The sequence below is a fragment of the Peromyscus leucopus genome, chromosome 1 (assembly GCF_004664715.2).
Source record: "Peromyscus leucopus breed LL Stock chromosome 1, UCI_PerLeu_2.1, whole genome shotgun sequence".
In the NCBI taxonomy this organism is placed as follows: Eukaryota; Metazoa; Chordata; class Mammalia; order Rodentia; family Cricetidae; genus Peromyscus; species Peromyscus leucopus.
Window position 1 is genome coordinate 98,954,202 of NC_051063.1, and position 144,179 is coordinate 99,098,380.

The window sequence follows — 144,179 nt, forward strand, 5'->3', positions numbered from 1 at the left end:
ACAGAGGAAGCTGGCAAGAATCTAGCTACGCTTGCTGCTCCCAAGGAATCTACCAGTGTCTTATCCTCGGAACAAAACTCAAATGGGTCAGGTGGTGAAACGTTACATGCTAAGTGTCAGAATAGTTCAGCTGGGCTTTGTGAAATGGAAGTGGACACTGAGCAGAACCCAGACAGTGTCCCTGTGAAAGCCTCAGCACCCGAACCGGCGTCACCATTGCCTCCTGTCCCATCACCAACCGTAACGGTCTCGCCTCCTATCACTTTGGCTGAAAACGAGTCACCGGACATTGATGAAGACAAAGGCATCCACAGCCATGATGGAAGTGACCTGAGTGATAATATGTCTGAGGGAAGTGATGATTCTGGGCTGCATGGGGCTCGGCCAGTGCCACAAGAAGCAAATTCAAAAAGTGGGAAGGAGGGGTTGGCAGTTAAAATAACCGAGGGAGAGTTTGTTTGTTTTTTCTGTGATCGGTCTTTCAGAAAGGAAAAGGATTACAGCAAGCACCTCAATCGCCATCTGGTTAATGTATACTTCCTTGAAAAAGCAGCTGAGGGGCAGAAGTAGTGAGCTGGCCAGTGGAGGGCAGCTCGTCACAGTTTGTAAGCAATGCCTCACTTTTAGTTTAAGGCAGTAGACATACACAAGCTCGCTTTAATTAGTGTCCAGTGCTGATTTTTAAGTGACATTATTTCCTTAGGAGTGTATGTGTTACCTAGTGACTTGGAAAAACCTTAGCAAATCCTAGGGAGTTAATGTAAGAAAACAGATACTTAATCTGTTAGCTTGTGCAGTGCAGTGAAGAAAGGCGGGATGGTAGGTGACGTTCTCCGGGGTGTCTACCTGTGTGGAACCGGTCAGGTGTTCTGCCCTTTTCACTTCACTTACTATTTTTAGTTCCTTGTTAGGCTGATAAAAATTGGCGTAGCAAATTACTTGAAGAATTTGCCTGCTTTATATAAGTAAAGTTAGCACTTTAAGGTTTCTTTAGAGATGAGAAAAGACATTTAAATTGAAGAAAAATTCTTTCAACAGTGGACATTGTATCTGTCCAGGTAATTGCTTCCTGACTTATGGTCGATATTTTGTGCTTCTATGTTAATCATTATGAAAAGTGATTTTTGGTGGGTTTTTAAATTTTTTTTTTATTTTGGTGCTTTACTGGCTTAAGATGTTGCATATGGTTTTTTGTTTTTCTTTTTTAATCTATGCAGTTAATTCCCCCCCCCTAGAGATAGCATTGTGTTTAATAGTAACACTTTATACATATATGCATGTTATTTTTTTTCTTTTTGGGGGTTACTTTTAGGCTTGTTTGCAAAAGGGCCATTTTTCTTTGCTGCATTTGTCTTTTTTGCAGAACAATAGTGTGTGCAAGTTTATGAGCAATGGAACATGCAGGTTCAAACCATTGTTTTTATTTTTTTAATCTTAACCTCTTGATCTATGCCAGAAGCAGTTTCATGTAAGTTATTTTGATGGTGAGCATATGTGTAATTCTACAGCTCTCCGGGTCTGGTTTTTGCAGTAAGCCACTAGATCCCATATTGAACACAATTTAATCTCACTATCAGCCATTAGAGTTTTTTTACTTTGCTGTTTCTAGCTTATTTCTTACAGAGAGAGAAGTCATTCTTTGAAGAGTTTCTTTTTTCAATAGATGGTTGATGTTGGGATGGTTACTCAAATCAAGTGATGAGTGATAAACTCCAAGTCATCCTTGGAAATAGCACATCTGTAGCCCAACATAATTATCCTTTAAACTAGAGAATATCACTTGTGAGAAAACCATCATGGCCACATGGCTGATCTAGAGTGGAGTGCTGAGTTCTGGCAAACAGCTGCATCTTTCTTCCAGTGAGTACCTGAACAGGGCTGATGTGAATTATGTACAGTCCAGATTTTAAGAATCATACTTTCTCAGGGATCTCCACAAACTAGTGGGTGTCCTCGCTGCCCCTGTGAGACATCCTCTGTATGGGAGAGGCCTCACATGACTTTGTCCCTTGTATTCCTCTGGGGACACCTGTGTGAGAAACTGCATGCTCCAGAACCAGCTCTCGTGTCCTTTGGCTAATGCCGGAGTGTGAAATAGTCCAACGTGGAATTTTTCTTACTAGTAGTAAACAAAGGATGATCCCAATCGGGAATTGTGACTTTTTTTTTTTTTTTTTTTTTTGATGACGGTCATGTTCTGTTTTGAAATAACCTCTGTGTATTTCATTTATTTTCTTTTACCTGGCGATCTCTGAGCAGGCTTCAGATTTTGACAGTTGATGAAAGATACGACAAGCATTAATGTGTGGGTGAAAAGCTTGGTGAAATTCTGAGTGAAGTTTTAGTTAAAGTTGGTTGAAATTGGGATTGACTGGGAGGCCAAAGATTTAAAAAGCAGAAGATTCTCTCAAGACACAAGTTGTGTGATAATAGTGTTTTGTGTGTGTGAATGAGAATTTGTAAATGTTGAATTCTAGGTTCTGACAATCATTGTCAGTGCAGATCAAGCTGCAAGTATTTATGTTTTAAAACTTAAATTATAAAGCTAGTTACGTCTTTCTAACAACTAGTTTTAATGTTTATGAGTATATTTTACCTACATTACCTTTTCAGGATGTTGAGAAAGATGCATCACAAGCACAGGCTGGAGGCTGGGGGCTAGATGGTTTTGAGGAAGAGGTCTTGGTGGACTCTTTCATAGAGCAAAGGGAAGCAATGCCTTCTGGGAAATGAGCTAAGTTTTAATCTAGTCTTTAAGATTAGAAGTCAAAAACAAAAATATTAAGGAAATGAAAACCTAATTGATCTTTGAAGTATTGTTATGTGGAATTGAGTGGGACTTTTGAGGCCTTTCTTCTAGAAAACAAGGACTTGGCTGTCAGGCCTATATTAGGCCTAAACCTTGGTGCCATGTAGTTGTACTTAAATCATTTCAATGCAAAGTGTCTTAGTGATTGGAACTTCTAGTGCAGTTTGGAGTTCTTCCATTTGAAAAATGTGATATTTGCATGGGATTGTTTGAATCTTGTTTTCTAGTCCCTCCCCATCACCACCCTCATAGTCTGAAGGTAGATTTTTCTCTTGATAAAGGAACAAAAAAAGTGAACATCTTGTTTGTAAATAGGTATCTAGTAACTCGTGGTAAACTTGAAATGGTAGAATTCTTTGTTTTTTGTTTTTTTTTTTTTTTTTTTTTTTGGTTTTTCGAGACAGGGTTTCTCTGTGTAGCTTTGCGCCTTTCCTGGGACTCACTTGGTAGCCCAGGCTGGCCTTGAACTCACAGAGATCCGCCTGGCTCTGCCTCCCGAGTGCTGGGATTAAAGGCGTGCGCCACCACCGCCCGGCTTTTGAAATGGTAGAATTCTTTAAAGCCTAATTCTAGGTAGCCTTAGGAAAATGTATCTTAATTATTTTTGAACCTGTATTCACCTTGTTTTTTTCAAATATCTTAAGTTATATTTTCTTTTTCAGAGCTGCTTCTTATTTGGGGCTACTTTTTTTTTTAAATTGAGGCGTAATTTATAAAAGGGTATATTGTTTTGATGAGACTTTTTACAACTGTGGCTGGATGTCTTTCTTTAGTCTTCCAAGAAGGGCCATTTTACTTTTTTAGAGTTACTTTTTAAAGTCATGAGGTCAACAACTTGGACTACTATGCATGTAAGTGCTAATGCAAATTAAAGCCCAAGTTGACCTCCAGCAGCAGTTCATTCTATGTTGACAGTGAGAGAACACTTTGCCTGTTAGGATACTGTTACTCGTGGACTGAAATGCTGAAGAAACCCCTCCCCCTATTTTGTTTTTTGCAAAAATCAAGGTATATTCTAGGGTTTTCTGGTTGACCTCAACAGATAAACTGAGATGATAGTCTTAGTTCAGAAATGATCTGAATGTAGATTTACAGTCTACGAGAGTACAGCTGGCTAAGTGAGATCGTTTTCACAGTTCTGCATGTATCCCATCGGCTCCCCATTAGTCACTGAACTCTTAAAACTGATATTGTAACATTATCACAATATTTTGCGCCAATTTTATAAACTTTACAGTGCAATATGTGTTCCTTTTCTGAGGCAAACCAAAGGTATATTTCTCAAGGTTCTGCTGCTATCAGCAGCGTTGATGGAGGATTTTTTATACATTTGTAATAGATAGAAATAAACCAGAAAAAAAGGAAGAAAAAAAAGTGGTGGAGGAAAAAGTGAACACTGTAAGAATACTCAAAAGGGCTAAGAGTTGCAAACACCAAGAATGGCTTTGCATAGTAAATGGAATAGAACAGCTCTGAACTATAGCTTACTTTTCCTGGTTTGGTCTGACAGAATGATTGAATGCTTTTGTACAAAAATCAGAGCCTTAAAAACAAGGATTTGGTGAGATTGTAAAATGGTGTGCCACTTTGGCAAAACAGTTTGGTGGTTGGTCAAAATGCAAAACATTGTTACTCTGTTACTCAACAATTCTACCCTTAGGAATATATCCTCAAACTACTGAAAATGTGCACCTATGAAACATGTACATGAAGGTTTACAGCAGTGTGTTGCTAATAGTAAAAAAGTTAAAACAACTCAAATAGCTATCAAATACTGGAGAGAAATAAAATGTGGCTTATTCATACAATAGAATATTATTAAGACATAAAAATGAATGAGAAACTGAAAGATTAAATGACTTTGGTGAACCTTCATAATTTCATTTGTAGATCTTTCCATTTCTAATTTATAAATACATTTGAGGTTATAAATTATAAATGTACTGTCTGCTGTCAACATTGTATACTTCTATTTGATGATTTCTGTGTCAAACATTATATGGAAATGTTTCCAAGTATTTTCTGTATTAACTGTGAATGAATAGAACAAAATAAATTGCCTGTGATGGAAAAAAAAACTACAGAAAACCTACAATCTCATGGAAACTGAATAATGCTCAACTGAATCACCAATGGGTTAAGGAAGAAATAAAGAAAGAAATTAAAGACTTTCTAGAGGACAACGACAATGAAGACACCACATACCCAAACTTATGGGACACTATGAAAGCAGTGCTAAGAGGGAAATTCATAGCACTAAATGCCCACATAAAGAAGTTGGAGAAATCTCACACTAGTGAATTAACAGCACACCTGAAAGCTCTAGAACAGGAAGAAGCAAAGTCTCCCAGGAAGAATAGACGCCAGGAAATTATCAAAGTGAGAGGTGAAATTAATAAAATAGAAACTAAGAGAATAGTACAAAAAAATTAATGAAACAAAGAGTTGGTTCTTTGAGAAAATCAACAAGATAGACAAGCCCTTATCCAAACTAACCAAAAGATAGAGAGAGAGAATCCAAATCAACAAAATCAGAAATGAAAAGGGGGACATAACAACAGACATTAAGGAAATCCAGAGAATTATCAGGTCATATTTCAAAAACCTCTACTCCACAAAACTGGAAAACCTAAAAGAAATGGACAATTTTCTGGATAGGTACCACATACCTAAGTTAAATCAAGACCAGATAAACTATTTAAATAGTCCAATAACCCCTAAGGAAATAGAAACAGTCATTAAAAGTCTCCCAACCAAAAAAAGCCCAGGACCAGATGGTTTCAGCGCAGAATTCTACCAGATCTTCAAAGAAGAGTTAATACCAATACTCTCTAAATTGTTCCACATAATAGAAACAGAAGGAACATTACCAAACTCCTTCTATGAGGCTACAATTACCCTGATTCCTAAACCAAACAAGGATACAACAAAGAAGGAGAACTACAGAACGATCTCCCTCATGAACATTGATGCAAAAATACTCAATAAAATACTGGCAAGCAGACTCCAAGAACACATCAGAACAATTATCCACCATGATCAAGTAGGCTTCATCCCAGGAATGCAAGGGTGGTTCAACATACAAAAGTCCGTCAATGTAATACACCATATAAACAAACACAAAGTAAAAAACCACATGATCACATCACTAGATGCAGAAAAGGCATTTGAAAAAATCCAACACCCCTTCATGTTAAAAGTCTTGGAGCAATCAGGAATACAGGGAACATACCTAAACATAATAAAGGCATTTTACAGCAAGCCAACAGCCAACATCAAATTAAATGGAGAGAAACTCAAAGCAATTCCACTAAAATCAGGAACGAGGCAAGGCTGTCCACTCTCCCCATACTTATTCAATATAGTACTTGAAGTTCTAGCCAGAGCAATAAGACAACATAAGGAGATTAAGGGGATACAAATTGAAAAGGAAGAAGTCAAGCTTTCCCTATTTGCAGATGACATGATAGTATACTTGAGTGACCCCAAAGATTCCAACCAGGAACTGATAAAGCAACATAGCAGGATACAAGATCAACTCAAAAAAATCAGTAGCCCTCCTATATACAATGGACAAAGAGGCTGAGAAGGAAATCAGGGATACATCACCCTTTACAATAGCCACAAATGACATAAAATACCTTGGGGTCACACTAACCAAGCAAGTGAAGGACCTATATGACAAGAATTTTCAGTCCCTGAAAAAAGAAATTGAAGAAGATATCAGAAAATGGAAAGATCTCCCATGCTCATGGATAGGCAGGACCAACATAGTAAAAATGGCAATTTTACCAAAAGCAATCTACAGATTCAATGCAATCCCCATCAAAATACCAACAAAATTCTTCACAGACCTGGAAATAATAATACTCAACTTCATATGGAAAAACAAAAAACCCAGGATACACAAAAGAATCATGTACAATAAAACAACCTCTGGAGGCAACACAATCCCTGACTTCAAGCTCTACTATAGAGCTACAGTAATAAAGAACAGCTTGGTACTGGCATAAAAACCGACATGTGGACCAATGGAATCGAATTGAAGACCCTGACATTAACCCATACACCTATGAACATATAATTTTTGACAAAGAAGCCAAAAGTGTACAATGGAAAAAAGAAAGCATCTTCAACAAATGGTGCTGGCATAACTGGATATCAACATGTAGAAGGCTGCAAATAGATCCATACCTGTCACCATGCACAAAACTTAAGTCCAAGTGGATCAAGGACCTCAACATAAATCTAGCTACTCTGAACGTGCTAGAAGAGAAAGTAGGAAGTAGTCTTGAACACATTGGCATAGGAGATCACTTCTTAAATATAACACCAGTAGCACAGACACTGAGAGAAACAATCAATCAATGGGACCTCTTGAAACTGAGAAGCTTTTGTAGAGCAAAGGATACAGTCAACAAGGCAAAGCGACAGCCTAAAGAATGGGAAAAGGTCTTCACCAACCCCACATCTGACAGAGGACTGATATCCAGAATATATAAGGAACTCAAGAAATTAGACATCAAAATGCCCAACAGTCCAATTAAGAAATAGGCTATAGAACTAAACAGAGAATTCTCAACAGAGGAAACTCAAATGGATGAAAGACATTTAAGGAATTGCTCAACATCCCTAATCATCAGGGAAATGCAAATCAAAACAACTCTGAGATACCACCTTATGCCTGTCAGAATGACTAGGATCAAAAACACTGAAGACACCTTATGCTGGAGAGGATGTGGAACTAGGGGAACTCTCCTCCACTGCTGGTGGGAATGCAAGCTTGTACAACCACTTTGGAAATCAATATGCCTCTTTCTTAGAAAATTGGGAATCAATCTCCCCCAAGATCCAGCTATACCACTCTTGGGCATATACCCAAGAAATGCTCAATCATACCACAAGAGCACTTGCTCAGCTATGTTCATATCAGCATTGTTTGTAATAGCCAAAACCTGGAAACAACCTAGATGCCCTTCAACTGAAGAATTGATAAATAAATTGTGGCACATATACACAATGGAATACTACTCAGCAGAGAAAAACAATGACATCATGAGGTTTGCAGGCAAATGGATGGATCTAGAAAAAATCATCCTGAGTGAGGTAACCCAGACTCAGAAAAACAAATATGGTATGTACTCACTCATAGGAGGATACTAGATGTGGAACAAGGATGACTGGACTGCTACTCACATCACCAGTGAGGCTACCTGGAAAACAGGACCCCAAGAAAGACACGAGGATTGCCCAATGATGGAGAAATAGCTGACATCTACATAAACACCCTGGACATGAGTGGGAGCAATGAAGGGCGAGGGTCAAGGGAAAGAGAGCGGGAGATCCCAGCTGGATCAAGAACAGAGAGGGAGAACAAGGAATAGGAGACCATGGTAAATGAAGACCACATGAGAAAAGGAAGAAACAAAGTGCTAAAGAGGCCCACAGAAATCCACAAAGATACCCCCACAAAAGACTGCTGGCAATGGTCGAGAGACAGCCGGGACTGATCTACTCTGGTGATGGGATGGCCAAACACCCTAATAGGTGTGCCAGAAACTCCATCCAAGGACTGAGGAATCTGGATGCAGAGATCCATGGCTAGGCCCCAGGTGGAGCGCCAGGAGCGAGAAAGAGGAGGGTTTATATGAGCAAGAATTGTTGAAATCAAGGTTGGATAAAGCACAGGGACAAATAGCCAAACGAATGGAAACACATGAACTATGAACCAAAGGCTGAGGGGCCCCCAACTGGATCAGGCCCTCTGAATAGGTGAGACAGTTGATTGGCTTGATCTGTTTGGGAGGCATCTAGGCAGTGGTACCAGGTCCTGGGCTCGTTGAATGTGTTAGCTCTTTGACACCTGGGATTTATGCAGGGACGCTTGGCTCAATCTGGGAGGAGGGGACTGGACCTGCCTGGACTGTGTCTATCAGGTCGATGTCAGTCCTCAGGGGAGGCCTTGCTCTGGAAGAGGTGGGAATGGGGTGGCCTTGGGGAAAGGGGAGGGGGCAGGAGGGGGGAGAACAAGGGAATCTGTGACTGTTATGTAGAACTGAATAGTATTGTAAAATAAAATAAAATAATTAAAAAAGAATATATAATACTCGAGATGTGTTTAATGTTCTATAGCAAATAAAATCTTGTTAGAATCCAAATAAAATAAATTGACACAAGCATGTTCTATAGGCAGAAACAAATTGCATAAAGAAGTTGCCCAAATGTTTATGGTTTCTACTTTCATTACAATACCACCTGCTGCCAAGCATACACCTATAGCATCATGTGGTGTGCCCTATGATAAGTTGACCAAGGAAGAGAAGACTAAGGCCTCATTTACTGATAGTTCTGTAAACTATGCACACACCACTCTGCTGGGTGGTTTTGTGTCAACTTGCAACAAGCTAGAGTCATCAGGGGAAGGAGCCTCCAATGAAAAAATGCCTCCTTGAGATCCAGCTGTAAGGCATTTTATCATTTAGCGATCAATGGGGGAGGGCCCAGCCCATGGTAGGTAGTACCATCCCAAGGGTGTCAGTTCTATAAGAAGGTGGGCTGACCAAACCATAGGAAGCAAGGCAATAATCAGCTGACCTCCATGGCCTCTACATTAGCTCTTGCCTCCGGTATCCTGCCATGTTTGAGTTCCTGTTCTGACTTCCTTCAGTGATGAATAGTAATGCTAAAGTGTAAGTCCAATAAACCCTTTCCCCGCCAACTTGCCTTTTTGATCATGGAGTTTCATCTCAGCAATAGAAACCTTAACTAAGAAAACCACCTAGAAGTGGACATCTTCAGCATTATAATACTTTTCTCAGACAATCTGAAAAACACCGGAGAAAGGAAATCTTCACAGAGGGCAGAACTTCAGGCAGTACACATAGTAGTACATTTTGTTTGGAAAGAGAAATGGCCAGATTTACAGTTGTTCACTGGTTCATGGGCTGTAACTAATGGGTTTGCTGAATGGTCAGGGACTTGAAAAGAGCATGATTGGAAAATTGGTGAGAAAGACATGGGAAGTATGTGGAAAAATCTAATCCAAATGGGCAAAGGATGTAAAGATACTTATGTTCCATGTCAATGTTCATCAAAAGGTGGATGCAACTGAGGAGTTTAATAATCAAGTAGATGTGACAACCCATTCTGAGAACAGTCAGCCTCTTTCACCAACCATTCCTGTCATTCCCAATGGGCCAATGAACAAAGTGGCCATGACAGAAGAGAAGGGCTCAATAACATGGATTGTCACTCACCAAGGCTTACCTGGATGCAACTGCTGCTGAGTGCCAGATCTGATAACACCAGAGACAAACAAGGAGCCCTAGTTATTGCATCATTTCTATGGATGAACAGCCAACAACCTGGTGGCAGGCTGACTACATTGGACCACTTTCTTCATGGAAAAGACAACACTTTTCCTCACTGGAGTTGATACTTATTCTGGTTATAGATTTGTCTTTCCTGCACATAATGATTCTGCCCGAATCACCATCTGTAGACTTATAGAATACCTTACCCACCATCATGGTATTCCACAAAGTATTGCTTCTGACCAAGGAATTTACTTCACAGCCAGAAAAGTATGACAGTGGGCCCACAGTCATGGAATCCACTCATCTTACCATATTTCCCACCACCCTGAAGCAGCTGATCTGATAGAAAAATGGAATGGCCTGTTGAAGACACAGTTACAATGCCAATTAGGTGACAGCAGGCTGAATGGTGGATCAGGGTTCCCCAGAAGGCAGTATATGCTTTGAATCAGGGCTTAATGTATGGTACAGTTTCTCCCATAGCCAGCATCCCCAGGTCCAGGAATCAGGAGGTGGACAGGGGAATAGTTTCATTCACTATCACCCCTAGTGACCTATTAGGAAAATTTTTGCTTCCTGTTCCCATGACATAAGTTTTTGGGGCCTAGAAGTTTTGGTTCTAAAGGGAGCTCCTGCCAGGAGCCACAACAAATATTTCATTGAACTGGAAGCTCAGACTTCACCCTGGTCACTGTGGGCTTCTAATACTCCTAAACCAACAGCTTAAAGAAGAGCAACAGTGTTGGGAAGGGTAATTGGTCTAAATTACCATAGGGAAATTGGATTGCTTCCCTACAATGAGGGTATGGAATATTATGTCTGGAGTCCAGAAATTTCCTGTAATTAAAGTCAATTGGAAACTAAAACAGCCCAATCCAGGCAACATGATAAAGGACACAGACACATCAGGAATGAAGGCATTGGCTACTCCTCCAGAAAAAGAACCAAGACCAGCAAAGGTGCTTGCCAAGAATGGAGGAAATATAGAATGAGTAGTAGAGGAAGGTAGTTACAAATATCAGCTAAGGCCATATAACCAGTTGCAGAAATGAGGATTTGGGTTGACATAAGTGCTTCTGGTATATTTTCTTCATACATACTGTGGTGGTTTGAATGAAATGGCCCATAGGGAATGGCACTATTAGGAGGTGAGGCTGAGTTGGAGTGGGTATGGACTTATTGGAGGATATGGTTTTGAGGTTTCACATGCTCAAGCCAGGACCAGTGTCGCTTTCTCTCTTCCTGCTGCCTACTGATCCAGATGTAGAACCCTCATCTACCTCTCCAGGACCATGTCTGACTGTGAGCCACCATGGTGACAATGGACTAAACCTCTGAACTATAAACCAGCCTCAGTTAAATTTTTTAATGAGTTGCCTCAGTTATGGTGTCTCTTCACAGAAATAGAAAAGAAACCCTCAGTCACAGATATTTGCGTTTTCTTTTGATTTCTTTATTATATGCTATAATATCAGTTAGGAGAATATCAATGATTATCATATTTAATTTTGAGATACCAAAATGATATCCCCTAAGGGACATTGTCATCTATTCTAAATTTATAATGTGTTTGCCATTGTATGAGGGATTCATGTTAGGCATAATTATGATCTAGTTAAATATATAATGCATTTGTAATTGTATGTAGATAGTTATTATTATGTTTAGACATTATTATTACCTAGTTATTGTTTTCATTTGGAAATTAATCATGATATAAGGAGATATGAGTGTGTGTCAAGTTGATAAGGGGTGGACTTGTGATAGTTATTCCTGGTTATTAACTTAACTATATCTGAAATTAACTACAATCCAGCTATACAGAGCATACCTCTGATAGATTTTCTGCTTGGTTTGAGGTAGGTGAATCTCCTACTCTAGACATCTAAGGTAGAAAGACACATGCCTTTAATCAAATCTTGAGGCAGGAAGGCATATATTTAATATGAACCATACCTTCTGCTGAAAGTCTATGTAAGGATGTGGAAAAAGGGCTTCTTCTTCACCTGCTTGCCATCACCTTGCTAGCACATTCATTCCTTCACTGGATATGGTGCCTACTTATATGGGATTCCAGCACATACAAAATACCAGCTGAGTTATCCAGCCTTGTGGAACTGAGCAACTAAATTTGTAGATTTCTCAGTCACAGCTAGCCATTGTTGGATTAGCTGGACTGCAGTCTATAAGTCATTCCAGTGTGTGTGTGTGTGTGTGTGTGTGTGTGTGTGTGTGTGTGTGTGTGTACATATAAATATATAAAAGAAACAGGTTCTCTAAGCTCCTGTGACTCTAAAAATACTGACTAATACAGGGCTGCAGTTTATATTGCCATACCAATGGCAACTATGGGTTGGTACACTAGATGCCTACATGCAGCTCCTGAAGGAGGAGAAAATCACAAATGAACTTGACTTTGATTATGTGCTACCTGTAGATACAGAAGAACTTCAGGCTCCAGGACTGAACAACAAATCTCAGAACTGAGACAGAGGGCTGGCAACATTTGTGATTGGACTTGGAAACTTGATTCTAATCAGTATCTTTGCTGAGAATCCATCAGAGATACAGGATATCATACAAATAGGCATCTAGGCACTTGTGAGGAGGCAACAAGTGAGAAATCTCCCCAGTTGCATCATTGTCTCTCAGGATATGGGAGAAGTTACAGCCAAAGACAGAACTATGGAAGGACAAAGAAAATTTGAGCAAAGACCAGATGAAATGACTGCAGTAGCTGCTGAACAGTAAGAGTGCTCAAACACAACTGCTTCAGAAGTAATGTAATTAAATTGATTCCAATTGTCATATCTATATTTTACTAACTTCTGAGACTGCAATTCCTTAATGGCCCCTCTGAATCTTCACTATAGCCCAAAATGTCCAGGAGCTGAAGAGTGGAATTCTTAGGACTGCCCAGAAGGAATCCATGGGAATTATCATCAAGATGTCAAATGTAAAATTTCAAGCTCAAGATTTGTGGAAAATTATGGTCAGTGAGAACTTCATTTTCAGTTTCAGGCATATACAAGAGATCACAGCCATGTTGTAGCTGAAAGTTTTTCTGGTCCCAAATGGCCCCATGGTCCCATAGTTGTTTATAAAACAATTACTCAGGCTTAATATTATTTACAAACTATATGGTCTATGGCAGGCCTCTTGCTAGCTAGCTCATATCTTAAATTAACTTATTTCTATTAATCTATGTTTTGCCATGTGTTCCATGGCTTACTGGTCTGATGGCATGTTGTTCCTTGGGCTACAGGCTGGTGTCTCTTTTGCCACTGCCTTTCTCTTTCCTGTCTCTCTCTTTGGATTTCCCACCTGCCTCTAAGCTGCCTTGCAATAGATTTTTTTCTTTTTTTTTTTAAGACTATGAGACATGTCTGCTCCTGGAAGCACTAATCTACTTCAGAGAAGATGATGGGCATTGAAGAAACTCCATATGGAGTTTACTTTCATTGTGGCAAAAGCTAGCCACTGGCCAAAAAAAAAATGCCCTTGCATTGATTGCTGACAGTATGCTGTCCAAAATGAACAAGCAGGAGACAAAAAAAGGACTGTTGATCCTTGCCAAGACAAGGTAGGAAGGCTCTTTAGAAAATCCTGCTTCACAGATGAGTCTGTCAGATATGCTAAACTTGTAGGCTGAAGATGATGCCCCAACATTGCAGAGGATCCTTGGGTGACTGTCCAAACAGCCAGCTGTTTCTGTCATTTCTCAAATTTTTTAGAAGTCGCTTGTTTGCACTTCTGCCTTATTCAGTTAATATTATTTCCTTCTCAGGTCTGTGAGGGAGTTGAAGATTAGATAGTTATAGTTTTCCTTGTTAAGAAATTTTCTCACTAAGAGGTGTATAGTATATAAGATTGAAAGACATCAAAAGATAGTTTTTGGTTGGTAATATGGCACAGCCATACCTGAATGGAATGGCAGAAGTCATAAAGCCAGCATAGCTACTTGACAAAGATCCAGCAAAGCTCAGCCACATGATGGCTGCCATGCCACCTTTGGTTTTCATCTCCATCTGTTACAAACTTGGGGCACTTTTAATATTTGTACAATTTTGGGATATTGGATTGATGGAAAATTCCCTCTGAATCATTTATGCCTTCTTCCAGGAATGCTGCTTCTAAGCTTACCTAGGAAAGTCCTGAACATACTACCCCCCCCCCAACTCTTGTGGAGATATCTTTATCTACTTGAAGGCCTTTCTTACACCTTGGAGGTTTGACACATAAAGAAGCCAGAAGTCTCTTCATGGGGCTATGAGACATTCTTGAAACTTTGTCCCTGTACTTACACTGGAACAAGATATTCAAATCAAAGTAAATTCAAAAAGGTCAATAAAATCTGGTGGACTAGAGGAGTTGGCCACAGCTCAGATTACAAGCCTCTTCCCACTGTACACTCAGACAAATATGTAGCGTACAACTCTGCCCCAATAGAGACATATTGATGAGCAAAGTACGGAGTGGAAAGATGATAAAAGTATAAGATGTCAGGACCTCCCTCTCTTAAAAGTTAGAGCCACTATAATGTCAAGGAACAACAGAATGCCAAATTCTATAAAGACATAAAATATAAACATTGTATTATGCCAGGATTTGAATAAAAACTGCATCAGCTTTAGCCTGAGGATTTTCCCTGGGCACTCTGACCACTAAGAGTTAGTAATACACTACCTGAGACATGGAAAAATGCCCAGGGTGACTTGAATATTTTGTTTTAGTCTAGTGTCCTTGAAGCAACCAAAACTACCAGCCTGAGAGCAGGCTGTCATGTGCCTCTAGATTCTTAAAAATTGGGTTATGGAGTTAATGAGTATAAATGATAACTCTGTTTATTAATGATGTAAAACCTGAGGGGAAATGATTGGAAATGATAACTCTGTTTTGTCATAGTTCATTAATGATGACTAAAAGATGAGGAAAAAGAAGTGAAACACGTGTCCAAAAACAAAAATGATATAATCTATGTTTTTGAAACATCAAAAAAAATTTAAAAAAAGAACCTGGAGCCAAATATTGGGGTGAAAACTGAGATATCAGAGAAGTAGGACAAGCCACAGCCAACCTCACCTTATCAACTCCTCTGTCTTCAGAGAGAGCTACTTCCTGTATACTCACACCTATATCCTTTCTGTGCCCTGCCATCTCACTTCCTCTCTCTGCCCAGCTACATCACTTCCTCTTTCTGCCCAGCTCTATCACTTCCTGTTTGTCTATATAGACCTCCAAACCTGTATGGTACTGGGAACTAAGGTATGTGCCACCATGCCTGGCTCTGTTCCCAGAGTGGCCTTGAACTCACAGAGATCTGGATGAATCTCTGCCTCCTGAAGTCCAGCTCCAGATGAAGTCAGGGTCTGAAGGTAGATGGATGCAAGAGCGGTGATGGAGGAATCACACATGGGACACTTCTTAATTTTGTTTTAGGAGAGAAGGACAGAGAGGAAGCGCATCTCGGTATGGTTTGTCCTACTCTGACAACCTGTATCTCTCATAGGCTTTATTTATACAGAACTTAGTAAGTAGGGATACATTCATGATGTATGAAACCACCAAGGAAAATTTTGACAAATGCTTTAAAGACTAGATAGTAAAATATTTATTCAGTGGAAAGAAAAATTTGAGAATAGATTATGGACCCTGAAAAATGAACCCATATTTAATACCAGAATAAAGATAATGATTTTCTAAATATTAGGAAAAAACAAGAAAGGCTAGATAACCAAAAGATACATGATATAAATGAATTATTAGGGTAGAACAAAAAATGGTTTTAAGTATGAAGGGAAAAAATTCAGTGATGAAAATTGAATAAGATATTCTACCAATTTTGGACAAACTGCAAGCTGCAACTACATGGGACAGGTCCTCATGTCATGGAACTTAACATTGATTTGGATTCTGAGAGCATCTTTCTAAGGTATTTAAATAAAGGAGAAACGCATAGGGCAAAAACTATAGGGGAATTTTAGAGAAAAGTTTCAAGTCAATTATAAGAAACATACTGAAATGAAAAAAAAAGCAAGGTAGAGATAGAGCATCCAAATTAACAAAATCAGAAACAAAAAAAGAGGGACATTGAGGAAACCCAGAGAATCATAAGGATATGCTTTAAAAACATGTACTCCACCAAACTGAAAAAAATCAAAGATATTGATAATTTCCTCAATACATTCCACTTGCTAAAGTTAAATCAAGATCAGGTAAATAATTTAAATAGACCTATAACCCCTAGTGAAGTAAAAGCAGTCATGAATATCTTACCAAGTTAAAAAAAAAAAAAAAGCCCAGGTACAGATGCAAAATACGCAGTGCAGGATTCTACCAACCAGACTTTCAAAGACTTAATCCCAATACTCTTCAAATTATTCCACAAAATTGAAACAGAAGAAACATTACTCTATTTGTTTTAGGAGGCTACAGTTATCCTGATACCAAAATCACATACTCAAGAAAGGAAGAAAATCACACAATAATTTCCCTTATGAACACAAATGCAAAAATGCTCAACAAAATACTTGCAAATATAATCCAAGAATACAGCAAAAGTATCCTTCACCATGATCAGATAAGTATCATCTAAACATCCAGAAAAGATTCAATATATAAGAAGAAGTAAATTGAAATCCACTATATAAACAAACTGAAAGATAAAAACTTCATGATCATCTCATTAGGTGTAGCAAAGGCCTCTAACAAAATTCAATACTGCTTCATGATAAAAATTCTGGGAAACTAGGGATAAAAGGGACATACATGAACACAATTAAGACAATTTACAAGTTTACAGCCAACAAAAAATTAAATGAAGAAAAATTCAAAGCAATTCCACTGAAAATTCTACTAAAATCAGGAACAAGAAAGCACTGTCCACTCTCTCCATATATATTCAATACAGTGCTTGAAATCTTAGCTAGAGCAATAATACAACTGAAGAAGATGAAGAGGACACAAATTGGAAGCTAAGAAATGACAGTATTGTTATTAGCAGATGATATGGTAGCATACATAAGTGACCCTAAAACTGCCACCAGAGAACTACAGCAGATAAACACTTTCAGAAATGTAGCTATATACAAAATTTACTCCCAAAAATTATTAGCCTTCCTTTATGCAAATAACAAACAGATTGAAGAAGAAATCAGGGAAACAACACCTTTCACAATAGCCTCAAATAATATAAATTATTCTGACATAACTCTAACTAAGCAAGTGAAATTCTTGTGTGATTAAAAACTGCAAGTCTTTAAAAAAGAAATTGAAGAAGATACCAGAAGGTAGAAAGATCTCCCAGCCTCATGGACTGGTAGGATTGACATAATTAAAATGGCCATCCCAGCAAAATCAAGCTAAAGATTCAATGTAATCTCCATCAAAATCCCAACACAATTCTTTCAGGAACTTGTAATGACAATTCTCACTTTCATATGGAAAATCAAAAAACCCAGGGTAAGTAAAACAATCCCAAACAATAAACGAACTGCTAGAGATAACACCATCCATTATTTTAAGCTAGACTACAAGGATCTATGTAATAAAAACTGTGTGGTATTTGCATAAAAACAGACACATTTTTCAATGGAATTAAATTGAAGACACAGACATAAATCCAAACACAAATGAACACATGACTTTTGATAAAGAAGCCAGAAATACACATTGGGAAAAAAAAGGCAGCATCTTTAACAAGTGGTGCTGAACAAACTGGATGACTACACGTAGAAAACTGCAAGTAGATCCATGTATATTTATATTACTTACACAAAACTCAACTCCAAGTGGACAAAGACCTCAACATAAAATCAGATACACTAAAACTGATAGAAGAGAAAGTAGGGAGTAACCATGACAGCATTGGCACAGGAGATGACTTTATGAACAGAAAACACTGATATCACAGGCAATAAGATTAATAATGAAACTAAAAAACTTCTGTAATGACATTGTCAATCAGAGAAAGCAACAGCCGACTGAATGGGAAAAGATATTTACCAAATCCATACCCCATAAAGGAAAATTATCCAAACTATATACAGAACTCAAAAAACTAGATTAAAAAAATAATCCAATATAAAAATGGAATATAGATCTAAATAGAGAATTCTCAGCAGAGTAATTTCAAATGGCCAATATTAGTATTTTGACCTGTCCCTTGGAGACCCGCCTAGGGTCCTGATGTAAAGTCCCCTCTAAAAAAGAAAACTGTCTCTCGGCACACTCTCTCTCCATTCCCAGAAGGTGTACATACTCACCCCCTCTCTTCCTCACTTTCTTTCTGTCTTTCCCTGTCTTTCTATCAAATAAACTCATTCCATGTGGATGCAGTGCCTGGGGGTGTGAGTAACTGTCCATAGACTATAGCCTGCTGCTGCATCTGCCTGGCGTGTTTCCCTCACAGGTGGGATACCCTGGCCCAGCCAGCCAGAATTTCCCGCGTGCGGTGTCATAACATTGGTGCTGTGACGTGGCCAGGCTTTCCCATTGCTTTTTCCTGCCCTCAGGCATTCTGAGGAACTCTGGGACCCTGTACCACCCACAATTTTTCTGACTGGAAGACTGCTGGGAACTCATCACCCTATCAGATCAGTAAGATTCCTCCCTTCCCTTCTGTTATTTCCCACAACTGAGGATTCATCTCATTTTGACAGTGGTCTCTCGCTTGTACCAGAACCACATGTCTTTCAGGTCCATAGTCCCAAGCCCCTGTTCCTATGCAACGGCATATGGCAACAGGCTGCAACCATTCTCCATGGTCCAAAGCCTTTGGTACGATGGTCCACTGGCTATCTTGTGCCATTATCATTGGTCCTCACTGACTCTCTGGGACACTGGAGGTCAGCCCACTGGACCTTTTACCTCACTGTGGAAAATATGCCAGCCTCTCCTATCCCAGCTCCCTACTCATTGCCCACTCCATGCTCCTCCAGTCTCTGCTAAGCAATTACATCATCACCTGTCACCGGGTTCCTTTCTGCAACATGTACACCCTTTAAAATGCCCATCAGTTCTCTTTGTCTGTCCCTTGCCTCTAATTCCTCTCCTTGTCTGTAATTTTCTCTTAAGTCTTTTCTCTCTGTTGCTTAATTCTGTTGCCAGGACCTCATCTGCCTGTTCCACCCTGAGGACACTGGCCCTATTCCACCTTCTGCTGAGCAGAAGGGGTGGCAGACTAGCTGCAGAAATGTCTGGTCACTTAACTATATTTCTGCTACTGCTGCTGCCACCACCTCTGCTGCCACTCATACTGTTGCCTCAAGCCAGGGGGAGCATAGCCCCCGCCCCCACCACCCCACCAAACCCATGGCTTGGGTTTATTCCTCTGCAGTCTCCCGTGCCATACCACAGCCTGGGGGGTCCGTCTCTCCCTCCAGGCTGCACTGCTACTCCCAGCATGTGCCCTTTACAAGTGCCCTTCTCCCTCCTGCCACCACTGCCACTACCACAACTCAGAGCCAAGCCCCTCCCCCTTCACGTAGCCTGCCTTCCCTCTGCCGCTGCCACACTACCAGGGCTCAGGCGATGGTCACATAAACCTGTTTCTGGCTGACTTTTAAATAGTTCACTTTATCTATTCCTTATCTGTTCACTTTGTCTTGAAAAAGAAAAAAAAAATGTGAACACATGGTCAGGTGCCAGAGGGCCATCACTTGGTCAGGCAGATGCCATCTTTACTAGTGTCAAAACAGATAGGTCATATTGGTCTATCACCACATTTGATAAGGGCAACCACGTGGTCAGATGCCATCTTTACTAAGGTTAAAGGCAGGTCATTTGGCTTCACTGCCATCTTTGATGTGGTCAGAGCATGATTCTCCCAAGTCTCTGCCCCAGTGTGGCAGATATGCTCCCTCCCACTCATATCAAGCCTGCTTTCTGATTACTTTCTTGCAGCTTTACAGTTTGCTACAATATTCAAGTCAGGGATGAAGAGGCCAGCTTCATCCTGCTCAGCACACCTGTCTATTCCTAAGGGTAATATTTTTCTGTCTTCTGGTCTCCCTTTCCCAACTACTAAGATTATGGGTCTAAAAGTTCCAAAGAAGTTCATAAATTTTAACTTTTGTTTCTAATCTATATTTCAGCAGGCTGGTAGACATGTTGAAACAGCAGTTGTAGACCATAACCTGAAATGCAAAATGCTAGGTTTCCCAGCTACAGATGTGAGCAGAGACTCCTGTCTATGTGAGGTAGATGAGTCCAGCCAAACATAGTTGTTCCCTATCTCTACAGCCATGTCAGATGACCACATACTTCTGATAAATACCCTATTGCCTGCCTCCTTGGGCTCTGACTGTATGTACCCCATTTCAGCTTGAAGCAGCTATGAAGGAGAATGTGTCATCTTGTACTCCTTATTCCCAAAACAGGATAGAAAGTAGAGTTAAATGTAAAACCCCTGGCATAGGGGACAAATTGGCTACTGAATGCCCATTGATATACCAGGAAACTGGATCCAATATTGCAATAAGATAAGATACTTGACCCTCTTTATGCAGAACAAAAGAGGTATTCTATAACCTTAATAAATTGTCATTTCTATATAAATCATTCAGGATTATAATCTGGCTGTACTCAAAGATCAGAACTATAACTACAGGGTCTTAAAAAAACAATAACAGATTCTAATATCACTGCCAACGGCTTAAAAAAATGTCTCTCCTTACTCATTGCCTATTCAGGTTTAAGAATGTAAGCCTCCTTGTCCTTGCTAACTTCATTAAGCTGTAACTAACTCAGAAACCTGTATATCCAGGTTTAATTTATATATGCTCTCTAAGTTAATTTAAATACATCTAACAAATTTTATTCCCCTAGTCCTCAAACACCTTTAGAGATCTGAGAATATGGCATTTAATCTAAAAGCTTTTTATGACAGAGAGACATGTCAGCTCCTGGCATCATCCTGCATCTTCTCCAAGAAGATAGATGGCCACAGAAGAAGTTCTACCTGGAAGCTTATGGCAAGGCCAGTCACACAGTGAAAAACTGAGATCCTGTTCAGACTGTGAATAATTGGAACAATGGAGGATCTATTACCTGTGGTTGTATTGTGTTCCCCAAAATATTGTGTACTCTAATAAATTTATCTGGGGTCAGAGAACAGACAGCCACTAGATACAAAGGCTAGAAAATGGTGGCACTCACACCTTTAATCCTAGCATTCCAGAGATAGAAATCCCTCTGGATCTCTGTGAGTTCAAGGCCACATTGGAAATAGCCAAGCATGGTGACACGCCTTTAATCCCAGAAAGCCAGCCTTTAATCCCAGGGAGTGGTGGTAGAAAGCAAAAAGATATATAAGGCGTGAGGACCAGAAACTAGAAGATATTTGGCTGGTTAAGCATTTGGCTGGTTAAGCATGTGGCTGATTAAGCATTCAGGCTTTTAAGCAGCAGTTCAGCTGAGAGCTATTGGGATGAGGACTCAGAAGCTTCCAGTCTGAGGAAACAGGACCAGCTGAGGAATTGGCAAGGTGAGATAGCTGTGGCTTGTTCTGTCTCTTTGATCTACCAGCATTGACCCCGATAACTTGCCTCAGGTTTGATTTTATTAATAAAAACTTTTAAGATTCCTGCTACAATTACCCCATAGTGCAAAGTCAAAGTGGGCCAATCTCCCCAAATTCTTCCTCCACAAAAAAAAAAAAAAAAAAAAAAAAAACCTGTCAAATCTTCTGGGCTTAGCAGCTGAGCAAGTGCTGCCTTTGGGGCTTCTGTCCACCAATGACCATGGAGAGACTTGGGGTTGCTGCCTAGGTAGCTGTAAAGCTGTCTCAATTCTTAAATATATCATTCTCGGATCTGACAGTGTTTGGTGACTAGGGTATCAGTTTAACAGCCCCAATCCCAAGACTTTAAGCACCTTGATAGCTCATTAATAAATTTCCTATTAAAAATACAAACAAGTATCCCTCATTCACAGACTTCATGGTACAAGTTTCAGATATAACTCCAGAGTTTTAAAGTTTTAATATTGATAAATGCAGTTTTGATAAACTGATACGGCATTGACTATGAACTATTCTTAAGAGTCCTTAAATTTCTATGGATTTTTAATCCTTTTTCTATGATATAAATCCATTCAAGATGTCTTACAGATACCTGCAGGTTCTTGAGAAAAGTTCTGCTACTGTATCAAGAAATCTTATCTGATGAAAACTAATAATCTCCATAGCCCATTTTTTATCCCACTCATTTTTCGATCATATTTTGCAGATTCACTCCTCCCACCTGACCTCAGAGAAACAACAGATGCCATGGCTTCTGTACTCCTGATTTGGAGTGCCATTCCACCAAGCTCCTAGAACATTTTTGTAGGTTGTCGTTTGACACTTTTGTGGGGGTCCACCACCCAGTTCCCCAATAAATCACACAGAGGCTTATTATTACTAATGAATGCCCAGCCTTAGCTTGGCTTAGTTTCTAGCCAGCTTTCTTCAGTTTAACTTGTCTATCTTTTGTCTCTGAGCTTTCTCCATTCTCTAACTTCTGTAAATCTTACTTTTACTCCATAGCTTGCTGTGTAGCTGGGTGGCTGGCCCCTGAAATCCTCCTCCTCTTCTGGCTCCTAGCTCTTAGATCTCCCTCTCCCAGTTTTCTCCCTCCATATATACTCTCTTCCTGCTAGCCCCACGTATCTTTTCTCCTGCCTTGCTATTGGCCAGTTCTTTGTTAAACCATCAGGTGTTTTAAACAGGCACAGTAAAATAGCTTCATACAATTAAACAAATGCAATAGAAACAAAAGTATCACATCTTAAAATAACATTCCACTATAGAACATCACTGCTGCAATCTGCCTTCTCAGCTCCCACAAGGAGCATATGCCTGAGATCTCCCACCATGCATGATTCCCGACTTGCCCCTCCCCATTTTGCCCCTTGCCAGTGTGAAGCAGTCTCAAGAATTCAGTGCCCTTGTTCCCCCACTTGCTATCCATAACTCACCTATTATAATAATAATCAAAACAGAGGAATGTTAGTATTCTGACCCACCCCTTGAAGACCCTCCCAGTGTCATGATGTAAAAAAAAAAAAACTTCCCCTCCCCTTGCTCTCTTTCTCTACATTCCCATAAGGTGTGCACCCTTACTCTTCTTTCTCTCTCTTTCTTTCTGTCTTTCCCTATCTTTCTATCAAATAAACTCATTTCAGTATGGATGCAATGCCTTGCCAGAGTCTGCTGACAGTCAGCTGGGTATCTGGGTGGAAGCATGAGGACTGTAGAGACAATGAAGCAGATAGAAAAGAGTCAAGAAGTCTACCAGTGAATGTCAGACAGCCCCGAGTTTAATTCACAGCCAACTTATATACAGTTTTGAAGGACAGAAGTAGAACAATGCACAGTACAGGCATTCAACCACTATCTATCCTGCCTTATGTCAAGGAGCAGGCAGATTCATTTTCTATCGCAACACACCTCTGGCTGGCATCAGCAGCCTGCATCTAGCTACTTAGTGTGTTCCTTCCTGTGGGCAAATCAAGACTTTCTCACAGCCCTTAAGGTAGATTCTGTGGACTAATCAGGACTTTCTCACAGCCCTGGAGCAAACAAGCTTGAACTCTATTGACTCAGAATAGACTTCATATTCAAACTGGGAAACTGAGTCAGTTGCAGGCTCTCACAATGTCTGGAGGTGGAAGTGACTGTCCAAATACTGCAGCCTGCTGTTTCTTTTGCCCAGCATGTATCCCTCATGCATGGGAAACCCTGGCCTGGCCAGCTGGTGTCACCTGTGTGCAATATCATAACAGCCAAGAATACTTATATAAATATTTAACAGCCTTAACCATTAGAGAAATGCAAATCAAAACTACTTTGAGATACCATCTTACACCTGTCAGAATAGCTAAGATCAAAAATACAAGTGATAGCTCATGCTAGTAAGGATATGGAGCAAGGGGAACACTCATCCATTGCTGCATAGATTGCTAAGGTAGTTCCCAGGAACTGACAAGGATGACCCCCAGCTTAAACTACTTGCAATAGTAGAGAGGGTGCCTGTACTGGCTTACCCCAGTAATCAGATAGGTGGATACTTTAACTGTCATCTTAGAGTCTTTCTTCTGTAACTGATGGAAGCAGATGCAGAGATCCACAGCCAAACACCAGGGCAAGATCCAGGAGTCCAGTCAAAGAGAGAGAAGAAGGATTCTATGAGCAAGGGGCATCAAGATCACAATGGGGAAACCTACAGAGACAACCAAACCAAATGAGTGGGAACTCATGAAATTCAGATCAATAGCTGTGGAGCCTGCATGGGACTTGACTAAGCCCTCTCCATGGTGAGACAGTTGTGTAGCATGATCTGCCTAAGGGGACCCCTGGCAGTAGAGTCAGAATCCACCCCTGGTGCATGAGTAGGCCCTTTGGAGCCCACTTCTATGATGGTACACCTTGCACAGCCTTGAGACAGAAGGAGGGGCTTGGACCTGACTCTACTAAATGTACCTTCCCATGAGAGGCCTTACCTTCTTGTAGGATGGAATGGGGTGTGGGTTGGGAGAGAAAGGCTGGAGGGGCAGAAGAAGGGAAGAGGGGGATCTTTGGTACATAAAATGTATTTTAAAAATTCTTAATAAAAAAATAATCATGTCTACTACTTTGCTCACCTTCATATTGAGCAATATGATAGCAATCCCACATTGGACCTTGCAATTCTCTATACAATTCTCTATACAAAAGGTCACAATGTTGAGGAACTGAAAGGTAGGATTCTTCGAAATGCCCAACAAGAATCCAGGAAAAGGATCATGAAGATTTCAGATGTAAAATTCCAAATTCAAGATTTGTGGAAAGCCCTGGTCTGTGAGAACTACAGTTTCAGGTTCAGGAACACACAAGAGGTCATAGCCATGAGTAAACTGGAAACCATGTATAACCACTGAACCTGGGAGCTGAGGAGTCAAATACTAGAATTACAGAATCAGCTGAACAATCAGATTCAGAATAGGAAGATCCTGACATTCACACCCAACACACTGGAGGACCAGTTAACAAGAAATATGAAACCATCAAGCAAGAATTTGACAAATATTTTTGAAGAAGACCTAGATAGGGAAACATTGGTACAAAGGAAAACAAATTTTGAACATAAACTACTAATCCTTAAAGATGAAATTATTTCAGACACCAAAAGGAAAGGCAAAGAACTTATCAGTCTTAAAAAAAAAAAAAAAAGCCAAGAAAGGCTAGATAACCAAAGGTCACAATATGAAAATGAATTGTTAGAAAAGAGCCAAAAGTTGACTTTAGGTGTGAAGGGTAAAGAATTAAGTAATGAAGAGTTACATGAGAAATTTAATCAACTTTGGACAAATTGGATCTACAATGAATGTATCTTGGACTGTACGTTCTGTCAAAGATCCTAACATTGATTTGGATTCTGAAAATATCCTTCCACAGTATTTCAACAAAGAGAAAAACATCATTTAAAGACTTAAAAAGGACTCTGGAGAGATGTTTGAAATCAAAAATCCCAAACATGTCCAAGTGAAAAAAAGTTATGGGGTGATTCCAAAGAGTTCAGAAACCTGTCATAAAGAATCCATTAAGAAGACTGCTAATCACATTTATTTAAGATTTAATGAAACAATTTAAAAACATTTGGAAGCAAAAGCATGATTACAGTCAGAATGATTTTCATGAAATCTTGATGATAATAGAAAAAGAACTGAAATCCGGACCCCCTGAAGAAGACTACACATTTACCAGAGACTACAACATTGATTTATCCTTATGCTTATTCCAAAGATCACCTAAGAGTTTCAAGGAAATAAACAGGACATTCAAGAGAGCAAATGATCCAGTAAACTATCTGGAGAGAAAGAAATATGATTTCACCAGTTTTAAAATCTCCTGCCAAGGTGCCATGTCCATCACGTCTCTTGTTGACTTCCTGTGGCTCAAGCTCACTTCTGCTATCTATGCCACTATATGGGAGCAAGTGGGTCCTAAAGTAGCTGGGGACATGAGAGCCACTGGCCCTGCATTCAGTGGGAACAGGGTTAACTTAGAAAAACATGTTCTATTTCTCTGTCAGAAGAAGAAAACTTTGGCAATACATTCATCAGCCAGAATCCTTTTTCAGGCATTACACTAGTGACCACATTAGAAGATTCTGTTTTGATAGAGAAGGTAAAAAAAAAAAATAAAGAATTTTTAAAAAATAAGTTTAAAGCACCAGGAGAAAAAGGATACAGAGTTTCTTAAAGAAGCCATGACTACAGCTTTGGATCCTTCAATGAGGAAAGTAGAAGAAGACTGCTCAAGTAAGGACATAGATTAAATGGTTCCTGACATTGAGAAAATTCTCTCTGAATAACTCTGTGGCTACTGGAAACAGTGTCCTTTGTGTAAACCAATTTGTACAAACACCATTCCCCAACCTGAAGGAGACCACAGTATGCCACTCTACCATCCTCAGGCTGTCGATGGATGGCATAAATATAAAACAGACTACTTTGATATTGACTTCTGTACTAGTTCAGTAGCAAGTGATCATTTATTTTATGTGACCTCCAGCAATACCTATACCAGAAATATCGAGAAGCAGAGGTGATTTTTGCCTCATGGAGCATTACCACAGACTTATCATATTGGAAATTGTTTTTGTCACTTCAGATCAGAGCTCAAAGAGAAATATGAGAAAAAATTTACAGAGTTAAGTACGATTCCAGATTTGTGGACCAAAATCACAAAGCAAGAAGTTCTTAATGACTTGAAAGATAATTGCTAAAATAGAACACTGGCACTGCCACACATTTTACAAAGGATCCTAATGTCAATTTATGTGGCACCTTCAAGATTGTGGCTTATAAATAAAATACATAAAAATAAATCAGTTACTATTTCAAGATCTGAAGATTTTCTATTAATGAGATATTTTTCTGTCTTGATTTCTCTTGCTTTGAATATAATGTATTAAACATAAGAGTATATGATAAAAATTAGTATCCATTCAAAATCTTATTCATACTTTATTATTCTAAATACTTGTTTAGATATATAGTGACTCATGAGAAGTCTTATTAAAAGAAAACTCTATCATTTCAGATGCCACATATCCATTTAGAACAACTAAATGGCAAATTCAACCAATATGTATGTCTGAGGGAATGATATAATTTGCCTTAAAGTTCTTTAAGTGGATGTTTTTCCCTTCTCAGGTTATAAGAAAATGTGGCTGTGGTATTTTGAATGTAATTGGCCCCTATAATCTCATAGGAAGTGGCACTATTAGGAGGTGTGGCTTTGTTAGTGTGGATATGACCTTGTTGGAGGAAGTGTGTCACTATGGGTACTGGCTTTGAGGTTTCCTATGCTCAGAATACAGCCCAGTGTTTCAGTCAACTTCCTGTTGCCTGCAAGATGTAGCACTCTCAGCTGCAGCACCACATCTGCTTGCATGCTGTCATGCTCCCCACCATGACAATAGTGGACTAAAACTCTGAACTATAAGTGAGTCACCCCTCAATTAAATGTTTTCCTATATAAGAGTTTTAGTGGTCATTGTGTCTCTCTTCAAAGCAATAGAATCCTTAACCAAGACAGAGGTTTGTGCCAGGGACTGGGATATTGCTGTGATAGACCTGACCATGTTTTTGTTTGGAGTAATATGGGCTTTGGGAGTTAGGTAAGGAATGCAGTGGAATGCTTTAAGTGCTGCTTAATGGGTCATACTAATAGGCACTTGGAATACAATGGGGTTGAATATAATTTGATAAACTGTGGGGATCAAAAGGTTTCAGATGAGAAGAATTTTATTACATTGTCTAGAGATCATTCTTATGATATTTTGGTGAAGAAAGTGGCTGCTTTTTGCCTTGTCTAAAGAGTCTGCCTGAGGCTAAAGTAAAGAGTTTTGGATTAATTACATCGGCAGAAGAAATCTCAATGCAGCCTAGTATAGACTTTGCCATGTGGTTACTAGTGTTCATGTGTATAAAGATTTATAATGAAAAGGAGTAAGCTAAGCAAGGTAAAATTAAAAAATGAAAATTTTGAGGAGAAAGAACACCAGGAAGAAGAATGGCAATAAATCTTGTACCCAAGAAGATAAATGAATTAAGAAATAGAATAAAGGGAGTGGTGACCTCAGGGCAAGATCCCACTCAGATAAGTTTCGAACTTGTGGGGGAAAAAAAAAACTAAAGAAAACCTTAAAGCCCTGTATGGTAAGGCATACCTTTTTTTCAAGCACTGGGAAGGCAGCAGCTCCCAGCTCTGAGTTTGAGGCCAGTCTGGTCTAGACAACCAGTTTCAGAAAAGGCAAGTTTAGGCAGTGTAGTGGGTATCCATTCTACCTTTGACTTTAGGGTACCAGCCCCTAGGGCATGGCCAATTTGCTAACTTAAGACCTGAGGAGCAACACCCTGAACCAAATGGGAACAGATAAGGCCACATCTCTGGACTGGGCAGACCAGGTCCCTACCCCCTAGGCCCTGGGGGCATATACTGTGGCCCTCCCCCAAGACATTGGAGGTCCAGGATAGAAACTAGACAAGAAGATGTCAAACTTTCACTATTTGCAGATGATATGATAGTGTACATAACTAAGCACAAAAATTCTACGAGGGAACTCCTACAGTTGATAAACTCCATCAGCAATGTGGCAGAATACAAGATTAACTCAAAAAATCAGTAGCCCTCATATATACAAATAATAAAAGGGGTGAGAAAAAAATCAGAGAAACATCACCCTCTACAATAGCCATAAATGATATAAAATGCCTTGGAGTAACTCTAACTAAGCAAGTAAAGAACCTGTATGACAAGAACTTTGTCTTTGAAGAAAGAAATTGAAGAAGATATCAGAAAATGGAAAGATCTCCCATGCTCATGGATAGGTACAATTAACGTAGTAAAAATGGCAATCTCATTGAAAGCAATCTACAGATTCAATACAATCCCCATCAAAATACCAATGAAATTCTTCACAGACCTGGAAAAAAGAATACTCAACTTCATATGGAAAAACAAAAAACCCAGGATAGCCAAAAGAATGCTATACAATAAAACAACCTCTGGAGGCATCACGATCCCTGACTTCAAGCTCTACTATAGAGCTGCAGTAATAAAAACAGCTTGGTACTGGCATAAAAACTGATACATGGACCAATAGAATCAAATTGAAGACCTGACATAATCCTCACACATTTGAACACCTAATTTTTAACAAAGAAGCCAAAACCGTACAATGGAAAAAAGAAAGTATCTTCAACAAATGGTGCTGGCATACCTGGATGTCTACTGTAGAAGATTACAAATAGATCCATATCTGTCACCATGCACAAAACTTAAGTCCAAGTGGATAAAAGACCTCAACATAAATCCGGTTACTCTGAACCTGATAGAAGAGAAAGTAGGACTTAGTATTGAACGCATTGGAATAGGAGATCACTTCCTAAATATAACACCAGTAGCACAGACACTGAGAGAAACAATTAATAAATGGGACCTCTTGAAACTGAGAAGCTTTTGTAGGGCAAAGGACACTGTCAATAAGACAAAATAGCCTACAGAATTGGAAAAGATTTTCACCAACCCCACATCTGACAGAGGGCTGAACTCCAGAATATATAAAGAACTCAAGAAACTAGACATCAAAATACCTAACATTCCAATTAAAAATGGGCTATAGAGCTAAACTAAGGATTCTCAACAGAAGAAATTCAAATGGCTGAAAGACATTTAAGGAATTGCTCAACATCCTTAGTCATCAAGATACCATCTTACACCTGTGAGAATGGCTAAGATCAAAAACACTGAAGACAGCTTATGTTGGAGAGGATTGTAGCAAGGGGAACACTCCTACACTGTTGGTGGGAATGCAAACTTGTACAGCTGCTTTGGAAATCAATATGGCAGTTTCTCAGAAAATTGGGAATCAATCTTCCTCAAGACCCAGCATACCACTCTTGGACATATACCCAAGGAATGCTCAATCATACCACAAGGACACATGTGCTAAACTATGTTCATAGCAGCATTTTTTTTAATAGCCACAACCTGGAAACAACCTAGATGCCCTTCAACTGAAGAATGGATAAAGAAACTGTGGTGCATATACACAATGGAGTACTACTCAGCAGAGAAAAACAATGACATCATGAGGTTTGAAGGCAAATGGATGGAATTAGAAAATATCATCCTGAGTGAAGTAACCCAGACTCAGATGGTATGTACTCACTCATAAGTGGATACTAGATATAAAGCAAAGGATAACCAGACTGCAACCCATAGGTCTAGGGAGGCTAGCTAGTAAGGAGAAGCCTAGGAAGGGCCCATGGATCGCCCAGCGATGGAGAAATGGATGAGATATACATGAGCAAATGGGAGGTGAGGGGAGTAATGGAGGGCAAGGGATGGGGGATGAGAGCTTAGGGGAGCGGGAGGCTCAAGCTGGAATGGGAACAGAGTAGGAGAGCAAGGAAAGAGATACCATGATAAATGAAGACACCATGGGAATAGGGAGAAGTAGAATGGCAGTAGTTGAGGGGGTGCCTGAGCTGGCCTACTCTGGCAAAAGAATGGCTGAATACCCTGTCATCATAGAACCATTATCCAGTGACTGATGGAAGCAGGTGCAGAGATCCACAGCTGAGTCCCAGGGAGAGTTCCAGGAGTCCAATTGATGAGAGAGAGGAGGGATACCATGAGCAAGGGATATTGAGACCATGACTGGGAAAAGTACAGAGACAACGAGCCAAACTAGTGGAAATGCATAGACTGTAGACCAATAGCTGAGGAGCCTCCATGGCACTGGATTAGGCCCTCTGGTTAAGCAAGACAGTTGTTTAGCTTGAACTGTATCGGGGGCCCCAAGGCAGTGGGATCAGGACCTGTCCCTAGTACATGAGCCAGCATTTTGGAGCCTAGTGCCTATGGTAAGACACTTTGCACAGCCTTGGTGCAGGGAGGAGGGGCTTGGACCTGCCTCAACTGAATGTACCAGACTCTGCTGACTCCCCATGGGAGATCATGCCTTGGAGGAGGTGGGAATGGGGGGTAAGTTGTGGGAGGAAGACTGGGGGCAGGAGGAGGGAGAACAGGGGAATCTGTGGTTCATAAGTAAAATGAATGGAAAATCTCTTAATAAAAAAAATAAAAAGACCTGAGGAGCACATAAAAGGGCCCCTTCTCTCTTGTTCTCTTGGATAATGAAGACCAGGCAGCATGAAACAGTATGGGACCAGTTCTCAGCCTTCCAGAGACTCTGTGACTGAAATTGCCATATCCCATATCAGTGAATTGATATCACATATAATCCCTTAATAAATAGATTCATTATTGGTAATCTATGGATTCCCTTTTCCTGCATTAAGGCAGTGAAGGACAGAAAGCTGGTGAAGATGTAATTGATCAAGGAGGGAATGTTCCAGCCCCAGTGAGCAGCAGAACTTGGCAGATTCAGCAAAGTGGTTCTGGCTTTTGAATTAGGGGTAAAAGAAATAGGTTATAGAATTTACCCCTGAGATTAAGCAAAGATGCGGAGGGTAAGCACGTGTCAAGGGTGTCCCTGAATGGAGGCCTAGTAGAGAGGCCATTTTGTGAAGCAGTGAGGTTGAAGCCTGGATTGCCTTGGAGAACCCATGATGTTAGAGATGCAAAAGTTGTAGAATACTTGCCAATGAGAGTTGCTAGCAGGAGTAGAACCAGCTGAAGAGAAACAAGTATGTTGCAGTCGACAAAGTTGAATGGAGTTGGAGATCTGGAGAGCATTTTGACATAAGACGTGAAGGTACAGAGTTTGGAGTTTTTCCAGCTGGTTTTCTTTCTTGCTTTAGTCCAGTATTCCCTTGCTCTGCTCCCTTCCCTGTGTTTTGAAAGGATAATGTATATCCTATGCCATTATATGTTGGAAGTTTGTGATCTGCTTTTTGATTTTGAATTTACAGGTGATTACAGTTTAGAGACTGCATGAATATGAAAAAGAACTTTGAACTTTGAACTTCAAAACATTGTTGAGACTGTAATAGACTATGAGGACTTTTAAAGTTGGACTAAATGCATTTTGCACAATGAAATTGTTATAATCTTATTGGAGCTATGGAGTGCAATGTGGTAGTTTGTAATTGGCCCCCATAATCTCATAGGGAATGGCACTATTAGGAGTGCTTTGTTAGTATGGCTTTGTTGGAATGGTGTGGCTTTTTCGGAAGAAGTGTGTCACTGTAGTGGCTGGCTTTGAAGTTTCCAATGCTCAGGCTACCACCCAGTGTTTCAGTAGACTTCCTGTAACCTGCAATATGTAGCACTCTCTGCTACTCCAGAACCACATCTGCCTACTCTCTGCTGCTCCAGAACCACATCTACCTGCATGCCACCATGCTCTCTGTCATGATGACAATGGACTGAACCTCTGAACTGTGAGTCACCCCAATTAAATATTTTCTTATAATAGTTGCCATAGTCATGGTGTCGCTACACAGCAATAGACAATCCCTAAGACAATGGCTGATCTCAATGTAACAACCTTCATTGAGATTGAGGATCCCAAAACAGTGCAATTTAAGAGGCCTTTGTTCTGGAGAAGAATGAACTAGATTTATTCAGGACAAAGCCATTTCTTCAGGAAACATTATCAAGCAAATAAAGAAAAGATAAATAAAAATCTACTTTCCTGATTTTATTACTATTCTATTTGCCCCTTCTACCTTGGCATTTTTCTGTCATTATAGAAAAAGAAATAATAAATCACCAAGATTGGTATTCAAAACATAGTATTACCCAGCTACAAAACCTGCAACATAAAACAGTGACCTGTCTGAAGATATACTAGTGCAACAATGGCACAAATTTTGGCAGACTAACCAAACATTTTCTGATTGGATTTAAGACACACTCCATAAAATGGAATGCATACTGACACTGCTAAAGTGGCCAATAATATAAGGTAAGATAGGTCTCAGGCTTGGAGTAAAGCCTACTACTATTATTTGGCTAAATAACATGGTAATAAAATGATTACTATACCCATAGATCAGTGCCTTGCTCAATCAAACTTAATAGATGGAATAACAAAACTACAATAATAGCAGAGAGTGAGAAACTTTGGAGCACTCTGTCCCAAATGGGATGTCTTCACAAATCCTTCTTTTCAAGGCTCAGGGACCTATATAGAAGAGGAGGCTGTGTTGTGCTTAAAAAAAATCTCCATTTTATGCTGACCATCCATCTTGGAATGTAGCAGGAATCTTAAAAGTTCTTATAATAAAATCAAACCGAGCAGTTATTGGGTAAATACTGGAAGGTCAGAGAGACAGAACAAGCACAGCTAACCTCACCTGGTCAACTTCTCAGCTGGTCTTGTTTCCGACTGGAAACTTCTGTGTCCTCATCCAATGCTCTCAGCTGAACTGCTGCTGAAAGCTGAAGCTTAACCAGCACATGCTTAACCAGCCAAAAGCTTCTAGTTTCTTGTCCTCACGCTTATATATCTTTTGCTTTCTACCACCACTCCCTGGATTAAAGCTGCTTTCTGGATTAAAGCATGTGTCACCATGCTGGCTATTTCCAATGTGGCCTTGACTCACAGAGATCCAGAGGATTTCTATCTCTGGAATGCTAGATTAAAGTGTGAGTGCACCATTTTCTAGCTTTGTATCTAGTGGCTGTCTGTTCTCTGACCCCAGATAAATTTATTAGAGTACACAATATTTTGGGGAACACAATACCACATTGGAACTCACTAGCTGTTTGGCTCTGACTCCAGTTCCTGGATTATAAATTCTCAGTAATCCCAGACTCAATGATACCCCACACACATAAACACACACAGCCAAAAATGTATAGCCATGACCATCTACTTGTTATTTGACTAAATTTTTGGCTTCTGTAGCTAGTTTATGCAGATAGCTAAAGATTATTTTGGGTCACCTTGACCACTTAACGTAATAGACCAGTTTTTGCTTGCTTGAGTAGATAATGAAGGTCTTCTAAAGGTTTTCACCATAAGAATCCTTTCCTGACCCCTCTTCCCATGACAATCTCGTTTGGCTCAAAGATTGTTGTCTTGATATCAGCTAAACAATAAAATATTTAATTATAATTGGATTGAGTCTATTGCCTTTTTCAAGGTGTCACAAATTTCATAACATTTGGATGTCCCTGCAAGATCCCTGGGAGACCCTAGACTCAGCACCAGGGATCTAGGATAGGCCCCAGTATACTCTGAAGTCCATGGAGCCCAAGACAAATTAAAGGTTGCTAGTAGGTGACAGACCCCAGAGGGATCAAGTCCACCTTGTTAGACACCAGGGATCCCATATTGTAATTGCTCCAATTTTACAAATTGAAAGCAAAAACAAAATTAATAATTGCCAACAAATATGCTGAAGTTCAGGCTGATAGTGACTTGTTTTCTTCTGTTTTGGAGTGCAGACATTTGAAGAGACAAGGGAAGATCAGACAAAATCATAGATCCAGTCTCCAGGGTAGAGTCAATGCCCTACTGTCCTTGTGGTTTTCGTGTGTAAATGAAGATGACCACTACATGTCTGAATTTATCCAGCCTTCCCTGCTTGTGTTACTTTATTGGCTTTCTACATTTTCATCATAGGGAAAAGGGGCTAGCCAAAGAAATATAACCTGATCCTGAACCCAGAGCCAGCCAAAGAAATACACTCTGACCCTGAAATGAGAGCTAATGAAAGAAATACACTTTGACCCTGAAACCAGAGCCAAAGAAACACACGATGACCCTAAACCAGAGCCAAAGAAACACACCCTGACTCTGAAGCAAAAGCCAAAGAAACACCCTTTGTCCTGACCAACTGAAGCATGAAACCAACCAATCTCTCAGCAGGAAAACCAACCAATCCCTGAGCATGAAATCCAGCCAATCTCTGAGCTTCTTCAAGCTCAGGGATTGAAATCTGACCAATTCCCACTCTGAAAACCTTCACCCTGGAAAATCTCCATCCCTAAAAAGCCTTGTATAAGCCCTGTGCCTGTTCAGTTGGGGGCTGCCCTTTTCCACCCTGGCAGAGGCAGCCACTCTCCTGGATTCCTTCCTCCCAATAAATCTCTTGATTTGCATTTTGGATGAAGACATTCTTTTGCCAGAGCAGAGCAGAGAAGCAATGGACATCTCTGCTGAAAAACTCTTAGCAGAGTAAAGCAGAGCTGAGCTGCCAAAGCTCTCTCAAAGAGGAGGAGGATTGCCACATCCTTCAGGGAGACCATTCTCAACAGTCAGGATACCTATCTCTTCACAGATATAGGTGTAGCCTGACTTCCTGACAGTCAGGATACCTTTCCCTTCAGAGCTGTAACACTTGCATTATCTTTTGTCTGTTGGACTTTTCAAGTTTGTTGCAGAGATGGAAGTCAGACTAAGCCAGCTACATTGCCCCTAAGCTGCAAGCCATATTTTCAGGATTTCTAGAGGCAGACTTCTCCTACCTGACTCCACATCAGGCACATTTCTATGTACACCCTTCTGTTTGCAATCCTAATCCCTCCCTCTGCTTCTCAAGAATGCATTTTTTCTGCTTTCTCTGTCTCCCAGCCAGCTCCTTTCTCTGACCATAGAGCTCTGGCTGCCACCACCCCAACCCTGCTCTTTCCTCCAGGCTGGGATGATACAAGAGTCCCTGTGCACAGCCCTCTCAGGTACCATAAGCCCCCTATTTCTCTCCTGCTGCTCACTGTGCTGCTGAAGCTGACCTACACCCAGAATTTCTTATCTCTAGCCTTCTTCATTCTCTGCTTGCTCTGGACTCTCCCTCTGATCACTGGAATTAGTTTTTCAAGGATTAAGTTGTATTTGGTGTATGGATAATATTGTTTTATATTGTTCTACTTTATTAAAAAGCTGCATATGGACTTGGTATATGGTCTCCCTCTCACAAATCAAGAATGCTTATGTAAAAATGTCCTAGGTCAGAAGCTCATTTGACTCTAGGACAAAGAAAGAAAATAAAACATCCCAGGAAAAGTCATTATAAGCTTTTTTTATTCTTCCCTTATACATTGCATCTAGGCCACTGTTTCCCTCCCTCCACTACTCTCAGTCCCTCCCCCCAAACCCACTATACCCCAGACCCACTCCATGTCCCTTCCCCCAAAAAAAGTGAAGGCCTTCCAGGGATATGAACCAAACTTGGCACAGCAAGTTAAAATAAGACTAGTGACAAACCCTCATATGGGTCTCAGATGCAGGCAAGAGAGTCAGAGATATCCCCCACTCCCACGGTTAGGAGTCCTGCCAGAACACCAATCTACACAACCATAATGTATATGCAGAAGACCTAGTTCAAACCCAGGCAGAGTCTGTGTCGCTTCATTCTTTGTGAGCCTCTATGAGCCCTGGTTAGGTGAATCTATGGGCTATGTTCACTTGATGTCTTTGACCTCTCTGGCATCTACAATCCTTCCTTCCCCTCTTCTGCAGGATGCTCTTGGCTCCACCTAGTATTTGGCCATGAGTCTCTGCATCTGCTCTCATCAGTTGCTGGATGACACCTCTCTGATAAAAATTGAGCTATGCATTGATCTATGAGTATAGCAGAATATCATTAGGAATCATTTCATTGACCTTTTTCCCCAGTAATGTTTGTTTCTATCCTGGGTCTTTGGGCTGTCCAGCCTCAAGTTCCTGGCTATCCAGGCAGTGTAAGGCATGGGCTCCCTCTCCTGACACAGGTCTCAAATTGGACCAATCATTAGTTTGGCTGCTCCCACAAGTTCTTTATCTCCATTGCACAAGCACATCTTGCAGGCAGGATAGACTGTAGGTTCTGAGGTTTTGTGGCTGGATTGATGTCACAGTCCTATTACTGGAAGCCTTGCCTGGCTAGAAAGGGTAGCTAGTGCTTTCTAATCCCAGGCTTATGACATTAACCTGAGAAGAGCAAAGGCTTAATGTTCCATATTGCTGGTATTACAGAGACCCTGGGTGGACTCTAGCCTCAGCCCGCAGGCATTATTCACTCATGTTGCATGCTTTTTCATCTATCTCTCAAGCTTTGCCATTGAAAAAGAAGGCAAAATCAGTAGAACACTAAAGACAGGAGAAACAAGAGAGACAATGTGTTGAAGAAAGCACAAAGAATATGAGAGGAAGGGGGCAAAGAATGTTCTCTGTTGATAAAGTAATCCCTGCAGATGAAAATATAAGTTAAAACTTTTCTCTGTAGAGTGACGATGCTAGATATAAAAAAGAAAAATCTCTTCACGTTAAAGATAAGGACACAAAGCATCTAAATATATATATTGAATTTGCTAGAGCTGCTAAAGCCCTAAACAATGCTGGTACAGTCATGAAGATGGAGAATTTTACAGTGAAGAATCATGACATAGAATGATTAATAACTGGATCCACTCCATGAAGAATTGTGTCAAGTGGAGATACAGCAAAACTCTTGGTATTTATTTCTCTTTAGGTTTCAGTTGAAAGATGCAAAGTAAAAAATCTAGAATAGCTGCTTATGAATAGAGAACACCAAGCCCTCTATGAATGTATAAGGTGCCAGGAGGTTCTAAAGTCTGATGATCACACAAAAATATCATTGTGCAAGTTTTGGCAAGCATGAAGAAGCTTTCCTGGGAAATCTCCAATGCCCAATGCCAAGAAACAGTTGCAGCTTGCATGAACATAGGTATGTTGAAACAGCTCAAACAAACAAAAAAGAAGATAGAGAGAGATGGAGATGAGAGAGAGAGAGAGAGAGAGAGAGAGAGAGAGAGAGAGAGAGAGAGAGAGAGAGAGATCTGGGAAAGGGGTAATAGAAGAACTCAAGATTTAGGCATGCAACACCATCATCCAGAGCCATGTCTTTCAATGCTCCCTAGGTATTAGTCTCTTTAAAGAGATCTGGCCTAAGCCAACAAGACTGGTGTTGTATGCCAAATACAAAATCTCAAAATCATGACTATTCAAATTTATCAAATGTGGGCTGGGAGAGGTGGTTAAGGGTTTAGAGCACTTTCTGCTTTTATAGAAGACCTGAGTTTGGTTCCAATACCTATAATTTAGGAGATTCACAGTGGACTATAACTTCAGGTCCAAGGGATGTAGTCAGAAGTTTTCTACAGTCCCACCAACCCCCACAGTCCTGTGGCCTGCTTATAAAATAATCATTCAGACGCTTATATTAATTATAACTGCTTGGCCATTAGCTCAGGCTTATTACTGACTAGCTCTTATACTTAAATTAACCCATAATTCTTATTTATGTTTAGCCACATGAGTTGGTACCTTTTCTCAGTTCTGCCTTGTCATCTTGCTTCCTCCATATCTGGTTGGTGACTCCTGACTCTGTCCTTCCTCTTCCCAGAATTCTCCTAGTCTGCTCACCCTGCTTATACTTCTTGCCTGGCTATTGGCTAATCAGTTATAATTCTGACTACATTTGGCACCCAATGTGGGGCTCAAACCCATGACCATGAGATTAAAAGTCTCATGCTCTACCCACTGAGCTGGTCAGGCTATCTCTTACACTTAAATTAACCCATAATTCTTATCTATGTTTAGCCATGTGGCTTCGTACCTTTTCTCAGTTCTGCCTTGTCATCTTGCTTCCTCTGTGTCTGGCTCGCAGCTCCTAAGTCTATCCTTCCTCTTTCCAGAATTCTCCTTATATGCTTATCCCACCTTTACTTCCTGCCTGGCTACTGGCCAATCAGTGTTTCATTAAACCGGTGTACAAGAACATTATCCCATAGCAAAGGGATATTTTCTGGCTTATGTGGACACACACACACACACACACACACACAAAATTATCAAATATTTGGGTCAAAGAAACAATGTTCTTAGAGACTTGCTGAAACTAAATGAAGCCCATTGCTCATCTTGGTACTTTAAAACATATCAGCCTACGTTCACAATTAACAAAAAAAACACACCTCAAAACTCACCCATGTGTCAGCCATGACAGTGTAAGTACTCAACACCCAGTTAAATGGTCACAGCACTACATTTGGTTACTCTTCTGAGCAGTTTTAAAGCATTTCAAGGACATTCAACTGAAGAAAAATTAATGAGTTTGAACTTGGTGCCAAAATTAGAGTATGAATCCTAGTGCTGCTATGTCCTGGCCTCCTGAATTTTAGCCAAGCAGTTAAAGCTCTCTATGCCTTTGTTTTCTCATCCAAAATGCTGATAGTAACAGTACCTATCTCTTAGGAAAACTGTAAGGACAAAATGAATCACCTACATATAGTTTATAAAACAGCCTCTAAAATATAAAAAGTATTAGCAAATGGTAGCTAGCAGAGGATTGCTACAATTATTATATTTTGAATAAAGTTTGAATTTCTTTCAAAGTGGTAGATGCCTCCACCTAGCATTCATACCTAACATAGTCTCATTCTACTTTGTACTAAGGAAGAGGAAGTACATGATTCTGGGGCTAGACAAGGAAAGGCCTGTAGTATTCATCCTGATATTTTTCACTCCATCTTGAACCTGAGATGAGGTGCAAAATATCCAACTATGTGAGGTCATAATGTTAAGAAGAACCCACAGTAGATCATCTTGAGAAGCCTTGTGGAAGGAAGGAGAGATGCCCTCATCTGAATATTCACATCTATAAAAAATCATCTTAGTTGTGGCCCTAAATATCATGTCATTATTGCTGCCAAAACTGCACATTTATGAAGCAAACAGATGGTTGCTTTCAGTTGTTTTATTACAAAACAACAAATAACTAATCTTTCACTTAACTTTGTGCTTCTTTTTTCTACATATTTTTCTCTATATGTAATTGATGTGGTCTTATTATTTTTGAAGTTTCTATCTCTTTCCCACTTGGAGATCTAACCTACATTCTTTCAAATTTTAAGCTTTCTTAAGTTCTTATTGTTTGTGTGTGTGTGATGTATATATGTGGATGTTCATGCCACAGCACAAATGTGGGTGTCAGGAGACAATTTTCAGAGGTCATAGGTGAATTGAAAAAGAAAGAATTAAAAAGGAAAAGAAACATGACTGGTCCTAGGTATGGTAGAGGATAAAGCTTATTATAGATATGTGGGAGAGCATGGCCAGAGTCAGAGGCATCTGGTAGAATCCAGAGTGTACATGAGCAGACTGAGCTATGCCATGTGAGAAGGAGGGGTGGGGAGAGGGAGAGAGGGGAGCCAGGTACAGCAGCCAGGAGGCCCAAAAGAGTATATGGAAGAAGCAGGTAACCAAAATGGTTGGACTAGATAGGGCTGCCCAGCCCCCTGGGCTGTAGGGTTCAGAATAGGGGCAGGATATGCTAGCTAGGAGAAGCTTATGACAGGTAGGGGCTGAGGTATGCAGGGAGAACATGGAAGCCAGTATCCATTTTGATAAGTTATGTTAAGTAGGCACCTCAGCCACTTGTCCTGGGTTTGAAACCTAACAACAGGACAACTTTGTGAAGTTGGTAATTACCTTCAATGTTTACCTGGGTTCTGAGCAACAGCACTTTCAACACTGACCCCTCTCACCATCCCTAAACCACAGTTTGTCAAGTCCTCTTTTAAGTTTTCCTTGGAGAAAAAAGAACATTCATACAAGTAAACAAAAGAATTAATATATAAATGGATATTATGGTTAGAATAAGGCAACTTATCCCATGTCATCTATACTGTGTAATGTCGCATTCAACAATTAAGTGAATAATTCCCAAAATCTTTGTTCTTGTGTATTAATATTCTTTCTTTCTTATGAAGTTTAAAATGTAGCCAGCATGTTTAGAGATAAAGATCAGATCCAGACCTTTCAGAATCTGTTGTCAACTCCCTGTGTCCAGATGCTAATTCAATTATTATTGTTCTTTCTGCAATGACCCTTACATTTCTATTCTTATCCTGTCTCTCATCTCAGAACTATAGGAAGCTGACAGGTAGTAACTAGTAAACCCGGACTCCTTTGCCCTCTGGAGAGGAGTCACAGTGCCTTTGGTAAAATGAGAAGTATTGGCTGAGTTTTGAAATGGGCAGCTCCACAAGAGGTGTTTCAGGGGCACCAGTAAGCCCCATCCACAGTAGTAATAAAGCACAAGCTCAAATAGATTCACACAAGTTCAGAATGAAGCAATAGATGATAACTGATAATGAGGGTTGTAGAGGGCAGAGATACACTAAGAGAACCAGGAGTGTTTAATCATGCAGGGGTGTCTCCTCAATGGAAGAAATAAATCAAATACCTACATTCCACCCAAAAAGCTGACAGTGAAGGTTGTTAATGACCTGGTGATCTTTTTTTCTATCTGAGGTACAGACCTCATCCTAACTTCCCAGAAGGATTATTCCAGACTCTTCCCTCCCTAGACCATTACCCATCCTTAGGAGAGATGTCACATGTACTTTATGACCTGCTGACCTCTATGTTACCAATCAGAGACCACATTACATTCTAGGTCTTCCAGCTATAAAATCTATCTTCATGGCCACATGTAAATTGTAAAGTCACATGTAGTCACACCTTAAGCTTTATTGTGCACCTGGAATTGGAATGATTATGGGAATTATTGTTGCCTAGAAACCCTTTTCCAAATTCTATTGTGTTTAAAATATGCCTACAATGCAATAGACTACCTGACAAGAGCCTCCCTGAAGTCTGGTCCAGGTTTAGGAAGTCAATCTGCACCAGGTTTTCATTCTTACCTCTATTCAAGGTTTGCTTCCCTGTTTGACACCTGCAGGGAAGCCCTCAGTGGATGCAGGGAATGGTGATAATTTGATTACAATATGAAACTTCTGATGCTATTCCTTGATCATTATATTATACAATAAACTAAACTTATGAAGAATAATCACAAAAGTGTTCTTTCTGGGCAGTGGTGGTGCACGCCTTTAATCCCAGCACCTGGAAGAAAGAGGCAGGTGGATCTCTGTTAATTTGAGGCCAGCCTGGTCTACAGAGGGAGTTCTAGGGCAGCCAAGACCTTGTCTCAGGGGTCAAAAAGTGTTCTTTCAAAAAAAAGTGTTCTTTCTGGTGCATCAAAATTGAATTATTAGATCAGAAAACATGAATTATTACAACAAGACTCTCGTAGCTCTCTACTACATATTAAAGCATATATAAAATGAGCATCTTTAAGAAAAAAGTTGTAATTCTATATTTAATATTGTTAGCCCAATGTAATTATAAAAATGATTCAAGTATATTTATCTACTCAGATTTTTGGTAGGCTTGCGACCTACCATGGGAAATGAATTTTTCAGTTTTTCTCTGTTCCCAACTTCAATGTGCATATTATCAAACTCTCTGAATGTCCTTTGAGTGAAATCTCTTTCCACAACTACAAGTGAGGTCTGATTCAACCCCCTGTGCCTCCTGATGCCAAAGATGAGGTAGGAGAAATATGTAAAGCTCAGCAAAAGCCTTTCTTAACCTAGCCTGTCCTCACATCCATCTTCTGTTTTTTTTCATGCTCTGGTGTAAATAAGTGTTTGTGGATTCATTAACCATCACCAATCCAGTTGGCTTTTCCCATTCACCTTCTTTGCAGGTCTTACATGATATACTCTTCCCCTCACTATGAAATACAGTGTGTACTACTTAAGGCATTAGCCAAAATAAATAAAACATTTAATATAAAAATCCTATATATATATATATAACATTTCATCCACCACATAATATTGAGAGTCTATTAAATGCAGAATATTCGATATTCTAGAACTACCATGAAACAAGTTTGCCTAAAGAAAGCACAGTCTAAAGGGAAAAACAGACACACCCAAGAACAAGTACACAGTAGTCTGATAAGCTGTCTGTTAAGCAAGCTCAGTATGTTTTGGCAGATCAGAAAAATACCCAACCCACTGGGAAACGAGTAGGAGAAGGCTTCCCAGGAAAGGTAGTACTTGGCTGAGTTCCAAGTGAGGAGGAACTGCCAACGTAAAGAAGGGGAAAGAAAAATTCAAAAAAGGAAAAGGGAAGTCCAAAATATGAATTCATTAAAGCAAACCAAAGAACTGAAAGAAGTATCATTCAACAAAAGAGAACCTGTAGTTGATCAGTAGAATGTGAGTGGTGATGGTAGGATGAGCCTCTCCTCAAACTTCTTCTCAGGTACTCTGGTCACAACAATGAGAAAAATAACTGATACACACTGTAAGAAAAACAGAAACTACCACTTGCTGAGTACTCAATAAAGGACAATAACTATCCCAGTCACTTTCATGATGCCTTTACTTAATTCTCAAAACAATTGTAGGAGATAAATATAGTTGTGAAACTGGTTTCAAAAATAAGAACACAGAGATTCTGATAGGTCAAGTCATCTGTCCAATACAATTAACAATGACAATGGATTTAAACATGGATCAGTATGAAGCCAATCCATGTTTTTCCATAGGGAAGATTCTACACTCCAATATTGGATACAATTCAATAGGCAATGAGATACACAAAGTTTTAAACCTGAAATAATGAAATGCCTCTGGCTTTCATTTGGTCCCACCTTCCTGTCAGCAACAGGTAAGTAGGTGTGGACTGACAGAGCTTGTCAGTTGCTATTACCACAGCTCTCATTATTTAGTCTTTTTTTTTTTTAAGTGAACTGTCTTATCTGTTTACAACTGGATCCAGAAAATCAGAAAAATTTCTACCTACAAGACAAACCTTCTCTCCCTGGTCTGACTAAACTGGAAGAAGACCCAGGATTCAAACTGGTGAGAATCCCCATCCCTCAGGACTGACCCCACAGTGAGTTTAGCTTTCCCTTGTCCCATAAGGAGATTAGAACGTACATACCTAAGAAAGGTCAGTGGCCCAAGGCTTCTTTCTTTTCTATAGTATGCAGAAAGTCTTCTTGTCCCTGGTCTCTGCTTTCCTTCTCTGACTCCCTCCTTTTCTCCCTTCTTCTCCATCCTCCCCCAGATTCTCCTCCAACCTCCCCCTTCTGTGTGTACCTCATCTTCATTCTCCATTGCTCTTCTGCCATCTCTCTTCATTTCATTGTCTTACAATTCAACAAGGTCCTACCTTAAACATATGGCTCTGAGTGTTTGTTCTTTGCTCAAACTTCAGAACCATAAGAGAAAGTCATTATTGAATACTCCAAAGCTGAACTGGTAATATGAGTGACATGTAGAGAGCACAGGAGGACCAATATGAATCTGTACTTTGTCACTCTGAACTCAGTGAGGAATAGACAATGTGAGTCCGAGGAAAGATCTCTGGATGGTCTCAAGGACTGAGACAGACACCTGACTGAGGCACTAGTAAGTGTGAAACTGATTAATCACAGTCTGCCTCTAGGTCCTAGATTTTTTATCCTCAAAGTGAAAAGTGGACTAGGTAATTTGTATGGTAATTTATCATTGAAAAGATTATTTGCCTGTAAAATTACTAGAACCTGGGCTCGTTTGTGGTTGTCATTTTTACTAAATTAGGCAAAAGATAAAAAACACTGCTTTTCTCATTGTGTTCAACTGTGCCATTTACCTATACCCATCTTCATCCTAAAATGCTTGTGTGAGTCAAATCCTGTACCTATGTCCTCCTGCGAACACCAAATGCTTTATAACTTCTTGAATTCCCAACACAGAGTACCTGGCCTGTGCAAGCATAAGCATAGTTTAAAATTTTTAAAGATATATTTTCAAATCAGAATAGGTAAATTTGAGTTTAAAACCCTACCCAGACATGAACAGGAACAGATTCCATAGGTGGTAGTACATGGCTATTCTTTTTTTTTTTCTTTTATGATTCTTATTTTATTTAAAAAATATTTTTTTCATTTTACATACCAGCCACATTTCCCCCTCTCTCCCTTTCTCCTATTCCCCCACTTCCCCCATCCCACCCCCCATCCACTCCTTAGAGGGAGTAAGGCCTCCTTTGGGGAGTCACCAAAGTCTGGCATACCAAGTTAAGGCAGGACCAAGCCCCTACCCCCTGCATCAAGGCTGAGCAAGGTATCCCATCATAGGGAATGGACTCCAAAAAGCCAGTTCATGCACTGGGATAAGTTCTGGTCCCACTGCCAGGGGCCCCCCAAACAGATCAATCCACATAATTGTCACACACATTCAGAGGGCCTAGTTTGGTCCCATACAGGTTCCTCAGCTATCAGTCCAGAGTCTGTGAGCTCCCACTAACTTGGATCTGCTGACTCTGTGGTTTTTGCCATCATGATCTTGAGCCCCTCTTGCTCATATCATCCCTACTCCCTCTTCAACTGAACTCCAGGAGCTCAGCCCAGTGCTTGGCTGTGGATCAATGCATCTGTGGCAATTAAGATAGTCACTAATCTGATTATAGGGGAAGGCCAGTTCAGGCACCCTCTCCTGGGAATTTCCCTAGCACCAGGTTTCTCCCTAACCCCTTAATGGCTCCTTCTATCAAGATATCTCTTTCATTGCTCTCCCTCTCCATTCTTTCCCCAACTCAGACATCTTGATCTCTCATGTTCCCCTGTCCCATCTCCTCCCTTCTTTGTGAATGACAAAAACTAGAAGGATAAAATTAAAACTATCAGTTATAGTTTGGCTGGAACCATCACACAGTTGATCATGTTGAAACTTGCAACTATTATCTATATGCTGATGATTCCATATTCTAAATATTCAGTCCATAAAGTCATCTCAAACTCAGGACAATATGGTCAGTTTAATACTAGGGTTTTGTGGTTTTGTGGTTGTTGTTGTCGTTGTTGTTGTTTTCAATGTTGATGTGGAAGATAATTGCATTGGTTATAGAAACAATTTTATGGACAAATTGTACTTCTAATTCTTGTATTTTATATATACATTTGTAAGACTTTTTAATCTATTCACCTAAATACTACATATAAAGTACCTGACAAAACTGCAAAGTATTCATGTTACTCAATATATTAATCTGGAATGCAGTTTATCAAACTGAATTAATCATCTTCCTCCATAACTACCTCCAAACCTGTTCAAACCTGTGCCAATTCTATAGACATTCTTCCACCCAGTAAATAGCTGTGCATAAAGTTAGGAGGCACTTTCAGAGTCTCCTATACTTACATTTCCACAAATAACAATTTCTGCTATATTAAACACTTAAGAAGGCTTTATTTTAATATATTTTTCCTAATCTTTCCTAACACAATCCTTGACCTTTATCATTTCCTGCTTGGACAAAACCACTAGAGATACCAAATGTGTCTGTCTCATTTCTCAACTTCTCCTTCCTGGATCTGTCTGGGTGCTGGATAGTTTTAGGTCAACCTAACATAGGCTAAAGTAGTCTGAGGAGAGTTCCTCAACTAATAAAATGCCTCTATTTCTTTATGTTGTACACATTCTATATATTCTATAATCTTTGCTTCATGTGAGGAGAATCTATGACCAGATAGCATTTTTATGATATGCTATGTTGTCTTTTAAACAAATAAAACAGATTATGCTGGGTACTTTATTTAATCAAGTAAGCTCTTAAAAAATTCATGAAGCATCCATCAGGTTGTTGTGGAGGAAGGTGGTTGATTAAATGTAATTAAGATGGGCTGTAGGCAAGTTTGTAGCACTATTTCTTAATTACTGATTGATGGGAGAATGGCCCAGCCCATGGTGAGTGGAGCCATCTCTGGACTGGTAGTCCTGGGTTCTATAAGAAAGCAGACTGAGCAAGCCATAGGGAGCAAAGCCAGTAAGCAACATCCCCCATGGCCTCTGCATCAGCTCCTGCCTTCAGGTTTCTGCCTTGAGTTCCTGCCATGACTTCCTTCAGTAATGGACTATGATTTGGAAGTGTAAGTCAAATAAACCTTTCCTCTCCAACTTGATTTTGGTCATATTGTTTATTACAAGAATAGAAACCCTAACTAAGTCAGTCTGCTTATTCTCATTTTCTTCTGAAGATCGGCATTTTACTCAATGCTAAAATCCTTCTTTCTGATCCATATGTATTTTCTTCCCAAGTGATCTTACCTGTCTGCTGCCTTTAAGTGCTGCCTTCAGTAGTGACTGAAAGCCCCATACCTTCAAGTACTGAAGACTTCAAACATTATTTCTGAAATGAACTGGTCCATTAAATGATATCTCTACTGTATTAACCTACTTAACATCTCCACTTAGCTTCCACTCCACTAATAGGTATTGCATACTAAATATGATGCCAATCTGCTTGAGTAATAAGCCTTGACCACCACCAATTCTATTTGTTTTGGTCAATATCTTAGAAATTATCTGTGTTTGTTTTTAATCACTATAAAACAAATTATCAAAACTTAAGCCACTTAAAAATTCACATTAGTATTTCACAGCTTCTGTGGGTGAGGAGTTTGTATGTGGATTACCTGGATCATGTGCTCAAGATCTCATAAAGCTGTAATCAGTGTTACTCAGGCTACAATTCTCATCTCAAGTTCAGGGTTATTGTCCAAGCTCATTTATACTCTTAGAAGAATTCAATTTCTTGCATCTATAGGGTTGAGTTGTCTTACTGGGTTTTAGCTTGAGATCACTCTCAGCTTCTGCACATTGCCTCCAGTTTCTGGACACAAAGCCAATATAGGCAGTTTGCCTCATGCTCTCCTCTACATGATGGGAAATGCACCTGCTGCTGCTGCTGCTTAAATTTTTAAGGGCTTACCTGATTAAATAAAGCACCCAGTAAAATCAACTTTGTGATAAAAGACAACATCACATATCATAAAAATGTCATCTGATCATATATATAGATTCTTCTCATGGTGAAGTAAGAATTATAGAAGATATAAAATGTATACAGCAGGGAGAATCTTAGATGGCATCCTACATAGCTTTTTGTCAACTTGACACAAGCTAGGGTCATCTGGGAAGAGAGTATTTCAATTGAGAAAATGCCTCCATCATGCGGCGCGCTCCTCAGTCAGCGAGGAAGAACGACCACCATGCGAGGATTCTTCTCAGAACACACTTTATTGGAGCACCTCTCTTGGTTAAGGGAGAGCGGGAGGTGAGGGGCCCCGAGGACTAAACTGCAGCTGCTTATATAGGGAATCAGGCAAACGTGCCGTACTGTGATTGGGTCCCGCCAGAATGCTAGCACAGGGAGCCACGGGATAGGCTGAGGACATATGGCCAATTACCATACTCGTGCATCATAGCCAAATATGGAGTTATTTACAGCTAGGCTACCAGGAAGCCAGCGCCATCTTTGAATATCGGCTCCCTACATCTCCCCCCTCTCTATTAATTAAGCAGCAGGAGAGAGTATAGGTCTGATTTCTGCAACACAAGTATTTCATCCGATCAGGTCCCCACCTCATGATGTGTTGACCAATCGAGGATGAGTTAACTGTGCATAATTGCCTGCATACCTTCCTGAGTGCAATGGACCAACCAGTCCCTGGGGTGCAAAGGCTATGCATGTAACAATTGTCCACATACCTTCCCGTGTGCAATGGACTAACCAGTCCCAGGGGTGCAAAGGCTATGTGAACCCATATGCAGTCAGACTTGCTCTCCTTGAAGGAAGGAAAATGTCCTACACTTCAAGTGCAGTGCACGAGCCTGGCATCCTGTGCTCAATACAAGTAATATGTGAAAGCTGTCCACATACCTTCCCGAGTGCAATGGACTAACCAGTCCCAGGGGTGCAAAGGCTATGCGTGCAACAATTGTCCACACACCTTCCCGAGTGCAATGGACTAACCAGTCCTGGGGGTGCAAAGGCTGTGTGGATATTAGGTATTCTTTAAGGCAGAAAGCCAGATTTGGGGGGAGGAGCCACACTCCAAAGTGGCTAATGCTTGAGTGATAATGACCTTGTCCTTTTTTGTATGTGCTCGCAAACGGCAGACCAACCATAGACAAAACACGCATCCTCCAAGGCAGCATGCCAAAAATATACCCTACCCCCACCCATTCTAAACAGGGAAAAGGTAGAAGCAATCCAGGAGGACAGTCCCTCTGCCATGCTGAGGTCCACTCGTGTGGAGTTGATGGTCACCACCGCCACTCTCAGTTTCTCCAAGGTCTCTTCAAATTCTCCGGACCAATTTCCTATAAGATAACTGGACAACTGTTTAGACAAATTCGCTGCTCAGGAACCATTCTGGAACTGCACACTAGTGACAGACACACAAACCAGGCATTCTCCACTCACAGCCCAATTGGACCAGCTGCCAAAGGATGTCAACTTGTTCTTGTACCAAGTCAATGCACTGGTTAAGCACCATAAGGCCACCTTTCAACTGTGCATTTAGGGAAGTAGAGGTATGAAGGATGGTTTGGAGCCATTAACTCCTTCCACCTGAAGAGGCTGAAATGGCCAAGCCTGCATCTCTGGAGACAGGGACCAGCTGCAGCAGTTTGAACCTCCACTGCAAAGGTGATGCCTAGCACAAGGATTCCCCATAACCTCTCTGAGAATGATTAGAATTCTCCCTTGTGCAGCTCGTGTGGCCGCAAGGACTGCTGCCGCTAGGCCAGCATTACTTAGCGGTCCCCCAATTTCTCAGCAGGCTTTTAGCCAAGCTTCTAATCCCTTTCCTTTCCACAGGGTAATAGCTCTATGACATTCTTTTGTGCTTTGCTCATATACTAATTGTTGAACCAGAGGCATAGCTGTTTCTACATCAGCAAATATCTTTCCTGCTGCCTCCATCATTCTAGCTACGAAATCTGAAAAAGGTTCATTCGGGCCCTGAATGATCTTAGTCAAATTCCCTGATACTTCTCCTTTATTTGGTAATGATTTCCAACCTTTAGAATAAATCTCATTTATTTGTTGATAAACTTTAATAGGATATGCCGTCTGATTTACGGTCCATTGTCCTTGACCCAGTAGCATGTCAGCCGTCCATTGTGGTCGATTATTCTGGAGGTTGATTCTAGCTTGTACCTGGGCTCTATCTGTAACTATAGACTTGAAATCCAGATACTGTCCTGTAGTTAAACATGCTCTGGCTATTTCGAACCAATCTGTTGGTGTCATAGCCTGAGTAGTGAGCCTAGTCAATAATGTTAAGGTATAACTGGCTGTTACTCCGTAGACTCGAGCAGCCTCTACCAGATCTTTTAATTGTTTATAAGGCACAGGTTCATGATATCTGTTTGTTTGCGGATCTTCAAAGACTGGAAACGCGGACGCTAGCCGTGCCCAGGTGTCTCTCCTGATAAAATGACAACCTCCACCTGTTTGTGGATACGAAGGTGTTGCCGGGGGTGGATGTGGTCCCGAAGGTGCCGTTGGTTCCACATTCACCCCAGCAGAAACATTGTAAGGAGGAGGTCGCCACCGCCACCCATATTTCTCTTCCTCATATTCAGCGGTGGCTTTCTCTAAATTTTCCTCCTCATCTGAATCTAATTCATTGTCTAATACTGGATATAAAGGGTTCCCTTTCTTTTCTGAATTTTTTTCCTTTTCTGGCTTATTTTCTTTAATTTCCTTTTCCTTATTATTTTCTTTCTTCTTTTTAGGCCTACTTAAGTTCTCCTCTTTAGAGTCTGACTCTGATAGACTATCCTGGTGCTTAATTAATGCCTTGCGTCCCTCTCTCATGATTTCCACATTACGTCCTTCCTTAAGACATGCATGTACCATAAGAATGAACACAAGAGCAAACACAAACGGATTAATCCCAGTAATCAGCATACCTGGAGAACTTACCGACGTCACCGTTCCTGGAGAACTTACCGACGTCACCGCTCCGTGTGTTGAGTTCTGAATCCTCTTCGACCCCTCACCTGGTGTCCGAAGTTTCCTTCCCGGGTTTCGGCACCAGTTGGTGTCCGAAGTTTCCGTCCCGGGTTTCGGCACCAGTTGGTGTCTGAAGTGTCCTTCCCGGGTTTCTGCACCAGTTGGTGTCCGAAGTGTCCTTCCCGGGTTTCTGCACCAGTTGGTGTCCAAAGTTTCCTTCCCGGGTTTCGGCACCAGTTGTGGCGCGCTCCTCGGTCAGCGAGGAAGAACGACCACCATGCGAGGATTCTTCTCAGAACACACTTTATTGGAGCACCTCTTGGTTAAGGGAGAGCGGGAGGTGAGGGGCCCCGAGGACTAAACTGCAGCTGCTTATATAGGGAATCAGGCAAACGTGCCGTACTGTGATTGGGTCCCGCCAGAATGCTAGCACGGGGAGCCACGGGATAGGCTGAGGACATAAGGCCAATTACCATACTCGTGCATCATAGCCAAATATGGAGTTGTTTACAGTTAGGCTACCAGGAAGCCAGCGCCATTTTTGAATAGCGGCTCCCTACACCATCATACTGGCCCATAGGCAAGACTGTGAGGCATTTTCTTGATTAATGGTTGATGTGGGAGGGCCCAGAGCACTGAGAGTTGTACCACTCCTAGGCAGTTGGTCCTAGGTGGTATAAGGAAACAGGCTGAGCAAAATGTGAAGAGCAGGTAATGTTCCCCCATGGCCTGTGTTCTAAGTCCTACTTCCAGGCTCCGGGTTTGAGTTACTTCCCTGACTTCCCTTCATAATGGGCTGAAAGCTTAAGATAAAATAAACTCTTTCCTTGCCAAATTGATTCTGGTCATGATGTTTACTAAAGCAATAGAAAGAAAACAGGACAACATCTTACAGTCATGCCCACTATTTCACCCTAGACTTTTCACCTTAAATTCCATACCCAAACGATCAGTTCCACTTTTCTATAACTATACATAAAACCTGAATTCAACCATTGCTTATCTTCCTAGCTAAAACTCAGTCTATTCATCCCATTGCTTATCTTATTCCTGGATAAAACTCAGTCTAATTCATATCCTCTTTAGAGCACTACAACAATCTCTTATCAGTGTTATTCTCATGTGTAAAGTGTCCTAATTGCTTCCCATTGTACATGAAACAGAACCAAAAATCCATATCATGACCTTAAAAGATGCTATATGAATCAAGACTCTCTGACTTTCATCTTCCTAATCCTGTTTTTCAATTTTCCTTAGATTCCACTATCTCTTATTCCATCCCCCAAACTATAAAACTGGGTTCTATTTTGGATATTTCCTGCCTTTTTCCTATTCTTGGAAGGTACTTCTCCCATTTCTTCACATTGTATCAGACTTCTTATCTGTTTTCAGGTCTATCCTAACTAATTGCATGATCAGAAAACTTTTTTCCTGAGAAACTCATACCTAACCCACATCACTCTTCCATGACCTTAATAATGGAAATAATCATTTTCATATTCCTATTGTCTCTTTATTTCCTTTCTCACACTTCCACCAAAATCCTGTCCTACACTGGAATACAAGCATTTTCTGGAAAGAAATTTTTGTGTCAATTTTCATGGTTGAAAATACCACACAAGTATCTTGGCATAGTATATACTGAGTGCTAAACAATCATTTTGGTGTTACTTTTGAAAATGAAATCCAAAAAATAGTAATAACATATATAATATTCATATTTAAGTCCAGATTCTATATATGAAAGAGGACCTACTATGTTTGTCTTTCCTTTTTCCCTCCTACTACCCTCTCTTCTTATGCCCCACATTCCTTTTAGATCCTTTCATCCATTGTGATAGTCACCTTTCTTCATCTGTTCCTAAATATGTGTTTTTAATCCAGATTATTCTTGTGAGGGAAAAAAAAACATATTTGTTTTCTTGTATTTTGATTGTTTAACTTGATGATATTCAGTTCCATATATTTTTTTCAAATGACATAATTTTAATCTTCTTTAAAGCTGAAAAAGCTCCATTTTGACTGTGTGTGTGTATGTTACATTTTCTTCATGTCTATTGATATGCATCTGATGGTTCCATATCTTGACTGAATAATCCAGCAATAAAAATGGATGTGCAAATGTCTTAGTTACTGTTCTATACCATTCTGATATGTTTCATGATCAAAAGAACTTATAAAAGGAAGCATTTAATTGTGGGCTTGCTTACAGTTTCAGAAGGTTAGTCCATGACTATCATGATGGGCATGGCACTGGAGCAGTAGCTAAGAGCTTACATATTGAGAGAACCACAACAAAGAGAGAGACAGCTAACTGGAAGTGGCATGGGCTTTTGAAACCTTGAAGCCCACCCCCAGTAACACACCTCCTCCAATAAGGTCATACCTTTTTTTTTCTTTTCTTTTTTCTTTTTCTTTTTTTTTCCCAGGGGGGGGGAGTTCATGACAGGGTTTCTCTGTGTAGTTTTGGTTCCTGTCCTGGATCTCGCTCTGTAGACCAGGCTGGCCTTGAACTCACAGAGAGTTCACCACCACCACTGCCTCTTAATTCATCCACTAAGTGGGCACCAGACATTCAAGTAATGAGCCAATGGGGGCCATTCTCACACAAACCACCACACCAAGTATCTCTGATATGCTGTCTTAGATCTGTTGTTATTTGATTTCTTTTTTTTTTTTCCGTTAAGTTGTAGGAGTTTATTTTAAATAACCTACAGTTGATTAAAAGGGAATTCATGATAAAAATAGAAGATACTTGAGGAAAGATGAGGGAATGGACTCTGCATACACACTAAACTAACAATGCCTCTAAAACTAGTGATTATAGCAAAAAATGTCTTCACATTAAAATTTTGCTTTTTATGTCTTTTTTTTCAATTTTTTACACAATTACAAAAGAAAAATAAAAGCGCTAAAATCTTGATTATTTTTCTTTTTTGTTTTTTGGGGTTTGGTTTTTAAATTTTTTTTTTTTGACCAAATGCTCATTTTCCTCTAAATTTATTGACCTGCCTGTGGAAGTTTTTATACAATAAAGTCTTTCAAATGAAAGACTGGGGTTTCCAAAGAAAAAGATGGATCTCTTAAAGGGTACAAAGAATGCTGAGAACAAAGGATGATGGGAAAATGGTTTCAGTCACTGATTATTTCATATCTTTAGACTCACTCGCCCTTCATCCCTCCCCAACCCCAAGCTACACGATCTTTAAGATCAAGAAGAAGGCTTAAATATTTTAAAATAATTAAAAAGAAATAAAAATTCACATTTAAAAAGGAACACTCAAGTCAGGAAATATTTTCCCATCATGCTTTTCTGTGAATAGGTGTCTGAACCAAAACACTGCCGATGTCACAACTGCTTCAAGTTTAATGAAAACTGAATCCCATGACGATAGAGTGACAACTCTAATAGGTGCGCTGGGTTTTTGTTTTGTTCTACTTAACTTTAAATTCCTGAAATGGGGAGAGGAGGGAATTTAGGAATCGTTTCTATTAAAATATAGAAGTTATTGCAAAACCCTAACTGTAAAAACGCACCAATATAATCAGACTTCGCATACAGTAGCTGAGAGAATCCAAACATTGCAGCAAAACTGAATTTGCCTGGCAGGATGCTGACAAATTCCCATCCACTTGCTCTCGAAAATAAAAACAAAATTCAAAACAAATCAAACAGCTAGAATTTTGATATCTGAAATATTTTTAAATAAGTTGTCCATAGGACAACTGGCTCAGCTCTCCCTTATAACATCTCCAGGTCTATCTTTTTGCAAAGATGTTGGTTTGTTAAGACTTGTGGCCTCTCCCTCAGGCATGAGGGCAAGTGAGGCTCAGTTTATCCATCTTCCTCAAACCACACTGTCCCTTTTCACAGAACCCCTGGCAAGACTGGTCAAAACTCGTAGTCCTCATCGGTCATATCAATGGCCCAAGCAAACTTCTCCCTCTGGGTTTTGTTGTAAATCTTCTCAATTGGGACCCCCCACTTCTTGCACCAAGCCACTGTGATCCTAGGGTCCAGATAATTGAGTTTGGAGGTTCCCAAGGCAATTTGTTTATTCTCCTCTCGATCTGTGGCTTGAACTTCCAGCTTCATCAGCTGCTCTTCTAGTCTCTGTACAGCCTTCTTTTTTGACTCTACTACCTTCTTGGTCTTTGCATCCTTCATGACTTTGGCATCAGCCTTAGCACTTTTCAGGTTCCTTCGAGCATCTGCTAACTGGTCTTTCTTGGCATCAATCTTAGACTGCAAGTTCATCATTGACTTGTCAAAGGTCTTTGGTGGCGCCCTCTGGTGGTTACAAAGAATTGCAACAGCTCGATTGGCACGATTACAAGATAGAATCTTTGCTGGTACATTCTCATCAGGGGCTGTGAGCTCTTTAAGCTGCTGCTGTAGCGTGATGGAGGCATTGTATGTACGGAACACCTTGGCGGTCAAGCCCTCCATGAGATCCTGAAGATGCTTATTTAGAATACCAGTATTAAGTCGATCAAAAAGATCATCCTCGGGCTGCTTGTTCTCCATAAATAGTTGTAAGTTCTTAAAAACTCGTTTCTCAACTGGGACTTTGTTATAGTATCTGATTGAGTCCTTCCCAGGAAAGTCAAATTCCACCACATATTCCTGACCATCCAATTCTGGGTGTAGATTGATGTGTTCCACTCTAAGTGAACAGCAACCCACAGTGTCTGCCGTTTCTCCTTCCTCCTCATTGCCTGCTCTCAGAGCAAGCTTATCAATGAAGTACAGTGCTACAGCTCTCTGTCGAACTTTCATCTCTTTGGACTTCCAGTCTTCCCGATACTGATTTCGGATCTTGTCCACACACTTCTTCAGCCGCCGAGCAGTCTCATATTTCTGCCAGTCTTTCTCACCCTTGATTCGTGAACTGGGATTCAGCATGATGTATTTAATAGAACCTTGGATGTTCTCTGTCCAGGAGACTAGCCAAGTAACCTTGTTATCATGTCGGACTTCTTTCCATTTATGTCCTGGAGGAGGAGAAGGAACCTTGGCATCTTTGCTGCAGTTGATGATGATGTCCTCAGGCATGATTCTTCTCTTCAGCATGCCCATCTTGGGGTGGTTACCTCGGCCACGGAAAAGCCCTGGAGGCTCTATCTTGAAGTTGGCAATCCTCTCTCTATGATTATCCATAACACAAAAGCCATATTCTTTCAATAATTTTTCATTTTCTTCTTTGATTTTCAGTTTTTCTTCCTTGCTCATCTGCTTCCGAGCCTCTGACTGGGCTTTGAAATACTGGCTCATCTGTGTGAAGTCGCATTTGCTTAAGTTGGTAATCATATTTTTCTCGTCATTAGTCATCTCCTTTCTCCAATCTTTAAAGAAATTTTTCCTGAATATTTCCTTAGTAGTATATTCATGGTCAAGCATTTTTGCAAAGAATGTAGCTACTTCTTCTGCTTTGGGACTCAACTTCATAACCTTTCCATCATAGTAAAACTTGACACCCTCTGGAAGAGGCTCATATGGTGGAGCAAAGACAGGCCCTTTGTGTTCTAGGAATTTCCACTTGATGCCTTCAGGATAGCGTTCTTCTTCCCACCATTTCCACTTCTGTTCCTCTTCCTTTTTCGGCTTCTTTTTCTTATCTGACTCAGCAACTTTTTTATCTTTATCTTTATTCTTGGGTTTTTTCAATTTGCCATCCTCTTCTTCTTCTAGTTTTCTTTTCTTCTCCTTCTTGATATCTTCTGTCTTAATTTTCTTAGGTTTATAATCAGCATCATCCTCATCTCGAGGTCTCTTCAGTGGCTTTATGTCCTCTTTTGGAGGAACAAAATAGCCATCATCTTCAGGTTCATCTTTAATTCGTGGTGGACTAGAGAAGCCATTTTCCTTCTCCTTCTTTATTTTTGCATCCCCAGCTGCTCTAATCTTTTCCTCCTTTCGTTTTTCCTTGTCTCTGTCTTTATGTTTGTCTTTATGTTTTTCTGAGCTTCCATCTTTGTGTTTGGTTTTCTCTTTCTCTTTATGTTTCTTTTCAGAATCTTTATGTTCACTGTTGCTATGCTTAGACTTTTCCCGGTCCTTTTCCTTATCCTTCTTGTGCTCTTTATGCCGGTGTTCTCGATCTTTATGTTTATCTTTGTGTTTGTGAGAATCATTCAATCGGAAATCCGCTTCGATCTGGGAGTCGTTGTGGAGATGGTCCCCGCTCATGTCGGCCGGCGGGCGAACGCTGAAGGCTCAGAGGTAGCGCGGGGGAGAGACGCGGACGGTCGGGGCGGCCTGAGCAGGCGGACGGAGTTCCCGAGAGGCACGAGCAGACGGCGACAGCAGCCACGGGGGCCGAGACTCCCGGGGCAGCTGAGGAGGCAGCGGCAGCAGCGGCGACGCTGACAGACTGCCGGGCTGGCTGACAGGCGGGCGGGCGACGAGAACAGACCCCCAGCAGTTGTGTAACAGCCTAAATTCGCATTTCCCCTCAGTGCGCCTGCGCGGCCGCTTTTAAATGGACCGTCGGCGACGTCAGAGCTCGTGGAAAGGGGCTGAAGGCTGCGGCGGGTCTCGTTATTTGATTTCTTTTTTTTTTTTTTTTTTTTTATTTAAGTAAATTTATTTTACAACATCATTTAGTTCAACATAATAGCCACAGATTCCCCTGTTCTCCCACTCTCGCCCCCCTCCCCCTCCCCCCAGCCCACCCCCCATTCCCACCTCCTCCAGATCAAGGTCTCCCCTGAGGACCGGGGTCGACCTGGTAGACTCAGTCCAGGCAGGTCCAGTCCCCCCTCCCAGACCGAGCCAAGTGTCCCTGCATAGGTCCCAGGATTCAAACAGCCAACTCATGCAACAAGCCCAGGACCCGGCAACAACACACAGCTGCCTCCCAAACAGATCAAGCCAAATGACTGTCTCACCCATTCAGAGGGCCTGATCCAGTTGGGGGCCCCTCAGCCTTTGGTTCATAGATCCTGTGCTTCCATTCATTTGGTTATTTGTCCCTGTGCTTTATCCAACCCTGGCTTCAACAATTCTCGCTCATATAAACCCTCTTCTTTCTCACTAATTAGACTCCCAGTGCTCCACCAGGGGCCCAGCCGTGGATGTCTGCATCCAGATTCCTCAGACCTTCCTTGGATGGAGTTTATGGCACAACTAACAGGGTGTCTGGCCATCCCATCACCGGAGTAGGTCAGTTCCTGCCATCTCTCGACCATTGCCAGCAGTCTTTTGTGGGGGTATCTTTGTGGATCTCCGTGGGCCTCCCTAGCTCTCTGCTTCCTCCCCTTCTCATGTGGTCTTCATTTACCATGGTCTCCTATTCCTTGTTCTCCCTCTCTTTTCTTGATCCAGCTAGGATCTCCCACTCTCTTTCCCTCAACCGTCGCTCTTCATTGTTCCCACTCATGACCAGGCTGTTCATGTAGATCTCATCCATTTCTCTGTGTCTTTTTTGGGGTCCCGTTTTCCAGGTAGCCTCACTGGTGATGTGAGTAGCAGTCCAGTCATCCTTGTTCCACATCTAGCATCTTCCTATGAGTGAGTACATACCATATTTGTCTTTCTGAGTCTGGGTCACCTCACTCAGGATGATTTTTTCTAGATCGATCCATTTGTCTGCAAACCGTATGATGTCATTGTTTTTCTCTGCTGAGTAGTATTCCATTGTGTATATGTGCCACAATTTATTTATCCATTCTTCAGTTGAAGGGCATCAAAATTAGACATCAAAACAACCAACAGTCCAATTGAGAAATGGGCTTTAGAATTAAACAGAGAATTCTCAACAGAGGAAACCCAAATGACTGAAAGACATTTAAGGAATTGCTCAACATCCCTAATCATCAGGGAAATGCAAATCAAAACAACTCTGAGATACCACCTTACGCCTGTCAGAATGGCTAAGATAAAAAACACTGAAGACACTTTATGCTGGAGAGGTTGTGGAACTAGAGGAACTCTCCTCCACTGCTGGTGGGAATGCAAGCTTGTACAACCACTTTGGAAATCAATATGGCGCTTTCTTAGAAAATTGGGAATCAATCTCCCCCAAGATCCAGCTATACCACTTTTGGGCATATACCCAAGAAATGCTCAATCATACCACAAGAGCACTTGCTCAGCTATGTTCATATCAGCATTGTTTGTAATAGCCAAATCCTGGAAACAACCTAGATGCCCTTCGTTATTTGATTTCTTGATGTTAGCCATTCTGGCTGGGGTGAAGTGGAATCTGAATATAATTCTAACTTGTATTTAAATGATGGCTAAGAATACTGACAGCTTTTTCATTCATTTACAATTTCTATATTTCTTTTATATTGTAAAATGTTTGGGGACTGCATATGTTTAGAAATGAATTCTCTCTCAGGCATACATATGGCCAACATTTTCTCCATACCATAGGCTGTCTCTTCACTTGGTTGTTTCTTTCACTATGCAGAATTTTCAGTTTCGTGGAATAACATTTGTCAATTCTTTCAATTATTTCTTGAACTATTGGAGTTATATTCAGAAAGCCCTTGCCACTCCCTATATCTGGAAGAGTTTTGTTCAAGTATGTAGCCATTTTCACTATATAGTTTCTGCTGATCCAATAGCACATAAGAGATCTTTTCATTTTCTAGTCTCCTTAGTTTCTTTCTTTGTTGTTTTAAAGTTTTCACTGTAGATCTTTTGTCTCTTCATAAGGGTTTATTACTATCTATTTTATCTTTCTTGCTATAGTAAATTAGCAGTAAATGAGACTTTTTTGTCCTGGTTATGTTTCTCAGCAAGTTCATTATTGGTGTGTGTGTGTGTGTGTGTGTGTGTGTGTGTGTGTGTGTGTGTGTGTACAACGTATTTTTCATCTCCAATTAATTTGAGTCTTCGCTCCAGTCTTCTCTCATTTTTATTTAGTTTGAATAGAGGTTAGTCAATTTTGTTTATTTTGGAAGCACAAATTATTTGCTCTTTCATTGATTTTTATATTGATCTTTTAGTTTCTGTTTCATTAATAGCTGCCCTAATTTTTATTTCTTTTTATCCACTGCTTTGGGGATTAGTTAGTTGTTGTTCTTAGAGCTTGAGGTATGCCATTAAGTTCTTTTTGATATTACTCTGATTTTTTTTTAACATAAGTGCTCCTAACTGTAAACTTTCATCTTAGAACTGCCTTTTCTATATCCTAAAGGTTCTGAAATATTATGCTTTCATTGTCATTCATTCTAGAAACTTTTTAATCCTTCTCTGATTACTTTCATGAACCAGAATTCAATCAAGAGTGGGTCTTTGCAACATCTGCTGTGTGCTTCAGGAGGAAGGTTCTCTGATGATGGCTGAATAAGGCACTGATCTATGATTATAGCAGAATATTATTAGGAGAGAGAGAGAGAGAGAGAGAGAGAGAAGAGAGAGAGAGAGAGAGTCTGTGTCTGTGTGTCTGTGTCTGTATGTTTGTGTTTGTGTTTGTGTTTGTGTGTATTTGATTTTTTTTTGAGCAGTAGTATTTGGGCTATCTAATCTCTGGTTTGTGGCAGGGTCCTGTGTTATTACCTTTGTGGGAGGGGGCAAGTAGGCACTGAGTCAACAACACAAACTCTGAGAGGATGTTGAAACAACAAGCCTTATATACCTTCTACCCCCAACCCCTACCCCACCCACCCCAGAGGAAGGTCTGATGAATATGCATCAGTTGGTGTGGCATGGCTTCCTCTCATTGATCCATGTCATCTCAGCTCATGTCTCAGCTGATGTTGCTAAGGCCCTTCAACAAACTCAGGTTGGCTCTCAGGAAGTATCTTATTACCAGGTTGGCTCTCATTACTGGTTTGGGTCAGCTGGCCCTCAGGTGTGTTAGGGCTGAGTTATCCCACACTGGTTAGTAACCCAAAAAGTACCAGGTATGAGTTCCATCTCATGGAGTGGGAATTAAGTCAAATGAGATATTGGATGGTTACTCCCACAGGGTTTGTGCCACAATTGCCCTACCATATCTTGCAGACAGGACAGATTGTAGATCACAGGTTGTGTGGAGAGCTTGGTGTATACATTTCTCTTTTAGTATCCTGAAGAGTACCTTTCCTTACCAAAGACACTAGAACATAGGAATGAAGATTCTATGTAGGCACCAGCCCACCTCTCCATGTTCAATAAGTTGTGTGAGTGTTATGTTTAACAATGGGGCCACACTGTCTACAGAGGGCTACTCATTGTCTTGGCAATAGACTGGGTTATTTGGGTATTTTTATGGGACCCCTTTGATCAACAGCACTGAATGCAACCCATTCCCAGTACTGGAAGCCTCATTTAGTGAAAAGAGATGGCAAACTGGGATGCCATCCCCCCCCCATATTAGGAGATCCCATTAGGAACACCTTCATATAATTTATGAAGTTTCCACCTTCATATAATTTATGAAGTTTCCACAGCACTAGGTTTCCATACCACCACTCAAATACCCCTCAATTCCACCTATCTCTCCCCATATTCCCTCTGCCAATCTTATCTCCTCTCCCCCTCTCCACCTGACCCTCCTATTCCCAATCCCCTGCCACCAGTTCACCCATAAAATCTATTTTTTACTCCCAGGTAAATACAACTGTATACCTTCATCCTTTCCCCTGCACCTAACCTCTCTGGGTCTATGGAATATGCTTGGTTACCATTTATTAATTTGCTAATATCCACATTCAAGTGAATGTATACCATATTTATTTTTCTGGGTGGGTTATATCACTCAGGATTTTTTTTCTATTTCTATCAATTTGCCTGCAAATTTCATGGTCACATATTTTAACAGTTGAGTAATACTCCATTGTGTAAATGTACCACATTTTCTTTACTCAATCTTGTATTGAGAGACAATTAAGTTGTTTCTCATTGCTGGCCATTATGAATAGAGCAGCAATGAAAATAGTTCAGCAAGTGTCTTTGTGGTAAGATGAAGTGCCCTGTGGATATATACCAAACGTTGTATAGCTAAGTCTTGAGGTAGATCAATTCCAACTTTCTGGGGAACCACCATATTGATTTCCATAGTGGCTTACAGGTTTGTACTCCCATCAATAATGGAGGAGTGTTCCCCTTATTCTACATCCTCACCAGCATGAGCTATCACTTGTGTTGTTGATCTTAGCCATTCTAATAGGTATAAGATGGAATCCTAAAGCAGCTGTCATTTACATTTCCCTGATGGCTAAGGATTATGAGTGTTTAAGTGCTTCTCAGCCATTTGAGTTCTTCTTTTAGAATTCTCTGTTTAGATAGATATGTACCCAACTTTTTAACTAGGTTATTTGTTTTATTAATATCTAGGTGTTTTAGTTCTTTATATACCTTGGATATTAGCCCTCTATAAGATGTGAAACTGTTAAAAAAATATGTTTTCCCACTCTGTAAGCTGACATTTTGTCCTATGGATGGTGTACTATGCTTTGCCAAAGCTTCTCGGTTTCATGAGGTCCAATTTATTAATTTTTGACCTTAGTGTCTATGCTAATAATGTTCTGTTCATAAAGTCTTTTGCTCTGCCAGTGAGTTCAAGGCTATTCCCCATTTTCTCTTCTATCATGTTCAGTGTATCTGATTTTATTTTGAAGTCTTTGATCTATTTGGACTTGAGTTTTGTGCTAGGTGATAAATATGGGTCTATTTGCACTCTTATACATGCAGACATCCAGTTTGACTAGCACAATTTATTGAAGATTATGTTTTTTTTCCAGTGTGTGTTTATGGCTTCTTTATAAAATATTAGGTGTCCATAGGTATGTGGATTTATGTCTGAGTCTTCATTTGATTCCATTGATCAATGTATATGTTTTTATGCCTATACCATGCTGTTTTTATTACTATGGCTTTGTAATACAACTTGAAATAGGGAATGATGAGACCTCCAGCAGTCACTTATTGTTCAGAATTGTTTTAGCTATATCCTGGTTTTTTGTTTCCCCATATGAGGCTGAGAATTGTTCTTTCAAGGTTGTGAAGAATTGTGTTGGAATTTTGATGGGGATTTCATTGAATCTGTAGATTGCTTTTGGAAGGACAGCCATTTTTACTATGTTCAGCCTATCAATTCGTGAGCATGGAAGATCTTTCCATCTTCTGGTATCTTCTTTTATTTCTTTCTTCAAAGAATTGTAATTTTTATTATACAAGACTCTCACTTGGTAAGAGTTAGTCCAAGACATTTTATATTATTTGAGGCTTTTGTAAAAGGTATTATTTCCCTGATTTCTTTCTCAGCCATTTGTCATTTGTATACAGAAAGGCTACTGACATTTATGAGTTAATTCTGTATCTAGACACTTTGCTGAAGGAGTTTCTCAGTTGTAGGAATTCCCCCAGTGAAGTATTAAGGTCACTTATACGTACTATCATTTCATTTGAAAATAAAGATACTTTGACTTCTTTCCTTCCAATTCATATCCCTTTGATCTCCTTCACTTCTCTTATTTCTCTAGCTAAGACTTCAAGTACTCTATTGAATAGATATGGGGAGAGTGTACAGCATTGTCTTGTTCCTGGTTTTAGTGGAATTGCTTTGAATTTCTCTCCATTTTAGTTGATGTTGACTATGGGCTTTTTGTAAACAGCCTTTATTATGCTGAGGTATGTTCCTTGTATCTCTACTATGGTGATTTGAATAGCTGTAGCCCCCATAGGCTCATATGCTTGAATACTTGGTCCATAGGAGTGGTACTTTTTGAAGGTGTGGTCTTGTTGGAATGGATGTGGTCTTGATGGAGGAAGTGTGTCATGGGGCAGGCTTTGAGGCCTTATATGCTCAAGCTACTTTCAGTGTATCACAGTCTCCTTCTTCTATCTTTGGATCAAGATGTAGCACTCTCAGCTCCTTCTTCAGTACCATGTCTGCCTGCTCACTACCATGTCCTGCCATGATGATAATGGACTAAACCTCTGAAACTGTAAGACAGCTCCAATTAAATGTTTTCCTTTATAAGAGTTGCTGTGATCATGGTGTCTCTTCACAGCAATAGAAACTCTAGGTAACATACCCTACTCTCTCTAAGACTTTTATCATGCTGGATTTTGTCAAAGGCCTTTTCTATATCTAATGAGATGATCGTGAGGGTTTGTGTATCAATTTGTTTATACAGTGAATTACATTGATTGATTATCATATATTGAACCATCCCTGCATCTCTAGGATAAAGTCCACTTGGTCATGGTGGATGATCGTTTAGATGTGTTCTTGGTTTGCATTTTATTGAGTATTTTGGCATCTATGTTTATAAGGGAAATTTGTAATTTGTCTTTGTTTAGTCTTTATATGTTTTGAGTGTCAGGATAACCGTGGCCTCATAAAATAAATTGGGCAGTATTCCTTCTATTTCTATTTTGTGAAACAATTTGAGAAAGATTGGCGTTAACTTTTCTTTGAAAGTCCAGTAGAATTCTGCACTAGGACCTGGACTTTTTTTTTTTTAGTGATTACTTCTATTTCACTAGGAATTATGCATCTGTTTAAATCTGTAACTTCTCTTTCACTAGGAGTTATAGATCTGTTTATCTGATCTTGATTTAACTTTGCTAAGTGGTACCTATTGAGGAAATTTTCCTTTTCTTTTAGATTTAGAATTGAATGGAATCTCTGGAATTTCTGGGTGCCTGTTATGGAACTTTTTTTTAACTGAACAAATTTATTTTTATATTTTAAAATAAACCTGAACGTTCAGCTGTACCAAGAACAAAATGCAAGTAAAAAGTTTTGAAAACTATGTTCAGCTTTGGAGAAACGTATCTTACAGTACCAGACTTACCTCCTTTGTCTGTAGAGCAGGACAGACACACTGGCCCACAACACTAGGGTTTGGTTTCTGCTTCTTTATTTTCTGTTTTAAGTGCTTTAGCTTAAAACAACAAAAAACAAGCAAACAAAAACCCACTCAATTCCCACCCTGGGATCGTCTGCAAACTAACACACTGAAATGTCAGTGAAAATAAAGGTGTCAGATCTGAAAGCAAAGCAAGATGAGTAAGTGAGCTTAGATTCCAGGAGCACACAGCACTGTATCAACCTGCAAACAGCCCCTCACACTCAGGTTTCACTAAACACAAACAAATAAAAAGACAATCAAAACCACAATGAAAATCAAAATCTGAAATGCAGCAACTTTGCCAAGCTCCAGAACTTTGTGTCTGAGCAAATGATAATTTATCCCCAGGCCTTTTGTCCTACATTATTAAAATGAAAAGTCCCTTTATTTTGGAGCAAGCCTCAAGAAGTCACCAGGATTTTCTCCTCCCTTTTCCCTTAAGTGATATAACACATATCCTTTCAAGATGGTTTCCATCTCAGACCTGAGTTAACGTGTCAAAACTCCTGAGGATGCTCCAGCCCCGTCTGCATTAGCAAGGTGTTGCCTGTTCTCTGCTTCTCCCATATCCTCTTGGTCTGGCTTACCAAGCAAGGCTCTAGCTATCTGAGAAGAAATACATTCTCACATCACTGGCTCCTTATCCACTTGTGCCAGGAACCATAGTATTTATACTACTTTCTAACTCGTTTTAAGAGTTAAGCACAAACCTTTTTCCCAACCTAACGCTACAGCCACTTCTCAGTCCCAACCTGGACAGTTTTGCAGTGCTCACAGGTCACTTCTGCCCTTTACAATCTCTACTTGTTAGGAATTCCTGAAAGCATGACAAACTGAAAGGACAGCTTGGACAGCAGTCCAATGAAACCATGGAGCAGTAGATGTTTGTGGTCATTTATGTACTAGTATACGAAGTGACTCAGCAGAGTGATTCCTCATCCCTAACCTTACAAGAAACACCCATGAGTCTGCACCTACAACAGTCCTCTTCTACCTCACATCTTCTCTACAGAACTGCATTGATGGGCCATCGGATTTGCTCTGAACATTAAAACAAACATAATAAGAAAAACACAAAACGTATGTAGATGAAATTCTAAATGGTCTTATTAAATAAGAAATATAGAGCCAAATACAGAGTTAACGCCAAAAAGATCAGAGCACTAGCGAAGAGCCAAGACTACCTTTAGCTTACCACTCACCTCGCCATCCTTCCCCAGAGAGAGAGCTTCTCCCTGTGTGACCTGTCTTTTTATTGCTTTTCTGTTCTGCCTTCTCACTGGCTCTAAGCCCAGCCACATGACTTCCTCGTCACTGCCTATCTATACAGACCTCCTGGTCTCTATGGTTGGTACTGGGATTAAAGACTCAGGTCACCACGCTTGGCTGTGTCCTTGTGTGCTACCACTGCCGGACTTCTGCTTAATGGCTCGCTTTCACCTCTGATCTCCTGGCAACTTTATTATTAACATACAAATAAAATCACATTTCAGCACAAATAAAATATCACATAAACATACAAAACCATTACAAAGTGATTCCCATATAATCCAGTGCCACTTCTCTGTGTGTACAATGAAGCAGCAGGGACAGCTGAGCTGCATGTAGCACATAACTCCCTCAGAATAAGAATGTCCTGCTGATTTCCCACTAAGATGCTGTTCAGTTCCACATCAGTTGGCAGTGCTTAAAGGGAAACTAGAGAAAGTAATCAGGAGGCAGAGGCCAATGCCTTCCTCCTACCACCCTCCCCTAGGTAACAGTGCATGGGTCTGTACACGCTGACATGAAGGCCTGGAAGGGCTCTAACAAAACTGTCAACAGCAATTATGAGATCAGCATTAAGCAGCACACAAGAGCCAAAATATATTATCACAGTTTTACAAGGAACCACAATAGCTTGTTGCAGAACCCCAGCTGAGATCTACCTCCCCCACAGAATGACCTATGAGAGCTCATTTTCATTTGAAGTGCGTCCTTCTGAGACTTGACTTTCAAGTTCAGGTTTAGCTTCACCCTCACTCTCTGCCTGTGTTTCAGACCTTGGATTTCTCTGCCCCAGCTCCTCGCTGCTCTCTGGTGTCACCTGCTGGTTATTTTTCCCTTCTGCAGGATCACTTTGATTCAACCTGCCATCAGGTTCCAATTTTGTTTCTTTTCCATTTCCCAACTTTGGGTGAGGCTGTGAGTCTTTTGCACTCTTCACTACCTCTTGGATGTTGTATTTTCTGAATAGCACATAATCTTTCACAATACTCAGGCAACACACAGCTTTGATAATTTCAACTACCACTATGTACTCTGGATTAGTGAGATCTGCTTTCTTTTCTGAATTGAGGCTGCCCACTATTCCTGCCAACTCTTTAATAACTTCTTCTCTATTTATATGGCTGTTATTTCGAAATTTGTAGACAATCTGAAATGTCCCTTTCTTTGGGGCTTTAAATCAGGGCTCCAAAAATGTTTCTGCATATTTTTTCATATCTTCTAAGAAAGCTTTGCATGTGCCTGAGATGGGCAACATTCACAGAATAACACGTGTCTTCTTTTTCTTGGTTTTGTACATATCCTGGAGAATGTGATGCAGTAACTTCTCAGATTCTATCCCAAGGGTTCTGATGAAGACTACATTATTTGCTCTGCTCTCCATTGACTGGAATCTTCTCAGACTCATCTCTGTAGAAACCTTAATGTCACCAACTTCTTTCTTCAAGGCAGCCTCCACATCATCATTTTCTCCCTAGCTTCCAGAGGGCTGCTGGTCCTTGTCTATAAATATTTTGGACCCATACATGTTTGTCGTCATACTCATTAAGCAGGCTGTAGGCATCTGAGCACACTTGTGCTCCTTCATGTTGCAGGTGATAAGGATGCCCTGCAGGCCGGTCTCCAGCTGCTGGGGCTGCCTGCCTCACAGTGCCAGCCTGCTTGGCAGGGAAGAACTGGGCCTTGCCTTTGAGCTTTCTGACCGGCTGAGGGGACAATGGTGGTATTTATTTATATGTGATTTTAATTGTATGTTAATAAATAAAATTGCCCAGGGGTCAGAGCTATTAGAGCCGTAGCAAAAGCTGGGTGTGGGTGGTGCATGCCTTTAATCCCAGCCCTTGGTAGGCAGAGTTAGGTAGATCTCTGTGTGTTCAAGGATACAGGCAGCATTGGAGACACACACCTTTAATCACAATACCATAGAAGACCTGGAGGGCTGTACAACAGACAGTAATGAGGCAGTCATGTGGTTGATTTTACAACCAATGAGAAGGCAGAACAGAAAGTCTATATAAAGACAGACAGGAAGTAGGTCTCTTCGGAGAGGTCTCTTGGCTCAAGAAGCTAGCTGCAGCAGGCAGGTAAGGCTCTTAGCTCTGATCTCTTGGCTTTCTTCTTTGCATTGGTTCTGTGTTTCTTATTTAATAAGACAGTTTGTTGCTGGAGAGCTTCTCTCCAGGTTCCACCAAGCCCCGCAGTCCCACAATCCATGTATAAAATAATCACTCAGACACTTATATTGCTTATAAACTGTATGGCCGTGGCAGGCTTCTTGCTAACTGTTCTTATATCTTAAATTAACCCATTTCTATAAATCTATACCTTGCCACATGGCTTGTGGCTTACCGGTGTCTTTACATGCTGCTTGTCCTAGTGGTGGCTGGCCGTGACTCCCCTCCTTCTTCCTGTTTCCCCAATTCTCCTCTCTCCTTGTCCCGCCTATACTTCCTGCCTGGTCACTGGCCATCAGTGTTTTATTTATATAGAACGATATCCACAGCAATGATTGGTTACATCTACATTGGATTGCTGGGCAGTCAGCCATGCTGTCTCCTGGAACTGTTTTCATTTCTGATTTTGTTAATTTGAATATCCTCTCTCTGTCTTCTAGTTAGTTTGGATAAGGGTTTGTCTATCTTATTGATTTTCTCAAAGAACAAACTCTTTGTTTCACTGATTCTTGTATTTTTCTATTTCTTTCTAGTTTATTGATTTCAGCCCTGAGTTTGATTATTTCTTGTCATATACTCCTCTTGGATGTGATTACTTCTTTTTGTTCTAGACATTTTAAGTGTGCTATTAGTTTCTGATATGAGATCTCTCAAGTTATTTTATGTAGGTAGGCACTTAGTGCTATGAACTAGCACCATTTTCATTGTGTCCCATAAGTTTGGGTGTGGTGTGTATTCATTTTCATTGAATTCTAGAAAGTCTTTCATTTCTGTCTTGACCCATTTTTCATTCACTAGAGAGTTGTTCACTTTCCATTATTCTGTAAGCTTTCTGTTGTTTCTGTTGTTGTTGATATCCATCTTTAATCCATAGTGATCTGATAGATAGAATACAGGGAGTTAGTTCAATTTTCTTGTTTTTGTTGAGACTTGCTCTGTGACCTAGTATGTGGTCAATTTTGGAGAAAGTTCCATGAGGTGGACAGAAGAAGGTATATTCTTTTGTCTTTGGGTGTAATGTTCTGTAAATACCTTTTAGGTGCTTCTAGTTTATAATGTCTGTTAGCTACAGCCTTTCTCTGTTTTGTTTTTTTGTCTAGATGACCTATCTATTGATGAGAGTTAAGTACTGAAGTCTCTCATTATCAGTGTTTGAGGGTCAATATGTGATTTAAGCTGTAATGGTGTTTCTTTTACAAACTTGAATGCTGTGGTAGTTTGAATGTAATTGGTCCCCATAATCTCATAAGGAGTGGCACTATTAGGAGATTTTGGCTTTGTTATAGTGCATATGGACTTGTTGGAGGAAGTGTGTCACTGTGTGGGTGGGCTTTGATGTTTCCTATGCCCAGGATACTTCCCAATATCTCAGTTATTACCTGTTGCCTGCAAGATGTAGGATTCTCAGCTACTGTCTGCCTGCACACCACTATGCTTCCCGTCATGATTATAATGGACTGAACCTCTGAAACTGTAAGCAAGCAACCCCAATTAAGTGTTTTCTTTATAAGAGTTACCATGGTCATGGTATCTTTTCACAGCAACAAAAACCCTAGGACAGAAGTCCTTGTGTTTAGATCATAGATATTAAGAATTAAAATGTCAGCTTAGTAGATATTTCTTTGATGAGTATGTACTGTCCTTCCCTAGCTCCTGATTAACTTTTGTTTGAAATCTATTTTGTTAGATGTTAAATTGGCTATACCAGCTTGCATCACAAGTCTATTTGCTTGGAATATCATTTTCCAACCCTTGACCATGAGGTAATGTCTACCCTTGATATTGAGGTGTCTTTCTTAGATGAAGCAGAAGGATTGATACTATTTTTGTGTCCATTCTATTAGTCTGCATCTTTTTATTGGGAAATTGAAATTTTATTGAGAAATTAAGAGATATCAATTACCAAAAATTGTTGATTCCTGTTATTTTGGTGGTGCTACTACTGCTGTCACTACTGGTGCTCATGGTAGTCATGGTAGTGTGTGTGTGTGTGTGTGTGTGTGTGTGTGTGTGTGTGTGTGTGTGTTTGCGTGCATGCGTGCGCACTCATGCATGCAAGTGCACTTCCCTTCTTTTGATTTTATGGACCTTACATTATTTATTCCCTTTCATGATTGTAGTTAACCTTAGGTTAGAGTTTTCCTTATAGCACCTTCTATAGGCCTGGATTTGTAGATAAATATCATTAAATTTGGCTTTAACATTGAATATCTTATTTTCTCCATCAATGAATATTGAAAGTTCTGCTGGGTATAGTAAGTAGTCTGAGCTGGCATCCATGGTCTTCTAGAGTTTTCAGCACATCTGTTTAGGTCCTGATGGCTTTTAGAGTCTCCATTGAGAAGTCAGGTATGAGTCTAATAGGTCTGCCTTTATTCTACTTTTTTTCCCCTTGCAGCTTTAACTATTCTTTCTTTGTCCTGCATGTTTAATGTTTGATTATTATGTGGCAAGGGAACTTTCTTTTCTGGTCCAATCTATTTAGTGTTCTGTATGCTTCTTGTAACTTTATAGGCATGTCCTTCTTTAGGTTAGGAACATTTTTTTCTATAATTTTGTTGAAAACATTTTCTGGGCATTTGATCTGGGTTTCTTCTCCTTCCTCTATTTCTATTATTCTTAGGTTTGGTCTTTTCATAATGTCTCAGATTTCCTAGATGTTTTGTGTCAGGAGATTTTTCAGATTTAACATTTTACTTGGCCAATGCGTCAATTTTTTTCTATTGTATCTTCAATACCCAAGATCCTCTCTTCTATCTCCTGTAATCTGTTAATGAAGCTTTCCTCTATAGTTCCTGTTCTAATTCCTAAATTTTTCATTTCCAGAATTCCCTCGGTTTGAGTTTTCTCTGTTGATTCTATTTCCAATTTTTTGTCTTGACAGTTTTATTCATTTCCTTCCACGGATTGAATTCTCTTGGATTTCTTTAAAAGATTTATTCATTTCTTCTTTAAGGATCTCTATCATCTTCATAAGGCTGTTTTAAGATCTTTTTCCTGTGTTTCAGCTTTGTTGAAATATTCAGAGCCTTCTGTGGTATGGTTACTGAGCTCTAGTAAAAATATATTATCCTGGCTTTTATTGGTTGTGTTTTTATGCTAACCTCTAGGGATCTGGGATTGGGATAATTATGAGTCAAGGTGCTGGCATCTGGTTTTGTTTTTATTGGGTGGGTGTATTGTTTCTTGGTTTCTGTTTCTTCTCTGAATTTTAGGAGAGTGTGATGGCTATGTGTTGCCCGATATGAAATGTTCTGTGGACCTGATAGGTGTTGCCACTAGGGATTCCACGCAAAATGTGTTCTGGGTATTGGGAGCTAACAATTGGGAATGTGGAAAGGCTAGGGGTCTGGAGGGGTTCATAGGAGGGAGATGATCAGAATGCTCAACCGGGATCCACTTATTTAGTCTCCTTGAAATGGGGGGAAATAGTAAAGAGAGGTCACTCCAGAGGTCTGCTGTAGCATTAAGGATAAGACTCATGGATTGGATCTAGCAGAACAGGAGAAGGGAAGACATACAGACAGCCTACCTGCTTTCCTAGGAGGAGTGGCCTATATATTAGTAGGGAGTGCTTGCTGGAGTTGGAGGCTGGGATAAACAACAAGCGATTAGAAAGGGAAGGTGTATGGGAGTCACAGGAGAAATGGCCTTTGGAGGGAGGAAACCTGCAGCAGGTATTCTGTTGCAGAAATAGGGATGAGTATTGGGTTTGCAGGAGACAGGGGATTGGCTTATGTCTTCAGTTAACTTACCTGTATCCCTGGCCTGCAGCCGGTGTGACCCCATGGAATTCTTGATAGCATTGGAGGCTGGGATACTGGGATGAGTTTGGGAATGGAAAAGAGATCTTTGTGATCCATTAAGGATGGGGTTAGAGAGGAAAGGGAGAGTGTACCAGGCATTCTGTTACAGAATTGGGGTGAGACTTGGGGGAATTGGGCTGGAGGAGTAGGAGAGGTGGAGATCTGTAGTCAGCCTATCTGCTTCCCTGGCAAGAGTCTATTATAACTTCTTGATGTACTATTCCCTTTATTAATATGCAATGGCTTTCTTCATTTCTTCCAACTAATTTTGGTTTATAATCTTTTTGCCAGTCATAAAAACAGCTGTTCACATGAAGTTTTTGCTTTGATTTTCTTGGTGTAATGACATCCATACTGTCACTTTCAGTCACCTTTCTATGTGCTTTTGCCAGAGATTGTTTCTTAAAGATTCTGAGCCTTTTTTAAATCCAGACAGTCAATCCGCAATGTGTGTGTGTGTGTGTGTGTGTGTGTGTGTGTGTGTGTGTGTGTACATGTTCACATGCAGGTGCCCCAAACTCACATTTCATAAAATATTGTTGCATAGTGCATCAAGTAAAGTTACATTCAAAAGCATTAAAAATGGATAATGTCACTAAGATTGTAAATTTCATGAAGGTCAAGAAATCTTTGCCAATTCTAGGTATTCCTAATCCCTTAATAGATACTATGTGGTAGAATTTAGACTGTAAGATAATTAAGTCAAGGCCAAACACTGACAAGATTTTATGATTTGTGACATATCATCAAGTCATTTATGATATCAAAAATAAAAGTTGTAGCAGAACTTGATGATGGAAACTTGCATATTTAGCATTTTTAGTGAATTTCACTGGTCATTTAAATGGATTAAACATATATACTCAAGATGAAAACCAACTTCTAACCCTATCTTCAGTCAACATAAACACATACCTGCTAATTTTCAAATGGGATACATAGAACTACAATCTGACATTCAACTTAAAGAAAAAAAATTGATATTTTTTTACTATACTTCCATATGTCCTGTCTTCCAAGAGACAACTATTCTTTATCTTCACAATCACACCTTATGTAATTGCTTTTTTTGACAATACTTACATTTGTGAGATTATTTTCTTTCTTTTTTAATATTTCCTTTATTTTTAATAATGTGTACACATGTTTTTCTGTGTCAGAGTAGGAATACATGAGTTCAGCTGCCCACAGAGGCCAAAGGATGAAATCATATTCCCCTGGAGCTAGAGTTACCGGCAGTTGTATGTCACCCAACATGTGTGCTTGGAACCAAAATTGATCCTCTGCCAAAGCCACAGCACTCTCCAAAGCCATGAGCCATTATTGTCAAGAATTAAGTACACTAAAAATAAAACTATAACCAAATATATTAGAAGAACCTTGACAATCCACTGAGAGTTATAGCCACATCCATCAAACTGATATTGATGTATCATTTTCTCAACTATAATATCAAATATCTTACTAGTTTTTTTTATATTGCTCTCTTTTATTTTGTAACAAAAATATCAAGTTCTGATGAAGTTCTATTACTTAGTGTTAAGTCTCAAACCAGAGACAAACAGCTAACTGAGGTGCCTATCTAATATATTAAAGCAGACCTGGCCAACAGGTCCTCCCAGCATCCCTCAGTCCTTCCAGTTACAGAGTTATCCTGGCTGGCATATCTCACCCCCTACCCTAAACTTCTCCAGCCCAGAGACTGAGCTGGACTTGCCCTTCCCCAAGCTGTTCTTCCCTATATAACTCAGCCACTTTGGCTATATCAGTCCTTTTTGCCCTCTTTGGCCTCTTGGCTCATGGATAGCCTCTCTTGCCTCCCTGGAGGGGAGAAGGGGTTCCCTGCAGGTGTCAGACAGGAAGGCAAACATGCAAATAACTGAGAAGGAAAACCTGGTGCAGACTGACTTCCTCAACCTGGATCAGACTTTGGGAAGTCTATTGCCAAGTAGTCTATCACACTGTAGGCATATTTTAAACAATAGAATTTGGAAGAGTCTCTAGGCAACAATTCCTAAAATCTTTCCAATTCCAGGTGCAAAATAAAGCTTAAGGTGTGACTACATAAAAACTTTCACAAAGTACATGGCACCATGAGGGTAGGTTCTGTAGCTAAAAGGCCTGAAATCTAATGTAGTCCCTGACCAATAGCATAGGGGTCAGCAAGCCATAAAGTACATGTGACATCTCCCCTAAAGAGTCTGGAATAATCATTCTGGGGAGTTAGAATGAGGTTTGTCCCTACAGATAGCAAAAACATTGCCAGGTCATTAACAACCTCTACTCTCAGCTTTCTGGATGGAATGCAGGTATTTGATTTTATCTCCTCCACTGAGGAGACACCCCTGCATGATTAACATTCCTAGTTCTTTTGATGCTTCTCTCTGAGTACAAGGCCCTTCTACCCTCTATACCTCTCTCCTTTCCCCTAACAACTCTCCTCACATGGCCCAGCTTAGTCTGGCCATGTTCACTCCAGACTCTCCCAGATGTCTCTGTCTCTGCTTCTGGCTACGCTCTCCCTTTTATCTACAATAAACCTCTCCTCCATAATACCTAGAAGCTTCCTGTCTTCCTTTCTTATTCATTTTTTTCTTCTTAGATATATTCATTTTCTTTTTTAGTGATTATAAACTTAGGATCTGCTTGATAATTCATAAGAATCACATAGGATTGTTACATGAGATTATTTTTGGTTATCTGTGGTAGTGAAATTATATACAGATATTTTTCATATCAACTTTTATTAATATTTTTATTAATTTATTAATTTATTTTTTACAAACCAACCACTGTTTCCCCTCCTTCTGTAGATGTAACAGTCTTATTAAATAAGAAACACAGAGTCAAATGCAGAGTTAAAAGCCCAAGGGGTCAGAGCAGTAGCTAAGAGCTGAGACTAAAAACCCTTTCTTACCCTTCACTGCCAGTGCCGTCCTTCCCCTGAGAAAAAGGCCTACTTCCTGTGTGTCTGTCTTTTTATTGACTTTCTGTTCTGCCTTCTTATTGGTTGTAAACCCAACCGCATGACCTCCTTGTCACTGCCTGTCTATACAGACCTCTAGGTCTCTATTCAGAAGAGGGCAGGCCTCCCATGGATATCAACCAAACATGGCATATCAAGTTGAAGGCTAGATAATGCAACCCAGTATGAGGAAAAGGCTCCCAAAAGCCAGCAAAAGAGCTAGAGACAGTCCCTGCTCCCACTGTTAGGAGTCCCACAAGAAGACCAAGCTACACATCTGTCATGTATATGCAGAGGGCCTAGGTCAGTCCTATGAAGACTCTCTGGTTGTCATTTCAGTCTCTGTGAGCCCCTAAGAGACAGGGTAATTGATTCTATCAGTCTTCTTGTGGTGTCCTTGACCCCTCTGGCTGCTACATTCCTTCTATCATCTATTCAGAAGGATTCCCTGAGCTCAGCCTAAAGTCTAGCTCATGGTTTCTGCATCTATTTCCATTAGTTGCTGTATGAAGCCTCTTTGATGACAATTTGGCTATGCAAAAACCCATGAGTATAGTGGAATATCATTTATGAATCATTTCATTGATTTATTTTTTCTTTGCCAGTTGTGTTTGGTTCTATCCTAGGTCCCTGGGCTATCCAGCCTCTGGGTCCTAGTGTAGCAGGCAGTGTCAGGGGTAGGCTATCTCTCATGGCTCGTGTCTCAAGCCAGACCAGTCATTGGTGTACCACTACCACAATTTCTGTGCCACCTATACCCCAACACATCTTGTAGGCAGGTCAAATTGTAGGTTAAAGGTTGTGTATTGTGTTGGTGTCCCAATCCCTCCACTAAAAGTCTTGCCTGGTTACATGAGTTGGCTAGTTCAGGCTCTGCTTTCCCCATTGCTAGGAATCTTAGTTAGGGTTACCTTCATCATAGATTACTGGGAATTTCCATCACACTAGGTTTCTGATCACCCTGAGATCACCCCCAATTCCAGTTAGCTCTCCAAGTACTTACTCTCTCCATCTTCCCCCAACCAGATCTTTCCTGTTTTGGTCCTTCCCAATCCCCTCTATTCTCTATTTCCCCTTCCCAGGGAAATTCTTATGTCCCTCTTTGAGACCTCCATGTTACTTACCTTTTCTAGGTCTGTGAACCATGGTTCTCCTTTACTTTACAGCTAATATCCACTTATAAGTGAGTACATACCATGTTTGTCTTTCTAAGTCTGGGTTACCTCACTCATGATGATTTTTTTTCTAGTTCCATCCATTTGCCAGCTAATTTCATTATGTCATTGTTTTTAACAGATAAGTAATACTCCATTTGTAAATAAACCACATTTTCTTTATCTATTCTTCAGTTGAGGGGCATCACATTACTTGCAGTTTCTGGCTATTACAAATAAAGCTGCTATGAACATAGTTGAGCATGTGTCCTTGTGGTATGGTAGAGTGTCCTTTGGGTATATGCCCAAGAGTGATATTGCTAGGTTTTGAGGTAGGTTGATTCCCTGTTTTCTGAGAAACAACCATATTGATTTCCTGGCTGTACAAGTTTGCACTTCCACTATCAAGAAAGGGCTGTTCCCCTTGCTCCACATTTTCTCCCACATGCACTTGTTATTGATTTTAACTATTCTGACAGATATAAGATGGAATCTCAGAGTTGTTTTGATTAGCAGTCCCCAGGTGACTAAAGATATTAAACATTCTTTTTTGCGTGTGTGTGTGTGTGTGTGTGTGTGTGTGTGTGTGTGTGTGTGTGTGTGGTTTTTCAAGACAGGATTTCTTTGTGTAGCTTTGGAGCCTGTCCTGGATCTTGCTCTGTAGACCAGGCTGGCCTAGAAGTCACAGAGATCCACCTGGCTCTGCCTCCTGAATGCTGGGATTAAAGGCACGTGCCACCACCACCTAGCAATGTTGAACATTCTTTAAGCGTTTCTTGGCCATTTGAGATTCTTCTACTGAGAATTCTTGGTTTAGATCTGTACCCCATTTTTAAATTGGATTATTTGGTTTGTTGATGTCCAGTTTCTTAAGTTCTCTATGTATTTTGAAAATCAGCCCTCTTTTGGATATGGGGTTGGTGAAGGTCTCTTCCCATTCTGTAGGTTACATTTTGTCCTATTGATGGTGTTCTTTGACTTACAGAAGATTTTCAGTTTTACGAGGTCCCATTTATTAATGGTCAATCCTGGTACCTGCACTATCAGTGTTACATTCAGGAAGTTGTGTCCTGTGACAATGTGTTCAAGACTATTCCAAACTTTCTCTTCTAGCAGGTTCAGTGTATTTGGTTTTATGCTGAGGCCTCTGTGTGTGTGTGTGTGTGTGTGTGTGTGTGTGTGTGTGTGTGTGCGCGCGCGCACATGCAATTTTTTTATTTTACTTTACATACTGAACACAGTTTCCCCTCCCTCCTCTCCTCCTGTTCCCTCCCCCTGACTCCCTACTCCCCCCTTGCCATCTACTCCTCCTCCTTATGTGGAGGTCTTTGATCCATTTGGACTTGAGTTTTGTTCAGGGTGATACATACAGATTTATTTGCATTCTTCTGCATGCTGAGTTCCACTTAGATCAGCACCATTTGTTGAAGATGCTTTCTTTTTTCCATTGAATAATTTTGTGGGTTTACATCTGGGTCTTCAATTCTATTCCACTGATCCACCTGTCTGTTTTTATGCCAATACCATACAGTTTTTATTACTATAGCTCTGTAGTAGAGCTTGAAATCAGAGATAGTGATACCTCCAGAAGTGCATTTATTATTCAGGACTGTTTTAGTTATTCTGGGTTTTTTATGTTTCCATATGAAGTCGGGTATTATCCTTTCAAGGTCTCTAAAGAATTGTGTTGATTTTTTTTAAAGGGATTGCACTCAATCTATAGATTGCTTTTGGTAGGATGGCCATTTTTACTATGTTAATCCTACTAATCAATGAGCATGGGAGATCTTTTTATCTTTCTGATATCTTCTTGAATTTCTTTTTTCAAAGACTTGAAGTTCTTGTCATGCATGACTTTCACTTGCTTGGTTAGAGTTACACCAAGATGCTTTACATTATTTGTAGCTATTTGAAGGGTGTTGTTTACCTGACTTCTTTCTCAACCCATTTCTCATTTGTATATAGATGGGCTACTGATTTTTTAAGTTTATTTTGTCTCCAGACACTTTGCTGAAGGTGTTTATCAATTGTAGGAGTTATCTAGAGAATTTGGGGGGAGTCACTTATGTATACTGTCATATCATCTGCAAATAGCAATACTATGACCTCTTCCTTTCCAATTTGTATTCCCTTGATCTCCCTTATCATTCTAGCTAAAACTTCAAGTACTATATTGAATAGATTGGAGAGAGTAGACAACCTTGTCTTGTCCCTGATTTTAACATAATTGCTTTAAGTTTCTCTCTATTTTATTTCCTGTTGACTATTGACTTGCTGCATATTACATTTATTATGTTTAGGTATGTCTCTTACATCCCTGATGTCTCCAAGACTTTTTTTCATGAAGGGGTGTTAGATTTTTGTCAAAAGCCTTTTCAGCATCTCATGAGATGATCATGTGGTTTTGTGGTTTCAGTTTGTTTATATGGTGGATTCCACTGACAAATTTTCATATGATGACCATCCCTATATCTTTGGAATGAAGCTTACTTGATCATGATGGATATCTTCTTGATGTGTTCTTGGATTAACTTTGCAAGTATTTTATTGAGTACTTTTTGCATCAGTGATCCTGAAAGAAATTGGTCTGTAATTCCTTTCTTTGTTGAGTCTTTGTGTGGTTTGAGTATCAAGGTGACTATGGCCTCATAAAATGAATTTGGCAATGTTCCTTCTGTTTCTATTTTGTGAAATAATTTGAGGAGTACTAATATTAGATCTTCTTTGAAAGTCTGGTAGAATTCTGCACTAAAACCATCTGGCCCTGAGCTTTTCCTAAGAGACTTTTAATGAATGCTTCTATTTCTTTAGGGGTTATAGGTCTATTTACGTTTTTTATCTGATATTAATTTATCTTTGGTAAGTGGTATCTATTGAGAAAATTGTCCATTTCTTTTAGATTTTCTAATTTTGCGGAGTACAAGTTTTTAAAGTATGACCTAATGATTCTTTGGATTTCTTCATTGTCTGTTGTTATGCCCCCTTTTTGTATCTGATTTTGTTAATTTGAATATTCTCTTTTTGTCTTTAATTAATTTGGATAACAATTTGTCTATTTTACTGATTTTATCTAAGAACCAACTCTGTTTCATTGATTTTTTGTATTGTTCTCTTTCTTTTTATTTTATTAATTTTAGCCCTCAGTTTAATTATTTCCTGCCATCTACTCCTCTTGCGTATGTTTGCTTCTTTTTGTTTCATTGCTTTAGGATGTACTGTCAAGTCACTAGTATGAGATCTCTCTAATTACTTTATCAAGGCACTTAGTGCTATGAACTTTCCTCTTAGCACCTCTTTCATTGTGTCCCATAAGTTTGCATATGTTGCGCATCAATTTTCATTGAATTCTAAGAAGTCCTTAATTTCTTTCTTGTTTCTTCTTTGACCCAGTGGTCATTCAGTAGAGAATTGTTTATTTCCCATGAGCTAATAGTCTCTCTGTTGTTTTTATCATTGTTAAAATCCAGCTTTAATCCATGGCGGTCTGACAAAGTACAGATGTTATTTCAATTTTCTTGTAACTGTTGAAATTTGTTTTGTGACCAAGTACGTGGCCAATTTTGGGGTAGGTTCTGAGAGGTGATGAGAAGAAGGTATACTCTTTTGGTTTATGTGGAAACATTCTATAGAAGTCTGTTAGGTCCATTTGAGTCACAACATCTGTTAATTCCATTATTTCTCTATTAAGTTTCTATCTGGATGACCTTTCCATTAGTGAGAGTAGAGTGTTGAAGTCTCCCACTATTAATGTCTAGGGTTTGATGTATTATTTATGCTTATAGTGATGTTTCTTTTACAAAAGTGGATGCCTTTGTATTTGGACCATAGATGTTCAGAATTGAAGCATCATCTTGGTAGGTTTTTCCTTTGATAAGTATGAAGTCTCCTTCCCTATCTCTTTTGATTAATTTTGGTTTCAAGTCTTTTTTTTTTTTTTTTAGATATTAGAATTGCTACACCAGCTTGCTTCTTGGGTCCACTCACTTGGAAAATATTTTTCCAACCCTTTACTCTGAGTTAATGTCTCTTTGATGTTAAAGTGTATGCACCAGGAGGAGGATGGACCCTGTTTTCACAACCATTCTGTTAGCTTGTATCTTTTTATTGGGGAATTGAGAACACCTATATTGGGAGATATTAATGATCAATGATTGTTAATTGCTGTTATTTTATTGTTGATTGTGGTGGTGGTGTGAGGTGGTGTGTGTGTGTGTGTGTGTGTGTGTGTGTGTGTGTGTGTGTGTGTTTGCTTCCCTTTTGATTTTGCTGGTGTGAGATTATTTTTTTTTATTTTTTTTTTATTTTACAACACCATTCAGTTCAACATAATAGCCACAGATTCCCCTGTTCTCCCCCTCTCGCGCCCCTCCCCTCCCCCAGCCCACCCCCATTCCCACCTCCTCCAGATCAAGGTCTCCCCCAAGGACCGGGATCGACCTGGTAGACTCAGTCCAGCCAGGTCCAGTCCCCCCTCCCAGACCGAGCCAAGTGTCCCTACATAAGTCTCAGGATTCAAACAGCCAACTCATGCAACGAGCCCAGGACCCGGCACCAACGCACAGCTGCCTCCCAAACAGATCAAGCCAAATGACTGTCTCACCCATTCAGGGGCCTGATCCAGTTGGGGCCCCTCAGCCTTTGGTTCATAGATCCTGTGCTTCCATTCATTTGGTTATTTGTCCCTGTGCTTTATCCAACCTTGGCTTCAACAATTCTTGCTCATATAAACCCTCTTCTTTCTCACTAATTAGACTCCCAGTGCTCCACCAGGGGCCCAGCCGTGGATGTCTGCATCCAGATTCCTCAGTCCTTGGATGGGGTTTATGGCACAACTAACAGGGTGTCTGGCCATCCCATCACCAGAGTAGGTCAGTTCCTGCCATCTCTCGACCATTGCCAGCAGTCTTTTGCGGGGGTATCTTTGTGGATCTCCGTGGGCCTCCCTAGCTCTCTGCTTCCTCCCCTTCTCATGTGGTCTTCATTTACCATGGTTTCCTATTCGTTGTTCTCCCTCTCTTTTCTTGATCCAGCTAGGATCTCCCACTCTCTTTCCCTCCACCGTTGCTCTTCATTGTTCCCACTCATGACCAGGCTGTTCATGTAGATCTCATCCATTTCTCCGTGTCTTTTTTTGGGGTCCCGTTTTCCAGGTTGCCTCACTGGTGATGTGAGTAGCAATCCAGTCATCCTTGTTCCACATCTAGCATCTTCCTATGAGTGAGTACATACCATATTTGTCTTTCTGAGTCTGGGTTACCTCACTCAGGATGATTTTTTCTAGATCCATCCATTTGCCTGCAACCATATGATGTCATTGTTTTTCTCTGCTGAGTAGTATTCCATTGTGTATATGTGCCACAATTTATTTATCCATTCTTCAGTTGAAGGGCATCTAGGTTGTTTCCAGGTTTTGGCTATTACAAACAATGCTGATATGAACATAGCTGAGCAAGTGCTCTTGTGGTATGATTGAGCATTTCTTGGGTATATGCCCAAAAGTGGTATAGCTGGATCTTGGGGGAGATTGATTCTCAATTTTCTAAGAAAGCGCCATATTGATTTCCAAAGTGGTTGTACAAGCTTGCATTCCCACCAGCAGTGGAGGAGAGTTCCCCTAGTTCCACATCCTCTCCAGCATAAAGTGTCTTCAGTGTTTTTGATCTTAGCCACTCTGACAGGTGTAAGGTGGTATCTCAGAGTTGTTTTGATTTGCATTTCCCTGTTGATTAGGGATGTTGAGCAATTCCTTAAATGTCTTTCAGCCATTTGGGTTTCCTCTGTTGAGAATTCTCTGTTTAATTCTAAAGCCCATTTCTCAATTGGACTGTTGGTCGTTTTGATGTCTAATTTCTTGAGTTCCTTATATATTCTGGATATAAGTCCTCTATCACATGTGGGGTTGGTGAAGATCTTTTCCCATTCTGTAGGCTGTCGCTTTGCCTTGTTGACCGTATCCTTTGCTCTACAAAAGCTTCTCAGTTTCAAGAGGTCCCATTGATTGATTGTTTGTCTCAGTGTCTACGCTACTGGTGTTATATTTAGGAAGTGATCTCCTATGCCAATGCGTCCAAGACTATTTCCTACTTTCTCTTCTAGCAGGTTCAGAGTAGCTGGATTTATGTTGAGGTCTTTGATCCACTTGGGATGCTTTCTGGATGTTTTTCCCCTTGATTTCTGTTTTCTCTCTGATATTCTGGCCTGAGTGACCTGTAGTTCTGGTGACCAGTGAGTTTTCAGGTTCAGTGATATGTCTCTACTGGGGTATTGGTAGCCTTCTTGGTCTCTGAGATTTTAGGTGCTAACTTTGTTTCTGGGGTTCTGGAAACTGGTGTGGTCCCTGGGGTTGCTGGTACCTCAGGTTCCTGGTGTCCTAATAACAGTGTGGCCTCCAGTAGTGCAGGTATCTTCTACCAGAGTTGTGAGCCAAGATATGGAGTCCAGAGAAGGGGGTGCTACTGGGGACTGCTGGGTGAGTTAAAATAGATATTAGTGGACAGTGAGTTGTATCTTACCTGGGGTTCCTAGTACCTTCATGGCCTCAGGTATAACAGGAGTTATCTGCCACATTGTGGCCTGGATAGGGAGCCCAGTGGAGGAAATGCTGTTGGGGACTTGGATTCCTAACACCTATGTGACCTCCAGTACAGCAGGAGTCTTCTGCAGAGACTATAAGCTGGGATATGGAGCCCATGGTAAGGGTGCTGTTGGGCACAGATAGGCAGGACTTAGTGGGTATTAATAGGAATTATGGTATCTTACATGTAGTTCCTAGTACCTGCATGGCCTCCTCTAGAGCAGGAGTCTTCTGCTGGGGGTGAGGAGACTCTGGGCCAGGATATGGAGCCCAGGGGAGGGTTATTAGTATTTTTATATTCAATGTGTGACCAAAGACAATTCTCTTTTGTCTAGTGTGGCCCATGAAGCTAAAAAGTTGACCTATTGGTGAAATTAATAAGGCCACTCCACGTAGTTAAAAGGGAGGTTTATTTTATGGGGTAACTTACAAGTGAAGGGATAGGCTACAGGGTCTGGGAAAGGTGCAGTCCGGCGGTGTTCTCTGGAGAACTCTGCTCAGTTTACCTTCAGCGTCCAGGGTCCAGGAACCAAGAGAGCCCCAGCATCTGGATCTCAGGTCTTCAGTGTCCTCTCTCAGCCCTGCCTTGTAGGTGTGACCATTACTGAAGCCTCAATGGGGATTGAAACTTCCAGGTCAAAGCTGGAATGGCTACCTACTTACTACATTGACCACTCATGCTTTATACTGCATGCTTTTTAATTTTATTTATTGAATGTGCTGACTAGTTTTACAAGTTGATATAGGTTAGAGTCATTTGAAAGAAGGAAACTCAGTTAAGAAAAGACCCCACCACAATGGTCTGTGGTTGAGCCTGTGGCACATTTTCTTGAATGATGATTGATGTGGAAGAGCCCAGTTCAATGTGGGCAGTGCCACCACGAGGCTGGTGGTCCTGGGTATTATAAAAATACAGACTAAGCAAGCCATGAGAAGCCAGCCTATAAGCAACATTCTTTCATAGCTCTTTTCAGTTCCTGCCTCCTGGTTCCTGCCCTGAATTCCTGCCCTGTCTTCCCTCAGTGATTGATGGTAATCTGTGATGTAAAATATCTTATTCCTCCCCAAGTTGCTTTTGATCATGGTGTTATAGAAAAGCAATAAAAAAAATCCTAACTTCATTCATCGGTGTGTTTGTATCCTCTTTGAAGTCATTACCACTTTCATGAATAACATTTTGAATTTTTTGTTTAAGATTAACCCATATATACGTGAATATATATGGATTTGGTAATTGAAGAGTTGTAATCTGCTGGAGAAGTCATGTTGACTTGTTTTCCATGTTTCCTATGTTTCTGCATTACAATTTTTCTACCGGTTGGTTTTGATATCTCTTCCAACTTTATTTTGGGAACATTCTAGTCAGCAACCTACACTTAAATGGTCAGTCCCCACAGATTCCTCTGATTGAGAGTTCTCATGCAACTCTTCTGCTTTGAATCTGTGTGGATAGAGCCATGGAATACTAATTCATTTTTTCTGAGTCACCCTTTCATTTTCTCTGCAATTTTTCAACTGATATATCATTGCCTTCATGATTCCCACTGTTCTTGCACTTTTTCTCTTTGGGATAGAGCTATCCTTTTATCCATACAGTTGTCATACAATGTATAATAAAGGCAGCTTCTAATCGTCCCTTTTATACTCAAAGAGGATTTCAAAAATCTAAGTAGTCTTAATAGCATTTTTAAGGATTTATTTTTATTTCTATGTGTTGGGTATTTTTCTTGCTTGTATATTAGCACACCATGCTCATCCAATGCCCACAGAGGCCATAAAAAGGCATTGGGTCCCCTGGACCTGAAGTTATAGACAGTTGTGAACCACTATGTGAGTGCTGGAAACTAAAGCTGAGTCCTATGCAAGATCTGCAAATACTCTTAACCACTGAGCCTTCTTCCCAGCCCCAAACCTGATTGTTCTTTTAATTCTTCCTATACAATGTTAACTTTCAACTCATAATTTCTATGAACCTTTTATTTTATCTTGTCATAGTTGTCTATGTATTTTAATTATTTTCCTTGACTAGATAGCAGGCACTATAAAATAATTATTGAGCATCAGCTACATCCTGAATAATATAAAACATCTCACATAATTAATTTTAACAAAATAAATAAGTTACATCTTATTTTATATAGAAACACAAGAAATACAAGAAACACAAAAGCTACATAGAATACTATTCCTAAGGAAACAGTTTATAAATAGGAACATTATGGGTCAAATACATCTTTTCAGTCCCAGAAACTGTCATCCTTCCATTATACTAATAGAAAATAAATGCCCACTCTCCATATCATCTCTCAGCTGCAGGATGGGATTTTTTTCTGTTGTTATCTTTTCTGCCTCTTCTCATCCATTCTTGCTCTTCTTCTCTGCAGTGACAAATCTGAATTTTCCCACCCAACCTGCATCTTTATCTTTTTACTCATACTGCTTTATTATTTTCAGCCCATGCTGCCACAGTTGATCAGCTAGTGTGAATACCACACTCTTTCACCAAGATCATCCCTGCAGACTCTGGCCCAGGCTGCCTTCAATATTTCTACTCAAGGTAATCACATCTCTCTTTTAAAACTCCATCAACAAAGAGAAAATGCCTTACCCAACTTTTTAGGCCACTATCTCACAGCATACTATCCTATCAAGTACACATCATATAGAAGTTATAGAAGTAATATAGAGAGAAGCTTGATTTCAACAGTGAACCACCTTGGGAACACTAGTGATAATAGGGAAATTTCATCTTCTTACTTAGCTGTGGAGATCTTTGCCTCAGTCATGTTAAGACTTATATTCATCTGACTTGTTATCAAGTGAAACATTGCTCTCAAAATTACCTTGTGATTATTTGATGGATGTATCAATTTTATCTAAATTATTAATAAAATTAGGATAGAAGGATTTCTATAAGTTTATTGCATATTCTAAGGACATACATTCAGATGAGTGGTCTATCTCTTATTTTATGACTATCAGGTTTATGGAATATGTCTGACATAAAATGTTTATTGATATTCTGTTAGGCTTTCAGATACAGACAAATCTTGAAGATAGTATTAAGGACTACATTTATGAACACACCTTAACAGATAAAAATGCATTTTGTGGGTATCTTGGAAAGACAGTGAAGATGCATTTTTGAAGATGGTGACCCAGAAATCAATGCCAACATTTCAACTGGTTCCCACTGAGGGTTTTCTGTGTTCACACTACTTAAGTGTTTAGTGTAGTCATTGACTGTTGGAAGGAAGAAAAGGAAGTAAGGAGGCATAGAGAGAGGGAAGGAGAGAGGGAGGGAGGGAGGAAGCAGGCAATGGTAGAACACAGCAGCTTGGATAAGGTCATTTTACATAGTGAAGTTCAACTCTACCCCAGATGATATTTTGACAGCTCTTGGAGCTGAAAGGAAATACCTTTAGTGACAGAATAAAATTTATCACCAGAAAATATTATTTATATGAATCCTTTCAAGAAAGTTTCTCAAAGTGTGAAGCAAAAGATGGAATAAATAACATGATGTGATAAGAAACTATATTGAAGAAAATTATAAATTATCATTAAAATATTCAGGTCTTACTACATAATGCAACAGAAGACAATATTGGAGACAAAGATGGCAAAATAAAGTTTAGCACTATATTGAGGAACTGTGAACATCTCTTTGGAATATGCTAAGGAACTTGATGTCTAAATAAATAGATTAAAATTCATGTTATAAGTGCTTTCAAATAATAAAAAATATATATGCATTATCTTATACTTGTTATACACTTAAATTAACTATATGATAACATATTAGACAGTGTTGGAGGCTTCAAAGGAGCAGAATTCCAACTTGAAGAGATAATTCATGTCATCAGTCTTCTTGTGCTAATGTAAAATACTAGTTTTTCTTTAATAATATGAGAGCGGATTCTTCCCATGAACCATCTACCTGGAAGAATTTTTATGGAATTGGAGATATGCATTAATGGGTAAAATACTTACTGTACAAGCATGAGGATCTGAGTTCAGATCCACAGAACATTCATAAAAGCAATACATAATAGCACACATATATAATCTCAGTTATACTTTGGGAAGATGGAAGGCCAAGACAAGAGAATCCTCAGGAGTTTATAGGGCAGCTTGCTTGATGCATGTAGTAACAAACAATAAGAAAGTCTGGCTTATTGGTGGCCTTTGGGAGAGCTTGCTCCAAGGCTGCCTCAAGGGTATGCAAAAAAAATATCCATTAATGTAGCAAGGACTAGACTTTTCTATCTAAAGGGAAAAATAAGGAAATACACTTTCTGGTGGTTACTTTCTCTTTTACTTTATCTTGAAAAATCCTCTCTGAAGATCTCTGTCTCCACATAGTTATATTCCACATTGTTACATTCTCCATACAGTCTCCATACAGCCACATATCTGTACATTCTTCTGCACAGCCACAGGCCTCTACATACAGTTATTTCTTTTCTATGCAAATTCATCTTCCTTGTCTCCATACAGTTACAAATCTCCATATAATTACATCTGTCTCCACACAGCCATAACTATACATCTCATTTACATAACTATCTTTTCTGTCTGTCTCCACATAGCACATATCTATTCACATTCTCCATACATTCATTATATACAGTCTCCACATCTCTCTATGGTTTTTCCTCCATTTAGCTACATCCTTTTTCACTTCCCTCCCATTTCTCTTTCTACATCTCTCATACTCCTCTCTGTGTACATTCAGCTACATCCTTCTTTTGGCGCATGCACACACACACACACATTTGTTACATTTTCAGGGTTCAACCCATTCTCATAACACATGATAAGTCACGTAGTTTCTCAAAGGCTAGGAAGGTCATGCTAACTGGCTGTGGAGTAATTAAGCACATAGCCTGAGAGATATCACAGAGAGTGACATTGAAATTCAGGACTTAAACAATAAACAGTTGGCTGAACTTTGAGGCAGGGAGTATGTGCAGAAAGTCAACTGCTGAGGGGACCTGTACAGGGAGCCATATCTCACTGTTATCAACCTGACTGATCAGTTGACTTTGGTTCAACAGACACTTGGTAATCTGTCCTTGAGCAAATCATCTCCAGGTGCAACTTAGTCTATTTTGGACTTGCTCTGAGGTCTTAGCTAAATGTGTAAAAGGCTGTCTTTTGTAGCCAAGAATATTGTTATATTCCTATGTCAGTTTGAGTTATGAAAAATATCCGAGTATTATTTCTATTCATCAGAACTATACAGCTTAAGCAGAAACCATCTTTCTGACCATCCACAGCTATGTGTGTGCCCAATAGATGGAATATTTTCATGAGATAAACACACAAGCAATAGGAAAAATACCCATATCTGGTTTTAGGGAAGAAATGTAGTGATACATATATAGCTTCGATCTAACAAGGCAACTCCATGAAGTTTATCTGGTAGTTAAAAGAATGTTATTTCTGGGAAACTTAAAACCAATAAAGGGATCAGTTACAGGGACCAGGAAAGGTGAGGTGCAATCCAGCATGGTTCTCTGAAGAACTCTGACTTGGTCTGCAATCCAGCATCCAGGATCATGAGGAGCCAAGAGAGTTGGCATGTACACATCTCAGGTCTTAAGTGGTCCTGTCTTGGCCACACCGCAGGGGCAGGTCTTAGGTAGGTGTAGCAGTTACTGGCTGCCTCACGAGGGGCAGTGCTTCAAAGTCAAAGCTAGAACAGCTACCCATTACATACATAAGAGAAATTACAGACAGAAGTAACCAGTCATTTACAGTCAGAGGCCCCACTGGTCTTTGCCAAGTGGGGCTCCCCATCAGAGAGTTATTCATCTGGTGGGTCAACCTGTTGAATACTAGTTGTCATCTGCTTTATGCTCCCATGGCCTCTGGCACTGGTTCAAACAATAAGAAAGTTGAGGACCAACACCTGAGGTTGTTTTCCTATATCAATATATACACCATGTGCAGGAACACACACATACACTCAATGCACAAATTTTAAAAACCAAAAAGAGAAGAATGGAGATACGTCTCCATGGTTAAGAACACTATCTGCCCTTCCAGCATTCAATTACCAGCAAGCACATAATGGCTCACATCTACAATTCTAGTCATAGGGGATCCCAACATCCTTTTCTGGCATCCACAGACACTAAGAATGCATATTGTGCACAGGCATACATACAAGCAAAACACTATACATATTAAATTATTTTTCAAAAAATTTTAAAATTTTTCAGGTTAGAATTTCAGCAATACAAGAAAGGTTCAACAAATGCAATATAAAACATAGACAGAAAAAAGTCACATGATCATATGTTACAGAAAGTCTATGATTATATTTATTATTCCTTCATGAAAAAGTCCTGAAGACACTAGCAAAAGAAAGAATATACCTCAACATAGGTGTCTCATTTGTTTTTCTATTGCTGTAAAAAGACACCATGACAAAGGCAATGTCTAAAAAAAAGGTATTTAATTGTGAGCTTGCTTATAGTTTCAGAGGATTAGTCCATGATCATTATAGCAGGAAGCATGGCAGCAGGCAGGATGGCATGGCACAGGGGCAGTAGAGGCTAATGGGAGTATGAAACATTGAAAGAGTTAAGGACCTTGTAGTTACAAAGAAATCAGAAACTGATTCACCTTATCCCTAATTTTGGCCTCAATTTTTATATACAAATAGAATCTCCTAAAATATTCACCAAAGACATGCAAATAAAATATACTCAGATGGTTTCATTTTTCTAAGGTCACATTCACTGCAACTACTCTTTCAAAAAAAGGAAAAAAAATACCTACCTGGAAAAAATGTCTACTTTTCTTCCCTTTTCATCATAACACAAACCTTTGTAAGAGCCACTCAATTCCCCACAGACATTATCTAATACTCTCAAGAATTCTACAAGAAGAACAAAATAGTATGGAATCAGGAAGGAAAACAATATAGCTTTGAATCCTTGATGAAATATTTTTGGTGTGTGTGATAGAAGAAATTTACTTTCATAGAGAGGAACTTCATAGTAATAAACAACTCTAGCCAGGTGTGGTGGCACATGTCTTACTATTAAATATGTAAGGAATGGGAAGATACTTTCTGAACATCAAAGTTTTGTTTTGTTTTTCAGCAAGACAATCTGATCTCACATTGTGACAGTTAATGTTGATTATCACCCTCACAGGATCTATAATACAAAGAGACAAGCCTCTAGTTATGTCCATGAGGGATTCTGTGGATTAGGATTATTAAAATAGAAGGACCCATCCTGAAGTGTGTGGCACTATCCCATAAACTTCCTCCTGGACTGGATAAAAAAGGAGAAAATAAGCTGAGCACTAGCATTCTCTCTCTGTTTGCTGACCATGATGAAATGTGACCAACCACCTCAGTCTCTAACCATCACAACTTCTTTGCCATGATGGACTGTATTCCCTTGAGCTGTTAGGAGAAATTAAGCTTCCTCCCTTACATTGTTTTTGTCAGGGATTTGTCACAGCAACAAGGATACTAACTAATAAACACCTCTACTTCTCCTTGTCTGATTAGTCTTCAAAATATGTCATAATTTCAATCATTCCTGTGATTAACCACAGTGATCTTTCCATTTCAGGTCAGTAACTACTGGTCCATCATTTCTTCAGGATCCAGCTTTAAAAAATGGATCACAGTTGGAAGGCATTGCTTCTTAACATCCTTGAAGACCTTACAGAGGAAGAGATGGGAAAGTTTAAGTACCAACTGAAAAATATAGATCTTGCTAAGGAATACAGCCACATTAAACGAGGGACTCTGCAGAAGGCAAACACAGTGGCACTCCTTGCTGATACACTGATCCAGCACTATGGAGAAGAATATTCCATGACTGTGACTCATGATGTTCTGATAGCCATAAACCAACGGAATCTGGCAGAGCTGATCATTTCACAAATGGAAAAATGTGAGTTTTGAGTTAATCATCCCTCTCTTTGCTAGATATGCCTAAAATATTCCCTGAAATCACCTTATTATGAATAATTCAAGAGATGTTGCCAGAATGACATCTAAAGGGAGCTATGTTTTGTGGTGGTGTGAAAACAATAATCTAGAGCCAGTGAATAAGCTCAGTGGGCTAAACACTTGCCACACAAGACTGACAACCTAAGCTCAATCTCTAGAACCCATGTAAAGGTAAAGGAAAGAACCAACTCCATTAAGTTGTCCTCTAACCTCCAGATGTACACACGGCAAGGATACATCATCATCACCATCATCATCATCATCATCATCTACTAATAATAAATAAACTTAAATTTATATAATATAAAGCAAACTATTTTAAAAAGAACAATTTAATACATTCACATTATGTTGCCACCACCATCTTTGTCTAGTTACAGAAATTTCTCATTACTCTAAAAAGCCTAACTCTAAAAAGCCTAACTCAATAAGGAGTTTCTCCCCACTCCTCACTTTCTATACTCTTTCTACATACTAGAAAACAGCAATGGTGTGTGTGTGTGTGTGTGTGTGTGTGTGTGTGTGTGTGTGTGTGTTTATATTATGGATATTCCATCCAAATAATATATTATAGAGTATGTAATTCTTTGCCTTTGAGCTTCATTTACATTGTGATAATCACATTTTATAGCTGAATAGTATTATTTATATATATTTTAACACTTTATTTTTCCACTCAACTGCTGATGGATATTTAAGTTGTTTCTACCTCTTATCTATTGTGAATAGTGCTATTATTAATATGCCCTTATGAGTACTTGCTAGAGTACCTGTGTTCCAGTCTTTTGGGCAAACATTTAGAGATACAACTTCATATATACATATATATATATGTGTGTGTGTGTGTTATATAATATATATGCATATATAATAAATATCTAATATATATTATTTTGTTGGTGCTATGGCTCAGTGGGTAAAGATGTTTGCAATGCAAGCCTAACAACCAGAGCTCAGTCCCCAGAACCTACATAAAGGTGGAAGGAAAGAACTGGTTCCACAAAGTTGTTCTCTGACTTCCATATATGCACCATGGCACACATCTTCCATCTGCACCAATAATAATAAATAAAATCTTTTTTAAGTTTAGGAATTATTTACAATTATATGTGTGTATTTAACTTTTTAAGGAAATATCAAACCTTTCTATAGTGACTGAACAATTTTACATTCCCTCTAGCTATGTACAATTTTTTTTTTATTTTTTTACCACTTCTCTAGCATCTTCTATTTTCTGTTTTTTTATTATAGGAATCCTATATGAAATGTTAAGTGGTTCCTCATTGTAGTTTTGATTTGTAAGAATATTTTGTGTACTCAATGGCTACTTTTATGCCTTTTTTGGACAAATGTCTATTGAACTCATACCTATTTTTAAATATGTTGCTTGGGAATTTTGTTTGTTCGCTATCAAGTTGTAGGAGAGTCTTAAATATTTTAAACATTAGGCCCCCACAAGAAAGTTTGAAAACATTTTCTCTCTTCCCATATGTTGCTTTTTTACAATGCTGTTTCCTTTACTGTGCAGAAGCTTTTAACTTGGGGTAGTCTTACTTGATGAATTATTATTATTATATTGTGTCATTTTTATGCCCTACAACCCTAATCTAATGAGATGGTTATTTATATGTCCTAATCATTCCTTTTTTAATTTTTTTCACTGTATATACCAACCACAGTTCGCCCTCCATCCCTTCCTCCTCCTCCACCCCACCTCTCCCCCAACCTCCCATCCACAACTCAAAGAGGGTAAGGCCTCCCATAGGGAGTGAACAAAGTCTGGCACATCAAATTTAGGCAGGCCCAAGCCCTTACTCCCTGCATCAAGGCTAAGCAAAATATCCCACCAAGGAAATGGGCTCCAAAAAGCCAGTTGATGCACCAGGGATAAATCCTAATCTCTTTGCCAGGGGCCACACACACAGACCAAGCCACACAACTATCACCCACATTCACAGGGCCTAGTTTGGTCCCCTGCAGGTTCCCCAACAACAGGTTCCCCAGTCAGTCCAGAGTTCATGAGTTCCCACTAGCACGGGTCAGCTGTCACTGTGGGTTTCCCATCATAATCTTGATGTCCCCTTGTAACCAAAAGTTTCTCTAGTCTCACCTAGCCCCACAGTTCCTCAGCCACTTATAAAATAATCATTCAGAGGCTTAATATTAATTATCAATTGCATGGCCTATGGCAGGCTTTTTGCTAGCTAGCTCTTTCATCTTAAATTAACCCATTTATATTAATCTATGTGTTCCGTGGCTTTACCAGTTTGCTGGCATCCTGCTTCTCCTTTGACCTTTCTCTTCCTGTCTCTTCCCATGGATTTTCCACCTGCCTCTAAGGTGCCTTGCCATAGGCCAAAACAGGTTTATTTATTAGCCAATGGGAGCAACACATATTCCAGCATACAGAAAGACATCCCACAGTACCCCCTACTCATACAATCTCTCGACCCTTTTTTCAACTGGACTCCAGATGTTTGGACCAGTGCTTTGCTTTGGATCTCTGCATCTGCTTCCATCCATCACTGGATGAAGGCTTTATGATGACAATTAGGGTAGTCACCAATATGATTACAGGGGAAAGCCAGTTCAGGCACCCTCTCCACTATTGCTTGGAGTCTTAGCTGGGGTCATCCTTGTGGATTCCTGGGAATTTCCCTAGCACCAAGTGTCTCAGGAACTCCGTAATGACTCCCTCTATCATGATATCTCTTTCATTGCTTTCCCTTTCCACCCCTCCCCCTACACAATCATCCCATTCCCTCATGTTCTGACCCCCCATTCCCTCCCCTCTCTAATTCCCCACCCCAGTTTACCCAGAAGATCATATCTAATTCCCCCACCCAGTGCAATTAATGCATGTTCCTCTTAGAGTCAGTCCTTCTTGTTACATAGTTTCTCTGGGGTTGTAGATTGTAGCCTGGTTATCCTTTACTTTATATCTAATATCCACTTATGAGTGAGTTCATGCTGTGATTGTCTTTCTGGGTCAGGGTTACCTCACTCAGGATGATTTTTTCAAGTTCCATCCATTTGCCTGCAAATTTCATGATGTCATTGTTTTTTACTGCTGAGTAATACTCCATTGTGTAAATGTACCACATTTCCTTTATCTATTCTTCAGGTGAGGGTCATCTCTCAGTTGTTTCCAGGTTTTGGCTATCATTAATAATGCTGCTACGAACATAGTTGAGCAAGTGTCCTTGTGGGTATGATTGAGCATCCTTTAGGTATATGACCAAGAGTAGTATTGCTAGGTCTCGGGGTAGATTGATTCCCAATTTACTGAGAAGTCGTCATACTGATTTCCAAAGTGGCTGTGTAACTTTGCACTCCCATCAGCAGTGGAGGAGTGTTTCCCTTACTCCACATCCTCTCCAACGTAAGCTGTCATCAGTGTTTTTTATCTTAGCCATTCTGACAGGTGAAAGATGGTATCTCATAGTTGTTTGATTTGCATTTCTCTGATGGCTAAGGAAGTTGAACAATTCCTTAAATGTCTCTTAGCCATTTGAGATTCTTCTGTTGAGAATTCTCTGCTTAGATCTGTACCCCATTTTCAATTGGATTGTTTGGTATTTTGATGTCTAGTTTCTTGAGCTCTTTGTACATTTTGGCGATCAGCCCTCTGTCAGGTGTGGGGTTGGTGAAGATCTTTTCCCATTCTGTTTTGTCATGTTGACCATGTCCTTTACGTTACAGAAGCTTCTCAGTTTCAGGAGGTCCTATTTATTAATTCTTGCTCTCAGTTGTCTGTGCTACTGGTGTTATATTTAGGAAGTGGTCTCCTATGCCAATGCATTCAAGATTGCACTCCCAAACAGCGGTGGAAGAGTGTTCCCCACGGTGAATGATTTTTTTAATGTGTTCTTGAATTTGGTTTGCTAGTATTTTATTTAGTATTTTTGCATCAACATTCATGAGGGAGATTGGTCTGTAATTCTCTTTGTTGCATCTTTGTGTGGTTTGGATATCATGGTAACTGTAGCCTCTTAAAAAGAGCTTGGCAGTGTTCCTTCTGTTTATATTGTATGGAACAATTTGAGGAATATTAATATTAGCTCTTCTTTAAAATTCTGGTAGAATTCTACACTGAAACCATCTGGCCCTGGGCTTTTTTTTTTTTCTTGAGAGACTTTTAATGACTACTTCTATTTTCTTAGGGGTTATAGGACTATTTAAATTATTTATCTAGTCTTGATTTAATTTTGGTATGTGGTACCAATCCAGAAAATTGTCTATTCCCTTTAGATTTTTCAGTTTTGTGGAATACAGACTTTTAAAGTATGATCCGATGATGCTCTGGATTTCCTCAGTGTCTGTTGTTATGTCTCCCTTTCCATTTCTGATTTTGTTAATTTGGATAGTCCCTCTCTGCCTTTTGGTTAGTTGAGATAATGATTTGTCTAACTTGTTGATTTTCTCAGAGAACCAACTCTTTTTCATTGATTCTTTATATTGTCTCTTTGTTTCTATTTTCTTGATTTCAGCCCTCAATTTGATTATTTTCTGTCATCTACTCCTCCTGGGTGAGTTTGCTTCTTTTTGTTCTAGAATTTTCAGGTGTGCTGTTAAGTCACTAGTGTGAGATTTCTCTGAATTCTTTATGTGGGCACTTAGTGCTATGAGCTTTCCTCTTGGCACTGCTTTCATAGTGTCCCCATAAGTTTGGGCATGTTGTACATTCATTTTCATTTAATCCTAGGAAGTCTTTAATATCTTTCATTATTTCTTCCCTGATCCAGTGGTGATTCAGTTGAGTGTTGTTCAGTTTCCATAAGATTGTAGGCTTTCTGTAATTTGTGTTGTTGTTGGATTCTAGCTTTAAACCATGGTGATCCAATAAGATACAGAGGATTATTCCAATTTTTTTTGTATCTGTTGATGTTTGCTTTGTCACCAATTAAGTGGTCAATTTTAGAGAAGGTTCCATGAGGTACTGAGAAGAAGGTATTTTTTGTGTGTGTTTGGGTGAAATGTTCTATGGATGTCTGTTAAGTCCAATTGAGTCATAACATCTGTTAGTTCCCTTATTTCTCTGTTAAGCTTCTGTCTGGCAGACCTATCCAGTGGTGAGAGTGGGATTTTAAAGTCTCCCACTATTACTGTGTGGGGTTTGATGTGCAATTTAAGCTTCAGTAATGTTTCTTTTACAAATGTAGGTGCCCTTGTATTTGGGGCATAGAATTGAGACTTTATCTTGATGGATTTTTCCTGTGATGAATATGAAATGTCCTTCTCCATCTCTTTTGATTAATTTTGGTTTAAAGTCTATGTTGTTAGATATTAGGATAACTACACCAGCTTTTTTAGGTCCATTTGATTGGATAATCTTTTCCCAATCCTTTACTCTGAGGTAACGTCTGTCTTTGTTGAGATTTGTTTCTTATGTGAAGCAGAAAAAAAATGGATTCTGTTTTCATACCCATTCTTTTAGCCTATGTCTTTTTATAGGTGAATTGAGTCCATTGATATTAAGAAATATTAATGGCCAGTGATTTTTAATTCCAATTATTTTGGGTTTTGGTGGTAGTGGTGGTGGTGGTAGTGTGTGTGTGTGTGTGAGTGTGTGTGTGTGTGTGTGTGTGTGTGTGTGTGTGTGTGTGTGTTTCCCTCCTTTGGGATTTGCTGGTGTGAGGTTATCTTTTGCCTGTGTTTTTGTGGGTGCAGCTAACTTCCTTAGGTTGGAGTTTTCCTTCTAACACTTTCTGTAGGTTTGGATTTGTGCATGGGTGTTGTTTAAATCTGGTTTTGTCATGGAATATCTTGTTTTCTCCATCTATAGTGATTGAAAACTTTGCTGGGTATAGTAGTCTGGGCTGGCATCCATGATCTCTTAGTGTCTGCAAAATGTCTATCCAGGATCTTCTGGCTTTCAGAGTCTCCATTGAGATGATGAGTGTGATTCTGACAGGTCTGCCTTTAATATGTTACTTGTCCTTTTTCCTTTGAAGTTCTTAATATTCTTTCTTTATTCTGTATGTTTAGTGTTTTGATTATTATAAGGCAAGGAGTTGTTTGTTTGTTTGTTTTTTGTCCAGTCTATTTCGTGTTCTGTAAGCTTCTTGTACCTTCATAGGCATGTCCTTCTTTAAGTTGGGAAAGGCTTCTTCCATGATTTTGTTGCATATATTTTCTGTGCCTTTGATCTGGAAATCTTCTCCTTTTTCTATCCCTATTATTCTTAGGTTTGGTCTTTTCTTGGCGTTCCAGATGTCCTGGGTGTTTTGTGTTAAGAATTTATTGGGTTTAACATTTTCTTTGACAATGAATCTATTTCCTCTATGGTGTCTTTGACACCTGAGTTTTTGTCTTCCATCTCTGTTCATTCTATAGACTATGCTTGCATCTATAGTTCCTGTTCATTTATCCAGATTTTTCATTTCCAGAATTCCCTTGGTTTGTGTTTTCTTTATTGCCTCTGTTTCAATTTTCAAATCTTGAACTGTTTCCTTCAGCTGTTTGATTGTGTTTTCTTTGCTTTCTTTGAGGGATTTTTCCTCCATTTCATTAAAGGAATTTTTCATTTCCTCTTTAAGGGCCTCTATCATCTTCATAAAGTTATTTTTAAGGTTGTTTTCTTTTGCTTCACCTGTATTGGGATATTTAGGTTTTGCTGTTGTAGAATCACTAGGTTCTGGTGGTGCCATATTGCTTTTTATGTTTTGAATGTATTCTTAACACTGCCATCTACCCATATGGGTTGGGGTAGTTACAGGTACAGGTGTTGATTTTTCCTCCAATCGGTGCAGGTGCCTGTGCCTCTGGGGTCACTCTTGCTCCAATCGGTGCAGGTGGAGCTTTGCCTCTAGGGGCTTCTGATGCCACAGGGTACAGTTGGCCTGCTGACCCAACTACTGGACTGCAATGAGTGGGGGATGGGCATTGGATATGCCTGGCACCTGGAGCCTAGAGTGGGGCTGTCCAGCCAGAAGACTAGTCACTCATCTCTAGTTGGTGCAGGTGGAGCCTATACCTCCAGGGGCCTCTGATGCTGCAGAGGTGATTGGCCTGATGACCAGCTGCTATGGTTGGGATGGGTGGTCCACAAACTGTTCTGCAGAGGCACAGAAGCAGAAATCTCAGAGCCCATGTAGCCACACAGAGTGCTGCCACTGGGACTTCCTAATCATTCTTATAACATAAAACATTCATGTATTTTCTTGGGTCACACCTGAGAAATAAACATTAATGTTAAATTTATCTGGGCTAAGTTGTTTATGTCAAAGAGATTTATGAATAGGCAAGACACCTTTTAATACTATATTAACTATGAAATTAACATTATTTTACTCCTAAAGCTGGATCTTCCATGGGAAAGTCTAAAAAATGGACAAACAAGAGAAAACAAGACAATGAAGCAAAATCAGATGAAGATAAATGGCCAAAGGTTTGTAATCAACTCTGGACCAAGTATTTTTGCCCTTGAAAGGAGTAAAATAGCCAGATCATAAAGATATCCAAAATCTTAGAGGACTAGGGTAAACTGTGTCCTACAATGCACCAGAGTCAATCTGTGTTGGTACCAACATGTCTCCAAGGAGTCAATTGAAGGAGAGCCAAGTTCTAAAGAAATCTAGCTCTCTGTTCATTCATTTCTGAGTGCCTATGTGCACAGTGCTTAAATTTCCTGAGCCATTTTTCTCTAAAAATGGTTTATCCAAATGATGAAGCATAATTAAAAATTCAGTCTAAAGTTACTGAATAAAATTCATTTTATTTTCTTCACTAACCACAGTTTTTTTTTAATTCTGTGCATATATTCTGTTATCTTAATACATACAACTCTCACATAAGTTTGCTTTGGTTCTTCTGTTCTATTTCTAGGAATCTCCACATTGTCTGAGAGTAACCCAAATCATTTCAGAATAATAATAGGCAAAATATGTAATAAATATCTATGATGTGGTAGGTTTCTCTTCACTTCTCTTCAGATTCCATTTTATTCCCATGAACTTTTTCTTTTTATCTGCTACATCAGTTCAGTAAAGTCTTTCTTTCCCTTTTATCCCAGGAAAATATAGTAGCTACTAATTCTGTTATGAGTGCATTTTAATTTGTTGTGATGCCTTCACTTGCATAATAGTGCAGTCTAGTTAACCATTTACTCATTTAAAACTCTTTGTTTTGAGCCCTTTAATGCTGAGTTCTGAATTATGTTTCATTCTTTGTCAAACCATTGCCAAACAGAAAATGAGATAGATTTTTGTAAATTAGTAATATATTCTTGCGTGCATAAATTGTTAGCTTAAACAAGTCTTTTTATTATAGAGTGATAACAAATACTATCACTATTTCTGTTCCTTTCTAGAAGTTTCAAAAATTAATTACTTCAATGAAGCCCAATGGACCTACTACTCACCCTGTAAAACCTCAAACAATCAGTGATATTGAAGAAACAAAAAAAAATCACCACTTTGATGACTTGATCCAGAGGCTTAATCTACAATGTTATTATCCCAAGAAGATGACCAAAGTTAATTTTCTTCTGATAAATAAGATCTCGTTCCTGGGCATTCAACCGAAAGCTGAGAGGGAACTACCATATTGTTTTCTGGAGAAGCTATTGGTATTGGATTATAATTTAAGATTCCTTGTTTACAGAAAGACAATTTCAAATCTGTCCCAGGCAGTGACTATAGAGTCAGAAAGAAAATTGTCAAGATTTGAGGACTTTTTTATGATTAAGGAAGGACATTCAGCCTCAGTACCAATTGCATTCACCCACTGGACATCCAAATGGCAATTTTCCACTGTGCTGATGACTTCACAAGACAATTTATTTTAACCAAACTTTCCACTTGCCAATTTGCTCTCCCATTTTTGGTGCCCAATCATTGCAATTCCCAAGTTGAATTCCCTCTTTGGTCCCTTGGACAAGTCAGAAAAAGCTGGAGGGAGGTGGAAAAAATAGGTTGGGAGACAAAAATTAAGAAGTATGATAACCAACTGATTAGCTCACAGCCTACACACATTGTATCATTCATAAGAATTGGAGATTTTGTCTTGACTTCTAAGTCACAGATTCTGAATTTACTCCTGAGTAAGGAAAAACATGACCATTTCTTTCACAATCATTTTAGGAAAGGCAACAAGAACTCTCTGTTAATGGCAGGGATGGTGGAAATCTGCTGGTTCTGTCCAGGTGGAAGAGCTGAGGACAGATTTGAAAACTGCATTGCCTTCACCAATCTCCATGGAAATGCTGAACTATATGAAAAGCAAGTTAAGTTCTTGCAAGAGGTCTCCTCAGTCACTGTACTCCTCCTGTCAGCTTCAGAAAATGCTTCAGGAAGTGCAAAAATGAGCACATCTATTCTACATGAATTGTGGAATCCACACAAACCTCTCATCTGTCTGTTTGAAAATGTAGAAAATATTCTGGATGAGAAGTATGCTCCTCACAAAGTGAGAATTGGCATCAAGGGTCTAAACAAGGTAGAATTAGCTGATAAAATCACAGTTACATTAGCACAGTTACTGAAAGAGTCTACATCCCCATGCAGTTTGAATAACTGTGCCAACATTGCTAGGAAGTATGGATTTATCATTGATGAAGACCAGAGACACTTCCAGGAAGCAGGAAAAAAAGCAGACAGCATTGTAGATCTCTTAAGAAAAGTGAAATTATCTCAGATAAAAGAAAGCCTACTGCCTCTTCAGGGACAGCTATGGCATGATTGGTGCAGGAAGGACAAGGAATTCTACCAACTTAGAGAAAAGGGGAACAAGACCATTGAACAATACAAGAATGAGATTGAAAAGGAAAAGCAAAATATACGCTGGGAACAATATCACAAAGTAGTTCATCTTAATGGCCTGATGGAGTCATTTTGTCAAAGTCTCCAGTCATACCCAGAAACTCACACTGAGCTCTACTTCCTGCAAAGACTGAGTTTGTTAATAGATCAACTAACCAAGACAGACTTAGAAAACCTCCACCAAAGGCACAGTTTTCTGATGACTCAGGTGCAAACAGAGAAACTGAAGCAATCAAAGGCAGGCTCCATCAGACGCTGGGAGGCTGATCTAGAAGCTGTTTCCAAAGAAATCTGTGATTCTACCCTGGGACCTGAGCATCTTCTGAGAGAATTGGGCCAGATCTATGAAGCTCTGGAAGAAACTTCTTCCCAAACAAATACACTGTATCTGTCTGTTCCCCAAATGGCTGCTGATCTGATGGTATCTGGGTTTCCTATTGAGCTAATGGATGGGGATACTTCTTATGTGCCCTTGAAGTGGGTAGCAGCTGTTTTTGACAAGGTCTCTGAGAAACTTGGAGATAAAAAGGTGTTTGTTCTTTCTGTCCTTGGCCTGCATAGCTCAGGGAAGTCCACTCTGCTGCATGCCATGTTTGGGTTGCAGTTCAGCCTCAGTGCTGGGAAGTATACTCGGGGTGCTTACATGCAGCTCCTGAAGGTAGAAGATATATTCAAAGAAGAGCTGGGCTTCGATTTTTTGCTTGTTGTGGACTCAGAAGGACTAAAGGCTCCACAGCCCATGAACAAAGCACAGAGTAAGGAAAATGAGCTGGCAACCTTTGTCACTGCACTTGGAAACTTAACTCTAGTCAATATTTGGGGGCCAAACTTATCAGAAATACAAGATGTTCTGCAAATAGCTATTCATGCCATTCTCAGGATGAAACAACTGAGTATCTCCCCAGGTTGCCTGTTTGTTCATCAGAATACAGAAGAAACCATAGATACAAATGAAAGTATGGCAAGGCGACAACAGCTGCAAGAGAAATTGGATGAAATTACACTTGCAGCAGCTCGATATGAACAGTGCTCAGATGTACACTGTTTCAGTGATGTCATTAAGTTTGACATCAGAACCCACATCCATTATTTTGCTCATCTGTGGGAAGGTTATCCCCCAATGGCCCCTCCTAATCCCTGCTATAGCCATAATGTCCAGAAGCTAAAAAGCAGGATTCTTAAGTTTGCCAAGGAAGAATCCAGGGGAAGTATTTTGAAGATATCAGAATTTAAAGTCCGAATACAGGATTTATGGAGGGCTTTGGTGAATGAGAACTTCATCTTCAGATTCAAGAACACCCAGGAAGTTGTGGCTATGGATAAACTGGAGACCACATACAATGGTTGGACCTGGGAGCTGCGAAACTTTGTGCTGGACTTGCAGAATCAGCTAACCAAACAGATTCAAAATGGGTTAGTTCAGGAGATTGTGAGAAGTTCAGTTGAAAGCCAACTTGTGGGTAAACATGAAGCCATTAAGCGAGAACTTGAAAAATATTTTCAAGAAGACCAAGATAGAGACATATTGGCTCCATGGAGAGGAAAACTTGAAGATGATTTGAAGACTCTTAAAAAGGAACTTGTAGTAGAAACCATCAAAAAATGTGAGGATGTAATAAATAAAAAGAAAATTCAAGACCTTTTAAAGGTGCAAAAAGTAAAAATTGAACATAAGTTACAAGAAAAAATTAGAGAAGTGGCCACATCTGTCAAGAGCACTGAGTTGCATGAGAAGGAGCTGAGAGATATGTTCAACAAAATCTGGTCAGAGAACATCTCCATTGTTCTGCCTCCCTCACTCTCATTTGCTGACAATCCTGACATTGATGTTGACCTAGAGAACATTTTGCTGCAGCATTTTAAACAGCATCCTCATATTGTCAGTAAAATTAGATATCGTGGTACAAAGAACCCATTTTCTATCAACTATTCTAAACATGTTATTACTTCTCAAACTTCACAAATAAATGCACCTTCTGTGGAAGATTTTGAGACAGACATCATAATGAACACAACAGCTCACATTATGAAAGTGGTTAAAGAAGTCATAAATATAAGAGAACAAAACAACCAAGGATACAGTTCTAGTTACTTTCATGAAATTCTCCAAGTGATTGACACTGAGACTGCAGCTGCAACTCAAGGACTGGCATTTGGGCTAAGCAACAGATACAAACTAGAGCTTGCCCTGGAGCTATGCCAAGAGGCAGCAAACAGTTTTAAAAGGATGTCTACTGCATTCAAAAGGGCAAATAACCCTGTCCTACATCTAGAGAGCCAAAAAGAGGAAAGTTTTAATGATTTTAAGTTATTCTACAAAAACTGCTCAAACATTGATTGATTTCCTCTGATGCAAAGTTTTTCCTACCCTATGAATTAGTATAAATACTCAAAATCCTTCTCAATTTCCTTGTCATCTGTTACATTCCCTTCTGTGATGAGCATTTTTGTAACTCAGACAATTAAATACAACCAATTAAACACACAATTTGGATCTATCCTAGAAGTTTAGAATTAGTGAATTGTCCTGTAAGTAATCTCCAAACTACTATTTTACCAGAAGTTTAAGTTAAATATTTATTAAAAATACACAAAATAGGCTATTCATTTTTATTAACTATTATAGCAAGCAATGCAAAAGTATATGATGAATATAAATAATAATAAAATCAAAGAGGCTGAAGAGATGGCTCAGAGATTAAGACCCAAGTTCAATCTCTACCATTCATATCAAGTAGCTTGAAACAAATTGTAACTTTAACTCCAAGGAATCTAATGCCCTCTTCTGGCCTCCACAGGGACACACACACACATACACAAAATAAAAATAACTAGGCATGGCTTTGTGCTAGAGCGGGCTGTGAGCACTGTGGGGCCCAGATATGGCCGGCAGGTTCTGGCTGGGTTCCTGTGTGGACATGGGGCAGAGCTGGTGGGAGCCAGCAGGAGCCTCAAGGAGCTTAGTGTGGGGGCTGGTGGAGAACTAACTGCCCCTCCAGGGTCACAGCTGAGGAGTGACCTACAGGTCTGTGGGCCCAGCCAGGGCATGGAATCACTTTCAGTCTGCCATTCTCGTGTACTTGAGGGTCTGAGGTTAACAGCAATCTTTTGTCTCCATGGTGCACACTTTCCCCGTTCTCTTCCATGCTGTTGGGTGGGGCTCCCAAGACCTGCCCTGAGGCTAAAATCTGATCAAGGTCTGGCTCCAAGAATGGAATGTCACCAACAGTTTCTTGTCTGCGGTACAGTGCTGATGCAAATTGAGAGTTATTCTGGTTATGGTGTATGCATGTATTTCTGTTCTTGTTTAAAATATTTGTAACTTTACAATATATTCTAGAGTACTGAGGGAAATCACAAGAAAGACTTTGGTAAGAGTTTCTGTTTTGAAGGAAAAGAAAAGGTGAAATTTGTCTAGAGTAAATGTCTGAGGGATCAAAGGAACAGACTGAGGGTACATGGAAGGTCGTAGAAGGTCAGAGGGGATGTGATGTAAACTGTTTGTTATGGTTTCTTATACCTGCAAATACTGAATTTGAAAGTTAATTCTTGTTGGTTTTCATCTTAAAATGGCTAATGATTCTGCAAACTGCTTATGTGTGTATGTATACAGGCATGTGACTTGAAAATGTAAGCAAGCTTTAACTGTATGTATGTATGTGTGTAACTTGGATCCAACTGTGTGTATGTGTGCAAGTAATTATTGTTTAGAAAAACGAGCTTTAAACAGCAACCACGTGGCTCCCTCCATCTTGGCTGGTGATCTCATGGGCAGCCATGTGGCTGGCAGCCATCTTTTACTATGGTTATAAAGATCTACTCGGGTTAACACCTAATACTTATGTCTTTACCAAGTGTTCAACAGCAAGTTTCTAGAGAATTTAAATAGATGGCAACATATGTTTAATAAATAAGGTATTTGATTAATATTAAAGCTGCACATCAATGCTTTTATTCACAGGAATATACCTTGCTCTGGCAGCCAAACTGTGCAACATAAAGGAATCATAGGAAACAGCTGAGGTTTGCAAATGTATGGCAGGACTAGAGTTCCAAAAAGAGTCTAGTTGCAGTGGTGGAAGACATTTGAGAGATCTCAGTCTTTTAAGAATAGTTTTTATAGTTAAAAACCAATGGCTTAAAAAAATGTTTCTTCTTACCCAAGGTATGTTCAGGCTTAAGAATGTTGTATAATGATATTTTGTTTTTGTTTCTTTACTGAACCTGTATTTGATGCTAGAAGAGCTTCAACTTAAAAGCATTGTTTTTAGGCTACTTTTGTAGACTGTTAGAGAACATAAATAGTCAGTCATAAGTAATCAAGTTTTTTAATTGTAGTCAGGGTAAGTATTACAGGGATAAGTTTACTCATTTACTCAGTCCCTTGCATATGTTTTCAGGGTTTAGCTTGAAACTAGTAATTAGAAACAAAGTTTGTCTATTCAGATATACCTGGACAGCCCTCATACTTCAGAGATCTGCAGAATATGGCATTTAAATGTTGATCTAAAAGCTTACTATATCAGACAGGCTTCCAGATCCTAGCAGTGACCCAAGGTCTCCAAAGAAGATTACGTACGAGGCACCACAACGTCTCTGCCTGAAATATGACAACGCTGACCACAGGGCAAGATGCCCCGATGCAACGCCTACCACCAGGACCCAGCCCAGACTGTGGACAAGCAGTAGGACACTGGAATTGATTGCACCCTTTTGTCTGATCAAGGTCAGTCTTCCATGTCCCTATTCCACAGGAAAAATACTCTGCCTTATGGACCTGATGGCAGAAGAAGATTGATGCTGTTCTGACTGGTGCCTCCAACGCTGTGGAGACCTGGGTAGGGTTTGGTCCCTGTAATTTATAGGATTGGAAGCTTCTTGGTCTGCTCTCAGATATAGTTTATCCTTCTCAGATCTCTGACAGTACTGATGGCCAGGCTAGCTCTAACTTTGTCAGCATGGCAGCATCAACCAGATCCTCATGCAAGGCTATAGCTTTCTTGTTAGCTTACTTTTAGGAAAATGTTCTAAGATATAAAAGTTTAAGTAAGTCATAAAGGTTCAGATATGAGTCCAAAATGAGATAAGTTTCAGATTACTCTCCTCTTCTATTGTTCAGAGCTTAACATTTAGGAGTCCTGATGAGCTGGTAGAGCAATGACTACTTACTGTTCAGTCACAAGCTCAATATTTTGGATTTGTTTTAGATGTCATATTTAAATGTAACTTGTTGGGACTCAAAGGTATGAGTCCACTTCTGCTGTTTTACAGACAATATGGATTTCAGTATAGATTGGTAATACTAATGTATCTAAAACTTTTATGTCATTTTGTAAGTAGGCCTCAAAGGATCAAAAGAGCCATAACAACCTAGACCCATTTCACAGAGGTCAAAAGGACCCCAGATAAGTATTCCCAAAGATGGTACTTTTTCCTCTCTCCTGGTCTTGGGACTACTGCTTTTCCCATTAATAAGGGTATGGACCTAAGGGTTCCAAATAAGTTCATAAATTTTAACTTCTGTTCCTAGTTTAAATTTGTCTCAACAGATTTCCACTTGGCTGGCAGTCACCTCCAGGTTTCAGTCGCTGACTCCACTGCTCCAGACGACTGTGAGCTCCAGACTTGCTAAAAGCTGACGTGGACCAGCCCAGCTAACATGGTTCTTCCCTGTCCCTATGGGGTCAGGCAGCTACATGCTTCTGACAAATGCTCCCTTGCCCAGTCTTTGACTAGCTTTTCAGCCTTTTCGGGCCCCTGACAGCGGTGCCCCAATGCCAGCTCGAAGCAGTTCCAGAAGAGAATTCTTCACCCATATTCCCTGTTCAGAAAAGGCTGAAATGCTGGGTCAAAATGAAACTCCTGGCATAGAGACAAGATGGCTAACTATACATGGCCATTATTAGAGAGGGATACTTAGGAGCTAACTGTCCAAAACCCATGATTGGGTTCCATTAGGCACATGAGAAGGGGAAATGTGGAACCAAAATAAGACCAAAATGCTCTCACCCCAAAACTAAAGGCCTAAGACTGCTTCTTTTAGCTACAGGCCATAAGTTACTGGAACAGGCCAGAAGTTACTGAGACCAGTCAGTTCAGATTCCAGAAACCAGGAAGTGTAAAAGTACAGAGCCACAAGATAGTCACAAGGTAATGCCTGCCAGACTATGGAATGTCCTCTCCCTGGTTTCCAGGGTAACTGATCACAGAAATGCCTCTACCTGAGGGCAGCCAATGAGAAATGGTGGCGGGCAACCACTCCCTTAGAAGTAATTTCTAGAAGTCCCTAGAAGCGAGCCAATCAGAATTGTATCTGTACTAGCACCCCTAAATGATGTAACCTTGTGACTTTTCCCTTTAAAAACTGAGCTTGCAGACAGGTGGGCGCTTCCTCCAGCCTCCACTGTGTTGGATGTTTTGGACGAAGTCCCTGCCTAGGCTTGTATTGCTTTTGGATATCCAGAATTAAACCTTGCTTTTGCATTCCGAAAAAAAAAAAAAAAAAAAAAAAAAAAAAAAAAAAAAAAAAAAAAAAAAAAAAAAAAAATCAAAGAGGCTGAAGAGATGGCTCAGAGATTAAGACCCAAGTTCAATCTCTACCATTCATATCAAGTAGCTTGAAACAAATTGTAACTTTAACTCCAAGGAATCTAATGCCCTCTTCTGGCCTCCACAGGGACACACACACACATACACAAAATAAAAATAAATAATAAATCTAAAAAAAATAAAATGTTAATCTTGGTGTAGTGGTGGACCCCTTCAAGACTACTAGCACTTAAGAGGCAGGCTGATTTCTGTGAATTCAAGACCAGCCTGTTCTACATAGCAAGTTCCAGGACAACCAGAGCTACATACAGAGACTCTGTCTCAAAACACTAAATAAGTACATGAATAAATAAAAATATAAAATAAATTTAGTTTAATTTTAAAAAATAAAAATTTTCATAGCCCCTCTGCATATGTTATATACAGTTGTGTAACTTGGTCTCTGAGACTCCTTACAGTGAAAGCAGGGGCTATCTCTCTATTACCTTCTTTTGGAACCCATTCTTCCTACCAGATTGCCTTATGCAGCCTTAATAGAAAAGGAGATGCCTAGTCTCACTGCAACTTGACATAGCATGGCTGACTGATATCCATGGGAGGCCCACCCATATCCAAAGAGAAACAGCGGAGGAGGAGTGGATGGAGGAGGGGGAGGAGGAACTGGGAAGAGGACAGGGAGGGGAAACTTTGGTGGAGATGTAAAAACAAAAACAAAAATTTAAATTTAAAAAAATAAAAATACGTAACTATGCATGTATAGAACTACCTAACTTACTTCTCTTTTTTCTTTTTTCTCTTTTTCTTTTTTGTTTTTACTTAATTTTCAGTTAAATTCCTACTATGAGGCAGGGATTTGGAGGACTGGAGATAAAGGGTAAAGGACATAGCTTCTGGACTTTACTGTGAGCAAAGGACAGCTTCATTCATAAAACCCATGTGTGCTGCTCTACTGCCATCTTGTGATCAATTTTTTCCTCACCAGCCTCAAGTCCCTCTATCCTAAGATTCACATGTTTTGCTTAAGCACTGCTTAAAATAGAAATTGCTCTGGCGACTAATAATGACGAATAAGATCTGCTATTGAAATGATTGACAGAGAGATAAGGAACTGAAGAAGTAGGGCTTAGTAGCTTGGTCTTGGTTGGGAGAACCACCAGAGAATGCCCTTCAGTAGAGGAACGTGAGAACTGAATCAAATCTAGGAGAATGAGAATTTTCAAGCAGAAGAAAATTTTCAGGCAGATGTTACAATATAAGATGAAACAGAACTATTGCACTTGGGAGAATCTTGTTATAAAAAACAACAACAACAACAAAAAGAACTTGTATGTCTTAATAACATTTAGTTGGAGCCGTAATAGAAGTGTTGAGAAAATGCTGATGAGGACTAAAAACATGTTAATATAAGGTCTTGACTAGAAAAACTGGGGAGCAGGAGTTTCTAAATGAAAATAACACACACTGGGGAGAAGTGAAAGCTTGAGTGGCATAACTTACTGCTGGAGACCAAGAAAAGAAACGGGGAGGAGAAGAGAGAGAAGGAGAAAGGAGCAAAGTAGAGAGGAGGGAGAAGGGGAGAGGAGGGAAGGGAAGTGATGGAAGGAAAGGGAAGGGGAGCAGAGGGTTAAACACTAGTAAATTTAAGTTTGGGAAGATGACATTATTAATAATAATAATAATAAGCTGGATTTAGTGGCACACACCTTTAATGCCAACACTCAAGAGACAGAGGCAGGTGGATCTCTGTGAGTTTGAAGCCAAACTGGTCTACATAGTGAGTTCCAGGACAGTCAGACCTACATAGCGTTACTCAATTTTAAAAAATGGGGATGGAGAGAAGAAAAATAATAATAATAATAATAATAATAATAATAATTAATAATTAATAATAAGCAAATATTTAAAAATTAACCATGTCAAAAAACAGAATAAGTTCATTTCTGTCTCATAGGATTCAGCATTTAAAAGTTTATTTATTCACTTAGAGGAAATTTGTTAATGAAATCTAGATATATAATTTCCCTGTCTTTGATGGGATTAGTTAACAATGTATCTTAGTTAGGGCTTTTTTTATTGCTGTGAAGAGACACCATGACCATGGCAACTCTTAGAAAGAAAACATCTAATTAAGGTGGTGGCTTACAGTTTCAAGGGTTCAGTCCATTATTATCATGACATGCAGGCAGATGTGGTACTGCCTACATCTTGACCAGAAGACAGCATGAAGTAGACTGACTGTCACACTGAGTGAAGCTTGAGAAAAGAAACCTCAAAGGCTACCCCCATAGTGACACATTTCCTCCAAGTTCACACCTACTCTGACAAGGCCACACCTCCTAATAGTGCCACTCCCTCTGGGGGCCATTTTATTTCAAACCACCATACAATTGTCACAGTTTTTTTCAATAAAATACTATTTTGTGTTTTAAAAATATTAATAAAAATATTGAGCTTTGTATGCTTTATGGAAATAGAATAATTTATGGGAATAGAATACAACTGAAGAAGATATGTACAACCCACCTGATGCCATTCCACTCAGGAGGATGGAAGCCACCCACAGGCCAGCCTGGGTCTTTAAGGCTTGGGGTGGTGGGAAGACGTGGTAGGTGCTATTATGATGTGTGGTTGAGAAATGGGAGAGAAAGAGAAGTGGAATGGTTCACGTGCTGTGGAAAGAGAAAGAAAGGAAGAAGTGAAAGTGGTGAGGAGTAGGCTGATGTGGGTGATCTGCTTTCTACCCAGGGTCCTGGTGATGTCTGGGCCTGGGCTACTACCATGGGCCTTGTCTGGATCCATGTCTTACTGCAGCCATGTGTTGCATGCATGTGTTGACATCCATGGCCCATGTTGCCACCACAGGCCACAAGGATGCCTAGTGTCTAGGCTGTCACTGTGGCCATTTAGGTGTCCAAGGCCTGAGCTACCACAGGAACCATACTGATCTGTGTGGTCTGTACTGCCACCCAGTGTCATGGCAGCATCTGGGACAAAGCTGCAGCTGAGGCCCATGTCTGGGTCCATGGCCTTACTGCAGTCAGGGTCTGAGTTGATATCCTTGGCTCTTGTTACCACCAAAGGCTGTGAGGATGTGTGGGGTCTGGCTCACCAACTGAGGCCATGTTGGTGTCCAAAAGCCATGCTGCAGCTGTGCCATACTGATCTGAGTGGCCTGCTCTGCCACCTGAGGCCAAGATGACCCCCAGGCCCAGGCTGTTACCAAAGTCCTTGTCTGTGTTCATGATCCTATCATAGCCAGGGTCTGTGTTAATATCCATGGCCCATGTTGCCACCAAGAGCTACACAGAAGGCTGGGGTCTGGATCACAACCTGGGCCTTGTATCAGAGTGCTATGCTGCCACCAGACTCGTGCTGATCTGAGTGGCCTGTGCTGTCACCCATGGCCATTGTGCAGGTCCAGGCTGCTGCTGAGGGCCATGTCTGAACCAGTGGCCCTAGAGCAGCCAGGGTCTGAGTTGACATCCATGGCTCCTGTTGCAACCAAGAGCTATGTGGTTCATCTGACAGAGGGCTGATCTCCAAAATATATAAAGAACTCAAAAAGCTAGACTGCAAAATACTGAATAATTGAATTAAAAAATGGGCTACAGAGCTTAACAGAGAATTCTCAACAGAAGAATCTCAAATGGCTGAAAGGCATTTAAGGAATTGCTCAACATCCTTAGTTATCAGGGAAATACAAATCAAAACAACTCTTACACCTGTCAGAATGGATAAAATCAAAAACACTGAAGACAGCTATGTTGGAGAGGATGTGGAGCAAGGGGGAACACTCCTTCACTGTTGGTGAGAATGCAAACTTGTACAACCATTTTGAAAATCAATATGGCAGTTTCTCAGAAAATTGGGAATAAGTATTCCTCAAAACCCAGTTATACCACTCTTGGGCATATACCCAAGGAATGCTTAATCTTACCACAAGGACACATGCTCAACTATGTTCATATCAGCATTATTTGTAATAGCCAGAACCTGGAAACAACCTAGATGCCCCTCAACTGAAGAATGGATTAAGAAGATGTGGCACATATACACAATGGAGTGCTACTCACCAGTAAAAAAAAAACAATGATATCATGAAATTTGCAGGCAAATGGATGGAACTAGAAAATATCATCTTGAGTGAGGTAACCCAGACTCAGAAGGACAAACATAGTATGTACTCACTCATAAGTGGATGCTAAATGTGAGGGAAGGGATGGCCAGACTGCAACCCACAACTCCAGAGAGGCTAACTAACAGGGAAAGACCCTAAGAGGGACACATGGATAATCCTGCAAAGGAGAAGTGGATGAGATCTACATGAGCAGACTAGGGACCATTGTCTTCTAAATTCTAATTCTCTCCATGCATACTCTTGATTTCTCAGAATCCATTCTTAAATGCTATGTCCTCTTTAAATCCAAACCTCCCATTTTTGATAACAAATAAGTTTTTCCAATAGCAATCTCAGAAGTCTCCGGAAGGAAGATGGGGCCCCAACAACAACAACTCTACCCAATCCAGAATGATGCCATGGTAATCATCATCATACTACACTTCTTGCCAGAATTTCAGACAATCTTACCCATTACTCTAAAACTTGCTGCAGAACCTACAGTTAGTCTAACTGAGATTTAACTATCTGAGCTTTTTCAACAGAGATAACATCACCCCCTAAACAGCAGGAAGCAATTCTAAGAAAACGACGCCCCTTCTCCCTTAGGTTTCATAATTCTCAGGGTTATGGATGATGGTTATAGGGTTGGGGGTAGAAGAAAATATTAGACTCAGTATTCTAAAAAAAGGTGGGGAAGAAATGGAATGGATAGGTATAAGATATGATGGTAGATCATTGTATATACTAGTAAACAAAATTTAGTAAAATAGGGCCGGGTGGTGGTGGTGGTGGTGGTGGCGGCGGCGGCGGCGGCGGCGGCGGCGGCGGTGGCAGCGGCGGCGACAACGAAGACGACAACGACGACGACGACAACAACAACAACAACAACAATAATAATGGCGCACGCCTTTAATCCCAGCACTCAGGAGACAGAGGCAGGAGGATCTTTGTGAGTTCAAGGCCAGCCTGGTCTACAGAGAGAGATCCAGGAAAGGCACAAAACTACACAGAGAAACCCTGTCTCAAAAAACAACAAAAAAAAAATTTAGTAAAATAGCAACCTTAGATAATTTGCACTGTAATTTGTACTGTTATGGATTCTTATATGTTGATACAAATGTAAACTATTTTTATACTCCTGTTTAAGATAATTTGTATATTGATACAAATACAAAACTATATTTGTTGTAATGTACATATATTTCTACTATTATTTGAAATATTTTTATATTGATACAAATGTAAATTTGTATCTGTCATACTTTATGTATGTTCTACTTCTGTTTAGGATATTTGGTATATTGATATATATTTAAGATTATTGCCATATTGCATATCACACTATATATTCCTACCTCTGTTATAAATATCTTGTGTATTCTCACAATTTTGAAGTCATCGTTCTTCACCATACATTTGCTTATAGACTGTTTACCTTGTTTACATGAAGCCTTAGTCCTTAGGTTATTTCGGTAGATAAGACTTATAGATTTATAGTCACCTATGCCTGTCATCTCTATAGTTACGTTAGTTAGGTTATCCAGATTTACAGATACATAGGTCAGATGGACAGGTAATCTTCAAACACTTCATAGACCTAGAGAATATGGCATTTAAATAACTTAGAATTCTGTTGATGTGAGACACAATTGCTCCTGGCTGCACCAATTTGATCCCGAGAGAATGTTGGGCTTCTAAGACATTTCCATTTGGAAGTTTGTCTTTTTGGCACAAAATGGCCTACTGGGCAAAGAACTACCCTTGCCCTGACGGCTGACAGTACAAATGCAATGCTGTCCTTTCTGGACAAGCGGGACACAAGGAAAGTGACCACTGTACTCTGCCAAGACAGGGTAAGATGGTCTTTCAGAATTCCTGCTTCTGAAAATGGTCTGTCAGATACTCTAGGCCTGTAGCCAATTTGAATGCACCAACAATGCTGAGAAACATTAGGTGACTGTCCAGGCTGCCAGTTGTCTCTGTCTACTCTTGCAAGATTCCCGAAAGTTGCTTGCATCCATCTACCATTTCTCAGGTACCATTATGTTCCTTCCCAGGTCTTTGATGGGATTGAAGACTAGCAGTTATAGTTACGACTTAGTATATATAATATCTTAGATAGAACATATTAAGTATTAGATTCAGGTTCTTTAGGATAGGACACCTTTTGGAATGATCTTTATAACATGCCATTTACCTATGCTCTGTACTTCTCTGGATTTTAGTATGTGTTTCTTGCTTGATATTGTTTGCATTGGTTGTAGTTCCATCTTATCTAGGTCATTATCCCTCATTATTCCTGGACAATATTTGATAACCATTCCTTTGTATATAGTCTTGTATTAGTTTAGAACCTTCTTATTTACACAAAAAGGGGGAGATGTAGTGGGTAGCCATTCCAGCTTGGATCTGGAAGTTCCAACCCCCATTGAGACTCTGACAACTGTCACGCCTACGAGGCAGGGCCAGGGGAGGCTCCTGGAGACCCGAGAGCTGGATGGGCTAGCGCTCGCTCTGTGCTGGGACCCTGAACGGTGGAGGTGGACCAAGCAGAGCTCCAGAGAACACCGCTGGATTGTGATACACCTTCCCCAGACCCTGCGACCTACCTTTCCCTTTTTGTAAGTTGCCCACTAAATAAATCTTCCTTTTAACTAAGTGGAGTGGCCTTAATAATTTCACCAATAGCAAGGCCCTCCAACATCCAAGGGTCATGCTTCAACTGGGGCCATACAGATCTGAGTGGCCTGTGCTACTACCGAGTGCCATGGTGACATCCAGGCCAGAGCTGCAGCTAAGGGCCATGTCTAGGTCTGTGGCCCTCCTGCAGCCAAGGTCTGTGCTGATGTCATGGTTCCTGTTATCATAGAAAGCCATGTGCATGCCTGGGGTCAGGACCACCACCTGGGGCCATGTTGGTGTCTGAGGGCCATGCTGTCACTGGGGCCATGCTGATCTGAGTGACCTATGCTGCCACCTGGGGCCATGGTGACATCCAGGCCTGGGATTCTGCCAAGAACCATGTCTGGGTCTGTGGTTCTATAGCAGCCAGGATCTGTGATGAAGTATGTGGCCTGTGTTGCTACCAAAGGCCACATGGAAGCCTGGGATTTAGGATGCAACCTCTGACCTTGTTGGAGTCTGAGTGCTATGCTGCAGCCAAGACCATACAGATCTGAATGGCCTGTGCTACCACATAGGGCCATGGTGTCATCCAGGCTCAAGCTGCTGATGAGGGCCATGTCTGAGTCCATATCCTACTGTATCTGGGGTCTGTGTTGATGTCTATGGCTCATGTTACCACAGGGGGCAATAGCAACCATGTGTGATGAAATCTGAGGGTTTGAGCCAACCTAGCCCTTTCCTGGCCCTGGGAAAGCCCTGTCCCTCATTGGATGCTACAGCAAGAGAGCTGGGCCTGATCCTCATGGGGGAACTGGTCCCCACACTTAGGAGAAATGGCCCAACCTTCACCACAGCCATGGGAGAACTGACCCTGATGGCATGAACATAGAAGAGCTGGCTCCACCCCTTGCCTGAGGAAGGGGCCCCAGTGGCCCAGTCTGACCAGCTCAGGTGCCCACCCAGGCCCACATCCAGTGCTTTGGGGTAGCCCATCCTAACATTTACCACATCTATGTCCTGCTGGAGCACAAAAAGGGACTGGCCCTGTGGAACAATAGCTGCAGAATCTCCATGATTTGGGGCAGTCTCAGAATACCTAAGAGGAGTTTTGATGAGGGCCCAGTGGTGATGGTATACCAGAAACCAGATGCCTTGAACCAAACCAATGACTTATTGGAATAAACATTTGCAAACAAGGCTGATTGAATAAAATAGTATACTGTGAATGGTAATTTAAAGGTAATTGGCCCCCATAATCTCATAGCAAGTGGCACTATTAGGAGGTGTGGACTTGTTAGAGTAGGTGTGGTCTTGTTGGAGGAAATGTGTCACTGTGGAAGTGGGCTTTGAGGTCTCTTATGCTCAAGATACTGCCCAGTGTCTCAATCCACTTCCTGTAGCCTTCTAATCTATCAAGCCAGCACCATGTCTGCCTCCATGCCACCATGTCCCACCATGATGATAATAGACTAAAGCTCTAAAACTGTAAGCCACCACTTCAATTAAATGTTTTCCTTTATAAGAGTTGCTGTGAATCTACAGATTCAATGCAATCCCCATCAAAATCCCAACACAATTCTTCACAGACTTGGAAAGAAAAATACTCAACTTTATATGGAAAAACAAAAGACCCAGGATAGCTAAAAGAATCCTATATGATAAAGCAACCCTTGGAGGCATCACCATCCCGGACCTCAAACTCTACTATAGAGCTATAGTAATAAAAACAGCTTGGTACTGGTATAAAAACAGACATACGGACCAATGGAATCGAATTGAAGACCCTGACATTAATCCATGCACATATGAACACCTGGTTTTTGACAAAGGAGCCAAAACTATACAATGGAACAAAGAAAGTATCTTCAACAAATGGTGCTGGCATAACTGGATGTCAATATGTAAAAGATTACAAATAGATCCATATCTGTCACCATGCACAAAACTCAAGTCCAAGTGGATCAAAGACCTAAACATAAATCCAGTTACACTAAACTTAATAGAAAAGAAAATAGGAAGCACTCTTGAACACATTGGCACTGGAGACCATTTCCTAAATAAAACACCGACAGCACAGACCCTGAGCACAACCATTAATAAATGGGACCTCTCAAAACTGAGAAGCTTTTGCAGGGCAAAAGACACAGTCAATAAGACAAAAAGACAGCCAACAGATTGGGAAAAGATCTTCACCAATCCCACATCTGACAGAGGATTGATCTCCACAATATATAAAGAACTCAAGAAACTAGACATCAAAGCACTGAACAGTCCAATTAAAAAATGGGCTAAAGAGCTAAACAGAGAATTCACAAAACAAGAACTACAAATGGCTGAAAGACATTTAAAGAAATGCTCAACATCCTTAATCATCAGAGAAATGCAAATCAAAACGACTCTGAGATACCACCTTACACCTGTTAGAATGGCAAGATCAAAAACACCAATGACAACCAATGTTGGAGAGGATGTGGAGCAAAGGGAACACTCCTCCACTGTTGGTGGGAATGTAAACTTGTACAACCACTGTGGAAATCAGTATGGCGGTTTCTCAGAAAATTAGGAATCGAACTACCTCAAGACCCAGCCATACCACTCTTGGGCATATACCCAAAGAATGCTGATACATACCATAAAGATACATGCTCATCTATGTTCATAGCAGCACTATTTGTAATAGCCAGAACCTGGAAACAGCCTAGATGCCCATCAACGGAAGAATGGATGAAAAAAATGTGGTACATATACACAATGGAGTACTACTCAGCAGAGAAAAACAATGAAAGCATGAAATTTGCAGGCAAATGGATGGAACTAGAAAAAATCATCCTGAGTGAGGTAACCCAAACCCAGAAAGACAGTTATGGTATGTACTCACTCATTGGTGGATTCTAGATATAAAATGAACAATCAGACCACAACCCATAGAACCATAAAGGCTATATATATATATAGCATGGAGGTCCCTAGGACGACTGTGGCATATAATAAATTTCAGTTTTACTCAATTATTGAAAAAAATAGCCAAATGAATAGAAACACATGAACTATGAACCAAAGGCTGAGGGGCTCCCAGCTGGATCAGGCCCTCTGAATAGGTGAGACAGTTGATTGGCTTGATCAGTTTGGGAGGCATCTAGGCAGTGGGACCAAGTCCTGTGCTCAATGCATGAATTGGCTGTTTGAAACCAGGAACTTATGCAGGGACACTTGGCTTAGTCTGGGAGGAAGGGACTGGACCTCCCTGGACTGAGTCTACCAAGTTGATCACAGTCCTCGGGGGAGGACTTGTCCTGGAGGAGGTGGGAATGGAGGGTGGGCTGGGGGTAAGGGGAGGGCGTGGGAGGGGGGAGAATAGGGGAACCCATGGCTGATATGTAGAACTGAATGGTATTGTAAAATAAAAAATATATATCACAAAAAAAAAAAAAAAAAAAAGAGTTGCTGTGATCATGGTGTCTCTTCCTGCAATAGAAATCCCAAGACACTGTGTGACATGCCATGGCTCCCAATACTACTAAGATGAATGAAGAGATGTTGCAGAGGTGGGAAAGACAGAAGAGGGAAAGGGTTTTTTTGGTTGGTTGGTTGGTTGGTTGGTTGGTTGGTTGGTTGGTTGGTTGGTTGGTTGGTTTGGTTTGGTTTGGTTTGGTTTGGTTTGGTTTGGTTGGTTTTGTTTGGTTTTAATTTTTTTAACTTTCTTTTGCAGGGATGCTGCAAGAGTAAGGGGCAAATATGGGGGGACTAGGAAATGAGCAGAATTGGGGTGTATGATGTGAAATCCCCAAAGAATCAATAAAGAAATTATGTTAAAATTTTTAAAAACACAACTGAAGACACTAGGAAAGACAGAAAGACATATAGGCAAATATCTAGGAACATGAAAATGTTATGGATATTGTTAACCATGGTATACCACCTTATAAAGCATCTCCCTCCATTTGGGTTAAACAACTTTTCCCTGAAATAACACCCTGCTTCACACAGCTTTCCTTCCTAGATAAACTCCTTGCTCTGATCAAGTCTAACTTCCCCAGGTGACACCCAGGTCCTCTTTCTTTGGTGGAAACCTGATTTCCCAATCCTATACCCCTGGTCAAAGGGCACTAACACTTATTAATGGTAATTCTTCTCTTCCACATGGCACCTACAGGGCTGGAAGTCTAGAAACAATCCAATGATTCTCCCCTTAGAAAAACCCACTGTGCTTCCGTGAGTATTTCCTCCAGGCCAAACATCTAGATCAGAACAAATACCAAATTCTCAGTCTACTCAAAATGGTTAAGTCTTTCTTTGCCCACCCACTTCATTACTGACTTGTAACTATTTCTTAGAGCCTGTCCTATCTGATTAACCCCTCGAGTTATATTCTTTTCAAAGCTAAACTATGTTCAATCCTCAGACTTCAAGACAGCTTAAACAGTCAGCAAGAATTCTTTCAGTTAAACCTTTATTCATTCTTCTTCCCACCACCAAGAGAGGAAGGTCCCACCCTGCCCACATCTCTCCCTTGCCTTTCAGCTCCCAGCCATAAGTGAAGAACTTTAAAGTGTGCCATGATTAGCAATCGAGTTAGCAGCACTCCTCCATAACCTCTGCATCAGCTCCTATCTCCACGTTTGTGCCTTGTTTTGAGTTCTCGCCTTGATGATGAACAGTGATGTGGAAGTATAAGTGAAATAAACCCTTTCCTACTCAAGTTGCTTTGGGTCACAGTGCTTGATCTCAGCAATAGAAACCCTAAGACAACCTATAAGTGGAATAACTATTCTCCCACAGGAACCTGTTCTCTCCTCAGAGCCCTGTCCATGCTACTGTTTTCCTATGGCATTAATAGCTCTTCTAATAAATCTCTGTAAAATCAAAAACAGAAACAAACAACAAGAAAAAAACAGTCCATAAACTGGGCATGGTGACACATGTCTTTAATCCCAGTTCTCAGGAAGCACAGGCAGGCAGATATTTTTGAATTTGAAGCCAATCAGGCTTATATAGAGAAATCCTGTCTCAAAATAAATTTAAAAATAACAATAAAAAAAGACAGTCGATCTCAGCGTTCCTCTTAAAGTCCAAAACCCTTCAGAAATAAGTTGACATCTGTCATGGCTAATTTTAAAAGCTTAAAGAAAAATTTTTGCACAGAGCCTTCATTTAGATATTAGATTAATGTTCAATTTCTGAATTGAAGCTGTATGTCAACTGAATTATTTCCAAGAATTATTTACTAACTTATCTGAAAAAGCAAGAGAGTGTATTAATTTCTTAAGATTTGTCTATGGAAAAATAACATCTATATCCTGCTTAATATTGTCCCATCTTCTTTTAGCAAAACTCTTTTTTATTGTTCATTTTCTTTTATTATTTTATTTTATTTTATTTTATTTTATTTTACAATACCATTCAATTCTACATAACAGCCACAGATTCCCTTGTTCTCCCCCTTCCTGCCCCCCTCCCCTTCCCCCCAGCCCACCCCCATTCCCACCTCCTCCAGGGCAAAGCCTCCCCCGAGGACTGAGATCGACCTGATAGACTCAGTCCAGGCAGGTCCAGTCCCCTCCTCCCAGATTTAGCCAAGCGTCCCTGCATAAATCCCAGGTTTCAAACAGCCAACTCATGCAATGAGCACAGGACCTGGTACCACTGCCTAGATGCCTCCCAAACAGATCAGGCCAATCAACTGTCTCACCTATTCAGAGGGCCTGATCCAGTTGGGGGCCCCTCAGCCTATGGTTCATAGTTCATGTGTTTTCATTCGTTTGGCTATTTGTCCCTGTGCTTTATCCAACCTTGGTTTCAACAATTCTCGCTCATATAAATCCTCCTCTTTCTTGCTAATTAGACTCCTGGCGCTCCACCCGGGGCCTAGCCGTGGATGTCTGCATCCAGATTCCTCAAAACTCTCTTAAAGCACTGAAAATGGTCAACATTGGTGAGTTATTAGAAAATAAAGTTTTTAAAACCCTGAATTTAGGACCATTCACATAAAAGTTAAAAGTGGAAGTAAGAAACTCATATTTGTAAGGGAGAATTATACCCTGACCTTTGAGCACAGCACATAAAGCACTTAACGGCTAATAATTCAAATGAAGAGATAAGCACATTTTTTTCTACTCTGGTGAAAATAACTGCCTCAAAATTCTTATCTAATTCAAATTTCAAACCGTTGAAGCAAATTAAATTGCTCTATATACCTTCTGGTGGATAATTTTTAACCTAGAGATAATCACATCTGTCTCTCATATCATACACAACAGCATTCAGAAAATGTATGATGTATTTTAGATACTCAGAAAGATAAACTTCATTTCTAATTTAAAATTTTCTCACTAATTTTTTAATATTTTCAAATCCTTCCCTTATCAAAGCACCAGTCTTCTGAAATTTAAGAAGGGTCAAAGAATGCTATAATAAAAAGCTTTAATGCAGGCATGGTATTTGTATATAATCAAAGCTGCACCACCCTTTTAGAGTAATTTTATGTTTTATTTGTTTTACTGTTAAATTTTAATGATCTTTAGTCCACCATTATTGCATAACAATACAGACTTTTTTAACAATCAAAAAAACGCTACCAGAGCAATGAGGCACATTTTTTAGTTGATACACAAAGGCATCAAAAAATTAAAAGAAACGAAGATTGCACTTTCAAAAGTTCCTTGGAAAGGAAAGGGGGAGACAGTTTGTAATAAATATGTAAAAGGTTTAGTAATCTAGGAATCACATAATAATAATTCAAATCCAAGTACCCTTTGATAAATTAGTTTTCTATCATTGTCCCCAGCACATGACTAAAAACCATTTAAATGGAAGCTCTAAGATCTGTTTGTGCATGTCTGTACAGGACATACACACCTTACAAAGTTGTCAAAATTAAATTGTAAAAAACTATAATTTATTGATCTAAATGAAAACAAGTACACATATGAATGAAATGTTGCCTGAGGAAATTAAGAATTGTGAATCTGGCCAGGCGGTGGTGGTGGTGGTGGTGGTGGTGGTGGTGGTGGTGGTGCATGCCTTTAATCCCAGCACTCGGGAGGCAGATGCAGGTGGATCTCTGTGAGTTCAAGGCCAGCCTGGTCTACAGAGCAAGATGCAAGAAAGGCACAAAGCTACACAGAGAAACCCTGTCTCGAAAAACCAAAAAAAAAAAAAAAAAGGAATTGTGAATCTGATATGGCTTATGTTCCCCAAATATTCATGTGTTTAGACATGATGTCCAGAATGACAATATCATGAAGTAGTGGAACTTTTAAAGGCAGGGCCTACTAAGGTCAGTAGAATTAAGAAGTGTTTTTTTTTTTCTTGTCACCCTTACTAACTCTGATAAGAGTATTGCTCTAAAAGGAGTAAGCTTGGTCCTATTAGATCAGGATGTGACCACCACTGCTTGACATGGTGGGATACAGCCCTCACCAGAACTCAGCTGATACAGACACAAAAGCATGAAATCAATAAACTTCTCTCTATAAAGTTATCTGTGCCAGATACAGTAAACACTGAAAAAAATGACATAACCCAAAATGTTTTCAAGTTCACAGGACTTATTTAAGCTTTAGAAAATATCAGTATTGGTGATTTCATTAAAGCAGAAATTTCTTTCACCATTAACTGTGACACAAATGCATGACTTTTCATGCCTGTGATTACTATCAAAATATTATAAAATTAATTAGCCAGAAAAATAATTTAAAATAATGACTTATTGTTTATTGTCTCATCTTCATAAGCAATCCAAGCTTATGTCTTAATAGTAAGTGAGTTGGGATGGGTGCAGGAGGTCTTTCTTGTCAAAATTTTGCTGTTTCAAATGATGTGATTATATACATAAGTGACCCAAAAATTCTACCAGGGAACTCCTACAGCTGATAAGCACCTTCAGTAATGTGGTAGAATACAAGATTAACTCAAAAAAAATTAATAGCCCCCCTATATACAAATGATAAATGGACTGAAAAGAAATCAGAGAAACAATACCCTCTACAATAGCAGGAAATCATATAAAAATATCTTGGTGTAATGCTAACCAAACAAGTGAAAGACCTGTATAACAAGAACTTTAAGTCTTTAAAGAAAGAAATTGGAGAAGATATCAGAAAATGCAAAGATCTCCCATGCTCATGGATCAGTAGGATTAACATAGTAAAAATGGCAGTCTTACCAAAAGCATCTACACATTCAATGGACTCCCCATCAAAATTCCAACACAATTCTTCACAGACCTCAAAAGAATACTCAACTTCATATGGAAAAACAAAAAGCCTAGGATAGCTAAAACAATCTTGTATAATAAAGGAACTTCCAGAGTTATCACAATCCATGATTTCAAGCTCTACTATAGATCTACAGTAATAAAAACAGCATGGTACTGGCATAAAAACAAACACGTGGGTCAATGGAATTGAAGACCCTGACATAAATCCACATATATATGAACATCTGATTTTTTACAAAGAGGCCAAAATTGTACAGTGGAAAAAAGAAAGCATTTTCAACAAATGGTCCTGGCATAACTGGATGTCGACATGTAGAAGAATGCAAATAGATCCTTACCTATCTTCCTGTACAAAACTCAACTCCAAGTGGATCAAAGACCTCAACATAAATCCAGTTACACTGAATCTGACAGAAGAGAAAGTGGGAAGTAGCCTGGAAGGCATTGGCATAGGAGACCACTTCCTAAATATAGCACCACTAGCAGAGACACTGAGAGCAAGAATTAATAAATGAGACCTCCTGAAACTGAAAGACTTCTGTAAGGCAAAGGACACTTCAATAAGACAAAAACAGCAGTCTATAGATTGGGAAAATATCTTCACCAACCCCACATCTGACAGAGGGCTGATCTCCAAAATATATAAAGAACTCAAGAAACTAGACATTGAAATACCAAACAATCCATTTAAAAAATGGGCTACAAATTTAAACAGAATTCTCAACAGAAGAATCTCAAATAGATGAGAAACAATTAAGGAGGTGTTCAACATCCTTAGTCATCAGGGAAATGAAAATCAAAATGACTCTGAGATACCATCTTACAACTGTCAGAATGACTAAGATCAAAAACACTAATGACAACCTACATTGGAGAATACTTCTCCACTGCTGGTGGGAGTGCAAAGTTGTATAGCCACTTTGTAAATCAGTATAGTGATTTCTCAAAAAATTGGGAATCAATCTATCTCAAGACCCAGCTATACCGATCTTGGGCACATACCCAAAAGATGTCTACCATATGACAGGAACACTTGCTCAACTATGTTCATAGCAGCTCTATTCATTCAACTCTATCATGTTTATTGCTGCTCTATCATAATAGTCAGAAACTGAAAACAACCTAGATGAACCTCAATTAAAGAATGGATAAAGAAAGTGTGATACATTTACACAATGGAGTATTACTCAATGGTAAAAAAAAAAAATGACATAGTAAAATTTGTAGGCAAATGGATGGAACTAGAAAAAATCATCCTGAGTGACATAACTCAGACCCAGAAAGACAAACTATGTATGTACTCACTCATAAGTGAATATTAGGTATAAAGTAAAGGATAACCAAGCTACAGTCCACAGCCTCAAAGAGGCTAGGTAATGTGGGATGTCCTTCTATATGCTGTGAATATTTATTGCTTTTATTGGTTGATGAATAAAGCTGCTTTGGCCTATGGCATGGCAGAATATAGCTAGATGAGAAAGCCAAACTGAATACAAGGAGAGAAAAAGGGTGGAGTTGAGGCAGACACTATCCAGCCACCCAAGGAGCAACATTCCAGCAGACCAGTAACACCACAGCCATGTGGAAATACATAGATTAATAGAAATCGGTTAATTTAAGTTGTCAGAGCTAGCTAGAAAAAAGCCTGAATGATAAGCCAAACAGTTTGTAATTATTATTAAGCCTCTGAATGATTATTTACAAGTGGCAAATGGGACAGGGAACTGGAGGGCAGGACACAGAAAAGCTTCTGGCTACAGCTAAGTAACAGCTACAGCTAAGGAGGGCCCAAAAAGGGACATGTGAATTTCCCTGGGAATGGGAAATAGAAGAGATCACCTGGGTAAACTGGGGGTGGGGCCAAAACATGAGAGATTGGATTAAGCAGGTTGGAGGCAGGACAGAGAGAGAGAGTAATAAAAGAGATGTCTTGATGGGGGGAGCGAGCAGGGGGGTAATTAGGGAGAAACCTGGTGCCAGAGAAACTTCTAGAAAGTCACAAGGATGGCCCCAGCTAAAACTCCTCACAATAGTGGAGAGGTGCCTAAACTGACCATCTCCTGTAATCAGATTAGTGACTTCCCTAATTGTCATCATAGAGCCTTCATCATAGAGCTGATGAAGGCAAATGCAGAAATCCACAGCCAAGCATTAGGCTGAGCTCCAGGAGTCCTGCTGAAGTCAGGGAAGAGGGATTCTATGTGGAGGGAGGGGAGGTGTCAAGGTCATGATGGTAGAACCAACAAAGACAGCTGATGTGAGCTTGTGGGAGCCAATGGACTCTGGACCAACATCTAGGGAGCCTTCGTGGGACCAACCAAGGCCCTCTGCACGTGTGTGACAGTTGGGTAGCTTGGTCTGTTTGTGGGGCTCCCCAGCAGTGGGATCAGGATCTGTCCCTGGTGCTTGAACTGACTTTGGGGAACCTTTACCTCATACTGGATTTCTTCACCCAGTCTTGATGCAGGTGAGGAGCTTGGTCCTGCCTCAACTTGGTGTGCCATGTTTTGTTGATGCTCATGGGAGGTTTATCCCTTTCTGAATGGAGACAGAAGAGGAGTGAATGGGAAGGGGAGTAGATGGGGAGTGAAAGGGGGGATGGGACTGGATGAAAGGAGGGAGAGAAAACTGGTCAATAAGTAAAATAAATGAAAAAAATTTAATTAATAAAAGTTGTCATGGTCATGGTGTCTCTTCATAACAACAGAAACCATAGACAGTGTCATTTTACTATTTTACAATTAAAATGAGTACAAAAACAAAAGACAAAAGATTTCAAAGTCATAGTACTGATGTCAACTAATTATTTCAAAAAAACAAAAGATTTAAGGGCTTAGTATTAATGTCAATTGATTAATTTCAAATAAATGTTTTTATTTTTAACATTGCCTGAAGGAGTCATATTTCCACTGGATGAGTGTAAATGTTTGGCTGAATACTAACTATGTTAGAACTTAAGTTCAACCTTTTCTTTTAAAATAAGTATTCCTTAGAGTAGTCCTATTCTCTAACTGGGAAATTATGAAAGATTTTCTTTATCTCTGGGTAATTAGCCAGTAAAACAGAGATTGTGCTTCACTAAGGCAATCCCTGTTATCTTTATTAGATTTTGATTACTTTAAGAACAAAGTCCACTCTATTAAAACAATTACAACTTTTTAAAAAACTGCGCAACTTTTTCTATTTGTGTTTTAAGTCTCTGAATAATGATTTCAGTTCAGTAAATGATTATTATGTCAGAGAAACATGTAATCTTATTAGGTTGTTGCTGTGCTGTTTCTTTTGTGTTATCTTATTTTGTTTATAAGATGACATCTAGTCATATAGTTCAGGCTGACCTGGAATACACTAAGTGTCCCAGGCTGGGCAAGAACTCATCATCTTCCCACCTCAGCCTCACAAGTACCATAATTACAAGTGTGTGCCAGCAACTCCTGGTTAGTTTAGTTGTTTTGTTTTGTCTTGTTCTATTCTTTTTTGCTGTATTAGTTTGGTCAAGTAGTTTCTGGGGGTTTTGTGCTTGTTCATTTGTTATTTTGTTTTTTGAGACAGGGTCTCTCTACATAGTCCTGGCTGTCCTGAAATGCACTATGTAGAGTAGGCCATCCTCAAACTCATGGAAATCCACCTGCCCATGCCTCCCAGGTGCTGGAATTAAAGGCATGTGCTACTATGCCCCTACTGGGTCAAGTGTTTTTAACCCTTGATATTTTTGCCAAACCTGCTACCTAACATCAAATTCTAGTTTCTTGAAATTAGTAGCTGCCTTTATGTGATGTACTGAACAAGAAAAGTTGGGATAACAATAAAATGCTCTTTTCACCAAAAGAGAAACAATGAACTGTAGCATGAATCTTAAATGGTCTTATTAATAAAATCAAACCTGAGGCCAGTTATTGGGGTGAATGCTGGAAGATCAGAGAAGCGGACAAGCCACAGCTACCTCACCTCACCAGTTCCTCAGCTGATCCTGTTTCCTCAGACTGGAAGCCTTCTCAGTCCTCATCCAGAATGAATCTCTGCTGAACTGCTTCTTGAAAGCCTGAATGCTTAACCAGCCAAATGCTTCTAGTTTCTGGTCCTCATGCCTTATATATTTTTCTGCTTTCTGCCATCACTCCCTGGGATTAAAGGCTCACTTTCTGGGATTAAAGGCGTGTGTCACCATGCCTGGCTGTTTTCAATGTGTCCTTGAACTCACAGAGATCCAGAGGGATTTCTGCCTCTGGAATGCTAGGATTAAAGGCGTGAGTGCCACTATTTTCTAGCAGTTCAGGAACTAATTCTAAGAACTATTTCCATAAAGTTATAAAGTTTCTGCATAGCAAAGGAAGCAACAAACAGAGTAAACAGAGTCTAAGTCTGGAAAGTGGCCCAGCATGTAAATGCACTTGCTGTGCAAACTTGACAGCTTGAGTTTGTCTCTCCAAAGCTATGTGAAGGCAAAACAAAATGGTGTGTGTCTTTATAGGCTTAGCATTCCTGTGGCAAGATGGGAAGAGGAGACAAGAGAATACCCAAAAGATCACTGGGCATCTAATCTCTATGCATCACAGTGCAAAAGAGAGAGAGAATCACAGTGTGTGTGTGTGTGTGTGTGTGTGTGTGTGTGTGTGTGTGTGAGAGAGAGAGAGAGAGAGAGAGAGAGAGAGAGAGAGAGAGAGAGAGAGAGAAAGAAACCCTATCTCAAACAAGGTAAGGACTGGCCCTCGAGATTGATCTCTGACCTTCACACATGTATATTGGAAATATGCATTTTTACACATGAACATGTATACATACACATATCATATGCACAAATACATGAAAGTAAATTTAAAATATTTAAGAATCAGTCCACATAATAAAAAATTTATTTATTTATTTATTTATTTATTTATTTATTTATTTATTTATTTTTAATGCCGAATGCCGTTTATTGAAGGAAGGAGGAGGTCTTAAATACAGGCTTACAGCACAATGGGAGAACCCTGGAGGGCAGAAGTTTGCTACCAATGTTTTATAATCTTGCATCAAAGCTGTTAACGCCCATTATGCTGGATACTCAGACAAGGAACTTCCCTTAAGCATTCAGGAGGGTGAAACCTGGGAGGGAATTAGCATAGGGAGGATATCAAGGTCAAGGTCAGCAAGCAAGGCAACAGTTACCCAAAACAGGGGCCAGGGACCTACAGGTCCTCCTTTTACTAATAAATAAGCTTCTGACTTAGGTTTTGTGGGATGTCAGCAGGTCACCTTACCTATCACACAGGCCACACAGGCGCTCTGCCTTAGGTTGGTGAGTGCCCCCCAGGCATTACCCATCTCTGAATAATCATTATCATACAGGCTCAATCGTGTGTGAGCTGCAGAGTTAACTGCTGCCAAAGATCTCATACACATATCATACGCACACATACATAAAAGTAAATTTAAAACATTTAAGAAACAGTCCACATAATAGGGGAAAATTTTGCCAACTATAACTCCAACAAAGGATTAATGTCTATGATTTATAAAGAACTCAAAAGAATTAAATACACACAATGACAAATCAATTAACAAATGGTTAAAACATTGAACAAAAATAGATGTCAGTAGAAATACTAACAGCAGATAGATATGAAAATTTGTTCAAAATTCTTAACCATCCAGGAAATGCAAACTGAGTAGATGGAGATTTCATCTCATTCCAATTAGAATGGAGATCATTACATAATAATAAAAGATGGCAACATATGCTGGTGAAGATGTGGGGAAAGGAAACTTTCTACACTGCTGACAGGTTGTAAACCAGTGTAGCAACTATGGAAATTGGTATAGACGTTTCTCAAAAACTAAAAAAAATAAAATAAAGCCTCCAAATGATCCAGCTATACTACTGCTGGATATATGTCGAAAGGAACCTAAGGACACCACACATCCCTGTTTATTGCTGCACTTATTCACAGTAGCCAAGATATGGAACCAAACTAGATCTCTATTAATAGATCAACAGATAAAGAAAATGTGGCATGTATACCCAGTGGATTTTTATGAGTGTTTTGCTTACATGTATTATGTGTATCACACTCACATATGGTGGCCACAGAGGCAAACAAAAAGAATGTCAGATAACTGGAGTTATAGAAAGTTATGAGCCACCATGTAGGTGTTTGGAATTAAATGGAGTCTTCTGGAAGAGCAGCAAAAGCTTTTAACTACTGAGACATCTCTCTGGCTTCAATTTTATTTTTCTACATGTCTGAAATAAAACTCCATTGGGTAAAGGCTGAAGATAACTCAGTGGTAAAGAGCATTGACTGCTCTTCTAGAGAACCTGAGTTCTGTTTTCAACACCCATATTAGATGACTCATAATATCATATAACTACAAGGGAGCCCATTCCCTCTTCTGGCCTCAATGGGCACCTGCACACAAATGACATACACACACATAGACATTCACATAAACACAAATAAAAATAAATAATGAAAGCCTTTATAAAAAACATGAATGAAATTTTATCATTTGTAAGGAAATGGGTGCAACTGTATATTATTATTAAGTGAAATAAATACAAACTCAAAGAAAAATACGTTTTCTCTCATGTAGGTCTGCATGTATGTACATGAAAAGACAGACTATTATTTGGATGGAGGAAGTGAACCAGCAGGAGAAGACTGCTGTGGGATGTCTTTCTGTATGCTGTGAATATGTGTTGCTCCCATTGGCTAATAAATGAAGTTGTTTTGGCCTATGGCAAGACAGCTTAGAGGCAGGCAGGAAATCCAAGAGAAACAGGAAGAAGAAAGGCAGAGGCAGAAGAGGTGCTGCTAGCCACCACCAGGAGAAGCAAGATGTGAAAGTACCAGTAAGCCACAAAGCCATGTGGCAATGCAGAGATTAATAGAAATGAGCAGAGTTAAGTTGTAAGAGCTAGCTGGCAAGAAGCCTGAGCCATTAGACCATACAACTAACAATTAATATTAAGCCTCTGAATGATTATTTTATAAGCAGCCATGGGACCACAGGGCCAGGCAGGACCAGAGAAACTTATGACTACAAAAGACAGGTGAGAAAAGGAAGGAATTACAGAATGAATATGAGCAAAACATAATGATATACAGGTGTGAAGAAACCAATTATATTGTATGCCAACTACAAATTATTAATTTTTAAAATTCTAAATTCTTTATCTTGACTTCAAGTTAAGATTAGAATTTTCTAGGTAGGTTATTTGAGCATCCCAAAAGTATATCTCTATTAATTTTGAAAGAAGTAATAGGGATTAAACTAGTCAAAATTATTTGATAGATTATGTGGAAGATATAAAATAACAAGTAATGTTAAAACTTCTTTGGTTTTAGTTTTATGAGAATAAATAGGTCATTGTTTCAGATGATATAATCAAGTTTTAGAAACCTAATATTCCTAATAGAGATGTGCAAAATAAAATATAAATTAGGACAACAAAAGGTGACTGGGGATGTGGCTTACTGGGAAAAAAAACTTGCTTATTATGCACAAGGCTCTGTATTTGAGTCACAGCTCTAATGAAAAATTTTTCAGACTATAGGAAGGAATAGGGTACAAGTTAGCATTCCTCCACCTCTCACCCTCCCCTCCTCTCTATCTCTCTCTCCCTCTCTCTCACACATGCGCATGCACACACACACACACACACACACACACACACACACACACACCTCTTCCTCCTCCTCCTAGCCTTACATTTATGTTAAGCTGCTATAATTTCAAAGTGGCATGTTATAATCAAAAGGGTTTTTATGTGATTCATAGTAACCACAAAGTAAAACCTATAATAGATATATCAAAAATAACAAGGAGCTAGAACATACTGCAATATAAAATCACTTGACCACAGAAGACTGTAAGAAGGGAGGGGGAAAATCAACTATTCAAAAAACTAGAAAACAAATAACAAGAAGTTTCAAGATAGCAGACAACCTCTAGGCTTATTTAGCCAGCATCTGCAGAATAATCTAGGGAAAACTGAAAAACAAAATCAGAAAAGCAGCAAACACTCTAGATGGTGGGAAAGGTCACACCCAGGACAGTAGCAATAGCAGAACAAGAAGCCTGGAAAAACCCACTCCCTTGGTGCTGAGTGCTTGGCCCTGGCAACTAACAGCAGCAGTATTTCAACAGGACTTCTACTACCACAGAGGCCCAGCTTCTGCTGACCCTCTGTAAACCATACCAAGTACTATAGGACTACGTATTGAAACCTGACAACATAGTATTGCAAGATTATGAAAAAGAAACTTTAACTGAGGTATTAACAGCATTCAGCAAGTTTGTTATAGGTCTGTTTTTAAAACATGGCCAACAGATATATGGGAAAAAGTTAATCATCACTAATCATCAGAAAAATGAAAATCAAACTCACAGTAAGCTATTACCATGATAAAATATATAAATATTACCACTACTAAAAAGACCCAAAAAAGTTTGTTTGTCAAGATATAAGAGAAATGGGAAGGTAAGTAAGGATATAAATCTGTAGTTTGAAGTTTCTCCAGTCCTACCTGGCTCCGTGGTCCTGTGTTTCTCCAGTCCTGCCCAGACCTGGTCCCTCGGCTGCTTATAAATAATCATTAAAAGACTTATATTAATTACAAATTATATGGATTATGACTCAATATTCTTGCTAGCTAGCTCTTATAACTTAACACATTTCTGTTAATCTATAAGTTGCCACATGGCCATGGCATTACTGGTCTGCTGGTATCTTGCTGCTCCTTTGGCAGTGGCTGGCATCTCTCTGCCTCCATCCTTTTTCTCCCTATATATATCTGCTTGAATTTCCCCCTGCCTCTAAGCTGCCTTGCCATAGGCCAATGCAGCTTTATTTATCAACCAATCAGAGCAATACATATTTATAGCATACAGAAAGACATCCCACAGCACTTCTCCTTTTCTGTCTAATCAAAAAGGAAGGTTTTAACTTTAACATAATAAAATTACATATAATAGAACAGTTATCAGGAATTATCTAGTCTATTTGTATTTGGCAAATATCTAGTCTATGTGTATTTGGCAAAATTAAGGAAAATAATCTATCTATTCTATATTTGTGAGCCTAAGTTTTCATATCTAATTTATTTTTTTATCATAACCAAGGTAAATTATAACTATCTAGTCTTCAACTATATCAAAAACCCCAGAGGATATATTACCTAAGTAAACAGGAAGAGCATTGTAAGCAACTTCCGAAAATCTAAAATAACAGAGATAGCTGGTTGCCTGAACAGTCACCCAAAGTTTCTCTGTAACATTGGGGCATCTATCTTCAGTCTTCAGTCTTTGGCATAGCTTTCAGGGAAGCAGAAATTTTTTAAAATTGTCTCACCTATTGGCAAAGTTAATCAGTCACTTCTCTCTGTGTCCTATAGAATATCTGGCAGTCTCCTCTGTGAAGCAGGAACCTGAAGGACCATGTAGCCTTGCAAAGTTCAGTGGTCATCTTCCTATGGATCCTGCATGTCCAATTTATGTAACATACTGTCAAGTAGTGCAGGCAAGAGCAGTTTCTTGCCCAAATGACTAACTTTTGCCATAAAGAAAGCAAACTCCATAGAGAGTGTCTTTGATGCCCATCTTCTTCTTTGAAGTAAATTGGTGCTGCCAGGAGCAGATGTGTCTCATTGTCCAGAAAAGTCTAAGTTTTTAAAACATTTTACATGCCATATTCTATAGGTCTTTGAAGTGTTTGAAGATTACCTATCTAACTGAAATATATCTTTGTATACCTAAAAAACTTAACACGACTATAAATTTGACTATTAATTTGTATTTTTTTTTTTGAGCTGAGGACCGAACCCAGGGCCTTGTACTTGCTAGGCAAGCACCCTACCACTGAGCTAAATCCCCAACCCTTAATTTGTATTTCTTAACTGAATTTCTTAACATTTTTAAATGAGTTGCATAAACATAATACCTTAAACAAGAGTAAAAATATTCATACAGTATAACAAAATTAACTTCAGATTTATATCAATAAACCAAAATCCACAGCAATGTAAAACATTTCAAACAAGTTGTTGCTCTTTAAAAGGAGATTCAATAATCTATCCTTTTTATCCTATCACATCTATAATCCCCTTTTCTTCTTTAGAAAGAGATTTCATTTATAATCAACTCCCTTCAAATAAAAATAAACATTTATAAGCAATATTTTGGGAATTTGTACACAGCTTCTTATACTGATTGGGGGTACTGGCAATCTTATGGGGATCTTGAGAAAATTCGAGATAATGGTGAAGTCCTGGGAGAGGTAGCTGTATCATTTGTTGTCCAATCTCTACATAATGCAAAAGTGCAGGGCTTGTCTCAAGTCCTTGCTCAAGTAGTCTGTGAGGCTGGATCATCTCAGCTAGCCATCTCAAAATTGGCCTGAGCAGTTTGTAGTCCAAAGCATAAATCAGTATAGCTGTTATGCTCAATAGTATGTATGTTTGTAGATGTAACCAACCGTCTTATTAAATAAGAAACACAGAAACAATGTAAAAGAGAAAGCCGAGAGGTCAGAGCTCAGAGCTAAAATCTCACCCTTCCTCCTGCTGTCCCAGCTTCGAGAAAGAGAGCTACTTCCTGTCTGTACGCCTTTTTTATAGTATTATTGTTCTGCCTTCTCATTGGTTGTAAACCCAAACATGTGACGGCCTCGTCACTGTCTGAATGTACAGCCCCCTAGGTCTTAAAGGCATATGTCTCCAATGCTGGCTATATCCCTGAACACACAGAGATCTATGGGATTAAAGGCGTGTGCCACCACCACCACCACCACCACCACCACCACCACCACCACCACCACACTCTTGCTATGGCTCTAATAGCTCTGAACCCGGACAACTTTATTTATTAACATACAATCAAAATCACATTTCAGTACAATTAGGTTACCACCACATTTCCCCTTTTCTATTTTAATAAAAAGAAAAAAAAGCAAAAGGTTATAACTAACAAAAGAAAAACTATATACAAAAGTACAATAACTATATACAATATATACAAGTAATAAATACCTAAACAGGTATTTGACAAATCAGAGAAAATAATTCCATTATCTATCCTATTTTGGTAATTCCAAGATGTATCTAATGTACTTTCTATCCTAATTAATTTTCAACTATAACTAACTAATCTTCAACCATAACTAACTAATCTTCAACTCCCTCAGAGACCCAAGAAGGGAATAATATTAGCTAACAAAAATAAAAACAGGAAGTGCATGCAAGCAACTTCCAAAAATTTTGTGAGTTGACAGAAACAGCCAGCTGCCTGAGCAGTCACCTGAGGTTTCTCCGCAGTGTTGGGGCATCATCTTCAGCCTATAGGCTTAGTGTATCTGACAGACTCATTTGTGAAGTAGGATGTACACAAGGTCAACAGTTCAACCTCACATTGGGTGAGAGCAGTCCATGTACCAGAAACACCTGAATTCCACTAGTGTCCTGTCATGATTCAGGATTTTAAATTCTGGAAATTGTTGACAGTTTTTTAATTCAGCTGTCCATTCTTCTTGGCTGTGTATATATGGCTTCATCTCAGCATCCCGTTCTTCTCCACATCCCTCTATTAAATGCCAGTCTACTTTCGAGAGGCATGAGCTTTCAGCTGCTGTTCCATTGTACAACAGAATCCATTGGCCCTCTGCCTGTTAAGCTGCCTTCGAAGAAAAGGGCACCGTACCTTTTCCAGATGCGAAGGCCACTTCAGGGATGGGGCCATATTGTCCTGGCCTCAGAAGATGCCTTTTGATAAAGCCATAACCACACTTGTTTTGGCAAGGATCAGTAGTCCCTTGTTTCGTGTTCTGTCTGTCCATTTTGTCCTATTGATTCGAGGATACTTTGTTGTCCAGTGGCTAACTTTTGCCACAATGAAAGTTGACTCCATATGCAGTTTCTTCAATGCCCATATTTTCTCTGAAGTAGATTAGTACTGCCAGGAGCCGACATGTCTCAAAAAAGAAAAATTTCCTAAGTTATTAAAACATTTGAAATGCCATATTCTGTAAATCTCTGAAGGGTTTGAAGATGACCTGTCTAAAACATCTCTGCTCAATTTTTAAAACATATCTAATATGACTACAAGTTCTATTGTAATGTCTAACTACTAACTTTCAATTCTTTATATCCTAATAGTTGATAATAATAACATTCAAGGATCAGAAATTTGCATTACATTGTTAAATGAATGGTATAAATACAATTAGAAATATACATATAGCATTTTCTAACAATATCAATTTCAAATTTGTATACAATATAAAACAATCCAATCCAATGTAAAGTATTTAAAACTAGTAATTGTCTTTTTCATTTCTTTCTTTCTTTCTTTCTTTCTTTTTTTTTTAAACAAGAACCTTAAATCTAATCTCCTTTGCTTAGCCTTTTTCTTAACCCTTGACAATAACTTGTAACCAACCCCCCTAAATACTGAAAATTATCCCAGACCCAAAACCCATTAAAAGGACCAAAAAACCACCCGCCCCATACCACCTCTTTGGGAATGTGGGCGTCATATTCTTAAAATTGCTTCCTGCTGGGTATGGGCGAAGTTTTCTTTATCCTGAAAGAAAAATTTTAGGTTAATTGTCAAATTCTAGGAAAGGTAACTATATCCTTCATTATCCAGTCTGTGTATAATGCCAAAGTTCAGGGTTTATCTCAAGTCCTTATTCAAGTAGTCTGAGACTGGATCATCTCAGCTAGTCATCTCAAAATTGCTCTGAGCACCTTGTAGTTCAAAGCTGATCTGTGGATGATGTTTGTCAGCTTAATGATATTATTATTGTCCATGTGGAATTGTTGTTGTTGTGGGGCCCCATCTTCTTTCTGGAGACTTCAGTTGATGTTAGGCCTGGCCGTGATTTCCTGCAGAAAACTGATAAGAGACTCGAACACAAAAACATATATATGCAGCTAGCCTTTTTTCTAGAATTAGTTAGTACTCTATGTGACCATTCATATCTTAACAAAGTTTAAAATGTATATATATATTAATCCTGTAAATTTTGATATAAAATTTATACTTTAAGAAAAGTTTAAAGAATCAGAATAGAATCAAAAGAGTTGAGATTAGTAATAGAATAGTCCCTTAATTAATTTTGCTTTTGTCCTGTACCATAGCAGAAGATGGCTCTTTTATTCTGGCATGATACAGGGAGTTTGCATTTTCCTTTTAACAACATGCTTGATTTTAAAGAAGGAGAGAGCCATTCTCCAACTCCAAAGTCAGCTTTAAATTTTAATTGAACTGGGACTACTAGAAAACCAATAGTGTTAAATCTTTAGAGAAAAGCAGAAACAAACATTTAGGAAGACATAAAAATTTTTTAGATAATATATACCCATACACTGTTTCACTCTGTTTCTTGGGATAGATGATTTGTCCCTTTTCTTCAGTTGTCTCATTTGTCCAGTGTTCTTCAGATTCCTTAACCTTCATTCTCCTAAAAGACAAAAACAAAAACCTTTCCCCAAGACTAATTTTGGGGATGTTTCCTTTTGGCAAGTTATTATCTGATTAAATGAAAAGGCATGTGTTATTGATACAAGTTAGTTTAAATTGGATGTTCATGCTGGTTAATGAACTATCACCTCCTCTAATTAAGAGGTCTCTCTTGTTCAAATCGAACCTTTATCAATTTTGATGGTACCCACAGCTTATCTTCTCCTGTAGAAACAAAAGCAAAACCTCGTCCCCAATGTAATACATACCCTGGTTTCCATTCTGAGGTCAGCACATCCTTAAAGTATATAGGCTGATTTAATTCTGTAGTTTTTTCTATTATCCAATGTCTCCCTGCAGCTGTTGTTCCTTTCTCATTGGCATTCAGAAAATTCAAAGTTAGAAGAGCATTATGCAGTCTATTTCTGGGAGTTTTTGTTACCTATTTCTGTTTATTTAGCATATCCTTTAGAGTTCTGTTTGATCTTTCTATAACTGCTTGACCTGTAGGATTATGTGGTATGCCTGTAATATGCTTTACATTGTAATAAGCAAAAAACTGTTTCATTTTAACAGAGACATATGATGGAGCATTGTCAGTTTTGATTTGTGCAGGTATACCCATGATGGCCATAACTTCTAGCAAATGAGTGATTACAGAATCAGCTTTTTCAGAACTCAAAGCAGTTGCCCATTGAAATCCTGAATAAGTATCGATAGTGTGGTGTACATATTTCAATTTTCCAAATTCTGCAAAGTGAAACACGTCCATCTGCCAGATTTCATTTCTCTGAGTACCCTTTGGGTTACATCCTGCTGGTAATGGCGTTTGATTGTAGAAGGAACAAGTAGGACATTTCTTTACTATTTCTTTGGCTTGTTGCCAGGTTCTGGAAAAAATCCTTTTTTAAACCTTTACTATTGACGTGATGTTTTTTATGAAATTCTGAGGCCTCCAGCACATTTCCTATCAATAATTTATCAATCTCATCATTGCCTTGTGTTAGAGGGCCTGGCAGACCAGTATGGGATCGAATGTGAGTTATATATAAAGGATGATTGCTTTTCCTGATTGTATCTTGTAATTGAATAAATAGTGAAGTTAATTCTGAAGCATCAGGGATAAATTCTGCAGTCTCAATATGTAACACCACTCTTTCAGCATACTGAGAGTCAGTTACTATGTTGAGAGGTTCTAAAAAATCCATTAATACCAACAGAATAGCATACAATTCTGATTTTTGAACTGAATTATACGGACTTTGAACCACTTTACTTAAATTTTCTGATTTGTAACCTGCCTTTCCTTCTTTGTTGGCATCTGTATAAAATGTACGAACTCCAGATATGGGTTTTTGCTGTACAATTCGAGGCAAGATCCATTCAGCTCTCTTTATAAGATCAATTCTATTGCTTTTGGGATATTTGCTGTTAATTTCTCCCAAAAAATTACTGCAAGCTCTTTGCCAAGGTTCACTTTCTGTCCATAATTTTTCAATGTCCTCCTTAGTTAATGGTACGACAATTTCTGCTGGGTCTATGCCTGCTAATTGACGAAGTCTCAATTTTCCTTTGTAAATCAAGTCAGAGATTTTTTCCACATAAGTTTTTAATTTTTTATTTGGTTTATTTGGTAAAAATATCCATTCCAATATAATATCTTCCCTCTGCATTAATATTCCAGTAGGAGAATGCCTAGAAGGTAAAATAACCAAAATGCAATCCAGCTTTGGATCAATACGATCCACATGTCCTTCATGCACTTTCTTTTCTACCAAGGCTAATTCTTTCTCAGCCTCGGGTGATAATTCTCTTGGACTATTTAAGTCCTTGTCACCTTCTAAGGTTTTGAACAAATTAGTCAGTTCGTCATTTTTTACCCCAACAATAGTTCGTAGATGAGAAATATCTCCAAATAATCTTTGAAAGTCATTAAGAGTCTGTAGTCTATCTCTCCTAATTTGCACCTTTTGGGGTCTAATTTTTTGTAGCTCTATTTTATATCCTAAATAATTAATAGAATCTCCTCTTTGTATCTTTTCAGGAGCAATTTGTAATCCCCAGCAAGGCAAAATTTTCTTTACTTCTTCAAACATTATTTCTAAAGTATCTGCATTTGAGTCAGCTAGTAAAATATCGTCCATATAATGATAAATTATAGATTTAGGAAATTTTTTACGTATCACTTCCAATGGCTGTTGTACAAAGTATTGGCACAGAGTTGGGCTATTCAACATTCCCTGTGGGAGGACCCTCCATTGAAATCTTTTAACCGGTTGAGAATTATTATAAGTAGGGACTGTAAAAGCAAATCTTTCTCTGTCTTTTTCTTGTAAGGGTATTGAAAAGAAACAGTCTTTTAAATCAATAACTATGAGAGGCCATCCTTTGGGTAGTAGAGTAGGCAAAGGCATCCCAGATTGTAGAGAGCCCATTGGCTGAATTACTTTGTTAATTTCTCTAAGGTCTGTTACCATTCTCCATTTACCAGATTTCTTTTTAATAACAAATACAGGAGAATTCCAAGGGCTGGTTGATTCTTCAATATGCTGAGCATTTAACTGTTCTTCTACTAGCTCTTCTAAAGCCTGGAGTTTCTCTGTTGTTAAAGGCCATTGCTGGACCCATACAGGCTTGTCTGTTAACCATTTTAAAGGTAGAGCTGTTGGTGTCTTTGGAAGATCATCAGTTATTGTGCCCTGTTCTTGTATAATATGGATGGCTGGTGACCACTCATTAGAACAATATCTTCTAATATTTCTCTCAGTAACATGTGCTAGTTTATGATTTGTTTCTGAGATTGGAGGGATGTTAATCTGAGTATTACATTGTTGCAACAAGTCTCGACCCCACAGGTTCATAGTTATGTTAGCCACATATGGTTTTAATTTTCCTCTCTGTCCTTCTGGACCTATACATTCGAGCCATCTTGCACTCTGTTTCACCTGAGATAATGTCCCAATTCCTAACAGTTGAACGTTTACCTCCTGAAGAGGCCAAGTTGGATGCCAAAATTCTGGTGCAATTATGGTAATGTCCGCACCTGTATCTACCAGACCAGACAACAAAACACCATTTATTTTTATCGTTAATTTTGGTCTTTGTTCATTAATAGAAGTTTGCCAAAAAATTTTCTTTATGTTTTCTCCTGAATTTTCTATTCTCTCTGTTTCGTCATCCTGACCAGCATGATTTATTCCAATAGGCATTTGGTTATTTAATCGCTCTCCAGAGCAGGCATTTCCTCTATGGCTGCAGGAAAGGTTTGAACTGGATTTGCACTGGGGGCCTGCGCGAGGCCCCTCTGGGAGTTTCCCGAAGACTGAGGCAAAGGATTACCCTGTCTGTCCTTTGTTGATCTACATTCGTTGGTCCAGTGTTTTCCCTTACCACACCTTCTGCATACTCCAGAAGGAAGGGGCATTCTGTTGCCATTGTTCCTTGAAGAAACATTGTTTCTGGGAATGACCTGTCTACAGTCCCTTTTCAAATGTCCTTGCTTTCCACATCCAAAACATCTAACACTCCTCAAACCTTTTGAAATTACTTCTCCTACCCATGTATCATCATGCTCATCAGCTTCAACATTAATTGTTTCTCTAATCCAATCTTCCATAGGTGCAGATCTTGCCCTTAATGGCCTGATTATTCTTTTGCATGCTGCATTCGCATTCTCAAAGGCCAAAGATTCAATTATTGCCTTACCAGCTTCTGAATCCGAGACCATTCTCTTTACTGCTGAAGCCAGTCTTTGTAAAAAATCTGTAAAAGACTCTTTTGGGCCTTGCATCACCTTTGTAAATGACTCAGATTTTTTTCCTGGTTCCTCAACTCTGTCCCATGCATTCAAGGCTGCCGTTCGACATAAAATTAGGGTTTGGACATCATATAAACACTGTGTTTGTGCTGAAGCATATTGGCCTTCTCCAATAAGCTGATCCTGGCAAACTTGTATTCCTTTATCCCTCCATTGTTTTTCTATGTTTTTAGCCTCCTCCTTAAACCAAGTCAGAAATTGAAGTCTCTGGCTGGGTTCCAGAACACCTGTGCAAGGTCCCGCCAGTCCTGTGGTACTATCCTATTATATGTTGACCAAGAGTTTAACATTTGCTTTACATATGGGGAATGCATGCCATAAGATACTATTGCCTCCTTAAACCTTTTTAAATCCAACATTTCAACTGGAGCCCAAATATTTTGTGTAGCCATTTGATCAGGCATCTGCTGTACGGTTACAGGATAAATTAAGGGTGACTGTGTGAAAACAGGCTTTCTTTCTGCAACCTTATGATCCTGACTTGAAACAACTTCACTGTTAATTTCTTCTGTCTGAATTTTTACAGGTTTAACAAGTTCTTCTAAAGCTGTTATCCTGGCACTTAAATTGATTATCTTTTTAAATATTAAAATGTGGATTAGTATAGTGATAAGCTGCATAATTCCACCAATACTAATATTATATAGTTGTTCCATTATCAGACTGCCTAAAATTTCAAACAAAAACCAATTTTCTTCCAATGTACACATAAAACCCATTTGTTTTTTAATGTGGAAAAAAATTCTCTTTTAGATAGTTTCCTTTAAAACATCTGATATGTTATGACTTACCAAATCTGTGTAGAACAGTAGAAATCCGAGGGGATTTTCAAAGCAGCCACCTAGTGTCCCAGGTGTAAATCCAGAGAGAGAGAGAGAGAGAGAGAGAGAGAGAGAGAGAGAGAGAGAGAAGAGAGAACACACAAGAAAGCGTAGCCGGCTAAAGCTTAAATCCAGCCACGTGTTCCCTCTTGTGCCGAGTCAAGGCTTGGGTCTGGCTTCCTTAAGCTCTGACCACGTGCGTTGGCTTTACAGGCAGGGCCCTGTTCAGCAGGGCAGGTCTGAGTTGTTTGTAGCACCGGCTTTAAGCAAGCTGCTCACAGACCTAGACCCGGGCTAGAAGCTGCCACTCGGACTAGGAAGCCGGCAGCTCGGACTAGGACTCCGGCTGCTTCCTGCCACTTCCTGCCGCCGCCTGCCTGCCGCCTGCCGCCCTTGCGGGAAAGCGGACCTGCCGTCAAGCCAAGTGGTTTTTAATGGATTCTTGTCACGTTGGGCGCCAGATGTAGATGTAACCAACCGTCTTATTAAATAAGAAACACAGAAACAATGTAAAAGAGAAAGCCGAGAGGTCAGAGCTCAGAGCTAAAATCTCACCCTTCCTCCTGCTGTCCCAGCTTCGAGAAAGAGAGCTACTTCCTGTCTGTACGCCTTTTTTATAGTATTATTGTTCTGCCTTCTCATTGGTTGTAAACCCAAACATGTGACGGCCTCGTCACTGTCTGAATGTACAGCCCCCTAGGTCTTAAAGGCATATGTCTCCAATGCTGGCTATATCCCTGAACACACAGAGATCTATGGGATTAAAGGCGTGTGCCACCACCACCACCACCACCACCACCACCACCACCACCACCACCACCACACTCTTGCTATGGCTCTAATAGCTCTGACCCCCGGACAACTTTATTTATTAACATACAATCAAAATCACATTTCAGTACAATTAGATTACCACCACATATGTTCTTCAAAATGTAAATAGAACTGCCATGTGATCTAGGAGTCTCACTGCTAGATATATATTCAAAGGAAATTACACCCATGTAATGGGAATGTAACAAAACTTGTTACAGCAGTATCCATAGTGAAATTAATCTAGGAGTTTATCAAATGATGAGTGGATAAAGAAAATATACACAATGCAATAACATAAGGCATAAAAGAAGATGAACTCCTGTTATTTGTGAAAATATAGATAAAACTGCCAATCATCATGTTGAATAGAATAAATCAGGCCATGCTAAGAAGGATGAACTCATGGCACAGGGGTAAAAGAATTTCCAGACCAGAAGTGTTATAAAAATTATAATAAAGAACATACTCTGTGAACAGAAACACAGTAGTTGAATTCTCAGGATCATCCCTCTGAGAGGAAATAAAATCCTTAATTAGCAGGGTTTTGATTGAGGGGTTCTGGGTTTGGTTTGGTTTGGTTTAGTTTTTGAAATGTGGTAAGCTGCAGGCCTCTAGCTAGTCATAGACAGTCTTGGGAAATGTATATTGTATTTGTAGAAATCCTGTAATTATACCTCTATAGGTATAATTGTTTGTATGATGTCTCTAAATTAAATCCAGAAATATCTCTTTCCATTAAATGTGATTCTATTTCCTAATAGCGTGCTACAAAGGGACCACAAAAATCTTGAGACTGAAGAGATGGAACATGGATTAAAAGTACTTGCTGCTCTTGCAGAAGACCAAGGTTTGGTTTCCAGCACACATCAGGATACCGACAGCTACCTCTAACTCTAGTATCAGAGGATCCAATGCCATCTTCTAGACTCCATAGGCACCAGGCATGTACATGGTACACATACATACCTGCCAGCACTCACACATACATATAAAATAAAAATAAACAAATACTATTTTTTTGCTAAGTTTCTTCCTGGACCTTGTTTGGAAGCTATACAAACATGGGAGAATTTAACCGACCTCCCTTTGAACACCACTAGATAATCCTCTTTTTCATCCCCTAGGGTCCTACAGAGGACCTGGGATAATACTGTGTTCTGCCTTCTTGCTGGTTGGAAGCTTGGCATTTGGACTAGTTCACTACTGAATTCTGAGAGTTCTGAACTGTCCCTGAAAGTTTCCCTGATAATCCCATAATCATGCTTAACAACTGAAATTAATCCCAATCTCAAAATATATGAAATTATGAGTATTTCCATGAGGAAGTATCTGAGTGTTCACTTTTGCCAGTAGTGGAGGGCAATGATGTGGAATTTTAAGGTAAAACTGTAAACTGGGAAAGTTTTAATAGCATAGCCAATTAGAACTGCTATGATTTCACAGATAGAAGCCATCTCTAAAAGGAAAATTAAAACATTTGTTCAACAAAAACATTCAGTGAAACATCACAGAACTTTAGGTCTTTTTTTCTCATATAAGGGGTATGTGTATGGTATTGAACAAATTAATGCTGTACTTCTCTCTCTTCTGATTTTTACTGCTTACAGAAAGCTTAACTGAAAAGGTGACTGATGATGGTGCTTCTCTACCTATTGCATCCAAACACACTAAGAGTCTTACAGGAAAACAAACACACTGAATACGTTTACAGGATCAGAGAACAATCTAGTTGCAGGAATACTGGCCAATAAATAATAGACTTAGCTACCCAAACTGTTCCAAATCTTCACATTTTAATGGATCTCTGGATTGGGTTATCCTGACTTATGTTGCCAGGCTAACTAGAAAAATGTAAATGTGTAATTCTGTCAGGTCATTTTCTTTAGAGCTATTGTTCTGAATTGCCATCATGGCTCAAAGAGAGCCCAGGACCAGTTGGACTAAAATTCTGTTATAATATCTTTATTACCTGAACTTTGAGTTGTTTGAATTAGATCAGTTAGGTTTATGGGACACTTGTTAAGGTGTGTACTTGAACTTCTTGATAATTTTTAAACCTAAGAATCACAATAAAACACAAGCACATAACAATGAAACCTTTCATAAAAAGTAAACCAGTTTTTTTGGGTTTTTTTTTTTTTCCTGCTCTGAGGATAAATTCAGTCCCCTCTCACACAAAGAGTCAAACCCTCAGCTGAAGCTGTGAGTTAGCAGACTATCAGCCTTGGGGAAAGAGCCTACTCTCCATGCAGGTCTCTTTGGAGCAACATGCTACAGGAATTTGGCCTCAAGGAGACAAGTAGGTGAAAAGAATATGGGAAATGGGGTAGACAGATACCACAGACCTAGAGACTAACATAGAAAAAGAAGCTGACTAAAATGATCAGAGAGAACAGTCAGAGGCACACAGAGATTAAGACATGCTAAAAACACAAAGATGAAGTTAGCATAATCAGTGACTTTAAAAAAAAAAAAAAAAAAAAAAAAAAAAAAAGCTAGGTATCAGGGCACAGGCCTTTAATCTCAGCACTTGAGAAGCAGAGGCAGGTGGATTTCTGTGAGTTTGAGACCAGACTGGCCTACAGACTGAGTTCCAGGACAGCCAAAGTTACATGGTAAGACCCTATCTCAAAAAAAAAAAAAAAAAAAAAAAAAAAAAAAGTGCAAATCAGGAGAATAAAAAGGATAAATTTTTTTGGTAATTTGGCATATCAAATGAAAACAAATCCAGAATAAGTCATTTTATTTGAAAGAAGTATTAGAAGGGGAAGAGGATTGCTGGAATAGACAGAACAATACAACCATAAAGGTTTAAAACATCTCAAAGGCTATGAAGAATAGGAATTTTTTCCCTAGGGGAAGGCTCAACACAGCTAGAAAATGCCTGATAAGGAGCAGTGGGATCATCTGGGAATGTTTTTCCCAAAGCCAGCAGATTCGAGGGATCCTTAAGGGGGCCTTCTACACTATTTCAGAGGGTAATAAGTCAAACTTCAGGATCCTAGAGGAAGAAACTTAACCAGTGTTTGGTCAAGTTAACAAGCAGTTTGTTTCCATTGATCTTGAAGGATAAATAGTTCAGCTAATCTATGAGGCAAAGAATGGGGACTGTGACTGGCCTGTTGCTAGTAATAAAGTGGGGCATGAGTTACAGCTAAGTCATATGAGACTTTATCAAAGCACAGAAGAATGAATAGATTTTTTAAACTATAGTTGTTTTCCATGAACAAAGAATTCAAATGAGTTATAACATTGCTATTACATATTAGGTGAATAGCAGGGACTATTGTTGCTATCACAGAAGAGAGCTAATCATTTGACCAGTGTGGTCCATGGAAGATATCACAAAGAGAAACTTACATTGAGATAGGAATATAGAGCCTTAAGCAGAGAAGACATGAAAGTAACCAGCCAATATACAAGGTCAACAAACACCATGAAGAGAAAGGAAAATGGCAGGAGTATGGCATTTTAAAAAAGAGTATACTTTGTAGTCCTTATCCAAAAGGTTGGCTCTGGATATGAAAGTAACCTGCATTAAGGGAAAATGAAATAATATATGTATAAGTTGAAAATGAGTTTATTTACAGTTTTAGCAAAAACTGGGAATGTCAGGAGTA

General features: G+C 39.6%; 2 protein-coding genes, 1 non-coding gene and 2 pseudogenes across 6 annotated transcripts; 2 read left to right on the plus strand and 3 right to left on the minus strand.

The window, feature by feature from the left end:
* Positions 1-10,718, plus strand: part of LOC114683823 — an 18,094-nt pseudogene extending 7,376 nt beyond the window's left edge.
* A 27,779-nt stretch (positions 10,719-38,497) lies between these two features.
* Trnak-uuu lies at positions 38,498-38,570 on the minus strand. Its single transcript has one exon. It is a non-coding gene; the product is annotated as a tRNA-Lys (tRNA).
* A 5,004-nt stretch (positions 38,571-43,574) lies between these two features.
* Positions 43,575-102,754, plus strand: LOC119089236 (interferon-induced very large GTPase 1-like). 4 transcript variants are annotated; one of them, XM_037211820.1, is made up of 5 exons: positions 43,575-43,738; positions 84,860-84,962; positions 90,007-90,333; positions 97,694-97,782; positions 98,704-102,754. In XM_037211820.1, exon 5 carries the CDS (start codon positions 99,132-99,134, stop codon positions 102,492-102,494), a length of 3,363 nt encoding a protein of 1,120 aa, XP_037067715.1. In that variant the 5' UTR covers positions 43,575-43,738; positions 84,860-84,962; positions 90,007-90,333; positions 97,694-97,782; positions 98,704-99,131; the 3' UTR covers positions 102,495-102,754. The 4 variants fall into 4 exon arrangements, with proteins under 4 accessions (XP_037067715.1, XP_037067728.1, XP_037067718.1 ...); XM_037211823.1 differs by lacking the exon at positions 43,575-43,738 and adding an exon at positions 80,674-80,699; XM_037211827.1 differs by lacking the exon at positions 43,575-43,738 and adding an exon at positions 81,032-81,048.
* On the minus strand, positions 53,589-56,943 carry LOC114683827 (DNA topoisomerase 1-like). Its single transcript, XM_037211841.1, has one exon. It carries the CDS (start codon positions 56,857-56,859, stop codon positions 54,562-54,564), a length of 2,298 nt encoding a protein of 765 aa, XP_037067736.1. The 5' UTR covers positions 56,860-56,943; the 3' UTR covers positions 53,589-54,561.
* LOC114683822 lies at positions 66,412-67,459 on the minus strand (annotated as a pseudogene).
* Positions 102,755-144,179: the final 41,425 nt, after the last annotated feature.

What these genes read in the sequence shown, in the direction of transcription:
- LOC114683827 (XM_037211841.1), bottom strand. Translation starts at nt 56,859, where the DNA reads ATGAGCGGGGACCATCTCCACAACGACTCCCAGATCGAAGCGGATTTC.
- LOC119089236 (XM_037211820.1), top strand. Translation starts at nt 99,132, where the DNA reads ATGGCAATTTTCCACTGTGCTGATGACTTCACAAGACAATTTATTTTA.